General features: G+C 47.9%; 13 protein-coding genes across 13 annotated transcripts in view; 5 read left to right on the top strand and 8 right to left on the bottom strand.

Moving 5' to 3' along the window:
* Positions 1 to 2,828, bottom strand: part of dennd5a (DENN/MADD domain containing 5A) — a 10,781-nt gene extending 7,953 nt beyond the window's left edge. The window contains 1 exon segment of the mRNA XM_068740825.1: positions 2,725 to 2,828. Coding sequence (XP_068596926.1) covers positions 2,725 to 2,828 — 104 coding nt within the window.
* Positions 2,829 to 4,246: 1,418 nt separating this feature from the next.
* Positions 4,247 to 8,474, bottom strand: tmem41b (transmembrane protein 41B). Its single transcript, XM_068739433.1, has 7 exons — positions 8,339 to 8,474; positions 7,615 to 7,732; positions 6,972 to 7,100; positions 6,683 to 6,776; positions 6,384 to 6,488; positions 5,819 to 5,957; positions 4,247 to 5,711 (listed from the first exon to the last, which is right to left on the bottom strand). Exons 1-7 carry the CDS (start codon positions 8,436 to 8,438, stop codon positions 5,542 to 5,544), a joined length of 855 nt encoding a protein of 284 aa, XP_068595534.1. The 5' UTR covers positions 8,439 to 8,474; the 3' UTR covers positions 4,247 to 5,541.
* Positions 8,475 to 9,583: 1,109 nt separating this feature from the next.
* Positions 9,584 to 20,219, top strand: ipo7 (importin 7). The gene is made up of 25 exons (XM_068741895.1): positions 9,584 to 9,867; positions 11,311 to 11,392; positions 13,722 to 13,875; positions 13,958 to 14,116; positions 14,201 to 14,357; positions 14,487 to 14,576; positions 14,659 to 14,753; positions 14,839 to 14,923; positions 15,010 to 15,144; positions 15,221 to 15,320; positions 15,398 to 15,474; positions 15,564 to 15,680; positions 15,868 to 15,957; positions 16,081 to 16,246; positions 16,324 to 16,484; positions 16,567 to 16,695; positions 16,901 to 16,967; positions 17,077 to 17,202; positions 17,288 to 17,385; positions 17,465 to 17,560; positions 17,637 to 17,857; positions 17,954 to 18,162; positions 18,257 to 18,463; positions 18,575 to 18,691; positions 19,147 to 20,219. The coding sequence occupies exons 1-25, from the start codon at positions 9,622 to 9,624 to the stop codon at positions 19,242 to 19,244; spliced, it is 3,282 nt and encodes a 1,093-aa protein (XP_068597996.1). The 5' UTR covers positions 9,584 to 9,621; the 3' UTR covers positions 19,245 to 20,219.
* A 1,395-nt stretch (positions 20,220 to 21,614) lies between these two features.
* Positions 21,615 to 23,933, top strand: sirt3 (sirtuin 3). The gene is made up of 7 exons (XM_068755044.1): positions 21,615 to 21,651; positions 21,938 to 22,111; positions 22,181 to 22,413; positions 22,648 to 22,748; positions 22,835 to 22,996; positions 23,154 to 23,363; positions 23,463 to 23,933. Exons 2-7 carry the CDS (start codon positions 22,065 to 22,067, stop codon positions 23,484 to 23,486), a joined length of 777 nt encoding a protein of 258 aa, XP_068611145.1. The 5' UTR covers positions 21,615 to 21,651; positions 21,938 to 22,064; the 3' UTR covers positions 23,487 to 23,933.
* Positions 23,934 to 25,460: 1,527 nt separating this feature from the next.
* On the bottom strand, positions 25,461 to 28,355 carry drd4b (dopamine receptor D4b). The gene is made up of 4 exons (XM_068738394.1): positions 28,110 to 28,355; positions 27,071 to 27,183; positions 26,399 to 26,994; positions 25,461 to 25,663 (listed from the first exon to the last, which is right to left on the bottom strand). The coding sequence occupies exons 1-4, from the start codon at positions 28,353 to 28,355 to the stop codon at positions 25,461 to 25,463; spliced, it is 1,158 nt and encodes a 385-aa protein (XP_068594495.1).
* A 2,271-nt stretch (positions 28,356 to 30,626) lies between these two features.
* Positions 30,627 to 35,310, top strand: cdhr5a (cadherin-related family member 5a). Its single transcript, XM_068740805.1, has 14 exons — positions 30,627 to 30,717; positions 31,160 to 31,332; positions 31,542 to 31,601; positions 31,694 to 31,783; positions 32,087 to 32,178; positions 32,487 to 32,601; positions 32,676 to 32,861; positions 32,945 to 33,035; positions 33,292 to 33,389; positions 33,479 to 33,685; positions 33,831 to 33,944; positions 34,039 to 34,105; positions 34,275 to 34,435; positions 34,759 to 35,310. The coding sequence occupies exons 1-14, from the start codon at positions 30,627 to 30,629 to the stop codon at positions 35,308 to 35,310; spliced, it is 2,097 nt and encodes a 698-aa protein (XP_068596906.1).
* An 874-nt stretch (positions 35,311 to 36,184) lies between these two features.
* On the bottom strand, positions 36,185 to 40,697 carry ctsd (cathepsin D). The gene is made up of 9 exons (XM_068739422.1): positions 40,550 to 40,697; positions 39,794 to 39,950; positions 39,387 to 39,510; positions 39,184 to 39,302; positions 38,903 to 39,102; positions 37,813 to 37,935; positions 37,584 to 37,728; positions 36,815 to 36,913; positions 36,185 to 36,716 (listed from the first exon to the last, which is right to left on the bottom strand). The coding sequence occupies exons 1-9, from the start codon at positions 40,609 to 40,611 to the stop codon at positions 36,555 to 36,557; spliced, it is 1,191 nt and encodes a 396-aa protein (XP_068595523.1). The 5' UTR covers positions 40,612 to 40,697; the 3' UTR covers positions 36,185 to 36,554.
* A 609-nt stretch (positions 40,698 to 41,306) lies between these two features.
* LOC137895310 (zinc finger protein 420-like) lies at positions 41,307 to 45,832 on the top strand. Its single transcript, XM_068740794.1, has 2 exons — positions 41,307 to 41,581; positions 43,412 to 45,832. Exons 1-2 carry the CDS (start codon positions 41,410 to 41,412, stop codon positions 45,595 to 45,597), a joined length of 2,358 nt encoding a protein of 785 aa, XP_068596895.1. The 5' UTR covers positions 41,307 to 41,409; the 3' UTR covers positions 45,598 to 45,832.
* Positions 45,833 to 64,290: 18,458 nt separating this feature from the next.
* On the bottom strand, positions 64,291 to 67,434 carry LOC137895299 (alpha-2Db adrenergic receptor-like). The gene is made up of 2 exons (XM_068740784.1): positions 67,117 to 67,434; positions 64,291 to 65,430 (listed from the first exon to the last, which is right to left on the bottom strand). The coding sequence occupies exons 1-2, from the start codon at positions 67,432 to 67,434 to the stop codon at positions 64,291 to 64,293; spliced, it is 1,458 nt and encodes a 485-aa protein (XP_068596885.1).
* Positions 67,435 to 71,813: 4,379 nt separating this feature from the next.
* On the bottom strand, positions 71,814 to 80,442 carry znf408 (zinc finger protein 408). Its single transcript, XM_068740761.1, has 8 exons — positions 80,206 to 80,442; positions 79,506 to 79,564; positions 78,506 to 78,675; positions 76,806 to 77,386; positions 75,931 to 76,140; positions 75,547 to 75,670; positions 73,411 to 73,644; positions 71,814 to 72,466 (listed from the first exon to the last, which is right to left on the bottom strand). Exons 1-8 carry the CDS (start codon positions 80,440 to 80,442, stop codon positions 71,814 to 71,816), a joined length of 2,268 nt encoding a protein of 755 aa, XP_068596862.1.
* A 4,330-nt stretch (positions 80,443 to 84,772) lies between these two features.
* LOC137895266 (aggrecan core protein-like) lies at positions 84,773 to 88,971 on the bottom strand. The gene is made up of 9 exons (XM_068740751.1): positions 88,704 to 88,971; positions 88,083 to 88,257; positions 87,630 to 87,754; positions 87,243 to 87,536; positions 86,911 to 87,027; positions 86,562 to 86,736; positions 86,204 to 86,331; positions 85,781 to 86,040; positions 84,773 to 85,501 (listed from the first exon to the last, which is right to left on the bottom strand). The coding sequence occupies exons 1-9, from the start codon at positions 88,969 to 88,971 to the stop codon at positions 84,773 to 84,775; spliced, it is 2,271 nt and encodes a 756-aa protein (XP_068596852.1).
* Positions 88,972 to 96,218: 7,247 nt separating this feature from the next.
* On the top strand, positions 96,219 to 113,903 carry ppip5k1a (diphosphoinositol pentakisphosphate kinase 1a). Its single transcript, XM_068742092.1, has 31 exons — positions 96,219 to 96,362; positions 96,602 to 96,797; positions 97,240 to 97,330; positions 97,442 to 97,527; positions 98,067 to 98,221; positions 98,788 to 98,889; positions 99,119 to 99,280; positions 99,364 to 99,485; positions 99,609 to 99,710; positions 99,844 to 99,930; positions 100,020 to 100,095; positions 100,180 to 100,289; positions 100,552 to 100,637; positions 100,739 to 100,864; positions 101,001 to 101,122; positions 101,233 to 101,415; positions 101,497 to 101,638; positions 101,733 to 101,956; positions 102,229 to 102,356; positions 102,444 to 102,558; positions 102,633 to 102,740; positions 102,858 to 102,986; positions 103,083 to 103,223; positions 103,561 to 103,654; positions 105,795 to 105,920; positions 107,780 to 107,842; positions 109,725 to 109,784; positions 111,097 to 111,276; positions 112,940 to 113,077; positions 113,166 to 113,279; positions 113,350 to 113,903. Exons 1-31 carry the CDS (start codon positions 96,219 to 96,221, stop codon positions 113,901 to 113,903), a joined length of 4,266 nt encoding a protein of 1,421 aa, XP_068598193.1.
* A 3,971-nt stretch (positions 113,904 to 117,874) lies between these two features.
* The window catches only part of map1aa (microtubule-associated protein 1Aa), a 15,458-nt gene continuing 2,313 nt past the window's right edge, over positions 117,875 to 131,019 (bottom strand). Inside the window, exons 3-7 of the mRNA XM_068738486.1 lie at positions 125,500 to 125,582; positions 125,133 to 125,273; positions 118,425 to 125,043; positions 118,112 to 118,338; positions 117,875 to 118,030 (exon numbers count right to left, since the gene is read on the bottom strand). Coding sequence (XP_068594587.1) covers positions 117,875 to 118,030; positions 118,112 to 118,338; positions 118,425 to 125,043; positions 125,133 to 125,273; positions 125,500 to 125,582 — 7,226 coding nt within the window. The remainder of the gene's footprint in view (positions 118,031 to 118,111; positions 118,339 to 118,424; positions 125,044 to 125,132; positions 125,274 to 125,499; positions 125,583 to 131,019) is intronic.

The following is a 131,019-nucleotide window of genomic DNA, read 5'->3' as shown; positions in this document are numbered from 1 at the left end:
ACACACACACACACACGCACGCACACACACACACAGTGTGGGACGGGTATCTAAACGGAAAGCGTTCTTTCGTTTACTGACAATCCCGTCTTCTCTCATCGAGATCAGTGTGAAACCACATTTACAGTCGGGCTGCCGAACAGATGAGCAGCATCCTGTTAGGAGGGTGTGTGTGTGTGTGTGTGTGTGTGTGTGCGCGCATACAAGTCCTCTTCAAAAACACTGTGGGGCTCATGGTATCACCCCCCCCCCCTAGAGGCGTGTGACCCGCTGTGAGATAAGACACAATCTTCAGCACGTGACCGTGAAAGCCTGGGATCGCAGCTCATCTGTGGTCAGATCCCGAGACTGTAAAAACGCCGACGCAGATAAAATGACATTTAAAAGGCGAGTGAACGATCAGCTGTTAAATCCCGGTCGCTAAACACCAGCCTGGCGGGAGATGCTTCACCGACAAGAGGATCAGAAGGAAAGGCGCCGCTGTGCGTTTAACGCCAGCCGTCACGTCGGCCCATTGTTTGCTGGGGGCGGGGCTCTGCCTCGGACACTTGAAAGGACATTCTGCATTTGAATAAGTGGAGCCAGTGTGTAAGTGTGCTTCTGTCCCTTGTTTCCAGCGTGGCCGGCGAGGAAGCGAAAGGTCAATCACGTCCTCGCCTCCAGAGAAAAAAAAAAGCATCACGAACTGCGTCGCGAAAGACGTTTTTCATCGCATCGCGAAGGCACGATAATCTCCGTCAGGTTCAGATTACAATCCAACGGCACAGAAACTGAAACTGGAATTTCCACGCCGTTTCCTCGCTTCAGCTGAAAGCTGACGAGGGGTAAACCCCGACCTTCTCTTACAGTAAACAGTCACAACATAAAAGTAAGTAGAACAGCTTCAGAGCTGCCCGACGGCTTTCATGCGGTTTCCTTCGACATTTAGGGGTTCCTCAGGGCCTTCAAGCAGCAGCGGCGTGGACGCTGAGGTCGTTACCCAGCAGGGAGCTGCCAGATAACTACATCCTCTACTGCAGTAACTGAAACTAAAGAGTACCATCAGGCAGAAAGCCATTAAAGAGGTTTTTACTTCAATAAATAAACTATAACCGGGCAGGAAAGGCGTCAAACGAGGGTCAAACTGTCGCTCGTAGGCGTGACGGCGTCGCTCCGGTTCGACTGGAAAGGAGTCTTTAGCTCTATTAATAGTCGCTCCTGCATAAACTTTACGAGACTGACATATGGGAGGTGGGGGGGGGGGGGTCACCAGATTATGGGCTGCTCTGTAGTCACTGGATGATCTCTGACGTTGTTGTCCGGGCCGTTCTTGAACGAGTTGACCCGCGTCAACGCTTCGGGGACTTGGTTCCACCCGCCTGTTACGCGTTCGCCTAAAGAAGACGCTCCTCGTGTCTCGCTCACACATCGTCTTCATTCGTTTTTGATCGTGTCCTCTTGTCCTCTTGTCCTTGAGTTCGTGTTTCGTGCTGGAAGGCATGGACGCGGTGTCGTGGCCGTCGTTCACGTATTTATACACAGTAATCGAATCACCTCGCGGTCTTCTACACGCCGACGTGGGAAATGTAAGCCTCGAGCCTTTCCTCGCGGGGCGAGTCCGACAGATTGGAATCTCCCTCTCTTAGTCGCTCGTCTTGGAACCGTTCCGATCTCCTCTGTCATCTCCCATGCGGGGCGCTGCTTTCATATTCCAAATGCGATGGTGACGTTGCGTTGTGCAGAGAAAGAAACATTACTTCATCGACACGTTCCACCTGCGCCCTCTTGTTTAAGGACGCCGTGGACCAGGTCGATCTGTGGCGGACGCCGAGGACGTCAGGGTTCAGAAAAACCACGCGATGCATTTCATCCACAGCTTCATTCAACGGAAGGTCCCTGAAAGCCTCACGGCATCGCTTGTTACAACATTACATGGCTAACGGCCCCCATTCACTAAAGCAGCTAGGAGACTAGCTAGGCTGAGAGGAGACTAGCTAGGCTGAAAGGAGACTAGCTAGGCTGAAAGGAGACTGTCTAGGCTGAAAGGAGACTAGCTAGGCTGAAAGGAGACTAGCTAGGCTGAAAGGAGACTAGCTAGGCTGAGAGGAGACTAGCTAGGCTGAGAGGAGACTAGCTAGGCTGAAAGGAGACTATCTAGGCTGAAAGGAGACTAGCTAGGCTGAAAGGAGACTAGCTAGGCTGAAAGGAGACTAGCTAGGCTGAAAGGAGACTAGCTAGGCTGAAAGGAGACTAGCTAGGCTGAAAGGAGACTAGCTAGGCTGAAAGGAGACTAGCTAGGCTGAGAGGAGACTAGCTAGGCTGAGAGGAGACTAGCTAGGCTGAAAGGAGACTAGCTAGGCTGAAAGGAGACTAGCTAGGCTGAGAGGAGACTAGCTAGGCTGAGAGGAGACTAGCTAGGCTGAAAGGAGACTAGCTAGGCTGAAAGGAGACTAGCTAGGCTGAGAGGAGACTAGCTAGGCTGAAAGGAGACTAGCTAGGCTGAAAGGAGACTAGCTAGGCTGAGAGGAGACTAGCTAGGCCTGGCGTTATGTTCGCTACGCATTAATAACAAACATCCGACATTGTGTGTGATATGAAAAATAATAAAGAACTCTGAGATAGAAACGAAGGCTATATAAGAGGCCGAGGTTCTAAAAATAAAATAATAATAAACATTTTGCCTCCTGCCTTATTTTGCTACGGTCGCAGCATCAGTCCGACATTTACCACCACTGCTAAATATGCTTACCGGACAGTTCGTCGGGTTCCAGCCCGCTTTCGGTGTCGAGTCCGCAGGTCACAAAATAATCTGCGAACCGGGAGGAACAGGAGCTGAAGCCGGTGGTCATTTTGAGACTGGTCCGGTGGTTTCCTTCTGCCCTCGACAGGGAGCATATTAAAGGAACCCGGAGAAGAGCTTCATCTGTGCCATCGGAGATGCTGTGTTGTTCTGCGAAGCTCGTAAATTAGTACCGATACGCAGCTAGCCTGACATGCTAAGAGCTACAAGCACATCCGGTCCGGCTCCTTCACAATAAAAGGTCACAACAAACAAACCGACAAGGAGCATTCGGATAAATATTTATTTATGAAAGATGAAGTGGGATAAAGAAGACAAGGGGAACTCGTGAATTTATTGTATTCAAGAATTAATAATATTCGAAGCTCTCTTTTAATGCACATATATTTCAAAGGAGCCTTCCAAAATAGTAGTTATTTAAAATATCTCAACATTATTTGTAAAACAATCTAGTTCAATAATAAAGCTTTACTATTATCATAGTCAATACAACAAAATTTATTTTACCCTACTAGGAGCCCCTCTAAACAAATCACAGGCATAGGCTGTCGACGCACCTGGACCAGTTGTGGGGGACTGTACCTTGCTCAGTGGCACCTCGGCAGTGCTCTGTCGTTCGACTGGCCCCACTCCAGTCACGATTTCAGACTGAATTATTTTTTCTTGCTTGCCACTTGAACAGGTGACCCTCCGGTTCCCAACTCAAGTTCACACCCTCTCAGCCACTACTCAAGTTCACACCCTCTCAGCCACTGCCCCCCCCCCCCCCCCCCCACCTCAAAAAAAAAAAAGTTAGATTTGAACCCACAACTCCAGGAGAGACCGGAACCAACCTAACATTCGTCTATTAATCCAATTTATTATTTTGTTTTATTTTTTAAAGAGAACTTTCATTACTTCCGGGGTTAGTCTCAATGTGTAGCTAACTTTGCACGAAGCAGAGCCTTTCAGCCGAAATGCATTGTGGTCCTACAGCCGTGACGTAGCGCTGATCGGCGCACGGACCTGAAAGGATTATTAACGGTGTATTTCGCATTAGAGACGGCCTCCTCGTCTATTCGCTGCTTCGAGGAAATCAACCATTGTTTGCATGAATTTATCAGCAGAGACGCGTCATTGTTTGCGCAACGATGGCCTTTGATCACATCAGAGATAGAGATGTGAACTTTGTCACCATTCTAGGAAAAATGTAGATTCGAATAAAGCAACAACAACAAAAAAAACCCGAAGCCTTCATACGTTACAATCCTGAAAAATATTAAGCCGCTAATAATATTAAAATGCTAACATTAAATTGACACGTAAATCATCACCCGCAGACACTCAGCGCGAAGTTACCCAACTGCCTTGAACGTGTAGTAACATCTAACTCCACATGGTGGCACTAAACGTCCAACAAAAAAATGACCTTTTCAGCAGGTGCTGATCGTGCACGCGCATCACAGACCATTCTCAAAACTCACAACATTCCGTAGAGATTCTTTTAATGAATAGAAATAAATAATATGATCAGATAAGCACAAGTATGGAAGCGAACATTTCATACTGCAGGACAAAATAAAAATGCATTCCAAAATCTTGACAGTTGACACAATCATGACGCAACGATTGTAAGACAAGAGCAGAATGATCAATACTCAATCCAATCTGAGGATGTTCCGACACCAAGAGGTTTAAACGCATCACCAGCTAGACCCATGAAAACAGAAGAATCGCTGATTCCTGTAACTCAAAGTATGAGCAGAAGACGCTCGGAGTCGCACCCTGATGCAGAAGGAACTTCAGAGCTTTGCACTTTCAACAGCAGCACAGCGAAGACGTGCTGAATGTTTGAGACGAGGGTGAAACAGAAACCATCGCCTCTATAAATGAACAATGTAAAAAAGACGAAAGACTGTTCTGTTAAATAAAGTTGCCCGCCTGTACATTCAGTACAACGCCATCTCCGGTAAGCGTCCAGAGCTTGTGAGCAGCAACGGCAGGTTAACCTTTGTACGCAGTAGTGAAGATGTAACATCATCTAAAGAAATATCAGCTGGCTTTTCTAAGAAAGAGCATGACCATTTAAAAACACCGACACAAATCAAGCCTCATTCAACGGTGGAAAATGGAAGCATTAAAAGACGTGGATTTCTCCGTTGGCAGTCACGCTCGGGGCGCCATCCCATCTCCAGTTCTAACATGGAACAGCAAAACTATAGACCAGGGCTACAGACGGTCTCATCGCCATGAGCAAATACAACATGAATGACGGCTGGGTCATAAGGGGGGGGGGCGTCTCCAGTTCGGTCTGTTTTTACCTCAACACAGAGCAAAGATCTGCTCCAGGCGACCAACGCAAACACGCAAGACAACATTTATTTTAAAAAAAAAAGCCGGCGGAAGTGGATCCAGGCACCTTTCGAGGAGAAACAAACACGAGAATGTACAAAATTAGCACTTATTAAGATCAATAGTTGCATTTGATTCTTCCCCTCACACAGAGCAAGCGCCAGGCATCATGACCAACTTCTTACATCTTTAACTACAATCGGACGGTTATTGCTGTTAGCGCTAAACAAACGTTAAAATAAATATGACTTAACTTAGAAGACCTGCTAACGGGATCGGGTAATTGATATGTTGCTACTGAAGAAAATGTAAAGAAAGCCAAACGTTGATCCAGCAAGTAAAATAAAATACTGCCGGCCCCGGCCGGTTCAGAACTCACAGTACCAGCCCATCGTTACGTCTGTAACCAGCGGATGAGGTGTAAAAATGTTCTACTCCAATTTCTTCTGCAGCTTTTTCTGGAAGCAGACGGGCAAGATGGAGAGAAGGGCGAGCACCCCGAGCACGGCCAGAGAGTTCCAGGAGACGGCCTCGCCGGCTGTGGTCAGTTTGTACAGCGTTGTGCCCGCATTGATGGCCACAAACGACGGCGGCGCCACTCCTGTGAATCAGCCAGGTTAAATAAAAATAAAAGGTGAGCCCCCCCCCCCCCCCCCCCCAAAAAAAAGAGATAGCCAAAACCAAGATATGACACTTTCACAGACTTACCAAGAAAGGTACCGACGAAGAAAACTCCCAAAGGCACGTCGATGACAGGCGAGGTGATGTTGATGAACCAGTTGGGAAGAAATGGCGTTATCCTCAGGAAGATTATGTAGTTGATGAGATGAGCTCTGTGTTTGTCAACCTGGAAGAAGTAGAGAGAAAACAACAGAATCTTTACTATAACACTGACCGTTTATTATTTCACCCATCAAACACAACATTACTGGAGGTTCTGTTTTTGTCTGTTAGCAGGATCACAGACAAACTGCTGGATGGAGAATAGAAAAAGAAATAATCTGAAGATGGGTCTCGGTCCAATTTAGATCTCATTACATTTTTAGAGATACCGGTTTGGATACAAAAAGAGAAAATCCAGATTTTCCCATTTACTTCACTTTGACTTTTCATGTTGGTGTTTAAAGATACCGAGAACAATCTAGAACCTTCTGGTGCTGATCCAGATCACCGTGTGGACGGTGTAGATCCAGTTAGGAGGGGGAACGAGCTGCTTGGGGGAGGTCTGTGCTTTTTTCTAGTTTAATAATCTGCATTCTGCCGCGGGCTTTACCTGCTGGGCCCACTTCTGCGCTCTCTCAGACAGGTATTTGTAGACCACAGGTCTGCCGACCAGGTAGGACAGCATGTAGCAAAAGGAAGCGCCGAGCCCAGAGCACTGAGGACGGAAGAAACACGACGACAGACTCGTTCACGTGATGTGAAGGAGAGACAACGACACGCTGGTGGCTGGCATTACATTTAAAGAGGAGAAGAGAAGAAGAAGAGCCAGCCAAAACATGGAAGGAGGATCTGCTCGTCTTCCTGTAGCATGGATTCTACCATTTCAACTGTATAACATTCAGTACTCACCAAGCAGACTAAGAACAGAGCCAGAGGGAAAGGGTAGAGGTACCCAGAGAGGATGCTGAGGAAGATGGATCCAGGGATCGCAAACGTCTGGAGGCTGATGAAAGTGCTCAGGAAGACAACCTTCCAAAAAACATCGTTTACCAGCGATGTTCCATCAGATATATGAAAACAGAAATACATTCATGGAACGCGGGATTGTTGAGAAGTTCCAATTTATTTTATTCATCTCAAGTGATTTTTATTAAAGCACAGAAGAAATATTTTCAAAATGTCTTTTTTCCAAGGATACAAAACATACGTAGCGAAGTAGGCCACCAACACTTGGGAGTAGTACGTGTCTTTATATTTGGACAGGACAGTCCCCAAAGCTTTGGCATCATCCATGTCTTTAGGAATCTTGATTTTCTCCATTTCATCACTAGAAAATAAAATACAAATCACATGAGTGGTACAGAAATACCTTGACATGCGGGTATAATTAATTCCTGGACTGATCACTCACATGTCAAATACATTTAATCTGCTCCGACGGTCTAAAAAGCCTCAAATCAAAGCTAATAACAATGGAAAACAATGAACGTAGACATTAATAGTTATGTCTTTGGAAGGCCTTGTGCTCTTGAACGCGGACACCACGGTCATCTTGATCGATAATTTAATGCTTCCTCTCCAACGTCATCATGCATCTTTGTCTTTTCAGAAATATATCCAGGCTACAGTAAATCAGCACAATATTTTACCAAACCAAAACGTCTAACCCAACCCCACCGCATGTTTCCAACACAATAAAGAAGTTTTAACTAAAAGGAGCAAACCAAACCAGATCAAAGTCAGAGTTTTGTATGTGAATTAAAATTAAAAAAAAGTCTTTCTTTCCTTGGATGGACATTGTAAATTTAACCATGCGTGTAATGATCCATAAAGCAACTTACTCAGGAAGCTCTGGGAAGTTCATGTACACCAGGTACATGACTGAGGCAGCGCAGGTGAAGATGGACACCAGAATGAGCAGGGACATGCGTGCTGAGCCGCCCGTAGCGTGCTGAGCCTCTACGGGACAAAAGAACAAGAGGTTACGGTAAAAAAACAACGAGGTTTATGTGAGTTTAGCATGTAAGGATTAATAATTACACAATGAAGACTCTGTGGAATGTCAAGCTTATGATTAATGAAATCTGTCTGATGATTTGTTAAAGTTCAGTTTACCGTATAACGACAAACCGTACATTTGAGGACAAACAATTAGCCTTTTATTTTAACTTTAGCTGTCTTTATCTCTTGAATGAATGAACATTGTCCGTAGTGAGTGAGTGAATGGTTGTCTGTCTCTGTCGCCCCGCCTCTCGCCCATAGCAAGCTGGGATAGGCTCCAGCAGACCCGTGGAAAGTGGAAGAAAATGAATGAATGAATGAGATTTATTTCCTCCAAGTGGGGGTGGGGGTGGGGAATTGTTTACTGACGTTGGCGCTGACGTAATTAACCTGGCCTTGTGACAGTCGGCTAATTTTGGCTAGCTAGCTAACATTAGCTCACGTTCTGTCATTCATGTTTCCTAAGAACAATAACGGCGCCGCCATGTTGTTTATGTACCGTGTCTTTAAAAAAAAAAAAAGCACTCATCGTCCCCGTTCATATTTAAAACAGAAAGAACCCACCTTTTTGTGTTTGTGAATCTTTAGCATTCGGCTTCGTCTCAACTTCCTGCGTCGACGACAAAGCGTCGGTCTCTCGCCGGTCTCTCCGCTTTTTAGCCATAGTCCGGGAAAACGTCTGGAACAGCCGGAGTTCGGCTTCTACCTGTCGCGGAAGCAGCCGGCGAAACACCAGCGAGGTGGCGACAGTCCGTCACGGTACGCAAAATGACCTCTAACCTTCACATCCGTCGCGGAACCATGTCTCATCCGCAACAGCGCCCCTCGAGGCCCGGTGACGTAATAACACCCAAAGCTTGATTTGTTTTTAACACTTCTTGTCAGTCATAGATTATACAATTTTATAGATTATCATAAAATGAGAAGAGCGATACGGAATGGGATAAGGAGGAGGTAAAGTTTGGAGTAGATATGGAATCTATGAATTTTTAAATACTTCTTCCCCATTCTAATAATGTAAGGTAAAAAACAAATTATGATGACAAGCCTAAACACAAATTGGTAGATGCACCAAACATTTATAATCTGTATAAGTGCAAGTAGGCGGTACATTTCCATCATCATATAGGTTATAAATTCTGGATTTTGTGAGTGTACCCAAATTTCTAAAACTTGGTCACTTTTTTGAAGAATACCAGCATATGGACCATCAGGGGTGTCACTACGTCTATTTTACTGGCGCATGTATCGATCGGCTCTTCCCCAGTGTAAGCTAAATTTTTAATGAGCTACTACTGTATATTTGACTATAGATTCATTTAGATTGATTTAAACAGGGAATTAACTATTTATTAGTTTTAAAATGTCATGGCAATGTGGATTTGCCCGGAATACAAGCTCTGAGTCAAAGGTCTTTGAGGTCTGATTGGTTATGGGGTTCCTCAATGAGGCTGCCCAGAGCCATTTATTTGATATTGATTTCTGCAAAGAAATTGCCCTTTTAGGGATCAATAAAGTTGTTGAATCTTATAAATTCCAATCAATTACAATAAATGTAATCAAGTACAATCGAGTACAATCAATTTCAACACAATATAGCGAATACACATTAGTCAACACGGGCTACACTGCCCCAGGGAAGCAGTAATTTCCTTGAATGTATAGTATAGAGCAATAAAAACATGACATCTTTTTCTTAGAAATGTTATGTATTAAATTAACAAAGAAATCAATGTTGAAAAGGCAACAATAGAAACACAATGAAAAAAGAGCGAACCAATTATTTATTTGTAGTTTTCACTCAGGTAATTAAACTTCAACTCCCATGGCTGTGCGGTCGCCGCCGGATGTTCGTGCAGCACAAATTTGGCGCTGTTCTATCCGGGTACTTCATTCACTGCTTCCTTTCGCGCCGGGTAACCGGAGAGCCGTGCGTCCATGTGCGCAGTGACTGGGAAGTGATAGACCGATTAGATCACGAAACCCGAGCCGTGAGCAGAGTTCTCATAATGGATCCCGAGACTTTGGTCGAGGCCCTTCGGGGGACGATGGACCCCAATTTGCGAGAGGCCGCAGAGAGGCAGCTGAACGAGGTAAAAGTTGGTCTTAGCCGATCGCGATGACGGAGGCTGTGGCGCGGGTCTGGGATCGGGCCTCGGCCGTCCCACAACATCAAAGATGGTGCGATCGTTTTTTTTGCGAGCGTTCCGCAGAAATAGCGGGGTGAGGTGTCCCACCCTCACCCGCACGCCCCGGGTGAAGCCCCGGGCACGCTTATCGATGCCCGTCGTTCCCGATCGATGACACACTGGCGTGCCAGGAACCAGCGTCAACGCTAGCTTCATCTCGAGCCAGCTGTGTGGCTAATGCTAAACGAGCTAACCCTTGGATTGTAAACCCCCGTCCATGCCGCCACGACAGTGCGCGAAATATAGCTGCGTTAAACGGATGCGTAACGAGAGACGCGTCGTGACACCGGGGCTCGTTGAGTAGCTCCGGTTAACGGCGGTACATTGATGTCCAGCCGCGGGGAGAGTTTCCGCTAGCTCCTCGGTTGAGCTGCCATTGCTCTGCTCACGTGTCACCGTGACGAACCCTGGAGTGATGACATTCTGATCTGAACAAGCTTTAAAAAAACAAAAACATTTTTTATTTTTTTGCCAGTCTTGGCGCACCCAGAGCGAGAATGTGGCAATAATTCACAGCGTCTTGGCCCAGAATCGTAACTTGTTTTGTTAGCAAAGTCCCCGCAGTAGCTCGATGTTAGCATGCCAGGTGTTTAAAGGGCAGCTCTCTGTCGGACCTTCAGGTATCTGTTAGCTTCTCTTCAGGGCTACGTCTGTGGATGCTACAGGAATTAAAGTTTAAACCGTTTCTATTTCCGATGGGAAATTACTTGCCTCCAAATGATGACTAAAAACCTGATTTTTGTATTGAAATGCTATCATTTAGCACCGCTATTCTTGTATGCATCATTCTCCACGTTGACATGAGTCCCACCTGGAGGAGAATTTGGGCATGGGTGATAGTTAGCAGAGATTTAAGGCCGCTTTTGTATTTTGTATTTAACCAGTTATTGAACATGTGTTGAGTAGTGTGTAGTCCAATCCTTTTTTCCCTTTTTATTACACCCACATAATGATCAATAGTGATGATAATCACTTGAGTTAATCAGGTCATGTTTGAAGAAAACATCTGGGAATGTGTGGATTGAGTTAATCTCTGAGCTCTTTGTGTTTAAATTGTGTTTTTGTTTATTTAACCAGATAAGATAATGAAGGCTAATTCTCATTTACAATAACGACCTGGACTTGGGATTCATGTTTTTGGTGGTGGGGGGATCCCGGAGAGACACGGGGAGAACACGCAAACAGGAAGGCCCCGAGTAGGATTTGAACCTGCGACCTTCTCGCTGTGAGGCGACAGCGCTATCCACCGTGTTCATTCAAATCGCTCTGACGTCATCAAAGAGATGCTAAAGCAGAGATTTTAAATGTTTCAATCACGCATTTCTGTTTTCGCTTGTGCTTCTCCAGGGTCACGCCCAGGTCAACTTTGTGTCCACTCTGCTGCGCATCACCATGTCCAATCAGCTGGATCTACCGGTCAGACAAGCAGGTGAGTTTAAACTGTTGGATGTGAAGCTTGACGGCCTCGGCGCCGTCTGAAACCCGTTCCGTATTTAAAGAGTGATCCCGGTCCAGTCTGCCGCTTTCATGGGCACGTCTTAAGACGGGGCTCCGAACACGAACTTCCTTCGACACGAAGCCGACTTGTATGCGAGCCGTTCTTGAGCCACGCTGCCGCTATAAATAAGATGATAGATCTTCAATGCTTTTAGTGTGTTTTACGATGACTGGCATCGCACAGATCTAATTCCACCGCCGGCGTTTGTCTGTCCGTCTGTCAGCGAGAGGAAACTAAAAGTTCTGGACGGATCGTGATAACGTTTTCAGGGAATGTTACCGGGAACAGATGACTACGTTTTGGTGATGACCCGGAAGAGATCCCGGATTCTGGATCAGTTTGAAATCTTTGTTCACACTGCAGTCAATGGAGCTTCACAATTTGTTCCTGGATATCTGTTGATTATTGACGGGTGTTTATGGAATTTGACAGTTATGTGTGTGTGGGGGGGGGGGGGGGGGGGATCTCTCTCACCACACAATTTCATCCGGCTCCGAGTCAGGAACAAATGTTACATTTTAACATTGAAAACTAATTTATGGATAAAAGAATCAGTTAAAAATCAACTCTGATTCACTTTGACTTTTCATGTTGGTGTATAAAGATACCAAGAACAATCTAGAACCTTCTGGTGCTGATCCGGATCACCATGTGGCCGGTGTAAATCCAGTTAGGAGGGGAACGAGCTGCTTGGGGGAGGTCTGAGCTCTCAGTGCTGTTCTAGTTTCCACTCCGATTGCATTGGTTTCCATTTCAGACTCTCTACCGGCTTGTAGTTCTGATTTAAGTGCATTAAAACCCTCCGTTAGAACCCGGTCGAGTTCCTTAAATCTTCCGGCTACTGTCGTGCCTTCCTGCCGTTCAGTTCGGCACTGTCAACAATATCAACTCTAGAATCACGTTTATGCTGTTTTCTTTATTAACATAATGAAATGTCACGAGAAATGACTGTTTACTCTGCAGGAGCGCAGAAGTAAACGGACGCCTTTATTTGCTGATGCGGAACAGAAGCGGCGACGCGATTCCACACCGGCGTGCGATTCTTCTATTGCGAGCCAGCGTTCCATGAACGAGGCGTCGGCGTGCGGCGCAGCCGCGTTATCGCCTAGCGTGACATTTTACATCTGCTTAAGCAGCACTTTATAAATAACGGAATGATCGATCTGAATTTAATCTATTTTTGCGTTGTTTTCTTCTATTGATTGCTGTTAGCTGATTGGTCGGCACAGATCCATCCCACCTGTCCTCCTCGCCGCTCTTTTCTACATTGCAACCCGTCTGACACCTTCAAGGGGGTTACACGGGCCAATAGCTGAAATAGAATTGTCACTTTATTACTTGGATAATGAGAAATGAACTACAAAACGTCCTAAAGCTGGCGCGTCTGGAATGATTTCAGGTGTTTCAAATTGGTAGTTTCGTGGTTTTAAGAGCCGCCGTGGACACGAGTTTAGCGTCTTTGACGTTGCGCTGCGAGGACGGCTGTAACAATCATTGCTCAAGAGACACGGACGGAACCTCTCTTTTGTAGCTCCAGGTCTTCATCACTGTTCCGAGGCTGCTGGTCGAACGGATTACTATTCCGGCCGTAGCAAAATGCCCGACTGTGTTCGGAGCAGAATGGAGGAGGAGCCGCTCCTCCGGGTTCAGGAGACGCTGTCAGAACAAAAGTGCATTTAAAGGCAGTGAGATTATTTCCCATCATGCTTCTGTCTGGCTTGACGTTGTCGGTCTTCCAGACGAAGCTCCTCGGTGCTTTTGAGTTCATTCTGGCTGTCGTCGTCGCTCCTTTCTCTGTGAACAGATTGATCGGTGTTGGTGGACACGGCGTGAGAACCGTCTATTTGGAGCGTTGCTGCAGGAAACAAAGACTAGCCGGGCTGGACGTGTGCATTAAAATGACACCGCCTTGTTCCCGTCCTGCCGGCGCTCTGCCCCGGCTCCAGGCGCGGCGCTGACTCTGACGCTTTCTTTATCGCTCTGATCTCTGCTGTCTGGTGATCGTCCGTCTCGTTACTGCTACAAATAGTAAAGGAACTGCTGAGAGAATCCTCGTTTGTGTTGTAAGAGTTTCTCGGAGGTGAGAATCATGTCGTGTAAACTCCTCCCTCTTCCTTTTTCATCACCTTCCCCATTGGCTAATCTTTCGCGTTTAAAAAAAAATAAACATGGGGCTGCGATTGGCCCAGGTGGTAGAGCTTCAGTCGACGTCTATTCGCTAGTAGCGGCGTGGTGACCCCCGTGTTTTCGCTCTGCCCAGGTGTGATCTACCTGAAGAACATGATAACTCAACACTGGAGCGACGGCGACGGTTCAGGCACAGAAATACCGATCAACAACATCCCCGACGAGGACCGGGAGTTCATTCGAGACAACATCGTGGAGGCGATCATCCACTCCCCCGAGCGCATCCGGTAAGCCAGCGGGCCGGGGCGGCGCCGGAGGGTCGCTCCGTCCTCGCCCCCGGTTTCTGACTGGATGTTTTGCCGTTCCCAGGGTCCAGCTGACGACGTGCATCCACCACATGATCAAGCACGACTACCCCGGCAAGTGGACGACCATCGTGGACAAGATCGGCTTCTACCTGCAGTCGGACAACAGCGCCGGCTGGCTGGGCATCCTGCTGTGCCTTTACCAGCTGGTTAAGAACTACGAGTAAGAGCGTCCGCGGTCTTCGTTCCGCGTCGCGTGCCGCCCGCTTCGGCCTGCACGACTCACCGAGGCCGATGTGTGAAACAGATACAAGAAGCCCGAGGAGCGCCAGCCTCTGGTGGCCGCCATGCACATCTTCATGCCCATGCTGAAGGAACGCTTCATCCAGCTGCTTCCCGACCACTCCAGCGACTCGGTCCTCATACAGAAGCAGATCTTCAAAATCCTCTACGCCCTGTTCCAGGTAACGGGGACGGGACCGCGGAGGGAGACTTCACCCAATCACACGCGTTCTTACGAGGGCTTCAGGACATTTGATCGCCTTCTACGCGCCATCTTGACTATGAATGTCTTGTTTTTCGTGTCCTCTCAGTACAACCTCCCCCTGGAACTGATCAACAGACAGAACCTGACCGAATGGATGGAGATCCTGAAGACGGTTGTGGACAGAGATGTGCCTCCGGTAAGACGGAGTCCGCTCACGGTCTCTTTTGGGTTTGGACGTGTGCGGTGACGTCCTGAGCGTTTCCCCTCGCCGTCTGCAGGAGACGATGCAGGTAGACGAAGACGAGCGACCCGAGCTGCCGTGGTGGAAGTGTAAGAAGTGGGCCCTTCACATCTTGGCCCGGCTGTTTGAGAGGCAAATATCCCATCGTTTTTGTTTTGTCAAGTTGCACAAACTGCCCAGCGATGACCCTCTCTTTGTGAAACGGTGCTTTTTGCAGATATGGAAGCCCAGGCAACACGACCAAAGAGTACACGGAGTTCGCAGAACTTTTCTTAAAGGAATACGCAGTCCCTGCCCAGCAGGTAAGGGATTCGGAAGGCTCCCGCGTGTCTCTGGGACTGCGGCTTGTCGCCGTAAGGACGCGTTCTTTTGTGCGTCTGCCTCCCAGGTGCTGCTGAAAGTCTTATACCAGTACAAGGAGAAGCAGTACGTGGCTCCCAGAGTCCTCCAGCAGACGCTCAACTACATCAACCAGGGCATCGCGCACGCCCTGACGTGGAGGAACCTCAAGCCACACATCCAGGTACGGAGCCCGACGCCTGTCCGCCCAGTGGAAGATGGGCGCCATCGACACACGCTCCCCTCCGTCTGGCTTTCAGGGCATCATCCAGGACGTGGTTTTCCCCCTCATGTGCTACACGGACAGCGACGAGGAGCTGTGGTCGGAGGATCCGTACGAGTACATCCGCATGAAGTTCGGTAAGCAGACGGGGTCGGCGCCCGCCGAGGGGAGCCCGCAGTAGGGTGCCGATGCCTGACCGCTTCCTCTCCTTCAGATGTGTTTGAGGACTTCATCTCTCCGACCACGGCGGCCCAGACGCTCCTCTTCACCGCCTGCAACAAGAGGAAAGAGGCACGTTGACGTTGTTGTTTGTCTTTGCCCCGCCCTCACAAGCCATCCATGTTTAATGGTTTTAATCCAGCGTGCTGCTCACCTTTTAGGTCCTCCAAAAGTCGATGGGCTTCTGCTACCAGATCCTCACTGAGCCGACCTCCGACCCCAGGAAAAAGGACGGCGCCCTCCATATGATAGGCTCATTGGCTGAGATCTTGCTGAAGGTAATAAGCCCCGCCCTCCACCGATTTAACGTCCGGCCTGCTGAGTGAGTCGTTAGCGTTAGCTCTGTGTTAGCACTCCGCAGAGGGCACTTTAACTACTTACCCCGGTTAAACTCTACAACGATCGTCCCGGTTTGTCCTTTTTGAAACTTGACGTTTCTTTTTTTTTTATGTTTCCTTTCCGAAGAAAAAGATTTACAAGGACCAGATGGAGTTCATGCTGCAGAATCACGTCTTCCCGCTGTTCCGCAGCGAACTGGGCTACATGAGAGCCAGGGTAAGCGGCCGTCGCGCTAGCTTGTTTCGCAGCGGCCCGTTTGAGTAACGGTGACCGCTGCGAGACGGAAGCGTGTCCCGAACCCGAAGCGGGGGCTCATCTGCGCCTCCCGTCGAACCGCAGGCCTGCTGGGTGCTGCATTACTTCTGCGAGGTGAAGTTCAAAAGCGACCAGAATCTGCAGACGGCCCTCGAGCTGACCCGCCTGTGTCTCATCAACGACAACGAGATGCCCGTGAAGGTGGAGGCGGCCATCGCCCTGCAGGTTCTCATCAGCAACCAGGAGAAAGGTGAGCTAGCCGCCGCCTCGCCGGCCGCCGGTGCGTTCCGCGTCTCCGTGCGCCTAAATCGACCCCCCGCCTCGTAGCCAAAGAATACATCACCCCCTTCATTCGGCCGGTGATGCAAGCGCTCCTGCACATCGTCCGGGAGACGGAGAACGACGACCTCACCAACGTCATTCAGAAGATGATCTGTGAATACAGCGAGGAGGTCACGCCCATTGCAGTGGAGATGACGCAGCACCTGGTGAGTGTTTTTTCACACCCCTCCCCCCCCCCCCGGTAAAGGGTAAGGACTCACGGCCGTCTCCCTGCGGGGTTTCGTTCAGGCCATGACGTTCAACCAGGTGATTCAGACGGGCCCCGACGAGGAGGGGGGCGATGACAAGGCCGTAACGGCCATGGGCATCCTGAACACCATCGACACGCTGCTGAGTGTGGTGGAGGACCACAAAGAGGTGAAGGCGTCGCGCGCGCACGCACACACACACCCCCACCCCCCCGGCCGATCGCTCGTCTCGTTGTGTGTGATTTAATCCGGAATAAGCGTTTGAACTTTAAACGGTGGATTTGTTTGGGTCATTTAAGATGTTCCTCCGCGGCAGAATGAGCCGTTTGTTTTACCGAGTCCTCGTGGCCCTTTATCCTATCGTCCCGCTGCAGATCACGCAGCAGCTGGAGGGTATTTGTCTCCAGGTGATCGGCACGGTGCTGCAGCAGCACGTTCTGGGTAAGCCCGGCCCGTCCGGCCGGTCCTCCTCCATTCCGCCTGCTTGTGCCGCGACTCGTAAACGGATGACGCGCCTCCCCCGACGCTCCGCCTTTCCTTCCTTTCCCAGAGTTCTACGAGGAGATCCTGTCCCTGGCTCACAGTCTGACCTGCCAGGAGGTGTCGCCACAGATGTGGCAGCTCCTCCCGCTTGTGTACGAAGTCTTCCAGCAGGACGGGTTCGACTACTTCACAGGTGTGTGCTTGGCTCGGACCTCTAGGCGGCGCCGCGGAGCGGCTAAAATCCGTTCAGCTGCGTGAGACGCGACTTTGTGTTTCAGACATGATGCCTCTGCTTCACAACTACGTCACGGTCGACACGGACACGCTGCTGTCCGACACCAAATACCTGGAGATCATCTACAGCATGTGCAAGAAGGTGAGGGGTCGTCGTGGCGCCATCAGATCTAGACGGCGTCGAGGCCGGGAGCTTCGGCTGACGATCTCGCCGTCCGCAGGTCCTGACGGGCGACCCGGGCGAGGACCCGGAGTGCCACGCGGTCAAGCTGCTCGAGGTGGTCGTCCTGCAGTGCAAAGGGCGCGGCATCGACCAGGTGAGAGCGTGAAGACGGCGCGCGGCGTTCGTGGCACCGCCGCTTCCCCGTTGAACACCAACCTGCCGGTTTCCAGGTCGTGCCGTTGTTCGTGACCGCCGCGCTGGAGCGTTTGACCCGTGAGGTGAAGACCAGCGAGCTGAGGACCATGTGCCTGCAGGTGGCCATCGCTGCCCTTTACTACAGCCCCCCCCTCCTCCTCAACACCCTGGAGAACCTACGCTTCCCCAACAACACCGAGCCAATCACGAACCACTTCATCAGCCAGTGGCTCAAAGACGTCGACTGTTTCCTCGGGTAAGAGTCTCTCGCACCGGCGTCTGAGCACGTTGAGCCTGGTCTCCAGCTTCACCCCGGCTTTGCCCCCCCCCCCCCCCCCCCCCCCCCGAACAGCCTCCACGACAGGAAGATGTGCATTCTGGGGCTCTGTGCCCTCATTGACCTCGAGCACAGACCCCAGGCTGTGAACCAGGTGGCGGGGCAACTCCTCCCAGCGGCGATCCTCCTCTTCAATGGGCTGAAGAGGGCGTACGCCTGCCGGGCGGAGCACGAGAACGACGAGGACGACGATGACGAAGGCGGGGAGGACGAGGACGATAACGGTAATGCGCGCGAGTGTGGGTGACGTGCTGTCGCCTTAGCAACTACTCATGGGGTATGCTGAAAGGTCTCGTTCCCCCCCTCCCCTCGACGTAGCCGAGCTCTGCAGCGACGAGGACGACATCGACGAGGAAGGCCAGGAGTATCTGGAGATGCTGGCGAAGCAAGCGGGAGAGGACGGCGACGACGACGACTGGGAGGAGGACGACGCCGAGGAGACGGCGCTCGAGGGTTACACTACAGCCGTAGACGACGAAGACAACTTGGTGGACGAATATCAGATCTTCAAAGCCATACTACAGAGTGAGACGGGCTACCGGTGGAGCGCCGGCGTCGATCCCGTGCTCCGTTGCAAATCAAAAAAGGGAAAAAGGTTCTTCTGTTGTCGCTCATCGGACTTTAAATCTGCTGCAGGTATCCAGAGCCGCGACCCAGCATGGTACCAGGCGCTAACGCAGGCCCTTGATGAAGACCAGGGCAAACACCTTCAGGACATCGGGACGCTTGCAGACCAGAGACGAGCAGCACACGGTGAGAACCGGCGGAGCCGCCACTCCGCTTTTCCATTTCAGCGCCGACGCGGCTCACCGGCTTGAAAATAAAGCGGCTTCTTTTTTTTTTTTTTTACGTGCTAATTTGTCTTTTGATGTTGCATTAAAAGATTCTTATGCGCTCCATCTGTACATTTACCATAGAATGAACTGGATTTTTCAGAGCCAATGGCGCGGCAGTCTGCTGCTCCCATTCTGCATCACCACAGCAAGAAATGTGTGGCGTTGGATCCAAATTCAGTTACATAAAAAAAAAAAACAGGAATTCTAAAGGGTGCTCGTGTTTCAGGACTTATGTCTGGAAAAAGTCTCAGACTTTTGTACGTTTTGTTCCTGATACTGGAAAGAAATGTTTAAAAGCCTTCTCCAAATGACAAGAAATAAAAAATATACCGTTGCTTTGCTTTCTTTTTTTTTTTTTTTTTTTTATTACAGAATCAAAGATGATTGAAAAACATGGTGGTTACAAATTCACAGCGCCGGTGGTGCCATCTACGTTCAACTTCGGCGGCACGGCTCCTGGAATGAATTGAGTCACCCATTCTTCTTTTTCTTACTGTGACTGATTGTAGTGAAGTGGAAAAAAAACAAAAAAAAAAGCTTGTGTTGTTCCCTTAAGTAGTGGTTCCAGAACTTGTTCTTCTCGCTCATTCTTCAAGCTATCAAATGGGAAATGGCAGAAGATGTGGGGGTCGGATTGGGGGGGGGGGGCGCAACCCAACAACTAGAGCACGATGCAGGAGGTGAAGCTCTGATCGACGTCGTCTTCTGGAGCCCGGCGTGGAGGGGACATCACAACGGCAACTCTTCTCCTTTTTCTTCCCTCTTAAATAAAAATGTTGGGGACTAGCGGTCGGGACGCTGTTAGAAATTGATGATGGGACTAAATATTTTCCTTATCACCGTTGTGGCCAACAGGTGGTGGTACGCTTGCACCTCCTGGTAGTGGTGAGATCCACGTGATTTCTGCATAAACCCTCATGTTTATGTACATACAAGCCAAGCCAAGGTTATTGGTTTTTGTTTTATTTTTATTTTTCCAACTAGCCTTGGGAAAAACAACCAGAGGCATTTGTATGGTGTTGACGGCTGTATTCATATGTAGCATATTGGATACTTCCTAGCACTGTATAATGCCTGATCTCTGTAAATTAATGACTAGCACTTTCATATTGTTCAGGTCTCCTAGCCTTCTGTATCAGACTGCAAATTTTTTTAAATTGAATACTATTTAAAAAAAATGATGAAACCGGCTGTTACTTTGCGAGCAACCTCTATGATGGCTGATCATCACGCCTCTGGGTGGAGCGGATCAGCGGAGAAAAAAAAAAGCGATCCTTGGTGTTCAATGTGGCTGCAGGACACGTGTTTCATGAGCACTGACGGTACAATTGAATACATCATTGATGCATGTACAATTGGACTTGTGAAGGTCTCGCAGCTTTTGGTTGGTGTATGGATGAACCATCTATATATACAACATATTAAAAAAAGAAAGAAAAAGCTAAGGGAAGTCATGAACTCTGTTTCCTTATACAGGCACATTTATTCCAGTTTAAGAATATTTGTATGTAATTTTTTTCAAGATGAATGTTCTCACAATGTAATATACTGTACTTGTACACACACCTGGTTGGAAGATGTGAACCTCCCTGCGGCAGCGCTAAAGAAATTCAAAGGACAAATCCTAACATTTTCCTTGTCGGATGAGCGGTACAGTACAGTGAATAAAATATAACTGCTACTGGGTTCTGTGCCCAAAACAACAGCATTGAAGTGTGTTAAAGTGCGTAAGCAAGACAGGATAGGGTCTAAATTTAAATTGTGACTTTTCTTATACCACTAATATATTTCAAAATGTTCATGTTTCGGGCTGCTTAAAAATCTACTGAAAGGAATTGTGTTGTCTCCACATTTCTACCAACAATTTGACACAAAAATAATCGGCTGATTTATTATACAGTATTGACGTTTATCAAATATATATGTTCCCCGTGCAGGCCTGGAAACATCGCTGCGCCAAATTTTTATTTTTATTTTTTTATTTTTAATGCCTTGCTTTAAACAGCTAACAAATTATTGTACCGGTGAAAGGATGAGAATTCTCACCGTGATATCACAACGTACAAACTGACCACACCAGAAGGGGGCAGTAGTGAAAACGAAGAATGTAAACAAATAAAAACCACAAAGAAGAAAAAGCTATCCGGCTACTATGGCTAGCTAGTATCATTCCTTTTGAATAAAGATGATTATATTTGTTGCCAGTATTTATAAACAACGGAAAACTAAATTACCGTATACCAAATCAAAGCTTTTGAGCAAACACTAGTTGTTTTTTTTATCACCAAATTAAACCGTATCGTAGATTCGGCCCTACTACGTATTTTATGGGCGGTACCCGTTTCCCTCATTGGCTGAGTTTGTTAAATATACCCGGTCCGTATTGTGATTGGTGAAACTGAGCGCAAACTTTCCAGGCTAAACCAATAAGAGGCAGAGTAGGGCGGGTCATGGCGTCACCGCAGTAGCACGAGGAAACGCTCTTCGAGCGCTTCGGTTAGCTTTGACAGGATGTTATAGAGCAAAACACATTTCTTCCCTTTCAATTTTAAGTTAAGTGAACGTGTCAACAGCAAATACGTCGCTACGTTCGTATGTAGGACTTTGCTTGCGTCGCCTGGAGTGAAAATTGTACTTTGAACAGCGTCATGGCTCGGATCGTGTGCTCTTATTCATCCATGTCGCCTGTCAGGCTCGGTTCGTGTGGTAGACCGTGTTGGAGATCGAGCACGTCGCTCTCCCCCAGCGGTGAGTCGAGTTGAAATGAGTCGGTGAGAAAATGTGTTTTCCAACCGGTAGTAAACAGCCCCCCCCCCCCCACCCCTCCATAGGTTCGGATCCCAGCAGGAGGTTGAGTCCAGCTCCAGACCTGTGCAGGTACTTCAGGAGAGGCAGATTAGTGTTCACCTGTTCCGTTTCGTCGGGGTTTGGAGTGAAATGATCTGTTTTGGGGACCCAGAATAATTAAATTAGCCTTTCTGCCCCAATAGCTTATTTTCGCAGCTTGAATTGTTTTTCCTGTAATTTTACATATTGTTATTATTAATTGACCAGAAGAAGCAGAAATGAAAACAGTTGGGAAAACGTGATAAAAAACAAAAAACTATTTAAATAAAATTGCTAATCATTAGTAATATTGATTTCAAATCGTTGTTAATCCCAGGCGGACGCCCTGCTGGAATGGGACTCGAGCGTTTTCCTGCCGTGGTAGCGGTGCTGCTAACGACCGGCAGACCCTGCAGGACGTCGCCCAGAACATCGCAGAGCGGCGCTATAAGAGGGTGGTGGTGATGGCTGGAGCTGGGATTAGCACTCCCAGCGGCATCCCGGATTTCAGGTAAAAAGGTCCGATGCACGCCCGTGACGCTTCGGCGGGTGCTTTCCTGACCTCGTTATTCCCTCGCAGGTCTCCGGGCAGCGGCCTGTATCACAACCTGCAGCGTTACGACCTGCCCTACGCCGAGGCCATCTTTGACATGGACTTTTTCCATCAAAACCCAAATCCCTTTTTCGCCCTGGCCAAGGAGCTGTACCCCGGAAAGTACCGACCCAATATGACTCACTACTTCGTCCGGCTGCTTCACAAGAAGAGTCAGCTCCTCAGGATGTACACGCAGAACATCGACGGCCTGGAAAGATGTGTGTGTGTGTGTGTGTGTGTGTGTGTGTGTGTTTGGATATCGACATTACCGTGCAAATAGTGTCAGGCAGGTGTGAAGAGATACTTTAAAAGAAGCATGCTTGTATTTATCAATTTGCAAAATGCAGTGAGTGAAGGGAGGAAACATTTGGGTGCGGCCGCCCTTTGCCTTCGGGAACGGGGTCGGTTCTGGGTCCACTCGGACCGTCATGCTTGTTCGTGTGTCTGTTAAGTGGCAGGGATTCCTCCCCAGATGTTGGTGGAGGCCCATGGGACATTTGCGACGGCCACCTGCACAGTCTGTTGGAGCAAATACGATGGCGAGAAGCTACGAGTGAGTTCGAACCCCCAACCTGATCCACGAGATTATTTATTCAGGTTATCGTCACTTAACGGCAACCCCATCTCTCGTCTCGTCAGCCAGATGTGATGAGTGGAAGAGTTCCAAAGTGTTCCACCTGTAAGGGCGTGGTCAAGCCTGACATTGTGTTTTTTGGGGAGGAGCTTCCACCTTACTTCTTGAAGTACCTGACAGACTTCCCACTGGCAGACCTTTTGATTGTCATGGGTACCTCGCTAGAGGTGAGTGTTCCGAGCTTCACGTTTTCACCACCTGAACCAGGTGGGAACGAGGGGGGGGTGTTAAAATGATTCAAAATGGTCAGCCACGACTCTTTGTCCGTGATTTAACATCAACATGGGTTTACAGAGCGGCTCCTTGTGACGCTTCGCCCTGCAGGTGGAGCCTTTCGCCAGCCTGGCAGATGCCGCGCGCGGCTCGGTGACCCGTCTGCTCATCAACCGGGACCTGGTCGGGCCGTTCGCCTGGCGGCGCCGGCCTCATGACGTCGTGCAGCTGGGAGACGTTGTCGACGGTGTGCGAGCTTTGGTCGATGCCCTCGGCTGGACGCGGGAGGTGGAGGCTCTGGTGGCGGCCGGCGCTGAGAAAGTAGGCGTGCGTTTATAACGGATTCATAACTAACTTATTAGACTAAACAGAAGCAGGTGTTCAGTTCACCTGCGTTGCTGTGGTTACATTCATCTGCAGGCCGCGGCAAAGACTGAAGAGTGACCGCTTCACCGCATCGAGATGGAGCGTTGTCCTTATTCACCGCCTTCGGGAACGGAAACGAAATCCGCCGGTAAAGAACCGGAAGCTCAAAGTGATTAAGAGGCGGGGCTTTCATTCAGGTGTTTTCCTTGGAATGGAAGCAAGGAAGGAAGGAAGGAAGGAAGGAATCTTGTGCTGCTGACTCACTAGAAAAATGAACTGTAACATTGATGTGTATTTTGTTCTTTGATCTCATTGCAAATCACTAGTGGAAGTGAAAGTTTTATAAATATATTTATAAGTATAAATATATATTTATTGGTCTGGTACTGAGCTGTATAATTATGTCAGCAATGTCCAATATTTTTTGCACCGTAATTTCGTGTTTTAGAAAGGCAGAATTAGAAAGCGCCCAAAGATGAAACCTCTATCAAGACGCTTCCCTGCAAATCTGTCTTCACAATAAAAAATGCGTGGTCACTCGCTGTTCTCCCTGTGGTACAACTTTTCTAAAACAAATCTGTAATGGAGCTCATCTTCGCAGGAGCCTGGTGTGCTGAGGTGCACTATGGGTAATGATCCGGATGACCAAAGGCTCATATCCTACATCTCAAAAAAAAAAAAATCTAAATCCATTCAGAGTTTATCGTCTCGCTGAAAGTTAAACAAAAGTCGAGATCTTTCCTGAAACAGTCGTGGCCAGCAGAGGGAGCCAGAGGGCAGCCTGTTGCATGACAGCTGTCTCTATTAGATGTTTTAGTGCAAGAAGGTATCTTAAACTAAAATGACACACTTTATTAGAACGGTTTCCAGGTAGATTTGGCACAGTAACCGAACATACATACTCCGTGTTGATTGGCTGAAGGGATGACATGACTCAAGTTCAAGCCGTCCTGGAGTCCAGAATCCTTTCAGAACATTTTCAATATAGATAATAAATGAGTAGATCCTAACATGCTTCACTTAAATTAAAATTACTGGAATTCAACAACAATCACGCATATTAGTTGGAAAATATCTCCAATTGTTTTGACTTAATTGGACTGAACATTTTGGAATGAGGTTACAAGTTAAGTTAGAGATTTATATTCTGTTAGAAAATGTGAAGATGCAAGATTTAATAGCATCTAATTCAGGGTGGTTCATAGCCGATCGCTTCATTTTGCTGTTGCTACACAAAATGCAGACTTTCAATGTGTGTAGCAAAAGTTACTCAATATAAAAAAACATGGAGGAGAAAATGTCACTGACATGAATTCTTTTTTAATGTATAAAAAATAGATAAATGTTTTTTCCATTCAAGAAAAGAAGAATCAGAGGAAATACCCAATAAAATAATAAGAATAATCCTTCATTTAATCCTGCTAAGGCATTATTCCTCTGAGAATGCATTACTACACAAAGACACTCATTTTATCAAGTGACTTATTACTTTCAAATGATTTATTTTCTGCCAAAAGCAGTTTTAAAGAACATTTCATTAAACTAAAAACTTGATTCTAAACTTTGGTTTCAGATTTTGCTTCCCTCAGAGCTAGGCTAATTGTTTACCGCTGCTAAAGCTATGCTAACCAGCTCTTTACAGTAGCCCTGTATTTAGAGTCGTATCAGTCGTCTTATCTTACGCACAGCAAGAAAGCTAAAGAGTATATTTCCAAGAATATCAAACTTTAAACAAATGAAACTGCAGCTTTCCTCTTCCTGCATCCCTGGGAGAGGTTTGCCCCGAGTTCACGCTTTCAGGCAAAGCAGGCGCTGGAAAAATCCCATCTTGATGTGAAGGTTTGAGAGACTGTCTGCTGTTTGCTGCAGGTTCTTGCCCTGATAGTGATCCCAGAGCATCCTGTTGGCGACACATCCAAGCATGGCGCTTCCCGGTGACACCGAGCCGATGAGGTGAAGCTTCAGACCTCCGGATCGAGAGCCGTGTGGTTCTGGTTCTGATCCACCCAGCCTGCTGGAGCTTCACAATTTTTTTCCGTGAAGAATCCGGCGTCAGCAGCATCTGCGGAAACACTTCTTGAAGAATTTCTTGAACTCTGCGTTGAAGATGGTGTAGATGATGGGGTTCAGGGCGCTGTTGACGTAGCCCAGCCAGGTGACGGTGCTGATCAGACTGGGGGGGATGTCGCACCTCAAGCACAAGGCCCGGGTCGTGTGGACCACGAAGAACGGAGTCCAGCAGAGCAGGAAGCAACCTGCACGGGAGAAGAGGGCGCTTTTATTTAATCTCCCTTTAACCTCGCAAAGAAATGTACGCGTTCCAGTGTCAAGAGATCCCAGGAAAGATAAAACAGCTGGAAATTGTTCCTTTACCGTTTATTATAATTCTGATTCCGAGGCCTCAGTGTGAAAACGAGATCCTCAATCTAAAAGCAGAGGCCCCTCCCTGCCTGAACGGCTTGATCGATGGGGACGAGGAATAAATCTGTGGCATCAGGTGTTGCATAATAATTGGATAGAGGGCTTTAAGCCTTCGTGGCGCCGCTCGTTGGCGGCGAGCTTTTATCCCGGCAGCCGGGCTGACCCGCGTGAACGTCATCAGCCTCGCGCTCACCTGAGCCGCGACACAAACACGAGACAAACGGATCAGCCAGCGTTTTGACCAGAAGCCCAATAAACTACGTCTTCCATTCAGGAGCTCCTCCCCTTTAAAGGTCTCATATTACACCCACAAGGTAACGCAGTTCCCAAACACTGATATGAAATATCTGTTTTAATCCGTCCCCTTTGAAGCAGCGGAGGGACCCTCGTCTGAACAAAGTCCTTCCTGCTCTGACTCAACCCGGAACCGGTACCGGAACCGGAACCGGAACCGGCCTCTGGTCTGGAGTCAGCCGGAAACGTTTAAAAACACTTCGCAGCTGCTGCTACGGTGACGTATGAGCCCCGGCGCCCTCTGATTGGAGGACAGGAAGCACATGACCACTCACCGACCACCACGGGCAGCACCCTCATGGCCTTCCTCTCCCTGTGGTTGATCTTGGCCCTCTTGTGCCTGCGGATCTGCTTGCTCAGCGTCAACGTGGGCACCGAGTTCTCTCTGTACTGCCGCGGGTACGGGATTTCCTGCTGCATCTCGTCGTCCGTGTCGTCCAGCCGGGATTGGGCCAAGTCCCTCTCGATGATCCGGGGCAAAGGCATGGGCAGAGGCCCGGGAATGGTGCCCGCCAGCGGGGGCAGGGCGACGGCGATGGCGGCGTGCTGCAGCTTCCTGCAGGCCTCGATGCTGCAGCGCAGCTTGACCTTACGAGCCTCCTCCCAGTGCCGCAGCCCGCGGAAAACGCCAAAGTAGAGCAGCACCATGATGGGGCACGGGATGAAGAAAGAGCACACGGAGGAGTAGACCACGTAGTTGTTGTCCTCCAGTTTGCACTCGCCGGGGTCGCGGTCGGGCACGTTGTTGATGCCGAAGATGACGGGCGAGGCAACGGCCAGGGCCAGCAGCCAGGTAGCCGACAGGACCACGAGCTGCCGGTGGTCCACATGGCTGCGGTTGTAACTGAGGGGAACGGTCACGGCAACGAACCTACACGAATGAATTCAGACACAGAAGTCACAAATAAACCCCGCCTCCCTCCCAACCGGGCGAAGGCACACGTTACCGGTCCACGCTGATGGCGCAGAGGTTGAAAATGGAGGCGGTGCACAGCATCACATCCATCGCCATCAGGCCGTCACACATCCCCGTGTTCAAGGACCAAACTCCACCCTGAAACTGCAGAGAGAAACTCCTTCGGTGCCCCTAATCTGAGCATTAATCCTGTAATCCTGTCGGGTTTTCACCGGCGCCGCTCGGAGGTGCATGGGGGGGGAAACGCTCCTCCATTTAAATTCTGACTTCTCCTCATGGCGTGACTTTTCTGATCCAGTAAGTGGTCACGAGAAGCGACGGGTTACCTGTCAGGACAAGGTAACGAGATCCCCGACTAATCCAAGATGACTTGAGAGGCAGCTTCAGCCACCGGGCGGCTTTTAAGGCTTCCATAAAGGATAAATGACCCTGAAACAGTGTTACGCCTCTTCCACGCATTGGTCATGAGGTCAAAGCCCCTCCCAGTGGAGGGTCCGAGCCTTATAGATGAATACAACTCACGGTTGTGTTAATCCAAGCACACCGTTTGTCATTCTAAACATAAACCGGGGGGGTGGAGCCCAATAAATACCAAAAACAACTTTAGAAACAAAGACAAAGCGAGTCTGAGGCTGCATCGATAAAGTTTATTCATCGGAGCTCATTCAAGTTTCGGTGCGCTGTACCTCCTGCGTAAATGGCACAGACGGCAGAGACGATTTGATCCTTTCTGCTGCTGGCCGGTTATTGCGGGTGACGTCATTGATACCGCATATCATTAATAATGGATTCTTTCAGCCAATCTAACCAGTCAGAAGCATTATGGAGTAAATTAAACCACATTTGGGCACGCCTTGCTTTTGTTGTCGTTTTGATTTCCTTTTTAGTTCTTTGTTGTAGTTTTTTTGTTTAACTCTAAACTCTCAGGCCTGAAAACCTATTCCGAGAAGGGAAAAGCCCCCCCCCCCCCTGCAGCTGAGCGTCACAGCAGACATTACCTGCAGCGCAGAGGAAGCCGGGGCCCCTGGGGGCCCCCGGGGGGCCCGGGTTGGTGCCGGACGGACTCTTACCTCTGCGTAAACGAAGAGCGGCAGGACCAGCACCGCCAGCAGCAGGTCCGCGAACGCCAGGCTGACTATGAAGTAGTTCGTGGTCGTTTTTAAAGCTTTCTCCAAATACACGCTGAGACACACGAGCACGTTTCCACCCGCGATGATCACGATCAGCAGAATCCCGAAGACGAGCGCGGGGAAGTTGTATCTCGTGCGCGCGGCCGCCGGCAGCGTGTCGTTGAAGTCAGTGGCGCCGCCCGACATGGTCGTGCGCCGTGCCCGATGGAGACCGACCCTCTCCGGCACAGTTTTCATCTATGAGCCGCAGTCCGGGACGAGGCGGAGCCGCGCAGGTGAACCGGAGGAGCGCGCTCACCTGGAGCGTTTTTTAATCTCCGCACCGTGCGCTCCGCTCCCCGAACGCGCCACGTTCCGCGCCCGTTTACGCACGTATAGCACGACGCGGATCACTTTCGCCGTCCTCTCAGGTCGACCCGAAAAGGCGTGCGTGAGGAGAATTGACGAATCAGAAGGCGCAGCTTTAATCCGTCTGCGCGCAAATCTACTTAGCGCTGCTGGCCACTTCACCGGCAGGACAGCGGGAAGCAGCCGGTTCAGTGTTTGCGTCTGTTTAATGATGCGGGAGCAGAGGCCCCCATCCATCTGGGGGGGTCACTCAGGTGAGAGGGAGGAGGAGGAAGAGGAGGAAGAGGAGCGTCTACAGACTTCAGCAACATTGAAATGAAATGTCTATTTTATTTTCAGACATTAGTGGGAGATGAGTTCATGCACGTGCACGTGACCCCGGCGTCTCATCTGAACGTGCAACAGCAAGAAGGTCACAGGTTCAAATCCGACTTGCGGCCTTTCTGTGAGGAGTTTCGCACTCCCCGTGTTTTCTGGGGGGAGAGGAGGAAGGCGGAGAACCCGGAGAGAACCCACTGCAGCCTCCGGGGAGAACATGATGCAAGGATTCGAACCTGTGACCTTCAGCGTTCTGCAGAGCTTCTCCTCTCACCTTGAGCTGCGATGGAGCTCCTGTTCGCATGTTTCCTCCACCCATAAATCAGCTGTAATGGCGTCGTTAGCATGCAAACACCGACCTCTGGGCGCCATTGATTTAGTCTGAGAGCTCCTTATAGGAGAAAGAAAGATTCGTGTGAGATGGAGCTGATTGGTGGGTGAAGGTTAATCGCTGAAGCACGGTTCTTCCAATAGAAACGAATGGCCTGCCACGTCTGCAAAGAGAGAAGAGGTGAAGCTCAATAAAAGCAGAGACAAAGCAGCACATGGGCTTCTACTAATATGGCTTTAAAATGGAAACCATCACGTATTAATGTCTCCGGAACGTCTACTCATCCTCACGCACGATGGGAAGCTGCAGAGGTTTCCCGAGTTCACCGATGATTTGTTTAGCAGCATTCTCTCACCCCCCCCCCCAGCCAGCCGCGGGACACCACGATTGATCCGAGCGTAAATGATTCACAAGCTTTTATAAACTGAAGTCTTCACCGCAGCCTTGGAGCGAGAAGCAGATTCCCTTCTAAGGAGACTGGACAAGCATGAAAGCACGGAAACGAGCCGATCTTAAGAACTTGTCTCAGTTCGCATTCAGAGTTAGAAGTTCAAACTTTAAATTTTTAAACAAGAATTAAACTTTAATAGCAGATTTCTAATGTAGAAGTTCCGTCTCTGGAACACTGAAAACCGCATTAGGATAAAAAAAAAGATGACGTTGCAAATAAAGGCCGTAATGGCTCCCCCTGGTGGTCGGATGGTGGAACAACACCGCGTCTGTGTGACACAAGCGTCATGATGACACCAGCTTGTTGTTCCAGCCCACTCGGGACGGGGTCGTGGGACAGACTGGTGTGTTTGTGTGTCCATTAACTGTCCCAGTTTGTGTCTGCAGAACTTTTCATTCATTATTGCTGCCAGGCGACTCAGACGGGATGGAGGGAAATGTTTCTGCCTGCTTGCGTTGTTGTTGTTGTTGATTGTTGTTACCGGACAAAAGTCACAAACAAACATATGCAGAAAGAGCTGGTCAAAGCAGTAGAGAATTAAAACACATTGACGACTTAAAAAAAACCCAAAAGAAATCTGCAGGAGAATCATGCAACGCTGTTTTGTAAATAATGTGCTGCATCTTTATTTAAAACGTCACGCAGGACATTCCGAATGCATAAACATGTGTTTATCTTGTGTACAGCGTGTGTGTTTGTGTGACATTCTGACACGTCTCCAACATTTCTCTGCTGGACCCCTCCCAGAATGCATCTGCAGCACCAGCACAGAATGACCCATCCACCGAAAACAGATGCAAGTATTCTAGTAGGAGGCTGCAAGACCTCCGCTGGCAGGCCCTCCGTGCAATGTGTGCCCGTAAGATGAAGTCACAAACACTGCAACTGTAGTCGACTCCCACTCCCCGGGCAGCACAGACAGGCCATTATGTGGACCGGTACCAGCTGGTACCACAGGCTCCTCATCCTCAGCCGGGACTTCATCTGCTGGTGCCTCTGAAATAAGGGAATGGAAGCGAAATCGAAGAGCAAACTTGCGGACGTTCTCCTCGGATGCTTCGTCGCCACCTGCTTTGGATCGTTCTGTCGGGCCGAGAGACGTGAGTAGAGCTCGGGTTCCCACAGAGGGCTTCGTCTGTCTGATGGCGCCGCGGCTGCAGGCAGACCGCTGTGACTACGAGTCACGCTCAAAAAATAGTGACATTTATTTTGTCTAATTGAAAGAAAGAGAAATAATATTAATCAGTGTTAATTATTGAGATTTGCAGGTGGTAAAATGATTCCCTTTAGCTTTATGTTCTAGTTTAAGCTAAGCTAACAAGCTGCTTGTTGTGTTGGCATAGAAACCTTAAACCGTGTCTAGTTTTATAATTCCCGCTTTTATTTTTGTACACATAAATCCATTATATGAAGCCAAAGCTCACGACTTTAATGTCAGGAATTTATACCTTGGCGCTTTTGATTGGACAAAATGGAAAAATGAAGTCTGAGCGGCAGCCTGTTCTCGAATCTGATTGGTCCACTGCCTCTCACCGCTCCAAGTTTGTACGGTTCCTCCGGGCCCCCTGCTGGTCCCAGAAAACAACACGGCCGACGTCCAGCTGGTGAAGATCATCTACGGCAGCGATGTCTCCCTGAGGATCACGGTGAACCCAGAAGGTCTGTTCTACCTGAAGGGAAACGCCCTGATGGTGAAGAAGGGGCTGGACTACGAGGTGAATGAAGAGACAGACTCCATTTCAGATTTTCAGCTTTTTAAATTTGTTTTTCTTTTGTTGTTAGATGGATTTTTGGCCCAAATCAGGGTCTGGATCCAGGACTTCTTAATTAGGATAGGAGCAATTAGGCAACATTTGCACGTATTGTTATGGGTGGTATCAGCCATGCTTGAGATAATGACGTAAGATCTGTGTGTTTTCCTAAGTCCCTGTCCAGTGCAGCTCTGGTGGTCTGGGTTCAGTGCAGCAGAACCGGCTTCAGATCCGTGAGTCACACAGCAGAACACAACATCCGACATCGGTCGCCAGGTTCGGCGTTTCCTCCTACATCGCGATCCACTCTCATCTTTCACTGCAGGTCAACGAGTCCGTTGAGGTTCTGGTTGAGAACGTGAACGATAACCCACCAAACTTTGCTCAGAACCACTTTGTGCTGGAAGTGAACGAGGTGAGTGGACTCCCAGTGGTGGGGAGGACAATTTAGTGCTTTTCAGAAGGAGCTCTAAATTTATTTTATAATTCTACTCATGTTATTATAAATTATTAAGACAAAATGTTACAATTCTTTTTTTAAAACATTACATATTGGTATAGATTAAAGGAACAGTTCCCCAAAAAAGTTATGTATAAATTATACCTAATCCTAATAAGCAAAAGAACAAACAAAAAATAACTATTGAAAGGTAATTTAGAGTTACTGTAATTACTGCATTTTGCTTTTAGATCAATAACAGTTCTTCTTCTCCTGCAGCTCACTCCGGTCAACTTGACCGTCGGACTGATAGAAGCCACCGACATCGACTCGGAGCCGCTGTACTACCGCTTAGAGGCCGCAACAGTAAGAGCATCTCCAATGGAATCAGGAATCTCTCTAATCTGGATTGTGATCTGGATCCAACCGTATACAGTAGTGTAACATCATAAGTTTTACGTTCCTGGGTAATTTTATTTTTACTGGCCTACCAAAGAAAAGCGATCCACAATCTGCTTCCGTTCTACGATCAAAATAAAATGTAATTATTTATTGATTTATTCATCTATTTTTTAAAACTGCAGCTTTGAAATACTTTTTATAACGATGGTGTCCACATCTAGTTCTCATTATAAATACTATATTATTGAATATATTTAATATCTATTCTCCCCCTGTCGGTTAAACAGGATAAATATTTCCGCCTAGAGAACATCAACAGTCCAAAGATCCTCGTGAAAAGCATCCTCGACTACGACGTCGTTCAGAAGATCCCTCTGGTTTTACACGTGAAGGTAACGACGTCTTTCAGGGCAGCTGCTTTTGCTACCTTTGACCTTTGACCTCTGACATACATCGCATGTCCCAGGACACCTTTAACGGCTCGGCCTCCAACGAGCCCTTCTTCACCTCTGTGGCCTCCATCACGGTTCTCGTGAAGGACGTCGACAACCGGCCCCCGTGGTTTCAGCCGTGTTTGAGGACCGGTTCAGGAATTGCCAAACTGTGTGTGAGCACCGGCTACCGAGGCAAAGTCAACCTCACTGAGAAGGAGGTGAGCCCGAATTCTACCCGAGACTTTGAATGTTAGCGTAGCCTGCTAGCTGCAGAATCAGTTCTTGATGGTTTGATCGGCAGGAGGGCCCGTTACCGCTGGAGCCCGGTCCCGTCTTTGCCAGGGACGGAGACAAGAACAGGAGCGAGCAGATCAGCTACCGGATACTCCGAGGTCTGCTTTAAAAATGTCATTTTCAAGTCCAGAAAAACTCATAAACCTTAATCCAAGCAGCTGATGAGCTGCTAGAATTCCATTAAAAAATCCGGGGTGAAAATAGAATCTAAATGATTTCAGTTTCTTACCTAAACTGGAGACTTAATGCAGCTAAAGCCATTTGAGATGCATTCACCTATTTATCCTCGATGGGTCCAGGTTCAATATAAAAGGGCTTAAATTAAAGTCTCATGGTGTTTTTGTTCATCATCAGGAAATGAGGGAAACATTTTCCAGATTGACGAGGACACAGGGAACATCACCATGACGAAAGCTGCCGACATCATCGGCCCGGTAACGCTGACTGTCCTGGTAAACGCGCCGCGCCGAACTGTGGTTCCTACAGAGTAGGAGAACACGAATGTGCACGTGACTTTGGTCTGACCCATCTTGGCCATCAGGCGTCACAGGTGACCAACAGGGACCAGTTCGCCGTCACGCAGGTGGTCTTTGAGGTGATGAAGAAGAGCAGGAACCCTCCTCGTTTTGAGAAGGAGCGGTACGACGGCTTTATCTACAGCAACTCCGTCCCTGAGAGCATGATCCTCCGCGACCGAAGCACCAACCGGCCCTTCAGGGTCCGAGCTCGGGACGAGGACTTTGCCTCCGTGAGTTTTAGCGTTAACATTATTGTTCACTTTTATTCCGATGTGTGAGATCTGTTGCTTCAAATGCGAACAAATCCTGACCGCCCCCCTAGTGGTCACATATCAGACCTGGTTTTAAAGTAGACAGATAATTTGACTGCATCAGGGCGTGAATCCAGACGTGAAATACGAGGTCCAGTACAGCAGCTACGTCAACGTGACCTCTGATGGGTTTGTGATTCTGAAGCGGATCGTGAAGACCGAGTCCTTCGCCCTTCAGGTGACCGATGTGCCAGCTTTTAAAATAAAAAATATAAATGAAGCGTTAAAAATACATTTCCTGACACATTTGCCCTTTTTTTTTTTTTTTAAAGCTCAGAGCAGTGGATTCGACAACAGGGGAGTTTGGAACAGCCGCTCTGTCCGTTCAGGTTGTACCAGGTGAGACCGTAAATTCTCTGTGACATCGATTGATTAGCATCAGGGGTTAAAGTGGGTGGAGCTTTAGCACCTGAATTGGAAAGGTAATAAAACTCATTTACACCTTGAATGTGAGCTGCTAATGATTTAGCGACTACAGGTGTAATCTTGAGTGTCTTCTCGCCTGCAGCCGTGGCCATCCCGTCTCCGTCCAACGTCGGCTACCGGCCCGGCGACATGGCGCTCCTCGGGCTGGTGATGGCCGCTCTGCTGGTCCTCTGCCTCATTGTGATTGGCGTTTTGATTTCTCGCTTGTGGAAAGGAAATGCCAGCGCAGACAAAATATGCGAGGTCAGTTTCAGGTCATCCACCTCGTGTTGCGTAACGGAGTGTTTATGTGGTCATGATGCATGCATCTCCGACTGCTTCTAGAGGCTATAACAAGTTGCCGTTAATCTGCATTCCACCAGTACAGAAGTTAATAACCAATTTCAGGGCAACTCGTTCTTATTTAACTGGAGTAAACTACTTATAAATAAAAATAAAGAGTACACTTGAACGGAAAAGTAAAAATTAAGTATCCACTTGGAGTTCTAGCTTTGAATTCCTGATTAATTAAAGTGACAGTAGCTCAGAATGCAAAGTGTTTTAATGAGGGCCTCTCCTGCCTCTAGTGCCTGGGCCCCTGCTTCGGGTCCCTCCGGCCCCGGACCGGCCACAGAGACTCCCTGCAGTACACCAACGATGGCTTCCAGAACGAAGCCGACCCGAGCCGCGGGAGTGCCAGGCGGTGGAACAACATCCTCCCCAGACGGAGCACCTACCCCCAGACACGAGGCCGGGTCCTCCCCCTGGACAGACGGAGCCGCCAGTGCGCTTCGTGCGGCGTTTACACCAACCACGTCCCCAAGGGGAGCCCCTCGGTGACGACGTCCAGAGAAGACGATGAAGAGTACCGAAAGAAGAGGGAGCAGAGGAGGAAGGAGGGCCAGAAGACCGTGTGGTTCAAGGAGAGCAAGGACTCCTCCGACATCGAGGTGGAGATTATCCCGGACACTGTGGGCCGGGTGGAGGAGGAGACTCGGGAGGAGCTGGAGATGGAAGGGGTCGTCAGAGACCCGGCAGCTCCCCTGAGACAGGCCGACGGGGGGCAGGAGAACCAGAGCACGGAGCCCAGTGAGGAGCAGGACCATGAAAACACCAGCTCAGAGAAAAAGGAGGGCTGACGGCAGGGGCTCAGGAGACCGAATCCTTTGGTTTTTTTGGAGACATTCTCAGCAGCATCTCTGGAAACCTGGCGAACCTCAAGGCCAGGTTCAAGGACCCAAAAACATTTCTTCTCCTTGGCGAGCATCTTGGGACGACGAGTCTGAGACTCTGAGGGCGGAACTCCCTGCAACGTTTTCAGACTTCAAGTGAACTTGAGATTTTTCACTAACTGTTTCGCGAAGTGACGACTGCTTGCTCTTCTGTTGGTTCACGTTTTCCAGACAAACGTAATCGCTACGAAATTAACCGCAGCAGAATTGTTGCGACTAAGTGTGACGATACTAAACGGTTAAACAGCCAAACATTTTAAATCAGCCTTTAGTATTCTGCTACAGATGGTGTGATCCATGTCTCCAGAGGCCTCAACATCCCAAATCCTCTGAGGCGATCTAGTTACCTCACATTAGCCTCAAAGCTAAAGCTAATGGTGCATCAGCTGGGGTATGCGCTAACGCCTTTAGCTAATACAAGCGTGTGAATTACATTGAACTCGGGATCTCTGCTGCCGAGGCAGAGTGAGTCGTCTTCCTCAGTCATTCCGGGATGGAAACTGCAACATCCACTGGGTCGTCACAGGCTCGAGGCGATAACGGCTGAATTATTCCTTTAACGAGTTTTGTTTCAAGCCGAAAAAAGAAATCTGGACACACCAATATTTACAGCTCTGCTTTATCAGTTTTGATCCTTGTCATTTTAACCGTTCACAGTTCAAATGTTGCGTTAACTCAGTGAGGTCCGACCAAGACACAAGATAACCTTCAGATTAGCTTCAAACCGGGTCAGAACCACTGCTTTTCAGCCCTACAAAGCTACACAACAGGAAACACAAGATTCCTTTTAAAACCATTTATTTAAGCCAATCACAGTCAGATACATCTCCAAGTCAGAAGAAAGACTTTCTCCTCTTTAAAATGTATCCCTGATGATTAAACATTGAATTACAATTTTTTTTTAAACGGGTCCATGTGCAACGGCCCGATCGCTAATCACGGAAATCCGGCACGCGACCGCTCAATCCGTTTCACACATCAGACAAAATTATTATTATTCAGAGCAGTTAAGTCAGGCTTGTTAAGAAATATTGCTAAAATGGGTTTGATTGTAAAGCAGAACAGAAACGGTGTGCAGCCCAAACTGATCGCTCAAACCTCGGAGTTTTAGTTTCCCCCACTTGAACACGAGGCTCTGCTGCAGGATGCGTTCACTTAGCCTTGGCAAAGCCCACCCTGTTGTTCTCTCGATCGAAGACGGTGTAGTACTGGCCGATGAAAACGTCTCCCAGAATCCACAGGGGCCCGGCGGGGGCGGGGATGTCCAGACCCATGAAGCCGCTCAGGCATATGTTCCGTCCGGCCTGAGTCACCTGTCGGATAAAAAAAAAACGATCAGAAGACGTTTGGTCCCCGATGACGCAAACGGTCAGGAGCTCTCTGCCGCCCCCTGCTGGATGGCACGTCTCACCTTGAGGGTGTACTGCTCCCCGGTCAGGCTGTAGACCTTCTCCCCCACTTTGAAGCTGATAACAGGCAACGATGGGACGGAGCCACAATCCACCCAGTACTGAAACACATCATTCAGCTTTTTAATCCAGATTTGTTTTTCCAGCACGTCTCAAAAGGTTATTGAGAGAATTCCAGGAATAATTTTATGGAGAGATTTGATTTGGAACATTTTCCATCTTCTGACACCCGGTCCAGACAGATGGCCGCCCACTACGAGTCTGAGGTTCTGCTCAAGGTTTCTGCCTGTTAAAGGGAAGCCCCCTCCACCCGCGTGCTTCCCCTTATTATGGGACACGTTGGCTTCCATCTTTCCCTGCTCCACCTGTAAAGTGCCTTGAGATAACTTTCTGTTCCGATCTGGCACTACAGAAATAAAAATGAATTGAATTATACAACTTTAAATAACAAGCTTTAGGTGTCAATGAAAAAGGGCTCGTTTACTTGGACGTGTGATCTACTGTCCAGTCGGGAATCAGACCGACCAAGATAAAAACATTTAATGCTTGTACTTTTAGAATTTTAAATTGAATTGCTGTTCTTTCAAACCGTACTACTACTTTTTGAATGCATGTGTGTGTTTTCTATGTAAACAATTGAATTTATTTGAATAAACAGTTAACAGAGTTGTTGTTTTATGGGGGGGGGGGGGGGGGTCATAGAGTGGCCAGATGTCTCAGATGCTTATAAATCAGTCTGGGTTCCGGAGGGGTGTCGGTTCAGTTCCTCACCTCTCCGCCCACGAGGGGCTTGGCTCCGATCGCCTTCTGCAGGGACCTGACCTCCGCAACGGGGCCGGTGATCAGAGACGTGCCGGTGTCCACGATGGCCTCGCAGCCGTCCCGACACAGAGTCAGCTGGCCCCCCACCGTCAGCCTGTCACGCCCGCAGAGACGCACACGGTTCAGAACTCAAAGTAGGAGCACGTCGTCTCTGAACGCGATCTCGTCCTGCGCTCACCCGGCCATGTGGATCTGCCAGTAGGCCTGGCGGGTAACGTTGGCGTAGGTGAAGTCGCCGCTGTAGTATTTGGGGTCGGTTCCACCCAGTAGAAGCTCACCGCCGGGCTCGGTGTCTGGGTTCCTGTGAGTTTTAAAAGCAGCCGCTCAGACAGTCGTCCTTGGAACCATCCAAGCAGAATCACGTCGACCAATCGAGTCTGATCTGTGGTTCGATTCCATCCAGCCAAATATTCGTCAAACATTTTGCTTTCTGTGTTTCTCAATTTTAATCCGTGGATGAAGTACAAACAGGCCAGCATGCAGAAGTTGAGGGTGGCATACAATGACTGCATGCGGATACTTCTCAGGAAGCCAAGGTGGTCCAGCGCCAGTGAGATGTTCTGTGTTGTCGGGGTTAACGCCCTTAATGCTCAGCTGAGGCACCTGTCATACAGGTTTATATGTCGGCTGCATGACTCAGGGAATGACATCATCAGAACAATGACTCAGCCAAGCCTAAGTGCTGTAAAGTCTAACTCAGGTATTTGGTGTCATTGGTACCTGATGTTATTATAGGATTACTGTGTTTACTATGCAAACGTTGTAAATGTTATGTGTGCTTTTTAATTGGACCATTGTGTCTGCAATAAAGATTTGATTGAAAGCAAATAAACAAAACAAAGGGTGTTGGGGGGGGGGGGGGGGTAGGCTTCTGGATCGACTGCATTTCTCAGGTGGAGCGTTGGTTCTGTTCCAGCGTCACATGAGGTCGGAGTGGGCGGATACGGCCGTAAAATAATATCACGATACTTCAGAGAAGTTTGGCGACGATTTATTTTTGATACGACAAAAACCTTTTAACTTTATCGACATAAAACTAGGTGGATCAGTTCCAGTTTGTTTCTCTTCCCGAGTCCACCTTAAGGAAACAATTAAGCTGTAAAATGTACCCGGGGGGGGGGGGGGGGGGTTCCTGAAGCATTCCAGCCAGATATTTGTGTTTTCTGCTTCTGCCACAGCTTAAAGATGCGTAAAAGAAGCTCGCCCACTACTTCACATTCACCACCTTTTCTCGCTGAAAATGGCCGCGTCCTTTTTCGATTCCTCACCTGTTCAGGTAGAAGGAGAAGACGTTCTCCCCCACCTTCTTCTGGCTCATGATGTTGTCAAAGACCGGAAGCACCCCATCCACAGAGATGCGTGGGAAGGCCATGCCGAGGATCCCGTCAAACTTGGCCATGACGAAGGTGATGCCGGGCTGATGAGTGGCCTCGCCGAAAAGCTGGTTTTCCACCGCGAGGTCTCCGATCTAGAAAAACCAGGAATCGACAGATGAGAAGTTCCCAGAAGCAACAGCGTGCTGCGATGCTCGAGCTTGAGATGAGCCTACCGCGCACGTGTCCTGACTGAGGAAGCCCGACAAGCTGCCGCTTCCGTACTGGATGGCGAAGGCGGTGCCGTTCTTCACGAATGTACTGGACTTGGCAGAATTATATTTGTGGTGAACCCCTGTGGAGGAGGAGGGACGGAATCAAAGCGCCACCATTTTAACCGAACAGTGCGTCGCGCAGCAGCGGCCGCGCAGAGACTCACAGCAGGCGATGTCGGTCAATTCGCATGAGACAGAGGGCACCCAGAGGTTGGAGGAGCCCGTGTCAAACACCACAGTGAAGGGCTGAGGAGGTGTACCCAGGCTGATCTCTCCGTAATACTGGGCCTAAATGTAAACAAACAAATAAACACGTCACAAACAAAAGCAGCAGCCTTAAAGCAGATTTACTGGTTCTTCCAGAAATCTCAGGCCGGATTCTCAGAACGTGGATTTTGCAGGAGCGGCTCCCAAAAGACTTGAGATGAAAAAACCCACACAGGATAGTTTAAAAGGATCTATTCAAGCGGGCAGACGTGGTCAGAACACAACAGAACCTTTGTTGTGGCTTTCAGCTTTCCAATCACGCATCAACGCGCCACAGCTCAGTGGGCCGAGGAGCGATGCTTACATCAAAGTAGTTCTTCAGGGGTTCTGGAGTGGGTTCCCCGCTGGAGGGGAAGCCGTAGTTGTACTTATCGGAGCGCCCGTCAAGCAGAAGCTGGTTTATAGTCCGTCCCGAGTCCGTCACCTCACGCCTGATGGAACGAAACTTCTTCAGAGGGATTCTGAATGGGGAAGCAATTTGAGAAAAGGTGATTTTAGTCAATCCCAGATCGGTGAATCATCAACCGCACGTCACAAGCTTATTGCAGTGGCACCAACACAAGATCAACGGCGGCCCAACACATTAGATCTGACCCTATCGTTTCATCCTCTCTACATAATTAACCACGCAGAGTAAATAATTGCGTTAGTCACTGTGTCCATCTCAATTAATTATAATTATAAGCAAGATGGCAAGAGTAGGAAAAAGCCCAACTGAAACTATTCAGTCCACTATGGTGACGCAGCTCTGATAGTTCCTGCTGACAAAAATCTTATTTTAATTATCACACATTTGACACTAGAACTCGTGATTGTCCGGAACCAGCAGGTTCTGCTTAAAAGGTGAACGCTAAGACGATGAGTCACACTACAGATAGAGCTAGCTAAAGTTAGCTCCATGAAGGCTATTACGCTGCTGATAAATAATAGCAATTGTTAGGCTTTAGACGTTCAAACCTCACATTTTTATGTAGTCGTTACGTATTTGGTAACAGATTTTACACAATATTAAGCTTCACGCTAGCCTTTAGCACGACCCTCTCATTGAAATGCTCCTTACCGAATAAGTGCGTCGTTCGTTACGGCTAGAGCCGCCAAAAGAAACGCGAACAAAAGCTTCATTTTAAGCCAGATAACAATAAAATCACAAAAACAATGACGGCGCAAATCCTTAAAACTGTGACTTGAATCAGGTGACCGGACGAGCAATCACGTGAGACTGAATCCGCTCAGTGCCTACGTCACTTCCTTCTCTTATTAAACGGCCGCGGTGTTAAATTAGCAACCCCACTATGGCGAAGGTGTAAACAGTTCTCCTCGGTCTCTGATTAGCTAGTACGCGTTATCTTGAGTGATTGGATTGGCTACATTTAGATGGGCGGGCCATGTCGTTGCCATAGTAGGATTCAATACATGCGCTCAGACAGGCTCTGTGAGGCCCTGAATGGATGAAGTCCAGGATGTTTCCACATGTGCAGGCCTTTCCTTTCATGTAAATATTAATCGACATTTTGCATTCTAAAATTGAATGTTAAATGTCTAAATTGTAAAAGCAAATACTGATACAGAATAAATAGATTTTTTATTTATGGAACAGGTGTCTCCTTTAAATTTGACTTAAATTTCAGGAAATTGAGTTTCTCGAGTTTTTCAGCCCCTGCTGGAATAAATGGAAGTTGATTATTCCTTTCTATTGATTTGAAGCACTCGAATTTTGATTCCCTCCATCAGGAGTCGTAGTTTTACCTTCAGCGACAGCGGAACAAAAAAGCTTAGATGATTTCCGAGTCGGGGGTTATTGTGGGGGACAACAACCGGAAGTCAACAAATGCTGTTTGTGGCGTTAGCTCTCTGCGCACGTAAAATCGGTGAAAATCGGTATTTTATTTGTTTCTCAAGTATTTCGTTCAGTTAACAAAAATGTCTTCATTTGAGTTCTTGGGAAATGTAGTTAAAACGCGAGTAACAGCTCCGGAGGAGGATATCTTTGGAAAGGTTGAAAAAACTGCCATCAAGGACGAAGAAGAGTTCTATCCTCAACAAGGACTGCTGGATCGCAGCCTGAGACCCGAATTGAAGTTACACAGGATAGGTAAACAAAAAGTCATTAAATATTAATAAAACGGAAGATTTGACGGTCAATTTATACATATTTTATCAAATGGTAACTATATATATATATATTTAAGGACTTTCAACTGAAACAAGACAGCTCCTTTTAGACAGGATGTTTGACTGTACTTAATACATGCTACTGTCTGACTGAATCAGTCACTCTAACATTCTATCTAATACAAAGGTAAAGAGTGTTATGTACATTAGCTAGTAAATTGATAAGGAAAGATAACGTTTAAGTTTAGAAGGGGTAGGGTTAAATAAGTACAAACTTCTTCCTACTCCTTTTCGCTCACGTAAATTGTATAGTTAGTGCACTAAGGTTATTATTTATTGTTTGAGTTATTGTTAATTAATATTACATGTGCTGTGTGTGCGTGTGAATATGTGTGAAGTTGCTTAACAGACTGTTCGATATATTTGTGTATTTCTCAGAACATCCTGTTTATAATCCTAATAATGCTCAACCCCCTAGTGGTTTTTCTTCTGCCATGTGACTAACTGCTGAGTTAGTGACAATCGGAAATCTGTTATATGCTGACTAGACTGAAGAAGGGAACGCTTCGTATTGTTTCGAAGAGCTATCTGCCCAAGGTTGGAGTCTTCATGTCTGGGTGATTTGCGCACGTACACATTCTTATCTGCAGCCTGAGCAGAGATGAAGCCTTTGAATCTGCATTCCTCAAAGAGACAAAGGACTCCATCATGACCATAGATTATTTTTGATTGTGTATGCAACCTGTAGTTATCAAAACATTCTTCACTGGTGCTTATCATTAACTCACCAATCAGTAGCAGAAGTTAGGTCAGGGTTCCTTTGATGCCATTTATCCTTCTTAATCTTACTCAAGATATTCATGAAGTATGACACCGCCCCCAGGGTGCGGTGCAGACATGTTCACCATTTATAAACTGTGTGCAGGCTGCGAGAGGGAGAGAGTTTTGTTGGGTCTAAAATGAATAAACCCAGAGAGGCCTTGGACCGAAGAGACGAAACGAGGCAGAACTGTAATTATTAGATTTATTAAAGACAGCTGTCGGCCGGGAGGGATGGAGAGACGGAGTAGTTAGCTGCGTTCGGCTCACCAACGCACACACATGGATATCAAGAAGAACAGAGTGGCTCTGTTCTCTGCTACTGATTGGTGTATTATTGATAAGCACCTGGCGAAGAATGATTTGACAAACATAGGCTATTGAAGATCAGGAATACACAATGGAGTGCTTTGTCTCCACTCAGGCTGCAGATAAGGACTTCAGCCTTGGGCAGATAGCTTGGAACAGCACGAGGTGTTCCCTTCTCCCACCTCAGCAGTTAGTCGCCCGGGAGAAGAGAAATTGACACAGGGGGGGGTTTGAGCATTAAAAGAGGATTATACACAGATGTTCTGAGAAATACACAATATATTGAACGATCTGTTTAAGCTACTTCACATTTTTCTAGAGCCGTGCGTGAGCTAACTACTCGCGCCTCTCGGCCTCTCCCAGCTGCAGCTGTCTAAAATAAACTACAAACTACAGCTTCTGCCTCGTTCGTCTCTTGTGTGCAAGGCCTCTTGGGTTTATCCATTTTAGACCCAACAATATGTCTTTATATGTGTGTACAGTATATATATATGTATTTGTGTATAATTTTATGTATATGTGTGCACATGTATTTGGCGTTGTTTTATCATTTTATTCTTTGTTGTTTACGTGGTCAAAATAAATAAATAAATAAATAAAATAAAAATAAATTATCACCATTACCATCTGCGTCTGTGTCATCACAATAGCGTCACACTCCTCTTCTTCCCTGTCCCTCCAGATTGCCCACAGCTTCATGTCTGTAAGGAGGAGGAGGAGGAGGAGGAGGAGGAGGAGGAGGAGGAGGAGGAGGAGGAGGAGATCCCTGCTGACCAGCAGCTCTGGAACCAGGAGGTGAACTCCAGTATGAAGCAAGAGGACCCAGAGCTTCCTCACCTGAAAGAGGAGCCGGAGGAACTCCTCACCAGTCAGGAGGGAGAGCAGCTTGTACTGAAGGAGGAGATTAATGTCATCATGTTTGATCCTACTCATGAGGAAAATGACCAGAGTGAAGATCAGACTCTGGACGTGAAAGATGAAGATAATGCAGCAGAGACAGAGTCTGTCGTCAACATGCCGATTATAATCTCTGTGGTTGGAGCAGCAAACATTGATCTGCTGATCTCTAACAGCTCTCATGTATCTGTCAGCCATGATGAGGGAGGTGGAACGAGCAGAAGAGATGTTGAGATTGAGCCCCAGTTTCAATCCCAGGGAAGAAATAACACAAGTAAGAAGCCATATGTTTGTACATTATGTAACAAAGGTTACACAACACGCAAGATCTGGAAACTCCACATGAGAATCCACCCAGAAGAAAAGCATTATGATTGTCAAACATGTGGAAAACATTTCAGACAAAATTATCATTTGAAAAGGCACATGAGAATCCACACTGGTGAGAAGCCCTATGAATGTAAAACATGTGGGAAACAATTCAGAGAGAAAAAGACCTTTATTAATCACATGAGAATCCACACTGGTGAGAAGCCCTTTGACTGTAAAACATGTGGGAAAAAATTCAGACAGAAAAGTCACTTTATTAATCACATGAGAATCCACACTGGTGAGAAGCCCTTTGACTGTAAAACATGTGGGAAACAATTCAGAGTGAAAAGTCACTTTATTGATCACATGAGAATCCACACTGGTGAGAAGCCCTTTGACTGTAAAACATGTGGGAAACAATTCAGAGTGAAAAGTCACTTTATTGATCACATGAGAATCCACACTGGTGAGAAGCCCTTTGGCTGTAAAACATGTGGGAAACAATTCATACGAAAATCTACTTTGAAAAGACACATGAGAATCCACACTGGTGAGAAGCCCTATGAATGTAAAACATGTGGGAAACAATTCAGAGAGAAAAAGACCTTTATTAATCACATGAGAATCCACACTGGTGAGAAGCCCTTTGACTGTAAAACATGTGGGAAAAAATTCAGACAGAAAAGTCACTTTATTAATCACATGAGAATCCACACTGGTGAGAAGCCCTTTGACTGTAAAACATGTGGGGAACAATTCATACAAAAATCTAATTTGAAAAGACACATGACAATCCACACTGGTGAGAAACCCTATGAATGTAAAACATGTGGGAAACAATTCAGAGTGAACAGTTACTTTATTAGTCACATGAGAATCCACACTGGTGAGAAGCCCTTTGACTGTAAAACATGTGGGAAACAATTCAGAGAGAAAAAGACCTTTATTAATCACGTGAGAATCCACACTGGTGAGAAGCCCTTTGACTGTAAAGCATGTGGGAAACAATTCAGAGTGAAAAGTCAATTTATCGTTCACATGAGAATTCACACTGGTGAGAAGCCCTTTGACTGTAAAACATGTGGGAAACAATTCAGAGTGAAAAGTCACTTTATTAATCACATGAGAATCCACACTGGTGAGAAGCCCTATGAATGTAAAACATGTGGGAAACAATTCAGAGTGAAAAGTCCATTTATCGATCACATGAGAATTCACACTGGTGAGAAGCCCTTTGACTGTAAAACATGTGGGAAAAAATTCAGACAGAAAAATCACTTTATTAATCACATGAGAATCCACACTGGTGAGAAGCCCTTTGACTGTAAAACATGTGGGGAAAAATTCAGACAGAAAAGTCACTTTATTAATCACATGAGAATCCACACTGGTGAGAAGCCCTTTCACTGTAAAACATGTGGGAAACAATTCAGAGTGAAAAGTCAATTTATTAATCACATGAGAATACACACTGGTGAGAAGCCCTTTGACTGTAAAACATGTGGGAAAAAATTCAGACAGAAATCTGATTTGAAAAGACACATGAGAATCCACACCGGTGAGAAGCCCTTTGACTGTATAACATGTGGGAAACAACTCAGAGTGAAAAGTCACTTTATTGATCACATGAGAATCCACAATGATGGTTCAGCCTTATGATTGTCAAACATTTGGTGAACAATTCACACAAAATTCTAATTTGAAAAGACACATGACAATAAAAACGGGAAAAGCCTGACAGTAAGGTGGAGCACATTGAGTTGTTTTCTTTCAGAAGGATTGCTGAGAATTGAACTTTGTCTTCAGGAACCAGTTATGTAGAAATATTTGTTCTTGAATGTTGATTGTGTTGAATATTTTATTCATGACTATCATTCTGTATGAATATATTAAAAATCACTTTGTTTTCTGACTGCAGAGAAATTATTGAAAGTCATCAGCAACCAGAAATGGAAGTTGTTGCAAAGGACGTTCTTTTAAAGGTCCCATATATGAAAAACTCACTTTTCCCATGTTTCTACACTATTATGGTGATTTTGGGTCCTTATCAACCTGAAAACAGCTGAAAGAAAAGAAAAAGAAAGTTAAAGTTAGACAATAGAAATGATAAAACCAGGGTTTGCAGGGTTGGGGCTCCTGGAGACCAGAAGCCATCCCGTGACGCGGGTTCAGTCTCTCCGTGGATCTGATAGTAGTATTGTTACTGCAGTGACGAGAACAGATGCACTTTGTTCAATTTAATCCAGTGCTTCTCAATTATTTTCTGTCACGCCCCCCCCAGGAAAAAAAAACACTCGTGTATCCTTATTAACATACAAAGAAATATGAAAAAGAAAGAAATATAGATAAACTTACAACAAAGAATAACTTTATTACCATTTTTTTTAGTCTGCAACAGAAAATATTTGAAGTGCATCCATTTCAATTTGCCTGACATTTTAATCCTTAAACTCCAATTTATACAATTAAATAATACATTAAATTAAATAACATCAATAAATAACATTAACTAGGGAGCACAAAATATAAAACACTTTAACCTACAAAACCAAAATGAAAAAAGAATTGTGCTTTTAGCAAAATCAGGAAGCCAAGTCTTTCTTCTTCTCCCACCGTAGATTGTTTACAACTCCTCTTTAGTTCTGTTGTCTTTCTATCTGTATGTTCTGCATCTAATTTAAATATTCCCTGCACAGCAGCAGTACTTTCTTCCATCTTGCATATTACTTTAGGTACACCAGTAAATGAAATTGGCTTTGGGAGCATTTGCTGCCTTGTAATGACAAGGATTGAACAGCTAGTGGCTGCCTAATCCGACAAATCTCATGAGCAGCATCCAGGATTCTCCGTCTGCCTGCATCAACAATCAAACCTCTCATAAATCCTGAAGAGGAGCTGTAATAAAATCATAATGATGGACTCACACCTTCTATTTGCAGTAGAGTAGACACTGAAAATAAACTATGTGTTGTTTAAAGTCTGACAGAAGTGACTGAAAAACCAACAACCACAAGTAGATTTGATAAAATGAGAAAAATAGGAAGGCAACAAATCCCAGGTGTGATGCAATATGCACGAAGGATGAATCTGAAATAATAAAATGATTCCTAGCCTGAAAAACAAAACAAACCAGACTGGAGCAGCTGCAGCAGAACCAAGGATGATTAAAATCTGTTATTGTATTGATTCAAACGTATGAAACAAGCTCTAATCCCCTCCAGTGTTTCCGAATGGTCTCATGCAGGGACAGACAGACAGACAGACAGGTTGCTATTTCTCAACAGCAACCACCGACGACAGGACAAACGTGTGAGTTTAATTATTTATCAGGTCTATGATAGCGAGATGAAAGCGGAAGGAACTGGCGCCAGGCTGCGAGTCGAGCTGGATCACCAGTCAGTTTTCATTCTCCCCAGAGGTTCCATGCCCCGTGGCAGGAAAAGGAGGCATATGGGGAAGCAATCTGAATGCAGATGGCGTCATTCTATTATTCTATAACCATTACATTTACTTCCTAATGATGTGTCAAAATATGTATTTAATTGAAGTCGAGCTGAAATTAAAATGGTCTGTTGAACTCTTCCATGGTCCTACTTTTTATTTACAGCTAAACGGTTCCTTTAAAATGTCTTTTTTTTTTTCTTCTCGTCAGGTCATGAAACAGACACAGCATCATCATCATCACAATCATTTGGTTAAGGTCGGGAAAATATTGTGATTCACGTTATAATTCAAAAATCAGTCCATGCCGATGGGATTTAATATTCAGGGTGCGTGCGCAGGAGGAGAAATCCTCGGTACTAACGGACAGTTTGTGGCCCTGCATGCAAACCCTGCTGCTCTCTTCACGGTTTCTATTACACCTCATTACATGGAAGAATAACCGTATAAGAAAATCTATAGATGTAGAGCACAGCTCATAGCAAAGTTGCTTTCAATACTCGGCGTTATCTGCGAGAAGCAGACACGCTCGTCTTTCGACCTCAAGCAAAAGGACGACGTGACAGAGCTGAAACAAAGCGGCGTCTGCCAGCGACAAAGGAGGACGTTCAATGCAGCAGGAGCAGCAGCTATATATATATAAAGAGAGGGGTTTACATACCGATGACAAGGAAAACATTCCCTAATGACAAAGTAAAACAACACAAGGGAACATGGGTCACAAGCAGGAGGAAGGGACTCGCTTAGAGGCAGGAGAACCCGACAGACACTCGTCACAGCAGATCATCAAGGAGTCAATACTGTGGATCGATGCTTGTGTTTGTGTCTGCGGCCTCTCGAGTTGTCCCAGTGCGGCGACCCGACCTGACCCGACCTGACCTGAGGTGACACGCAGGTAGGGTGGACTCATTTCACGGTGAATGAATGGCGGCTGCTCCACGTGGGACGATCCTCGTATACAAAATGTCCCCTTTTTCATTAGATCCACTGAATATCTCTCCTACCTCCATTTGGCTCAACTTCTCTTCTCTCCTCTTTAATAACGCATGCGGCCATAATTTCATCAACGCGTCTGATGCTGAATAACTTACACTTCAGATCAAGACTCATGAATTATTCATGCTGCGCTGAAAGGCACATTTATATCTAAGAAAAAGAAAGAAAAAACTCCTGCGAAGCTCCGGAGCTTGAGCTCACGCAACGCAATCAGCATTGCAGGGAGCCCTGCAGCGCTGTTGTGGCGTCTGGGAGCAGGTGGTGCGGCGCGCCGTGCGTAACGGGGGGGAGACACCGACGGACGATTCGATGCGGGAAGCCATCGATCCGGCTTCAAGAACAAGCAGCAGTTCAAACAGATTCAAACATTCAGTGTGCAGAAATGGGACCTTCCTGGTATTGATCTTTCTTTAGAAGATTAAAGCGGCCGTGTTTAATTGGCTATAATAGATAATCAGTCTTGAATATTTGGTAGTAAAATTTCAGTTTGTCACAATCTCAGGAATTATTTGAGCCAAAAAAATCAGTGGTTTGACTTGTGAAGGTAGAAAAAAAAAGCCATTTAATTCCACCATCCTGGATTGTTGCCACAAAACAATTTGTTTTTGCCAATTACAGCAACTTGCAAAATATTAATTTCATTAAATTTCCGGTAAAAATGTTTCACACACGCTACAACGTGGGCTTCAAAATCAAACCGTGCTCTGGAGTCCTTCCTCTTTCTTTCCTCTAATGTGCTGATGATAATTGTGCTTTGCTTTTTCTCTTCTTCTCACCGACTCCATCAGCCATTAGCAGCGCTAGTCCTACCAACAGCCAGCTAATGCGCCGAGCTCCATTAAAGGAAGCAGGTCCCAGGCTCGGGGATAATTAGCCTGCCACACAGCGTTTCATTAAAGATCCATCCTGATGCCTGTACTTGCTTCGGCCCGGATCCTTTTGACGGGCGCCGATCTCTTTCAATGCACGAGGTAAATATAGACGAGGTGTTGCAGCAGAGCGAGTGACACTCTGCCTTAGCCATGCCTACACTCATTTTAAACTCATTGGATGCGTCATCGTGTGAAAGCAGTCCACCTTTCTTGCTCTTAAATTTCTCTCCATGTCTCCAGGAGTGCTTGAATTGTGGCTTTCGGATATCCTCCCCCAAGAGCCACAACAGAAATCCACAGAAAGCTTCTCGCTGCTGGGATCTGAAGCCGAGGCTCCGTCTATTCAGGCGAACGCTTCCTCTTACTTCCTGTCTGAACAGCCCAGCAGCATCTCAAACATCAGACGCCACCGTATGGCTCGTTTCCTTTCACTAAATATTCCTTAACTACGCATGGAAGAGGGCTCCTTCAAAAATCTGCCTCTTTTCGGGTGTTTTTATGCAGGGCTGAAAAAGTTCATTTGCTCGCTTGTTACTCGCCGCGAATCCAGCCAATGGGAGCCTGCCGGGGTTCAAACCGACAAGCAACCCGACGGACTACATCTTTGTCTGTAACAAACCAATTAAGATAAGATAAGATCCACTTTAGTGAGCTCTCAGTGGGGAAAGTTCACCATCACAGCAGCTCAAAAGACAATATAAAGGGAAATTTAGGGAAACATGGCAGCACGGTGGCGCAGTGGTCAGCGCTGTTACACAGCAAGAAGGTCACAGGCTTGAATCCGACGTGCAGCCTTGCTGTGTGGCGTTTGCATAGTTATCCATTGTCCATTATAGAACCTCCACAATCAATTCCGATCTGTGCTCGGAAGGGGTGGGGCTTAAATCTGAAAGTAGGAGGTGCTTGAGCGGAAGTTCTGTGATTCGTTAGAAAATTATGCAAAGAACAAAAGCTAGGATAAAAGTTTATTTAATTTTTTTTGTGCAGCCGAAATTAAACTTTCTGTTTGTGACTGAAAGAATACATTTTACAAGAAAATGTTAATTTTTTGTTTTTAGTGGTTTAATTTCTACATTTTCCAACACATTGTTAACTATCTGTTGCATTTAACAGTGCATAAAACAGCTCCCTATATCCATAATAGGTTTATGTACTATTTGTATGTCAGCTAAAATATTCACTTACTTTGTGCATCCATCCGACAACATAAGAGAGAGGAATAGCGAGCGTGTGAGGTGTTACTCTGAATAAATCCAAAAGAACCGCCTGCTTAGCTGGATGGTTTATGCAAACAGACACAGCGGATGTTGCTGAGCAAACAGCAAACGTGTTCAGCCTTGAGTTTGTGTTCTTGTCAAAAACACTCGACTGGGGTTTTTCACCGATCCAGTGGAAGAACGGGGAAGGTTCACGAGTCTCTGCTGAAGATGCTCCACCAACCGAGGCGGAAGCGATCCGACGTGAGACGGTAAACCAGAGGAGAGCCGCGAGCCGCCTGGTTGGTTGCCGGTGATCATCACACATTAATGTTGGCATTTCCTGCATACACAAATACCAATCGGTTATTTTTTTTTCCTCAATTGAAGTAAAAGAGAAACTGCTCATCTGACAACGTGTAAGAAATGATTAGTCTTAGTTTATCTGGATCACCCTACAGGCAAACAAGCAAACAAATCACCAACCTTTAAGTTGCTACTTCCTTCCTGTACCGACATACTGATGGTGGATCTGGATCCAGTTGCATGAAACGTCATAAGTCATCCATATCGTGGTGTTTTTAGACTGCTAGGCCTTTTATTAGCTTTCAAGATATTGGAATAATCTTTAAAAAATTGACTCAGTTTCTGCATCGCTTCTCAAATCCACCTAAAAAAAAAAAGTATACATTCTTCCTTAGATCAAGAGCTGCATCTTCTTTGAACAACAACGCTAGCGCTCTCTTTGACAAACAATTAAAGAGGCAATCATGTGTAATTGGTAATTGGAGGTAATAAAGCAGCATTTCATCCTCCGGCAGCCTCCTGGGGTTGGTTGCATCACGGATCTGGTTTTGTGATGTAGATGTTTCCCTTCATTACTGCTAACTGAACACGACAGCCTGGAACCAGAAGCACGATGTGACTTCCATAAATTCATCGGCACCTTCCTGCGACTGCAACTATATGACAGCTGAGTGTCGATAATTAGAGCTAATTGGTCTCCATGCCAACGCCCCAAGAGTCTTGGGTCATGATAATTGACTTCACACGCGCACGCAGCGCACACACCAGGTTACACACACACTCACTCTGCATCAGGAGATTATTATGTAAGCATCACGTAAGTCTTTTTTCAGGCCTGCAGGACCGAATGGGTTTCAGCCGGGAGGTGGGGAATGCATAAATCAAATGTGTTCTGTGGCTTTTATTTTCTACCTGCATCTCCTCAGATAGGAAGGAGGCCTCGTCGCCATGAGAGACGTTTGATGAAGTAAAAAAAAAATAAACTCCTTATGACGATAACACGATGGAAAATGGGTCCGCGTATGAACCGATCTATGGATTCACCAAAACATAGCGTGACAACAAACTGAAAAGTGACTGACAGGCAGAGACAAAGACACACCACGCATACGTTCACAGCTGCAGACAGATAGGTACACGCTTTTACATCCACATCTTGTTTCCATGGCGACCGAATGTACAGGAATCCTTTTTCAGAACAAATTCTTTTCCGCTCCAAACCAGTTGGCTCTTCTGAAAAGAAACCAAACTGGCGTGTCTGGAATCTTTTCAGGTCGAGGAAGAACCAGATGAAGGACGAGACAACGTGACGGCGGCGTTCCGCCAGTCGGATGTGAAATTCCGGATAAATATTCACGGAGGAAAGAGAGGAACCCGCCGCTGGTGAATAATGACAGAACTCAGCTGCATCCTACCCCGACCTCAGATACACCGAAGTCCAAAGCATCCGACTGGGAAAGCAGGATATTGCACTTCCTCTCAAAGCTTCCATTATAAGAAAATGGGAAAAAAATGTTTTTAAATCCAGACGGGTATCCGGATCGCTCTCAAAATTTAACGGGAACTAAGTTAGACCAAGACTTCAGATTTGTTTTTAAATCAAGATGCATCCAGCAATTTTTCCATAATCCTGCTAACAAACAGACAAACGGCATCAAAACTATCACCTCCTTGGTGGAGGCGATAAGGCTGACCATCCGCAGACATAGCTTACCTGGTCCGTGCTATACCTCTGAGAATCATTAGCCAGCAGCAGCTTCAGCTAAGTCATGTGATCTTTAGTTTCTTAATGTATTTTAAAATTACCATATTACTAGAAATAAAAAGACAGTTCTACCAGCAAATCGTGTATATTTATAATATGCACTGTGCAACTGCATGAATCTACGGTATGCATCCTGAATTAATGCAGCAACCTGCTTCTCTGACTGCATTTGAAGTCCAATGACACAGACCGACTCCCCCCCCCCCCCCCCCTCAACACTCCATCACCGGGGAATAATATCAGAACGGTTTAAGTTCAAATGTGCATGAAAAAGGGACTAAAAAACAAGGCAAAATTAATTCACCGATTATTGACGCGCACCTTTAGGCCCCCGACAGGCATGTGTGAATGTTGCATCATTTATTCTCTCACCGCTGCAATCACATATCTGCATTTATACAGCAGAATACAGAAATCTACACAAACCTTTCTCAGGGGGGGGGGGGGGATTCATCCTGTGTATGCGCAGCACAGCCGGAACAGCGTAAACGGAGCATTAAGAGCAGAGGCTCAAATCGTCGGGCTTCAGGTGGGTGTGAAAGTCATCTTAGGCCCCGAGCTGGCCGGTAATGCAGAGCTGAGCATCCTGTCAGCCTCCTGGGTTCACCTTGGCCGCCGCCGCTCTCTGCTTTCTCGTGGACCTTACTGATGATAAGGTCGTGATTTCTCTGACGCCATCCATTACCAGCCTGAAAAATAGCCTTACATTGGAAATTCCATTAAATCCGGTGGCGTCCGGTGTGATGCATGGCGGAAATAGAAGGCGCTGACATTCTCACATTACGAGGCTCGGCGTCGTGGAAGCAGATGAACGTTGCAGATGCTTATTGCCGGCAGCCTTCTGTTGTTTTGGTTTCCATTTGTAATGCTTTCGCAGCTGAAATATTTTGCTCAACGGCAGACGGGATCTCCATCCTACACCTGCCCAGGTGGGATGCTGCCGTTTACCAGTCCAGGTGACGCTGATTCAGGAGCAAAAATATTTGATTGATTTGACAGATTTTCAGTGGCTGAAACAGATAAAATGCTTTTAAAATGGATTTTGCGGTTCCCAGCAGGCTGTAATGTTTTGGGCGTGTTAATTTAACTGTCTTGCTGACAGCAGCTGGTGGAAATAATTAAATTACATTTGGGAGAGTGGCCAGGAATGATGGAAGAGCCCATTTGGTTTGAAGCAAATCTGCATAAAGGATTGAGGATTATTTCTCGACTGTTTTGGACATTGCAAAACGGAGCTTTATGAACATTTCCTGTCAATGAAACATAAACTTCCCGGCAGACTTTGACAAATCTTGGTGGATTCATTGTTCTAAGCCGAGTCTTTTCGTAAGACACTAAATCACAACAAAAGCAGCAGCAACAATACGAGTTATAACGATGGAGGGTTGAATTTACTGTTTGTAATATCCACCGTAACCTGCAGGACAAGGAAGCACAAAGCCTCTGGGGAACGGTCTCGTTAGGAAATATGAATTAATGAGACAGGAATGTGTCGAGGAGGAGAGGAGCTCAGTGCATCCTGGGAAATCCCCGAGCAGTCTAGCGGTAGCCAGGCTAAGCCAGCCTCAGTCGTTAGCTTTACGCCTCACCCTTGAGCAAAGAGACGGAGTTTGCCTCCTGGGATGAGATGGAAGATAAATCCGCAGGAGAGGAGTTTAATAACTGACCGCGCTGACTCCCCTTCTACAAGCTAGACTCCAGGGAAGATGACAAGTAACCCGAGCATGCTGGAGTTCTCGATGGGTTAATAGGGTACTACGAGCTCATTAAGGTATGCTGGAGCCTAACGATGAAGGGCTTTGTGCACAAGAAGAGGGATTTTAAATTCTGAAGTAGGACTCAGCGCAGTAAAGCTAATATGGGACGGATATGGGCTCTGCCACTCGTTCTGGTCAGTACACATGCTGCAGCATCGTAGATCCGCTGGAGAGTCTTTAGGGATTTACTGGCACAGCCTGATAATAGGGAATTACCGTAATCCCGCCTGGAAGTAACAACAAATACATGGATTCATTGTCCTGATTCTGTTTGAGACCAAATGTACCAGATTTTAAGTGAAAGAAGGCAGCCACAGAAACAGCGCCCCGATTCATCACAGTGGAGGAGGTCAAGCTAACGACATCAGTAAAGGTGACACCATCAAGCGACGTGCTCTCGAGAGATTTACGAAAATAGACTAAACATGAACGTGAAACAAAAATCGATTAGCTGAAGTTTAGCTGGTTTCACTGGTAAGTATAATTGTGTATCATCTGCATAAAGAGTCAAACGAATAGTGTTTCCTTATAATATTACACAGAATGAGTAAAAATGGTCCATGCACAGAACCCTGAGGAACTCCAGGGACTTTAAATCGGTCTGTTGCAAGAATAAACGTGCATTTTGTTTGCGTCTCAATGAGCATGTGTGTATTGCGTTACCAGCGTTTTTGTTCGCAGTAGGACGTGACGTTCTGCTTTTTAGGAAAGAAACGAAACCGATATAGAAAAGAAAAGCGTCCTCAGACTGAACATTACCTTTACATTACCTGCAAGTCAGACATCCTGGGCCCGTCTGGGTCAAAATTAGCCTCGCAGCCGAGTAGCTCGTTAGCGTTGCCGCTCGTAAACCTTGCAGAGCAGACTTAGCGATTTGATCTGCCTTCTTTGCTGTAAAGTGCAGCTTCATTAGATCTGAGAGGGAGACGCGTAATTATTCTGGCCGTTACTTTATTCGCATTAATATGTGTATGGAGGCAGATGAAAGGTGTTCTGGTGCCAATGCTGGGTTAGTTGAGCAGCTGCCGATCGGCTTTGCCCTCCGACTGATTATACTTTCAGATGTGCTGAGAATATAAACCTTCTGCTCACCGAAGAGGCCACTAAAGCTGCTCAAAGGTAAAACAAGTTCACCTCCACCTTTAGGAGTTCATGTGGTGATGGAGGGTTGTTATTTCTAAGTCGTTTCGTTATGCCGTAGCGAGCGATCGACTTCACATCCTGGATTGTTTTTCACCTTCAAACTGACGGCTGAACACGAGTCAGGTGAAGCAGGAGTTCTCCTTCATAAAATTACTTTGATATGCAGGATAAGAATAAAATAAAATAAAAAAATAGTCCCAAGGTTATGAATTAAACAGAGAAAAGTTCTGGGCCCTGAGAGCTGGAAGTTGTCTGAGAGTTTGTTTCCGACAAGTGGAGCACAGAATCTGGATGCTGCCTCTCAAGGCTCCGTTTAGACTCTGGTGACAGTCGGCGGACTCGGACCTGTCAAGGACAGCCTGAGTAATCAGACGCTTATTTTACCCCGGAACATTCCGTGCTTATGAACCGGGGCGGCGCAGACTCCTGCAGCAGTTTTCCGAGTCGGGATGTAAATCCCCTATCGATTTATTCTGTTAACGGCATGGCTGGCATCGGTAGCAAACTTAAGGGAACAGCCATTTTAGCATCTTTTGGGAGCTCTGAAAATTCAGATTCTGACTTTTGAACGGTATGAATTCAATTTATAATAATTTCTGCCCTAGTCCAAATCTCTTCCGGCTGTTTAGGAAGATGCTGCGATGCTCAAGGACGATGGAACTTATCTATCCAGGGGGGTTGAGGAATTTTTGAGTTTTGTTTTTGTATTTTGGATGTTAAAATAAGTCAGAATCTACAACCATAATTTTTTTTTTAGCATGGTTTGAATTGCTTTTCTTTGACCTTTAAGATAAATATTTGTGTTATTTTTTGCATCGAGGCAATTCTGACAAATCTTTGACCTGTGGCAGCTGCTCTCGGCTCATCCTAAGAACTAATGAATGAGTCGAGAAGAAGAGCAATGGCGGCGTTCCAACAACGCAGCTGGAAAAAAAGAAAGAAAAATCAAAGACAGGAAGAGGACAAAGCAACTCGCGGAGAGAAAAGCCTTCATGTCCAGAAGACAAGCTATTGATGTCACTAAAACCTGCAACCGAATCAACAGGCGAATTCTCTCTGAAAAAACGGAAATGTAATTTGAAATATAAACGGTTTCCATCCAGGACCAAAGAGACGATAGACTTGATGGACATCGAGTAGATGCCAAAGCCAAACTTTATCTTCAGACACTTTGGGCAAAGGTAGATTCTTAGCCTTTCTTTATTTTAAATCAAATAAAACTGTGAAATAAGAAGAGAACGAACAGAACTCTGTCTTCACACGAACCTGTCCCATGGCACAGAGACACACCGTAATTGTTATCATCTTTATGCATCATAACCCTTCACAGATTCACCAACTTCACCGGTACCAGCAGGGTCATCCACCACCGCCGCCATCACCGCAGAATGCTCGTCTTTCACAATGTCCTCCGAAAAGCTTTTTATCTCACATCATCTGTTGAAGCAAACCGTTTTGTTCGCTTCAATCACGTGTCTGTCCAAAGAAGACAAAGGAAGACGCGTCGCTGGCGGACGAGCGCCGGGAGCGCCGGGAGCGCCGGGAACGCCGGCGAGTCTCATCAGTGGTTAAATACAGTCACAAAAGACTCCTGAGTTTTCCTGTGTCTTGTGTAAACAGATTGATAAATGATAGACGGACCACTAGACATTAATTAATGTAAATTTAAAACCGTACTGTACACGATGTGTGAAGATGTTCCGAGGATGTGTTTCCATGGTAACAGTGTGCCTACAGCGACTCTCCACTGCCTGTAATTAGCATAGCATCTAAGCTATGTACGTACGCCAGAGCAATGGGGCTCCCTCCTCCTTGTTGTCTGCTCTTTAATCCCATTGAGCCGGGTCTCCATCTTGCTCCCGGCCATCCTCCCTTCATTTTCCCCCGGCAGGCTGAGATGTCTGACAGATGAGGAGGTGGAGCTTTGGGATGGCCAGGAGCCAAAGTTCCTTCTGGATCCATCAGCAGCAGCGAGCTGCCACATAGTGAGAAATCCAACAGCAGACAGGAAACACAAGAATCTGACTCAAGGATCTGAACGATCTCCGTTGTCACGGCGCGACCTTCGGTACAATGATATCTTTTTATCTTTCAAATGAACAGCTACACATACAACGAGCAGCAGTGAAATAAAAAGCGTTGATTAAAGTGCAACAGAAACTGAATAGGATTTACATTCTCTCAAATCCAGGGAAATCCCAGACGTGTCCTGCGTGGGAAGCTTTTCCTGCCGGGTTCACTGAGCCGCTGGGTCACCAGTAGGATTAACTGGGAGCTATCCTTCACCGATGCGTTGTCCCATTACTCCCAGAACATTCAAAAGTGGTGGAGCAGCCGTCGCTCAGCTCCCTCATCCACTTGTTTTAGTCTTTCCCTGTTCCTCGATGATGTCATTCTCCTGCCTCCTGTGAAGGCCGGTACCCGCCCAGTTCCTCCTGGATGGGCACCTCCCTCCCATCCACTAGAACCTTGCTCTCCACCATGGGAGGGGCATCCCTGAGATTCCTCTGGAGCTCCAGGTCCATTCAGGATGGATCGCTCTCTCTTGTCGGCGTTCTCTGCTTCAGTCCAGCTTCAGGAACCGTCTCACGGTAACGAAGCTACCGTGGAGATTCACGAGCGTTGCCTGGGAAACACGAACTTATCCTACAGCCTGGGGGGGGGGGGTCACGGCGGGGTCGGTTTCATCGGCAAACTCAACTCAAAAGCGGAGACAATTATCTCCAAAATTAAACACCCACATGGATTTGGTTTGAGATCCGTGTTGTGACGTCTGCCTGGACTTGAATATAATAAGGTCCCACAAAAAAGCCGACAATCTCAACAGCAATGTCCCTTTCCAAAAACTACACGGTCCTTGTCGCGGGCCATTTAATGTAAAGGACTGTTTTCTCTCTGTGCCAGCGTGCACTTTACCCGTGGATGAGAGTCTAGTGCACATTACAGCCGAGCCATGGAGGACGCCATTAGTCGTTAAGCGCCACTCTGTCCAGATTCAACCTGAGAGGTGATACGGTACGGATCAAATGAAGGGAAACTCATGGATCCAACATGGCGACGCACAAACAGGATCTAAAGACGTTGGTTTGTCATTCACAGTCATAAATGCTCACTATCTCCGTGAGGGATGGAACGCCGTCTGTGTGTCTTTGGCCGTTTTGTGGATCCCAAGAATGTAAAAGTATTTGTCACTTGTTGCCCTTTTTGACTTTAGTCATTTCAGGCTCTTAATTTATTCGTTTTCAAGTTATTTTTGCACATTTTCCCCGTCAGAATTTATCCTCATGTCACTTTCACTTTATTCTACTTTGTGCTGCGTTCCCTCCTGACCTACTTTCACGTTGACAGAACTCGTTTCCTTTCCATTTGGATGCTTTTGAAGCCGCTGTAAAAGGAACGGTCCAGCGACAGATGGGCCTCCACTGCCTTCATCTTCCTGCAATAACTACATTCTATCGGGCTAATACAGAATCCAAGACAGAGTGCTGTAGGTGCAGAAGTAGATGAAATAAAAAGAAGAAGAATGAAAGAGTGTGTTTGTGGCAATCATTCCTGAAAACCGCCTGAGATCGGGCTGCAGGAAGCTGATGGTCCAGATTCTGTCATCAATATGGTGATATGAGAGAAAATTGATTCTAGAAACTGCAATGCTTCAGCGCATAAAATGTGATGACAGATAAGAATATGCCCAAATATAATATAATTCTTGTTTCCCCAACAAACGGATTATAACTGTCCCATAAAATGTCGGAATGCCGATGAAAGAGGAAACGGATTCCTTTAACGTCTAATGGAATCAGGTCTCGGAACATTTCCCGTCCTTCCAGCTGATGGAAATGCATTCAGTGTTTCAGATTATGTTTGCATAATCCTGTCGGAATAACAACCGTAGCGGAGGAGGTGGCAGCTCTTCATTGGCACACCTGAATACCTGAACGCACGCTCCCACCCCGCTCAACGCCAACGGCCGGCCTGCATCCGAGCCGAGGACGGAGACTCCGGAGAGCAGCTTTGGCAGAGAAACAGAAGCCTCAGGTACAGGAGAGAAAATGTTCTTCAGGGTTGGCGTCCTGGGGGGGTTGTTAGATAATGTGAACGCTGGAAAAGGAAGGGCAGCACAAAAAGATCAAAGTGAGCAGGAGGATGAGGATCATCAAACCGCTCCTCCTCAGGGTCCCTCTTTCTCTGATGCTGCGGTTCTGAGATGCTCGTTGAACGTTCCACTTCGGTCGGCCATCACCGGACCCCCCCCCCCCCTCCGGGATCTTTCCACCTGCAGGACCCTGGGATTTGGGTTTATTTATTCACTGTCTTGATGCTGCGGCGGTGTTCTGTCTCCTGGGTGCCTCCCCTTGGAGGCATTCTGGGCACGTTTGACTGGGAGGATGCTCCCGGGACCCGGGTCTTGTTGGAGGGATTATATCTCATTTGACCTTTGGATGTCTCGGGGGGGGGGGGGGGGGGGACCGCGAGAGAAGCAGGAAAAATGAATCGGTGGAGCTCGATCCTTCACAGATTAGAAAAAAAAAAGAATTTGGTGGAATGGATCCGGATAAGAAGGAGCGATCCAGGAATTGTCTTTCGTTTCCCACGACACTTTGAGGAGGCGTGCGGCTCGGCCCGTTCTCTCTCTGCGTCCTGAGCGTCCCAGGCTCTTAATAACAAACATCGGGTTTGCTGTAAATCCACATTGTGTGTTTCATCTAAACACAAATCCGTGCAGAGAGGATCAGTTGCTGCTTTGTTTTCATGTTTGATTTATTGTGTTGTCGAGAAGCTGCATGTTCCGACCTCCTGCAGCGGAACCATTAACTCCATCATTATCATCATCATCATCATCATCATCAAGTCCTTACAATCCGGTTACATCAACACATTCAGAACCGCGAGGTCACGGTGAGGTGAGAAGCCTGAGATCCCCCCCCCCCCCCTCATCTGTAAACTATTTACCAACATGCCCCCCCCTTTGGCTGTCGGCGCCGCCAGGAGAACTGGAACGAGGACTTGTTTGATCATCTGGGTAATATGAATTTCAAAGCGGTCGCCGTCATACTTGTCTCCTCGATTCAGGGAGGAGCCTCCACCTGTCACCCGTTAACAATGTGAGAAAATGCTCGGCTAAAAGTCAGATGATTGGCTGCAAACGCGCACCGGGGGGGGGGGGGGCTGGGAGATGGATGAATGGCCTCCTGCGGTTCCTCTTTGGCTTTTACTTCCTTGATTTCTCTGCACTCAGGTTTTACTTTGGGAAATGAAAATTAAATATAGACGACAGAAGGAAATAACAAACGAAGAGAGAGACCAAAGGCGGAAAGTGAGAGAGGTAAAAATTAAAAACAAGGCAGAAATGGGTGACAGCGTTCCCGTCATCTCCGATTGGAATCAGGTATCTGTGTGTGTGTGTGTGTGTGTGTTCTTTCTTTTCATCTTGTGTTTCATACCGGCTGTGAAAGTCAAGACTCTCCACACGCAAACACGGAACGCTGAGCTTCTAACCTCTGTCGACTTTGTCGAGACGAGTCTTTGAGCTTCCGGCGAGGACGCCTGCTGTCCTCCGACCTCGCCTCATTCCAGCCACGTCTAACTGGAGGGATTATTACCTAATCTGGCCTGGGAACACCTCCAATCCCAAGAAGAAATGGGGGGGGGGCACACAAATTGTAATTATTGCCTCATTTACTTTACAACATGTTAGCAGGGCTCCCTAAAACCGAACGTCATTTCATCAGCGGGCCCAAGGCCCCGCCCCTACAGAGCCGTTGCCATGGTAGATAGGCCCGCCCATTCTAGGAGAAATCCTCATTAATTGCGATCTGTTGATTCATAAACTGTCGACGTCGACGTTTCAGTCGAAGGACATTCTGAAGACGTTTTACGAAACAAAACAAACAGAGTCTTTGATCTAAATGCGCGTCTTTCACTTCTAGTACATGCTTCTTTCTCTTTTCTTCTGTTGTGCGGGAACAGGAATATTCCCCGGGGGGGGGGGGGGCGCTTGCTCCCTGCCGGTCAACTCATTTATCTCACTTTCGAAAACATTTGGACCGTTTGGACCAGAGACGCTGCGGGACGGAAAGTGGCGACCTTTGTGAAGCAGGAAGGTCGCTGGGAGTCAATGTTTTCCTTCGTGTTGTCGTCCATTTCCTCTGTTTGTTTGTACGAAACACCCGAATCACCAAAACTGTGGTGTTTCTTTTTAACCGCCGGACAGCTAAACGATGCTATTTGCTAATGCGGTCAAACAAAATTGCACTTTTATTTAAACTTTTGGCTTCAAAAATTCTTTTTTTTTCTCTCCAACAACTTTCAACACCAGAAGAAACAAATAATTCACTAAAAACGAGACTTATTTGCACGACAAAGAACAGAACGAGCTAACGATATGCAGACCGCCTGTTTGACACTGTTCAGAGCGAGGCCGTTATTTCCACCAGCGTTTTGTGGACTCTCGTATTGTCGGGAGGATCGCGTTATGTCTGTGTCAATTTTCCGGGGGGGGGATGTGACGCCTCCTCGGCGTCTCCTGCCGCTCTGATTTGTGTCTCTGCGGTTGCAGGCTTGTCAGAGGCAATCATCGGGATGGGACGCACCTGGGCTCAGTTCTCGGCTCCCCCCCCCCCCCCCCCCTACTCTCGCCTCTGCACCGTGGGTTTGATTTTCTTTGTGTTTACAACACGACACGTCCGTTCCCTGCTAGGCAGACCCTCTTTCATCAGACAGATCTATATCCCCCCCAAGGGATTTTACTGGGTGAGTATTCGGAAAAGAATGAATCATCCTGAAACTTTTAAATGTGCGCTTCTCGAATTCCATCCGGCTGATTTGTTTTGTGAAACGAGTTTTATGCAGAATGAATCTTATGCGGCGCTTTGCACGACCGCCCGACCTTTCTAAGCCCAAACTGACCAACTAGGGACCCCCCACCGGTAAGCGTGAGATATCTCGTTACAGATTGTGGCTTGAATCATCATACATTTACCGCTTATACTAAACATGCTCCAAACATGTGGATCCCCCCAACGGGGTGTCCCCAGAAGAGCCTCCCGGGGGGGGGGGGGGGGGGGGGTTTGGGGGGCCTGCAGCCCTTTGTGGACTTCACTGGCGCCGACTTCCCTTCCGTTTGAGTGATGTCATCAATACGCCGATGACCTACTTGGCGCCCCCCCTCCAGCAGAGGGGCCGATTAGCCAGCGCCACCGTGGACCCGGAAGACAAGCAGGTTGTCCTCGCTTGGCTTCGTGGCCCAACAGCGTCACCCTCTTTGTTGTTACGGTGACGACAACTTTAAAGTAGCTGTCAAACTCTGTTGCATAGCAACCAGGATGATGTAACGTCGCTGGTGGCCTTGGATTCGTCACTCCTTCTCCCGCCGCCAACACTCGCGTCTGGTTTGTGTTTTTAAAGATAAAAGCATGTCACCTGATTATCGTCTCAGTGTCTCCTCAAATTTAAAGCGCCGGAGGACTTTTCTTTTCTCTTCTTTTTTTAAACTCTGCCTTCAATCAGCGGTGATCTATGAAGCTTTCGCTTTGGGTCCTGCTCCGTCCTACGTCGTGTTCGGCTTCAGAACCGGGTCTAATCGCGTCGGACTGATTTCTGGCGAAGATGGAGAATCGGCCTGTCGGAGGTTGAGTATTCAAATTCTGGCTGTGGTTGCCCCCCCCCCCCCTCCCTCCATCTTTTCTTTAGTGCTGTCTCTCTGTATGAAGCGACTCGGCCCATCTGTTAGCGGCACATTAATTTTGGATGTCCCCTGGGGGGAGGCAGGGGGGGGGGCAGCTTCGGCAGCTCATCGCCGTAGCCTGAAAAACTAATTCAGCATTGCGCTAGAAGTCAATGTTTAAACGGCGAGTGCTTAATTACTTTCCCCCAAAAGGCCGTCTCTTGTCTTCTCGTCCATCAGACGAGACGACTGCGGAGTCGGTCGGCCCCTTGGCGCCGATCCGTCGGAAGGTCGATCGTCGCCTCGCAGCCATTTTTCCTCCTCATTGAAATTCAAACGTGACAATGTTAAGCTTCTGTGGCGTCACGGACGCAGAATTTACGGCACCTGCTGTCGCCGCGGCGGCGAGCCGTCCCCCCCCTTCCCCCCCCCTCTGGCTTGTTAGGGATAGAAACGCATGAATTAGTCAGTAGTTGAATAATAAATCAATGCTCAGGCTGTAAGACAAGCCCTTTAATGTCAGCATGACAGCACAGTGGAGAACAGGATTAAAACTGTGTGCACACTCATTCGGGTTTGCCCGCGTGTCGGCTTCCACCGGCGCTGATCCGGTCCGTCGGGGTCCTGAGTCACATCCGTTAAGCGCCGTTACTCGCTTTTGTGCTCTACAGGTTGAAGGTTTAGTCGCTGTGACCTGTTTATTAGATTATTAACATTTCTGTCAATGCGGTCCAGAGAAATCTCCGCCGCATCGTTTTCAGACGAAAACGAGCCGAACGACAGAAACAAGGCCCGATGTCAGTTTGAGAAACACATCCGGACGACAAACATGGTCCGACTGGCAATTCCCAGCTCCCAAGACGGCAATCCGGAATTCTGACCGACGTGAAGTTGGACGATATTTGAAGAATGCAATATAATATATATATTGGTTTCTGTGAGCTCCAGCTATCCGGAGGAGCCGCCAGAGGAGCCGGGCAGGTGTTGTTTTGCACCTGTAAACAGGTGGGGCATCGATTTGGACCTGAGTTTTTGCCCTGAAAACAATTTGGAATGTAGTTTCTCCTATTTGGGGATTCGAATAAAGAGATTCTGTTCAGGTTTTCGCTGTCAAAGCTAAACGTATCCCTCGTCTTCATTAGATTCGGTCACGGTTTTGTCGTCTCCGTCGTCGACACGTCAAAGGTCTCGTTAAAACGAACGCCGGTCGCGTTCACGCCCGCTTATGAGACTCAAACAAAATCTTCTTGAAGGCCCTCCGGAAGTCCCGGTTGAAGATGGTGTAGATGATGGGATTCAGGCAGCTGTTGCAGTACCCGATCCAAAAGAACAGGTTGAAGAGCGTGTCGGGAATCGTACAGTTCTCCCTGCAGACGGCGTGCAGACTGTAGGTGAAGAAGAAGGGGAACCAGCAGAGGACAAAAACCCCCATCACCACGGCCAGGACGAAGGTGAAGCGCTTCTCCCTCATCTGCGCCACCTTGTTTTTGGAAAGAGACGCCCGCCGACTGCGGAGAGGCAGCGGGGACGGGAGCAGGAAGTGGTGGGAGCACTGGTCGGATGAGGCCCAGGATATGGAGGCGCAGGAAGGGGGAGGCGGCTTCAGCCTGTTGGACGTTCCCTCCGGGTCCTTCCCTTCCGCCGTCATGGCGCTCCCGCCGGCTCTCCTGTGGAAACGGAGCGCTGAGGAGAAGGAGGTTCTGGTTTTGGCTTCGCAGCGCCTCTCCTCCAAGTCGATTTCATCCAGCTCTCCTCTCCGGTGGCTGCTGCTGGTGCTCTCCACGTTGGAAGAGCTGTGCCGGTTTCCCGGCCGCAGGCTGTCCGGCTCGTACTGGGGTTTATCGCAGCCGCCTCCCCTTTTGGCGTTGCCGACAAAGCAGGTCTCCGACTGCGACGGCTGCCGCTCCAGAACGTTCTTTGCCACGAACACGGTGGAGGCTCGCTGCTTGGCGACCCGGTAGATCTTGCAATAAACCAGGATCATGATGACTCCTGGGGCGAAGAAGGACACGAGGCAGGAGGAGAGGATGTACCACGTCTGGTTGATGAGGAGACACTCCTGCCGGTTGCTCACGCGCTGCTCCTCGTCCTCAAAGTCCTCCTCTTCCATGTCACGAGGAGTCATGAGGAGCGGCGGGGAGGAGATGACGACAGAGATGAGCCAAACGATGCTGATCATCGCTTTGATCCGCTTGGGCGTCCGTTTCCGGTTGTAGCTGACGGCTTTGGTGACGGACCAGTACCGGTCGAGGCTGATGGCGCACAGGTGGACGATGGAAGACGTGCAAAAGAGGACATCCAGAGCCAGGTAGAAGGAGCACCAAGTGGAGCCAAAGTACCAGTAGCCCATGACCTGAGGAGAAGAGAAAGCAATTAAGAGATGTTGATGGCTCGTTACGCGGCGCTAATGACCTGCAGAGGGCAGCGTCCGGCCTGGACAGAGACACCCGATTCGGTCAATATCTCATTACAGCCAGTTCGGTTCGGAGGGAATTCGGCCCAGTGGTGTCAGACGAGCGTCTTTTCACAGCCGTGAGGAACAGGAGTCGCCGTCGCGTCGCGTTCTCTGCACAGGAGATGACGAAAGCGCGTCTTCGCCGCTTGTATTTACGACCAGTTTACAGTTATGGCTCCAGACGGGGAGGTCACGCCTCCACCGGCGAAGGTTAATGGCTCTGTCGGATTACAGACCCATTCGATTCGGGAGTGGAACATGAGACGAGGCCGTTTCAACTTTCTGAAAGGAATCCTCTTTAGCGAATCTCATGAAAGTGGAACTTTTCCTACTGTTTTTTATTTGTTTTTAATACCAATTTGCTCGATTCAGGGTCAACCAGAAGCCAGATCCATGAACGAAATGCTACCACCGATGATCATTTCATCTTCAGCCTCTCTATCGCCGTAGAAACGGCCTGACCGCGAGGATGCCACTGGTGTCCACTGCAGCCGATGTGCAGCGGAATCCAGAGAGCGGGCGAGCAGATGCTTTTGAGGAGGAGAGCGAGAGGCTGTGCAGCGTTTTAATTGCAGCTTTTTGTGGGGCAATGGCGGCTCCTTCTGCACCGAGGTGCGTGTGTGTGTGTGTGCGTGTGTGTGTGTGGGATGAAGCGGCAGGGCGTGCGATGTGAAGAAGACTTCATACAAAACGAGGATGCTAACGACACAAGCGGCATCTGCACGAGCGATAAAGAGCGACGCCAAAGTCAAAGGAATCTCGCTTAGCATCGATTTTAAACTCCCCGAAATTGTTCTTTGAAAGCTTTGAATGACTTTGCTCCTCCTTACATGAAAGATTTCCTCCTCCTTCTATGCTCCAGTCAGATCACTCATCTCTAAGGCTTTTCTTTTACATGTTCCACACGTGTTCCACAAAACACCTCCAGTTTCCTGTCCCTGAATCACCTTTTTTAGTTTAGACTTATGTAGACAAATCCGATCTGGCTCTGATTCCGGGCCGCATATGAAAAGCTGCGATCGCTTTAGAAGCGTCGCTCTTCAAGTCTGGAATCCTGCAGAGAGCATCAAAGCTGCAAGCAGAGGAAAGATGTGAAGCAGGACCGAGCACGTCAGAAAACACCAGACTGCCTTCGCTGCGAGGCAAAAACGTGGATCAACAAAAGGTTGTCGGACAGAGCAACCGGGGATGAACCAAAGGAAACGCAGGTGTGAAGAAGGAGGTGGAGGAAAACGTCAGGGAGGATCTGAGCGACTTCGCTCGAGCAGACGGCCTCGCCGTGTTTCACTGGTCTCTCTGCATTCAGCAGAACAACGGCCTGACAACATCTGGATGAACCTTGTTTGAAATGTTAAATCTGATGCCTGGAACGACCTAAAGTTCTGCCCGGGGTTTCCCCCAATCTGGATTCTTCTCATATTCCACGTCAAGAGTTAGAAGCTTGAAACAATCATTCCTGCTTATTCACAAACGCGCTGTTGTTGTTGTTGTTGTTGTGGGAGGGGTTAGGGCGGGGCCAAGGACGCATCCTTGCATGGAGCTGCAGCTATGTGCGATTGCAATTTGCCCTTTAAATGTCCTCACCTCATTGGCTAGGGAGAAGGGGATGACCAGCGTCGCCACCAGTATGTCCGCAGAAGCCAACGATACCAGGAAGAGGTTCTGGGGCGCCCTCAGGGCCCGGCTGGTGAACACCGCCACCACCACCAGCACGTTGCCCACCACGGTGCCCAGAATGATGACCGTCACCACCAGCACGATGAACACCGACGCCACCTGCGAGTGTGGAGGTAGAGGAGACCTCGGCGAGGAAGAAGACGTCTGATTTCCCAGGGAGCAGTTTTGCGGTAAAGAGGCCGGCGCCGTGGCCAAAACAGACGTGAATACATCCGAATAGTCCATCCTGGTTAAACGACTGGCATGATGATGATCCCGCTAGTCTGCGTCACCGGAACGTCTTCATGTCCTCCACGAAATAACACCGGAGCAACAAAAGGAAAGAAACCAAAGCTGTCTCTTTGGGTTTTTGAAGAATGCGATAAAAACGGAAAATATTTCCGGCACCACAGTCAACGTCTCGGCGTCGAAGGAATTATTAAGGTGGTTGAAGTTGGGATAAAAGTCATACCTGTTCAAATATCCATGGATTGTCACGCATCCTGAATTCAAGCTACAAACTGGCCGAGTTCTTTCCCAAAAAATGGAAAAACACATGGCTGCATGCTCCAGTTGGAGCAAGAAGAGATTCCCTATTTGGAATGCACGGTGCCCTCATGCTGCTGCGCTCCGAAGCCGAACAGTGAGGCAGGAAAAAGGACTGAAAGTAGGGAAGAAATGAGGCAAAATAAACGAATGGAAGAAAGGAGAGGGGAGAGGAGGAAGAGGCGAGGAAAAAGGGAAACAGCTCCTCACTTTCACGCCAGTCGTTGACGTGCTGAGCGACACTGCTGCCGCCGCTGATGTTTGGAGATTCTCTACTGCTGGAATACAGAGGAGGAGGAGGAGGAGGAGGAGGAGGAGGAGGAGAGAGACTAATAGAGAGGATGGCGAGGTGGATGAAGTGAGAGGAGGTACGGTGAGAAAGAGTGGGAGGAAGAGAAAGAAGACAGACAGATGAGAGGAGGGGACGTGAAGAAGACGAAAGGAAAGGGGACAAGATGAGTAGAGGGGGTAAGGAAAAAAGAAGGGAGGAAAGGAGACTGAAGTAAAAAGAGATATGAAAGAGGAGAGTAAAGAGGATAAAAAGGAGATATATAAGGGGTGAGGAGAGAACAGAGGGAAGAGGGGAAGACAAATAGTAGAAGGGAAATATAAGGTGGAAAACAGGAGAGGGTAAAAGACGGGTGGATGGAAGAGAGAGAGAATGGAAGGACAGAAGAAGGGATGATTGAAGGAAGGTTGCATCCAGTGCAGCAGTGAGAGGAGGAGAGAGAGAACAAGAGAAAAAGGGAGAAAAGAGTGAAGAGAAGGAACGCAGAAGAAAATGAGGGGGAGGATAAGAGATGAGGTAAAGAGAAGAAAAAGAAGAAAAAGAGGAGCAAGAAGATGATGAAAGGAGGACGAGGAGGAGACAGGAGGGGAGACGGAGGTGAAAAGAGAGGGGGATTGAGACTGATTGAAAGAAAGCTGCTGGAGTTATAATCGTCGTGAATTCGGGGGGGGGGGGGGGGGGGCACCGGCCAGGGAGCGTTCACACCGGACGCGTTCAGAGTCGTTTGTTAGGTCGCCTTAAAGCGCGTTGAGGGCGGCAGGCCAGAGGGAGCGATGCTGAGAGGAAGGATGAGAATCAGACCCTGGGAGTCATGACAACGAGGAAATATCAAAATATCATGACAAGAATAAATTAGTATCGTAGAACAATGACTTTAGTAACTCAATGATGAGTCGGCGTTCAAATATCTATATCTAAAAAATACCAAGATGATTAAATATTATCTAAAACAAATATACTCAGGCTAATCAATAATAATGATCTCCCATTTCATCCAAAATGACTTTAAATCAGGCTTTTGTTTTTGGACGCTGTTCTGGAAAATTCCTCAAACTTTTCGGTTGTGGATTTTTAATTGTTTGGGGAACTGTTCCCTTAAAGCGCCGTGGAGACAGCCATTCCTTTTCTTATTAAAACCAAACCGTATTGATTATTCAGAATTGACCAGTAAACGCCTTGCTGACTAACTCCCCCCCCCCGCCCCCAGCCATTTAATTTGGGGATTTTGGGAGTTGAACCAGGAGATCCACCTCAGATAATCTTAGCTGGTGTGTGGGATGTGCCGGAGGCGGGGCAACTCCCCAGGTGGCGCCAACGCACCTGTGTTGGGATGCGAACAGAGTCAGTCGCTGCTCGCGCCGTAGAAATCGGTCGAGGAGGCGAGCATCCGGTACCGGAGCAGATAGATGGGGACGGGTTTGGGATGGGATGCATGGGGGGGCGGGGGTTGAACCAAGAGGACTGAAAACCCGATGAAAGGAAGTTACACATGTGCACGTAGAATAATTGCGTTCATATAAGCAAATAAATCAGATCAAAACGAGGCCTATTTACTCCTCGACTCGATTTATGGTTTTGTTTTTGTCCTCTAAATGTTCTGAAATCGTTTCCAGACACTTCCGTGGTTGCTCAGATGACATCATTATGTCATTAGCCGCTCATCTCGAAGCCGTTTTTCACTCCACGGAACGCCGCGGCCTTTGTTTTCAACTCAACGTTACTCAAAAGGCAAAGCAGTGACCGGGACGGTGTTCCGTCCTGCATGGTCCCCCGTCTCCAGACGGACTGTCGCTCACAGAGGGAGTGAATAGAATCTGCTTCTAGTCGGTTTGGGGGCCTCCCGAGTCCGGACACTTGGATCGCACCGGAAGAGTCAAACACGGAATTCCTAAAGGTGGGGGCAGGCTTAACCGAATGGAGTGGCTTCACTCGGTTGGCTCGGAGGCGATCGCATCTCACGGAAATGCCCCCCCGTCTGTAAACAAACACAAAGGCGAAGGCCTTTAGGGTCGATGGCGCCCGAGCTGCTGCAGCAGCCGTTTAGGAAAACAACCTGATTCCAGTTTGACAGCTCTGCAGCAAACGACTTAAAAATGGGAGCTCAGACGCCGCCTGGGTAAAAAAAGAAACAGCCTGGGGAGTGAGGGGAGGGCTGACGTCTGTGGACCCTCTGGGTGAGTCATATCTACGCCTCTAGTGGGGGGGGGGGGGGGAGATAAACACAAAGAGGACAGAGTTAAACTGAAAGTGAAGAAGAATGGAGAATGTCTGAGTAGCAGCCAATTTCTCTCAGGCTTTCAAAACTGTTCGATATCTCACCAGAGCTTCTGCCGTTTGTCTGTTCTTAAACTCCCAGAAGCCCATTTGGGGGGAATTAAGCCGTGCGAAGAGAACAGTGGTAATGAAAACACAAGAGGAACACAGTCGACTACCGCCGAGGCCCAGCGGCTCGCCGAAGGTACGCCGGGAAGTCTGAGGGATTTCCTGCATTTCAAAAGTCGCTGCGGAAATTCAACAGGATTCTGATTGGGAAATGCAAAATCAGTCCGTCATGGAATCCGGAAAAGGCTCGTGTCGGCGCAGCCTGTCCAGCGGTACGGACGTTCGAGGCCACCCTCGTTTGAATTTAAAGGAACTTTTGCTGCTTGGCAGACATTTTTCTGCGCCTGCTACTTTTTAATTATTTTTTATTTTGTGAGTTCTGGAAAAATCTGATCGTCTTTGGTGTACGAGCAGGATGAGCTGCTCAAGCTTGTCTTTCCTCTCGCTAAGTAAAGAGCCGCTGCATCACTTCCTCCCTGCGTGACTCAGACGTCTAGCAGCTCCTCAACGCCGCTTGGACGAGCTTTTACGGTCCAATTTTAACCAAATGGCTAAGCCGAGCCGTTACCGCTGCGCGAACAGCATCGGTCTGATAATGAACCCGTTTGGTTCCATCGTACCGCCCGGATCCAGGTAGAGGAAGGAGGGCCGCTGGGGTGGCGAAGGAGACTCTGCAGCTTCGCCGCAGACGCCGCTTGTTCTGCAGCTTGTTTCTGGCCTTCAGTTTCACTCCGGACAAACATTTCTGCAACATCACAGCAAAACAAAGTCGGAGCATTTGTTCCGAAACGACTGAAAAAGACGCCGAGTCTTTCTCAAGCAGCAGAAATGAGCACAGCAGTCTCCACGGAGCTGGAGCGGTGCAAATCCACGGCTCAGGATCTCCGCCGGCGGACACCATGGCGGAGATCGACCGTCCGACGCACGTGGAGTCAGTTCGCCTCCATCTTCTTCCGTCGTTTAGGAAACTGTGAAGCTCCAGAAATTATTTATAGAACTAAAACGCTTTCCATCAGCCTGGGGAGGGCGGGGGAAGGGGGGGGCTGAGCGGTAGAAGAAAGACTAGATATTTATTTATGTGTAAAATATTATTTTAATACGTGCTTTTATTGTTGTTGTTGTATAAAAGTCCTTGTTTGTGGCGGAAGCGTCGACGGAGAGCACGCGGTTAGGTGTCGGAATGGGAACCAGCGCTTTGACCTCCGACCGGAGGCCGGCGCCGGGTCCGATGGAGCTCGCTGGCGTCTCGTTAGCGAGCAGGACTTCTGCTCGTCTCGTGTCGCGTGCGGCTGGGAAGCGTCGCGGCTGCTCTTCCCTCCAGGATTTAATTAAGTCTAATGAGTTCACGTCTCTTCAGAGGCAATCTGGGAATACAAATAACAACAAAGTGAAGAAGATGCCGATGAGGTGAGTCGAAGGAGGAACGTTAGAGGGGATTAATCGTTTGCCCCCCCCCCCCCCTCCGCTACTAGGCCGTGTCGATTTCCACCGTCTGCGCCACCGGGCAAATTCCACCCCCTTCCTCCTGTAATATCAGCAGCTCTCCCACCGTCTGCGCCCCGTGGACCACAATGCACTGCTCCGCGCCCTCTGACATCACCACCTCCACCAGCTCCTGCGCCGACCCCGCGGGCAGCGGGTTCTCCGAGGAGAGGAGCAGAGGGGCGCAGCTCGCCGCGGAAAGGTCGTCCGTGTGGACGTAGAAGACGTGCTGGATCTCACCCGAAGCCTCCTCTTCTCCTCCCCGACCCGCTTTCCTCCCGACCCGCCTCGACTCCTTCTCCTCTACCTTTCCCTGTCCCCTTTTCCTCTTTGCTCGACCCGCCTCCTCCTCCTCTCCATCCCCTCGAGGGACCGAGTTCTTCTTGGGTCTGCCTCTGGTTGGCTTCAGGTGATTGGAGCCTGAAGCCGCGGCCTCCTTCTTGCTGCTGTTGGCCTCCTCGCCGCGACCTCCCTCCTCCTCCTCCTCCTCCGGAGCTCCTCCCTCAGTCCGGTGTTGAGCTTGGTGCCTCAGGAGACTTTGTCTCGCGGTGTAGGAGGCGCCGCAGCGGCAACTGTAGGGTTTCTCCATCAGGTGAGAAGACTTGATGTGTCGCCTTAGCTTGGTGGCTAAGGTGTAGCCTGAGGAGAGAGAGAGGACGTTCAAACCTGAACCCCAAACTCCAACCATCTTCAGAACGCCACGACTGATGAGTCTGCCGTTAATCAGCAGTTTAAGAAGCACCTGAACGCACCACCGTAAGAAATTCATTCATTTCAGTCTCCTCGTATGTTTGTCTGGGAGTCAAATTCAGGTCAGCAGCTGCAGGCGTGCTAACGTTAGCTCCAGCAGATCTTCATCTTTTCATTAGCTTCATCGTCTTCTCAACAATAACGGCCTCAGCATATCCGATTCGATTACACGGCACCGAACGTCATCAGGATGTCGCTCTAACGGTAATTGTGCCATTTAGAATTGTGAAGTAGAGAAAACGAGCCATTTTAAATCCTGCCAGCCTTTTAATCCACTAAATTATAAGAAGAAAACATGCCAGCGACGGGACGCGAGGGTCTCGTTGCTCACGGGACAATAACGCAAGACGTTTCTGAGACTTGTGGGTAACCTCAGGAGAGACGGAACATCTGGAGCTGGCTGAGCCGGACCAGCAAGGCCGGTTGGAGGGGGGGGGGGCTGATCCACATGTGCTTCCTGTCCCGAATGGCTTTTCATGAGCTTGTTTTGACACTGATAATTTTTTACATAACACTTACAGGAAAGCATTACAGACATGGGAACACGACAGCCTAACACGAATGAACGAACTGTTTTAAACAACAACAACTCAGAATGTCTGTGACCTCAGAGCTTCCTGTGTACTGGTGTCCTCTCCTGGGGGGGGGGGGGGGTGCTTCCAGTAACTGGTCAGACCCCGCCTTTCCGTTTTATGGCAACCACTCATTGACGCTCTTCCGTGCATTGCTCTTTATTTGCCCGACTGTTTTTTCAAACTATCGTTTTGTCTTTTTTTACAGATTTCCAGACATGCTCTCTGCCTCCAGAATACATTTCGATATCCCGTCCTGACCTTTTGCACAGACAGGACAGCGATGGGGTCGGTCTCCGGTGTGCAGCCTCTCGTGGGACTTCAGGCTGTGTGGATCCCGCAGTGATTTCCCACAGTAGCTGCAGAGGAAACCTCCACCCGCGTGGGCAAACATGTGCCGGCGGAGTTCGGGCTTCTGGGCGAAACTCTGGTCGCAGTCGGGGCAGGAGTACGGCTTCTCTCCGTTGTGAATCCTCAGATGGCACTCGAGGTTTCCTGAGACAGACAGGAAGACAGAGGAGGACTGTCAGAGATTAGAATGCAGCGATGGCGGCTGCGGTTGCAGCTTGAAGGTGTCCGAGTGAGCGAGACGCTTCTGAGCGAACTCCATGGATGTTAGCTGCAACCCGGACGCAGGCAGATCCTGCAGACAGCCAGCGGCACGTCTTCTCTTCGCGGGACGCAAACCTTTAGCTTTACGTCCGCGTGTTCCGTTTAAACGGCCGCATAGTCCAAGTACCGATCTGTTTGATATCTTGAATAGAGAACATTCAAACGCTGGAATAAACCGACAACAGTAAATTCTGGGTTTTGTGGAGGAAAAAAAAGGTAGAATAAATTGAAATAAAATAAAATGGTATTCTACGATTGCTGCAATCAGAAGTTTCACAATGAAATAAATGAATCATTGAAACATGAGGAAGTAGAAATGATTCTTAGCAGGAAACAAACACATTTTTTTGGCATTTAAAAAAAATGAATTGGCAAAAACTTTATTGGTGGAGACAGAGAACAGGATGGTGTTTCAAACTAACATCAATGTGTGGGAAAATGCCGTTTCTGAACTACAAATGCATCAACCTACCTGGACATACTATTTATAAAAGGCATGGTGTCACATGAGGGAGAGCAGCTGAGCCTGTCCACAGTTTTACTGATCAGAAAATATTGATCCCAATGCTAGGTTTGGCACAGAAGCTGCTGTAAATGTGCGTTCATACGGCCTTAGGATAATGAGCCCGAGTCCAGAGCAGGAACAGAAGGAATAACGGCCAATGAGGTGTGGGCTGAAGCAGCGAAGCTCGGGGCAGACGTCTCGGTGAGTGACTGCAGTTAGCTAACGATAGCGATGCACTTCCTACGGGTCCCCAAGGTCATGAACGCATCTCCTTCACGGCTCCCCGTAGCTCACACAGCGGAGGCAACGCTCCACATCTGCAATAAAGAACGCCTCCACTAATGCCAGAAGAAATTATTTTACTTGCGCTTCAGGGAAAACGGGCATGATAATAAAGTTTTATTTGTATAGCACTTATTAAAACCAATGATACCAAGTGGGTCGCAAACAAACAAGGACGTAAAGATGAAATATGCGGAGGCACATGGAATAAAAGATTCTTAAAATGTAAAACCATGCGTGATTAAACCGGCAAGACTCATTTGAATAAAAGCAGCGTCGGACCGAAGTGCGGCGTCGTAAAAATAAAAGAGTGTTATTCAGAACGCTGAAGCCTTTCGTTACGAGAAACGAGTTTCTACAGTGGCTTGAAAGACATTGATTTACAAGCCAGAGTTCCTCCTGCAGCCGAGGAGCGCTTAAAGCTAACATGTTCCCCTTCGGGCTCAAGTGTGCTCCTCCTGTGTACGAAAATATATACGTCCATTTCAAGCGGTGTCGACGCTCGCCTCACAGACCACCAATCACAGCCGTCGCAGACTCAAATAAGCGCCACTCACTCGGAAATGCTAGTTTCGTTCGGAAGAATTAAACTGATATGAAAGTGTATAACAGCCCTGTTTTTTTCCCCGGGGCTTATCGTTACTATGGTAATGTGGGAAAGGAACCGTTTTTCAACACGCATCCCGAAGGAACTTTATTTTAGGACGTTTTGCTGCCGTCCACTTTTAAAATGAACTGGTCCCGATTGGTGACCCCTGGGGTACGCCGCAATTTACTAACTAAATTATAGTATAGTAGCTTATTATAAGTTCGGAAACTGATCCCAGACAAGAGGCTGAATTACAATTCATCCCAGCGGATAAATGGGTGATTCATCACACCCTTCAATTATTTTACTCGCTTGTTGTAAATGCTGGGTTGTAAAATGACTTTATCTGCTCATCAGGAAGTCGGCGAGCACACCTGAGACCTCAAACCCGAAGAACCTCTGGCAGTACCTTTCTGACTGAAGCGCTTCCCACAGTGCTGGCAAATGTGCGGCTTGTCACCCGTGTGGACCTTCATGTGGTTCCTCAGAGAGCCGGAGTTCGCCAGTAGCTTGGGGCAGAGTGTACACTGCACCTGAAAGAACGCAGGAGAATTCAATGCTGCACAACCCCCCCCCCCCCCCCCCCTTTAATGCTCAAGCTGCCGTTCAAGGAGAAAAAACAAGTAAAAAGTCTACGTGGAAGATTTAGAAAATTTGAGCTCAGGGTTACAGCGATGGACACAGTAAACGGAACAGGACAGGAAATAAAAAGGTACAACTGCAGGCCCACGTACCCTGGGGGAGTTAGAGTTCAGAATGCACCGGTCCTAGCGTTAGCAGAGCTCGCCCCTACCTTTGGGGGCTGAGTGTAAACCACTCTGCTGCAGTGAAGGAGGCGGTGGATGCGAAGGGAAGGGCGGCGTGCAAATGCTTTCCCACAGTGCTCACAGACGTAGGGTTTCTCTCCCGAGTGGAGGACCATGTGCTCCTTCAGGTCCCGCTTCAGGCCGTATGTCTTCTCACAGTGGGGGCAAGGGAACGGGCGCTCCCCGCGGTGACTCATCTATAAATACAAGCAGCATTATTTGAGACGTGTTATTACCGTCCATTGTTTCTATTCTGCCGGGATGAGCAAATTACCACTCCGAGCGATAAGTGAACGAGCAGCCAGAAACGGGAGACACTGCCAGTTGTTTGTTTGTCAAAAGCTTTTCTGACGACTTGCTATTTAGCAACCGACGGCCAAAAACCCGAGGGAATGGAGAGATAAGCAGAGAAGGACTGATGATGGGAATAATCATCAGGCTTCATGTTGGATGGAAAATAAAAAAGAAATGGAAATAGAACAGGCACACTCACTGCAACGCAAAAGGAAAGTTTGTTCAAGATTCTTAATCCGCAAAATTGTTGCAGCATCTTTCCAAACCGCTCAATATGGAGACAATACAGCACACAAACAAACAACGCAACAAGTATGGACTGATCCTAATCTACAAACGCCCCCCCCCCCCCCCAAGGCCTCAAATGATGCTACAGTTCAGTGTAATCTCAAAGCTAAAGGTGTTAGCATTTCCCTTCCAGACGTGAAATTAGACGCAACAGAAGACGATCAGCTGACGTTGCAGCTACAAACCCCCCTCCCTCTCAGTGATCCGGTCTTCCGTGCATGCACATGTGTTGTTTTGTGCGGTGCACGTGGGCATAGAGTCTACTGTGTGACCTCCTTACCTGGTGGGCCCTGAAGCTCTCTGCAGAGGTGTAGTTTTTCCCACACTCCCGGCAGGTGAACGGTTTCTCCTCCGTGTGACTGAATCGGTGTTTCTTCAGGTGACCAATCTGGAAGAACTTTTTACCACAGACGGAACACCTGTACCGCCTCTCTCTGACCCCGGGACCCCGTGCCAGAGGGCCCCCGTCTGCAGCAGCAGTCTGAGAACCCGTGGAGGTCTGGATCTGTCTGGGGGCGGGGCGCGGCTTCACCCGGCCGGTCGGGCAGTGAACGCGCCGCGGCTTGGCGGCCAGGCGGGAGCTGCAGCGGACAGATGCAGCATCTGGGGGCGGAGCCCCGTCTGGGCTGCCTGCTGCCGTCTCATCGGCGAATGCGTTCGCCGTTCCGTCCGTGACTTCAGCTCGCCTCTTCCTCGTGCGTTTGGTCGGGCGACCTCCCTCGACGCGCCTGCGTGGTTTCCCGAGTTCTTCTTCATCCCGTTGGCTCTGCTGACTGTTCTTCTCCTCCTCTTCCTTTTCTCCAAAAATCAATATCTCAGTAACAACCGTCTCTGCGTGCTTTTTGTGTTCCAGCTTCTTATCTGTGCAAGAACAAAAAAAGATCACAGAGTGAAATGGTTTGATAGCTCTCAGATGTCAGAATATGTGTCTCTAGAGAATGACTCGGCGGGCTCAAATGTGCAACTGGAGGACATCATCATCATCATCATCATCATCATCATCATCATCATCATCATCATCATCATCCTGTCCTGGAGATTGTGAAACGTTAACTTAGAGAGCTGAATTTACAGAGAAGACCAAACTGCATCCTATCGTAAGGATTTCAACTGAATATTAATCTTAAATTCTATTTAATTGCTTGGTTTTGGTTTGGTTTTGGTTCATTCTTTTATTCTATGTTCTTTTATTTTAACATCTCACCCACTGATAAATGTTCCTTCCTCCTCTTATCCCTTTAAATCTAATTCGTATTTGCTCGTAAAAACAATGTGATCCCCCCCCCCCCCCCCCCGCAGGGAACAATTGCTCCTTATCTTATTATCTCTCATTTCGCTTCCATAATTGTTTTGAAGATGCATTGATGATTTATACGCTCAATCTTTTTAACTCAGCTCTCTACAAGGGCAGAGTTTAATCAGATATCCACGGCGTAGCCACGGCCCGTTGCTGCTGGCTATTTCCTGCACGGAGATCCTGACTGTCGCATCAATCACAGCAGAGAAACGCTCCTCGATGCGGATTTGCAAAGACAGAAATCAAAAAATGTCATTCTCTTGTTTGCATCTTTTTTTATGAAGTGAGGAGTTTCGTTGCATTGGGGGGGGGGGGGGGGATTATTCATTCTCTCATCATTCGTCTGCAGCCTTCGTCTTCATTTCGGCTGACGAAGCTTTAAGGGAAGTCGGTTGCTATCATTTTCTTCACTGTAACGGGCCGTAATCATAACGCTGGATGGTAGAGATGGTTTATTTTTTTGGGGGGGGGGGGGCAGCGCTGCTGCTGAGACAAATGTCCCTCTGGCTCCTCCAGGTGGAGAAGGTGCATGAAGAATTCCTCCTGCCTGATACAGCAGCATTATTAACATTATTAATACTCGACAACAAGTTAGAATGCTTTCTCAAATCTGTGTGAACGTGAACCTGGTTCATGTGATCTATCTGAGTCCGTCCGTCCGTCCGTCCGTCCGCAGCCTTTACCTGATCCTCCAGCGGCCTGTTCATCGGCTTCCTCTGTTGTTTCTGTGTCTCCGTACAAAAGCAGCTCTGTTCCCGCCGGGACGTCCCGACACACGCGCAGACGCACATCTTCATGTGCACGCTGCACTGCCACATTATGCTGGGCTTGGTTTCGCACCTGGCAGGCAAACCTGGGGGGGGGGGGGGGGGATAAGCACAAATACAGAGAGAAAGATGCACTCAATCTAAATACATTTACATCCAGTTCTCAGTTTAGAGAACGTTACGTTGACATTTTTCCACGAGCCGCAGCTTTTAGAAAACACAATGCAAGCAGCAAAGAGGTAAAAGGCTCAGAGGAGAAGGAAGAGCTGTGAAACAGGACGCGATCCAATAATCAGGTACCAGGCACTGCATCGACTCCCCATATATGGGCGTCCAGAACTGGACAGATCACAAATAATTTTGTAGTCATGTCATTTCTATCCTTTTTAAGAAGTCTTGACTGTAGCCTCTGAGATTAAAGCGTGTGGGATTAGATCAAATAGAACCAGTGATCTCTGCACACCTGAGTGTTTACCTGCACCACACAGCAAAGAGGGAGCGCCGCATGTCCGTTTGTTAGAGGCATGAGGATTATGGAGATTTAGAGCTTCCCTTGATCTCGTCTAGCAGTGCACGCTCGCTCGTTTTTATAGCTTGGAATCTCTGGTGAAGTTTTCAGCATCTTTTCTAATCTGTCTGGGATCTCTGGATTTCTGAGGGCTGGGATGACATCCTGCAACTTCCATGGAGTGAGTGTTTAAATGTTGTTTTGCTGCGAAGCTCCAGGAACTTTCGATCTGCATAAAAACCTAACCCACCGACTGGAATCACGGCGGTATATTTATAGGTCTGGATAGTTGTGCAAGATCCAGGATCAAGATCAGTAAGAGGAGAAATAGTTCCACCGAAGACACACAGGCCAGTCCTGGAAAAGCACATCCCGCTTATGGAGGTAGAAATATCAGAACAAACTTACTGGATCCAGACGGTAGTTTGCCGTAAAGCTTCTTCACCTGCGGCGACCTCCTTCAGTACCTACAGCACACGACAGAAAAATGTTCATTATAGCTGTAACTCATGCCGTCTAAATAATCACAAAGGTTCCTTACTTAGGAGTTTCCTCTTTTCACAAAGAGAATAACCGACACGAATCCTAAGTGTTTCGTTTCGTAATTTAAACGGCTTTTAAGCAGAATATGATCAGCTCTGTCCGACCACGCAGGGAGGAGGAGGGCAGATTTTTCCTTTCCTTTCTCATGCAGGTCTTACTCTGAAAGGCGGAGCTCTGGTCTCAGTGTGGACAATTTAATGATCAATTTAATGCAATTTGATCCTCAGGACATTTTGTGAATTCGACGCCAGATGTTTAACAACAGCGTGCCTGAAAACAGGTCTCTAGAGGTCTCTAGGTACAAAAACGGAGATGAAGATGAAGATGAGAGGATGCTGTGCTTCGAATGCTCATCGACTGCTTTATAATAATCACCGGGGCGTGCTTTGATCAATGAAGCTGCGCTGACTCGTTCTCCACTTCTCCTCTTGGTGGAAATGATAAGAAGCGATTGATTATCTTCCCACAGAGTCGGCGCTTAATTAAGCGTTTACCCACGCCCCCCTGTCTGCAACCGAGACAAACGACGAATGTTTCTCATCTTAAAATGTGCATCCAAGTTCACCTTTGCAGCCTCTGGAATCACGGCGGTGCGAGCTATCGGGTCAGTGGGATTCTTAGCGGCCCACCCTGGGTCTCCATCTCTGCCCAGCAGAGATCCAGCCTCCATCGAGCGACCCACCCACCAGAGCCCCAGCCTGCCCTCGCAGGCCCGTGAAGGGCCCACAGCGAAGCCACGGGGAAGCAACGTGCACAGAACTGAGGCGAGAGCGGATGGGCTGGAAGGAGCGGGATGGGCCATCAGCCTGCGCAGAGAAGGAAAAGCAGGTTAAAAGCAGAATGATAGTTTAAACGTAGCTCCCTTCCACCACTGCTCTGCATGCACTGTCAAATCCACATTGCTTTATTGTACTCAACAAGTAATAATTCTACCCCAAAGACACAATACTAATGCCAAACTTTACTCCATGATGCTAACCTCGACAAATCAAGACAGAATCCTTTGTTATTGTGTGCTATTATGGACTCCAACCTACATTTCACATCACTGCACAGGTTTTGTGTACTAGTTCTGCTCAGGCTGTCAGCTCATTTAAATCGGGTCTTACTGCAGCTTAATGCATCTTATCCACTTTCATTGCTCTCTTAAGTAAATGTTAATTTTCTCATCTTCCCATTTAGTTTTTGTACTTAAATGTTCTATTTTGCTCTAATGTTTCTCTTTTAATGACCCCCTAATGTTCCTAAAGCATTCTTTGTAATTTTCTTAATGTCTAATTTTTTGCTTGTTGTGTGTTCCACTGTTCTATTTTTCTTATATTACTTCGTTTTGTAATTAATATTAAAATATATACATATTCAAGAAGCTGTCTCGCTAACGCAGGGAAAATGCATTTCTGGCCAACAAAACAATGCTAACGTGTCATGCTAGCTAGAAGCCGTTTGCACACAGCTTCTTAACCTCAGTGTAATAAAAAGGTAAGCTAAGCGTTAGCTAAATACTGAGTCTGTTATTAATGACTGTAGTCGAAGCTAGCAGTGTCGGTGTTTATGCGCTCCTATTATCAGCTTTTACGAGGCGCTAGCGCTGGTAAAATAAATGATTATAGTTGTAAAATATATCATCCAAAGCCTCGTATGAATCACTTTAATAATCATAGTAACTGTGTACATACTTTGGATGTGGTCGATGTTTTTATTGATAGTTTTCAGTTTAATAAATTATCTGGAAACTCTGCGATAGCTTTCGTTATCCAGCATGTAAACAAGACACCAACGGAAGTCCTTGTACTATATGATCCGATTGGAAACAGATAGCTGTGGTACAATGGTTCCGCCGAAAGGAAAAACTGTTACTGTTACTGCTGATTTTCTGCTTGCGTGGATCAAGTTTAACAGGATCAACAAACCATTCAAATTAATATAAAAGAAAGACGTGCTCGAACAATATAGATGTTCATGAGGAGTATGATCACCAAAACAACAGCCAAACAATGAGTACAATCCGTTTGCCACTGGCACATAAAAGTTGTGGGAGTGAATATACAGCCAATGAGACAGTAGACACGGATTTAATTAGTAATTCTGGTTTATTATGCAGCAGGTGGCGGAACGTATGAAGGAGGCAGCGCTCCCAAATACAGCGGCAGTGACACACAAAAAAAAAATCAACTCAATTTGACAAATGAACAGTAAGATGTAAAGCTATATTCGCTGAGATTAAATATATATATATAGACAAAGGTTAATTCTACAGACACTTGCTCCCCACACACACTGCACTGGACAGCTTGGTGGAAGATGGTGATGGACATCAGAGACTCAGGCCGAGTCTCGCTTCATATTCATTACATCTGAAACACTGGGCTATTTATTTCATCATAAAGGTTTGGCTTGAAGACCCTGCTTTAACCGGACTTTACAATGAGCTGGGTTTGATTGGTTCTCTGGTCTGGTCACTAAGGACTTCATGTCTTTTAATAATTTAACTGCTTTATCTGATTCATGATTCAATGCAAGACACAAAATGTCAACAAAACTTAACATCACATTTGATTTAGACAATAGACTTACATATGATTCTGGACATATTTTCAGCGACAAATAAATAATAATAATAATAATGTTAATTAAATAAGTGTGAAATAGTATTTGTGGCGACAAAAAAAAACTTTCTTTGTATTTCATTAACCGATCTGAGTTTTGTGAGCATCCATTTCAATGCAAGTCACACAATAGTGCCCTATATAATCTTTTATTTTGACAATAAAGTGTGCTAAAATATTGTTCTAAAATAAAATAAATATGTAAGTAATTAGGAAAATATTCATATATTTGTGACTGCTTGATTTTACAGTCTGATCTGCATTTTGAAGCAAAACACACAATAGCAGCCAACTAATCATGAGCTATAAATTTAGAGTGAATTTAAAGTGAAGTAACGCCTAAATCTGCAGCTTGATTTTGCTGAGTTTCTAAGTAGGACAAAAAGCGGAGGCCAGCTTGTCCTAAACTCATGAAACTCCGAAAGCCTACGGCGGAGAGTCACTTATGCAAAGTGTTAACATCTGTCTTGGAGGGGGGGACAAAACACGCTGCTTAAGTTGTTCTGAACAGAAAATGGTTTCTGATACCATCAGCCAGGTTTAGAGCAGCGTACCGACACATTTAGCATTTTGGACAGATGCTGCCCTCTGTTGAAGCATCCCAGAAATTATTTTCACTAGCTATAATAGAAACAACTCAGAGCAATAAAATAAATGGCTATAATAAATATATATTTTGATGCGGTTCAGGGGATGATCAATGATCATTTTCCCATCGAGCTGTCCTTACAATGGGCATCTTTTAATGGGACGGTTAAGTCAAAAATGTAAATCTGCTGAAGACCTCTGTCAACCTGGCTTGAGAAAACACTGACCGTTCATTTAAACCATTGTGGTCTTTTAAAAAAACATCCGATATATTGCTTTTTCTTCTCCTCCGTAAGCCTCACTGCTGAAAACGGCACTCCGTCACTTTCTTGCGTTTCTTACACTGGAAGGGGAAAGAAGAACAAGAGGGCATTAGAAAACCGGGCAAGCATTGCTAAAGGTCAGTCTGGATGGGATTGACAGGTATCCTTTAAAGGCTTGCTTACCAGTACATTGAATCAGAGGGACGTCCCAGTCTCCATCTGATTTACAGTGAATAATGGGATCGTACTGCTGTGTGAACGATGGATTGCAATAGTACTGGACGATGCTGCCGACGGCGTAGTCACTCGCCACGGGACCAAAGATGTTGGCATTGGATACAGCTGGTGGGCTGCCGCATAACACTGAGGACAGAACCAGAGGCCAAAGGGCACAATAGCAAACCATTAGTCTCCTGAATTGACAACGTTTTTTCTATCCCCACTGCCAAACAATCACACATTCATAACGCTGGAGAGGATTCTCGGTCTGATCAAACGCACCTGCGCCTTTCTTGCAGGTAAAGAATAGGGTCAGATCGCAGAACCTGTCATCCCACTCGGCCGTAGGGTTGTGCATTGCAACACAGTCCTCCTGAATGGCGGGGTCATTACTTGGATCGCCGGCCTGCCAGTTCACATATTGCTGAGGAAGAGGAGGAGGAAGAAACAAACTGGAGGTAAGAAAGAGACCACAGCTTTTCAAATAGCTCACTTTTCATCTGTCTATATTAAGGTCAAAGGATTCGCCACCACTTCTGTCACAGCGCTCATGTAAAGTCGGTAATCGGTGAGTTCCTGCTTTCTCTTTTCCTTAAAACTTCCTGATCTTTCCCCCCTTTGAGATTTCCCTAGGAATAATCATGCTCTATTAGACTATTCTATCCCACCCATGCAGGAGCAAGACACCAGTATGACGTCATCACTTACCACTTGGGAGCCATCGACCCAGCTGAAGATAGTCGGGATTACCTTGTCGTTGAGTCCAGTCCACTGCATTAGTGTTGTAAAGTCTGCGTGGAAAAAGCACCTAGAATGTCGTTTCCACTCTCTCTGGGTTTGTGTGCTCTCTGTGCACACGAACACACAACACCGTGAACTTACCAGTGACAAAGATTCCCTCCTCCTTGTTATGTATACTGGCCAGATGGGCGTTGATATTCATGCAATGCAACTCTGCCTCAGTCCAGGTCTTAAATTGATTGACGAACAGGTAACAGTTCCCTTGAAAGTTCATCCAACCAACTTCACAGGGATTCTCAACTAAAGCCACAAAACCAAAGAGTCAGAATTAGTTCACTATCAGTGGTTAAGAAGCTGCTATTAATCGTTATTATGGCTTACCTATCTCACAGTCAACCCCTCCATAGCCGGGCAGGCATAAGCATTTGTAGGTGCAGTTTTTCTCCATACAGGTGCCTCCGTTGACACAAGGGTTATTCTCGCACACATCTATACCCCCCCCCAAGAAAAACACAAAAACAAAACAATGAGCATCACCACATCGGTTTGGGTTCACCTCGAGGAACAGGTGCCACATGCCTCTGTGGCACCTGTTGAGCTATTGGGATTGCAGAAAGGATGAGCCCATGCTAATGAGGCAGCTAGCAGGCAGCTAGCGCAGCGGCTGCCTTGGGAGAAGCCAGTCTGATAATGGGAAAGCATACCTGAATCATGGTCATCTGGGATGCCAGGGGAAGTTGGAGTTCCCGTTGGAGGGGAAGTTGGAGGGGAAGTTGGAGTGGGTGTTGGAGGGGAACTGGGAGTGGGTGTTGGAGGGGAACTGGGAGTGGGTGTAGGAGGGGAACTGGGAGTGGGTGTAGGAGGGGAACTGGGAGTGGGTGTAGGAGGGGAACTGGGAGTGGGTGTTGGAGGGGAACTGGGAGTGGGTGTTGGAGGGGAACTGGGAGTGGGTGTAGGAGGGGAACTGGGAGTGGGTGTTGGAGGGGAACTGGGAGTGGGTGTAGGAGGGGAACTGGGAGTGGGTGTTGGAGGGGAACTTGGAGTTGGTGTTGGAGGGGAACTGGGAGTGGGTGTTGGAGGGGAACTGGGAGTGGGTGTAGGAGGGGAACTTGGAGTTGGTGTTGGAGGGGAACTTGGAGTTGGTGTTGGAGGGGAACTGGGAGTGGGTGTTGGAGGGGAACTGGGAGTGGGTGTAGGAGGGGAACTTGGAGTTGGTGTTGGAGGGGAACTTGGAGTTGGTGTTGGAGGGGAACTGGGAGTGGGTGTTGGAGGGGAACTTGGAGTTGGTGTTGGAGGGGAACTTGGAGTTGGTGTTGGAGGGGAACTGGGAGTGGGTGTTGGAGGGGAACTTGGAGTTGGTGTTGGAGGGGAACTGGGAGTGGGTGTTGGACCGGAATGTGGAGTGGGTGTTGGACCGGAATGTGGAGTGGGTGTTGGAGGGGAACTGGGAGACGGTGTTGGGTCAACTATACCAACATCTAAAAAAAAAAAAAGAAATGTAAAGGCTTAGGGTTAACATTTGCAGACGCAATTTGTTCATGATCAGTAAAGAGTGATGTTCTTGGTATCTATGATGCTGAATCCAGCTTCATTTGCGGTGAGTAGAAGGTCCGCTGTTAGAATTAAACAAAGCGCGAAAGTTTAAGAAGAACCTCTCCCCCCTGTGACAGTCAAACATTTCACACTTACCTTTGTGACAGTATGCGTCAAACGTGCTGTTCACCGAAGGGGAGTAGATCTGATTGCTGTCGGTGTACATGGTGTGGACTCCTGCTACTCCACGTCCACAGTTAGGAGTAGGATTGTTAATCGGATACCGGACGGTACGATCCGCTATCCAGCCAGGACGGCAACTGTCAAAACCAGCTTTCCAAGCTGCGTAGAGATGCGCCGTGTTGGCCAGCGTGGCGCCAACTGCGGCACAGGCAGCCGTGGCTTGATCAAAGGTGTAACCGGTCGTGGAGCCCACGTGGAGGACCTCACCTGTTGACCAGGTGTGGATTAAATGACAAGGCGGTGATATAACAACCTCAAACAACACATTTGCATGGTGGTAGCCTAATTCTACTTATGCTTAGCCCTGTTGATTCCCCCCTGTTGGAATTTTAAGGTGGAAGAGTGCGTTGTTGTTGTTGTTGGTTTTTACCTATAATCCCATCAGTGTAGCAGTACACATCATATTGTCTTCCTCCTGGCATCAAACCATAAGACCGAACTCCAGGTACGGGTCCTAAATTCCCAGCACAATTAGGTCGAGGGTAAACGATGGGATATCTAAAAAAAGAAAAAAGAGTACACATAATTATGCATTCTTTAGGGCGAGGATGACGGCAGGTTGGTGTAGTGCTTAGCGCTGTTGCCTCACAGCAAGAAGGTACTAGGTTCGAATCCTATCCGTGCGTAGTTTGTATGTTCTCCCCGAGCCCGCGTGAGATTTCTCCGGGTTATCCGGTTTCATCCCACCTCCAAAAAGATGCAATTTATAGGTTACATTCCAGGCTTACCTTGTAGTCTGGTCCAAAATCCAACCGGCATCGCACCGTTCGTATCCATCTTCATATGCTGCCTGCAGCAGATTTGCACGGGCGATGGTAGCGCCCATGTCGAGGCAGGCAGATATGGCCTCATCAAAGGTGAAACCGTAGCGCTCATTATACTTGCGATAATGGAAGACTACACCTGCACAGAAGAAGAAGGGAAGATTGTCAGATTGTCTCTTCCTTATGAGGAAGACGACTGACTTATACCACAGCTATCATCGTGAGCATCGGCCTTTCTGTCCTGGCACAGGTGACGCCGTCACAGAGACACGGTCTGCACCCGGTCAGGCTGTGACCCTTGGCAACAACTTACCAGCGCTTATTGCATAGTTCGGTTCCACAATGGTAAACTCATCATCTCCAGACGCCCCGCTGCCTGTTTCCACAACCGTACCATGGTGATCATCGTCTATTCCACTGTCAGGGTACACTGGAGGAAGGAACGTGGGGCGAGAGATTCGTAAAGCGATGCTCAAACGTCCTCATTCAAACACCTGTTTCCAGCAACCCTTGCAATCCAATCCGATCATATAAAAATATCCAGCTTCACAATGGACGCTGAGCAATTTGTCTTTGTCTTTCCCTGCCAGTGTCTTTTCATACGGACATATCAGTGTAGTCAGTGCTTTGTGTGGCTGCCTCTACCTTTGTAGCAGTAGGTATCATAGAGCGAATCTGCACTTGGGTATCCGGTCTGGTTTGAATATTCATAAACCGTTTTCACACCGGCAAGACCACCTCCACACTGTGGCTGCGGGTCATTGATGGGGTAGCGGACACTGTTATCTGCCAGCCAGCCGGCATTACAGGAATCCATCCCATCCTGCCAGGCCAGCTGGAGCTGGCCGGTCGTGGCCAACGCTGCTCCGTGGTGAAAACATGCTGCCGCTGCTGAACTCAGGTTGTACTTTAGAGGAGCGGCTAGGTAAAAGACTATGCCTGTATCAGAGAAGCGAGGGTCGATTCATTCAAAGTGTCATTCAAAGAAAAACCATTTCACCCAACATGAAGACATGGCAGTGTTCAGCGTACCTGGCATGTTCCTAATGTAGCAGTAGACGTCATAGGTTTCATTCACGTTCTTCACTCCATACGACTTGATTTCAGGCTCGGTAAGACCGCTACCACAAGATGAACTAATATCGTAGACTGGGTACCTTGAGTTTGATAGAAATGTCATCAGTATGAAATACTCTCCTTCAGAGTCAGTATTTGAATGCTGAAATGCTCTCAAGCACACACTGCCTTCAAAGATGTGCCGCTAACTGCCTAAACTGACTTTGTCTGTTTCATCACAGTCTTGTTTGTTTGTTTGTTTGTCCTCTGGCTTTGAGCATACTTCTGCTATATAGCTATGCGTTGCCTAGAAACAGCACAAAAGAATTTTGGTGGTACAGTGTGTGCTCTAAGCCGACTTTGAGCTCTGTATTGAACTCTTTTTGCTCATGGCGACAGAGACAGTAGGAGGGCATGTGACAGACTGACCCGACAGAGTGATCAGAGAGCCAGCCGGCATCACACTGATGTAGTCCTCCCATCAAAGCTGCTTCAATCTGTTCGGGTGAAGCCACAACGGCGCTGTTATGCCCGCATGCTAACTGCGCCTTCTCATAGTTCAAAGCATAGCGTCCCAAGATGGACCGGTAGTGGAACACGACACCTATGGAGGTAAACAGGTTTTAAAACACAGTGACAGCTGATTGACCCTTTTTTCTTTTTTTTTTTTTACAATTTTCACTATTTCACAAGGCTTTGTCCCAAAGATTGCAGGAGTGATTTCCCCAAAATGTAATATTAAAATACAAATGAAATGCACTGAAATGATGGATACTCTATAAGAGTAATAACAAAAGGATTTAAACGAGAAGCACATATTTTTGTTGTCTGCTGTGTTTCTCTTTCTTTGATGTCAAATTCATCGAGTTTTTCCGTCAGGAACTAATTTATTAAAAAAAATGTTTTAACAATTATTCCAGCCCTGCATGAATGAACTGTGATGATAAGTTTGTGTTAAATAGGCCACCCCCAGCAGGAATATGGCAGCTAATAAAATTTCTTTATTCATTGGGTAGTCAGGTGAGAGTTTCTCTCCTGACAGATTCCTACCTTCCACTTCCAGGTGTACAATGTCATGGCTGTCCTCAAGGTCACGCTGGACCTCACAACGGTAGTGGCCGGTGTCGTCGTGCCGGAGCCCAAATATTGTGAGGGAGGTGCTTGTAGAGTTCTCGGTAGGCCCATGGAAAATAACTCTGCCGTCGTAATCCACATTGAGTCGCAAATAATCACCGATTGCCACTAGGATATCGTGGGCGTTTTCTCGACTGATGTAGCTCCATTTGATGCGGTAATTAGAAACATTTATAGGAGGCATTGCGTTGCAGTCCTACATGTGAAAGACGTCAAACTCAGTACAACAACAACAACTTCTGGATCTACACCACCATTGAATCGGGTCTAACAACACCATCACACACTTCTAGGCAGAGGTAATAAATAAATATATAAAAGTCCTAGGAATATTAGATGAAATCCAGTGGGAAATATTCTAGTATTCAAAACAATGTCATAAATACACACCTGAAATATGCATGGCAGGGTCACGTTTTGTCCCAGTTCAAAATATTGGGTCCCCTCCAGAGGAATTGTCAAGTTCAGCGACTCATCCTCTGTAACAGATCAATGAGAAATCAGGTGCCACGAATGCAAACTGCTCTATTCAATGCAGGACATTGTTAGATTCTCTTTGACATGTTCTTACGTGCTTCTGAGAGGACAGGGAGACCCAGAAACAGCAACAAAGTCCAGCTCAGCATTTTGTACCTGAAACAAATTCAATTATAATTTGGAATCAAAGTGTAAAAATCAATATGTATTAAATGATACTGCATGTTTTAGATCAGCACTGACTTTCCAGAACCCAGTCAGGGGTTTTTGTCATCATCACTAAGGTCTCAATACTTTAGATCCCATATATATATATATATGATTATTAACTAAGAGGAAATATTTGTACATCACTTTATAGAGAGAATATATATATAATTTATATATATAAGAACTTTATATATATATATATATATAATTTATATATATATAAAGTAATATTCCTATAAAGTCTTTTCAAATAAATGAAAACGTCAGAGATCACTCGTGGTCAGGTTTTAGAGATTACCTTTTAACTTTAACTTTAGCTTTAAGATCTATATGTTGTGAAACTTGAGAAAATATAATAATATCATGCTGCAATGTTTTTTTCTGACAATTCTCATCGGACTTCTACGTAAAGATGAAACTATAACCGGTTAATGTGAAAAACACAAATTCAGTCCTTTCATGTCTTACAAAAATACGGCTCCTCTTCTTAAAAGGTTTTTAATACCAAAGACTAAGAAAAAGGTTTTTCATCATTTTTAACATCATAAAATAAATGAAACCCAACAATAAAGCTTCAAGCATAGTCTATATCGTACCTCTTGTAAAGGTGAAGTCAAATTCTTCTTCGGCGGTGTATTTGTGGTCGGCTGAGACTCGGGCTCGGAGTTTTAAAAGCCCCGCTGAGCAGCGGCAGGGCGGTCAGGTGGTCTGCAGAGGAACTCGGAGGCGCTACTGCTTCTTTCAAAATAAAGGCTGATGGCTGCTTCCGAAATATCTCAAAGGCAGCGCTGCGATTGAGAGAAGTGATCTGTTCGCTGAGAGCTCAGGCAATATGTAGACCTACCTGACGAGTCATCAAACGTCATCCCCCACGCCCCTTCCCCATTGACCCCTGTCAGCATGTGAAGCATGATCGGTGCATGAAGAACTAACACTTCCTGCTTCGGCTTTAATTAATGACAGTGGGTTACATTCCCTTGTGGAACAGTACAGGTTCAACGTGTTTCACTTTTGTGCAATGAACAGGCAAGCCTAGATTGTGGCCTTATCTCACAGCAGCAGAAAGATTCTAGACCAGCGATTAACCCAGTACTTTCCTACTTTTTATCCTGTCTGATTGGATCAGTGGCCCTTGGCGTTCGTGTGCACCGGAAAGATCAAAGGACCGCGCCGCTGCCGGCGCAGAGAGGGCACAGCGAGGAGACGATCCATCCATGCATCCAGGTTCTCTAACCGTCTTTCTGTGCGCTAATGCAGTCCACCCTGGCCAGGTTTTTGGACTGTGGGACGCCGCCGAAGAACCCAGAGGGAACCCTGGGAACGAGGCCCTGTTTGAAGCCAACCTTCATGTCATGCTTCTGAGCGTGGCGTCCCAAACGCTTCCTCATTAGAAGGACAATGATCAGCATCTTTGTATATACCGTGTTTCCTGAGTGCTTGGCATGAAGTATTTTTATATTGACCCACAGTACACAGCACCAAAAGATGCAGTGTTCAGAAGTGTCGCCTCAAAGTGGTTCTGGGTTCCAGTCCAGACTGCTTGGGTGTCCTCCCTGGGATCTTTTCAAATCATTTTGGAATCTCGGGGCTTCATGGGGAAGGCACAGGTGGCGCAGTGTATAGCGCTGTTGCCTCACGGCAGGAAGACAATTCAGGTTGTCTCATCTATGGATGGATGGATGGATGGACGGACATCAGCCAACAGAACTGGATGGAGTTGAAGGGACGAGGATCGGGGTTACGCTGAAGCCGCGAGGTATATGGTGTACTTGTGTTCTCGGTATCTCGCTGACCTAATTTAAATCGGAATACCGTGCAGTAACTGTCCCTCCTGGCCCAGGTGTCAAATGCGATAGGTTCTGGCTCTGATCCCTTTTGGAGAAGTCAGGGAGGAATTACGTCAACAAAGTTTGTGTATTTTTTTACTGCAATGCTGCAAATGTTCTCCTTTTGGAATATGTATCCAGCTATTTTGGGTCAGGGTGCATCTGCTGGGCTTTTAACATCTGGTGCATGGCCGGGCAGATCTGTACTCTCCAGGAGGGGCAGTTATTCTTACTGTACACTACTGCATGTATCCCCTAATGGAGGTTATTTATCCTGTGATGCTCAGATTGCTCCACTGTTCATTGCAGACAGAAATACAGAGAAGGGGTGGGGCTTAGCTCAGGTGCTGCCCGACCTGCTGAGTCCTGGTCTCATGGTGGTTCTCCTTTGTCTGTTCCATCAATAAAGGCCCACGTGCAGGCACAAATACAATCCACTCAAGCGGCCTCTGAGAGACAACTAAAGGCTCCGGTTATCTGATGACATTGGAAAACAGTTTTTGAGGTATTGCTGAGGTGGGCCTGAACAAATTAGTCTAATGAAATCATCAATTAAATGAAGTGAGAGAGATACCGAGAACACAAGAACGCGATATACCTCACATCTCTACCTTACTCCCCATTCCTCGCTCCTTACCTGTAAATGTGCATGAAATCGTCGAGTACGTACTGTCTGACCTCCTGCGCCCATTACGCATCCTTTAATCCAAATCAATGCCATCATTGGTTTTCAGAAAAGTATGGACCACATGCAAACTTTAAATTAAAGCCAATGCAGTGATTTGCAAATCGTTTAAACCCCATATATAATTGGGGGAAAAAAACATTCAGTTGCTGGAACAGAAAAAAGTTATTCTATTTTCATTTTGAGTTTAAAGACAGCGACTCATGTCAGATTCCCTGCGGCTCGGGTGTCTGCTTGCCACGGCTGAAAGGATTTTTAATATAGATTTATATGCCAATTAGCTTTCACTTGAATAATTTTGACGTATCACAAATAACTGTCTAATTGCTGAAACTAATCTACAAAATTACAGTTCATTCTGACACAAATGTCAGAATGAACTTTAATTGTTTGGATTATGCATTTGGCAACCACTAACCACTAAACCAACAATGGTAGGAGTACTTTGAATACTGAGCCAGTACCAAAGAGTTCCTCATTTTTTGGTGCTTTAATCTCTTTGTAATTCCCCCCAAAAAAGTAACTCCCACTCTGTCACAGTCATTGCTTCAAATGGAGGATGACCAAAGAGCTGCGAGCTGGAGGGACACACGATTATCGGCTCTTTATTGCAAAGAGCTGCTAAAGCTTTTCAGTAAAGTACTACGGGGACGGAATATTGTGGTTCCAGGGGAGTACAAATAGACAACCGTGTTTCCTGGGTGCTTGGCATGAAGTATTTTTATATTGACCCACAGCACCAAAAGATGCAGCCATCCATCTATCCATCCATCCATCCAGCCAGCCATCCATCCATTTTCTTACAGGAGCTACTGGGTTTCTGGGGTCCATACTACCTGACAAAATGCGATCATATACGACTGATTGATTTCGTACAAACGAGCTGCTTCTTAAACTTCCCAATGTGAGCGAGGTGATCCTCAGCCTTTAGGTCAAAGGGTGACGTGTTTATATCAAATAATAAGTTTACGAAGTGCAATTTCAGAATTATCAGGATTTGAAATTAATTGATTTATGTTTGGGGGGAAAAGGCTGTAAATAAGGTTTCTTCAAATCAGTTTGAGCCCTACAAACTGCCAGTTGTTTTATATTAACGCTAAGCTAATGTTTTTTTATACTTCAACTTGTTCTGTCCGAATGGAAAAGTTGAAGTTTGGCCAAATCAAACACTTAATTCTTGTTCTGCCTTCTTAAACATGGATTTTAGACATGACATCATATTTTAGAGACGAAAATAACTTTATCAGCTGTTTTCACAGCTGTACTCCATCTTGGACAAAAAATTCAACAGATACCATTTGAAAACGCACAATTAGTTTTTGGCTCAAAGTGAGTCAACGTTTGAAGGGCACATCATTCCGAAGGTATGACGGCTCATTAGGCTCGACTGATATTTAGTTTAGTTTTATCAAACACCATTTTCTGATAAATAGTCACGATGCCTTGATCAAATTAATCAGACAACTCCTTTTGACCATTTCCTCCTTAAGCAATCTCCTATAAATTAGAAAAGCGGAGGCAGCATGACCGGAGTCAATGACATGTTGGCGATGATAAGCGAGATAAGCAGCGAGGGAGGGTGATGCTCGCCGTTCCACAATACTTTATCTTCAGGGAAAACCACAGGCAACAGCTTAACAGAAATAAAATAATTAGGAAGAAAAAAGAGAAAAGAACAACGGTCCCTCAAAAAAACCCAAAATAAAAATTCTAATATATATATATAACAATTTATTTGAAGTGGTGTCTTCATTTTATATCATCTTAAAGATCTTCTCCAAAATATGGGTAATAACTTTGACTTTTCTGTGTCTATTTACTTAATCTAACATCTTAAATATGTTAGGTCCTTGCAAGGGAATATAAGGTTGTTGTTTTTTACAGGTATATTGGTTTTAAGAAAATAAAATTTACCCAACAGTCGTATTGCCTAATGTTACCATTACCCTTGCTTGTAGAAATAAGACCATTTATTTTTTCTTGTCAAATACAACAATACTTTGAAAAATTTGAAGAATAGCAGAAATAGCTCAGCCTTCAGAAATGGCACTGAAAAACCGGATAAGGATTCATTTTCAGCGCGACAAAAAAAATCATTCAGGTAAACCATAATTTATGTATTTTGAGAGGAAGGATATTCAATATGAATCTCCATATTCGCTCTGCGCGCTCGTGTGAAACAAACATATGTATTGTGACAAGAAAATGAGATACATTAAATTAGGGCAAATAGATAAAACCCTGTTATTTTAGCTTCGGTCATAGAAATCACATGAATTAAGAAATGCAGTGACTTATGTCGGTGAGATAAACTTTTAAATCTACCACCGGGCAGAAATTGAGTAATTTTAAGTAATTTTAGTAATAAATAAATAAGAATAATGTAATTGTATTTTTTTATGTAATAATACTGCAGAACTATGTGCCAGACGCTGCAGCTACATCCTTCTGGACTCAGGAGCTTCTGCTGAGTTTTGGTCGTTGCTTATTCGTCCACGCGGTCGTTGCGTCACGTCTCCTTGAAAATGTTCTTCTTCACCATTGGTCGTTTTGACGATGTCGTCATCCGTGCGTCACCACGAATAAATTATGTTCTGGTTAGCAAACTGTCAAGAGGAAGGGAAGCGAGCTGATGGCAGCGATGCGAATCGTCCAGCGGACGCTGTGAGTCCAAAATGCAGTTGTTCGCAGGTTGTTCAAACGTCATCGACGCACTTTTTGGATAAAGCTTTAATTTTCGTACCCGACGTTTAGTATTGGCTTCGAATGCACACAAAATGGCACTGGAGGACTTGTTTACATTGCCGGCCGAGCCACTAGCTCGATAATAACATTAGCTAATATTAGCCAAATGTTCGGCACTGCTAAAAGCTAATGGCATACATTTCGTCAAATAGCATTATTATTCAACCATCCACGTACAATAAGAAAAACGTTTAACGTTCTAATATCTTAGTCAAATTGTCCAAAACACTTTCTCGGCTAACGTGCGGTTTGTTGCACATTAGCTTAAACTTGTTGCCGTAAAGTACATTATATCTGTGGCGTGTTTCTTGCAGCACATACAAAAAGGTTCGTGCAGGTATTTTGTTTCTGATTTATCTATAAAATGTCAATACGATGACAGTTTAGTCTGAACCCCACGTTACAATAATGTAGAACAAATAAAACTGGGGAATTATAACTTGAATACGCGATGTACTGTGTAAGAGTCACAGTTTCGTTGTTCAGCTCGACGGCTAACTGTGTGTACCTCGTAGTTTTTGGTGGCAGTGGACATGCAAAGTGTTATGTTCTTCTGGATGTGTAAGTTACAACCGGCCTCGCTAACATTTTCCAAAATTGAACATTTGAAGGAAGATTACTGTGTAAGTGTTCTCACACAAAAATCTGCCCTTAAAGTCGTAACACTAAAAGAACAATTCACACACAACAACAAAAATCTTTTTTCCTCCCCGTCATACCATGGGGGGAAGTTTCTGAGTCCACAAAACGTGCGTGCTTCTGTACAATGTAAGCGTAAGCAGTAATGTGGTATTCTCCTAAATAACTAACAATCAAGGCGACTTGTTTTTAACCATAAAAGACAATCAAAAAACAAATGTAAGATCGGTCCCTGCAGCTTCTACATTGTAAAGAAGAACCACCAAGATCCCAGAATGGCAAGTAGAAAAGTGTTGTCCCTGTGCTATTGCATGGAACTTCTACAAATATAAATATGTGGTGGCCTGGTGTTCTTTGGATCTGCGTGTATAAATGATGAATGAGAGTGCAGTGTATTTTATAATACATGTATATATAGTACGTAGAGCGCAGTGAGACTGTCTGTAATTCGAGGTAATGTAAGTGAAAGTTGCTCGTGTGCTTTGTTTCTCTTACAGCGCCTCCTTATAAACAGAGGAGACGACTGCCATTAGATCATCGGAGCTGCTCCCTGGTAACCAAACCTGTTATCAGATGGAAATCTGAAAAAAGAATGAGAACCTGGAGTAACAAAGTCATTGCCGAGGACTGAGGAGTACGACAACGACAACATTTTATGTCTGAGCGTCGCTCTTTCAGTCTGGACCTCTGCCTCAGACCACTTTATCTCCCGGTTCTGCTGTCCAGCCCAGGCAGGGTGGACCCATTCTCCTCACCGGGCCGGGTGCCTTTCCATCAGCGGCGGACTCCAGCGGTGTGTTGGTGTACAATGGCGCCGTGGGACGCTGAGAGTTGCTGTGGGGTATTGTGATGTCAGAGGCCAGCAGCCTGGGTGAGAGCGGGCGTGGCGCTCCCAGATTCTTCGTGGGTTGCGAGGACGATGAGAGCGAAGTCCTGGAAGACCGCATGAAGACAGACATGGATCTTTATGCGGACGATGAAGACACAGACTCGGTGAGAGGGTATTTTCCATCATCTGTTTCTTTACTGACTCTCGACTGCTAGCTGGAAATGTGATCAAATGTAATTTCTTTACCAAGAATGAGTCTTGGTAGCATCACAGTTTTTGCTCTAGGCAGTGTTGAATTATCTATTGGAGATTTATGCTTTATGGATCTTTGATTCGGTTCTACGTTCATGGCGCCTCCTTCCTCACAGATGGCTGTAATGTTGCTCTCTTCTCTCTTGTTCAGCCGCCAGAGCGGCAGATCACAGTGGGGATCTGCTGCATGATGAAGAAGTCCAAGTCTAAGCCGATGACCCAGATCCTGGAGAGGCTGTGCAGGTTTGAGTACATCACTGTGGTCATCTTTCCAGAAGACGTCATCCTCAACGAACCGGTAGACAAATGGCCTCTGTGCGACTGCCTCATCTCCTTCCATTCTAAGGGTAAAAAAAAACAGAGCTATCCGCAGACACACGCATTCACACAGACAGGGTTTAAAGGTATATGCAAATTGTGTTAAATGTGCTTCCCACAAATCTGATATTAGTACGTCATGTTTATCAAACAAAGTCGCACAAATCACCTCACATGCTGCTGTTGTTGTGTAATCTGTCTTCCAGATCCATTTACACACCAAACAGAGTGCTTTTATCTAAAAGAAAAAAAAGATGGGGAGGACAGGACAGTCTTATTAAAATAAATAGCAGCGTATCAACACATGACACAAATAAAAAGATGGATGAACTTTTCTGTTTTGTGATCTTGCAGAAAAAATATTTGATATTTCGTAGATATAGTAACGTTCCCACTTTAAACATGAAGTCATCTTTTCTTTTCTTTTATCTGAAAGTGTGTTTAATTAACTTTTTGTCTGCCTTGATCCAGGATTCCCATTGGACAAGGCAGTGAGCTACGCCAAACTGAGGAACCCTCTGCTCATTAATGACCTGAACATGCAGTACTACATCCAGGACAGGTACTTCAGATTACTACTACTGCATTTCTACTATTGGTTCAAATTATTCATTCCATTGTGGGATTTTATTACTCAAGCACCATCATTTTGGTTTGTCATTTTGTCTAACAGGAGAGAAGTGTATCGTATCCTGCAGGAGGAGGGCATTGATCTTCCACGCTACGCTGTGCTGAACCGCGACCCAGACAAACCAGAAGGTCGGTCTGCCGGATCCACGCAACTGTCCGGCCCCTTGTTTATTCTAGAGCTTTTTAAAATGTGTTTTTTTTAACAGACCAAGCTTCTACTGAGGTTTTAAAATATTTGTAATACTTGTTTATCTCCATCCATCCAGCCTTTTAAAGTAGTAAAACTATGTGTTTTTAGTTATAGTTTTTTAACTTTGCAACATTCACTAAACGCTGAAAAGCTGAGGGAAGGTCAGGCGAGCTTAAATGACGTTTAGGATTCATCTACATTGAGCCGCTGTAATTTAAGACTTGATTGATCTTTAGTTCAGATCATGTAAGATTACAGTATTGCATGTGAAGCAGTTGAAAGTACACACAGTATACTGAAATACGTGTTTTGTCGACCGGTCATACAAGGAGAGGTTGAGACTGAGTGGTTCCGTGTCTCATGTCTCTGTCCTTTAAGGACTGTCTCGGTCATATAGCTGTGTGTGTGTGTGTGTGTGTGTGTGTGTGTGTGTGTGTGTGTGTGGGGACATATGGGGCTTATTTGCCGTCTCTCTCAGAGTGCAGCCTGGTGGAAGGAGAGGATCATGTGGAGGTGAACGGAGAGATCTTCCAGAAGCCTTTTGTTGAGAAGCCCGTCTGCGCCGAGGACCACAACGTCTACATCTACTACCCGACCTCCGCTGGCGGTGGCAGCCAGCGGCTCTTCAGAAAGGTTCATTCTGCTGTTCTTCTTTGGCTTTTTACAGTCTGTAAATTAAAACATATATCATTTAAAAGATGGGCGGTACGATGGGATAAAAGTGGGAACTAACTACAAAAACAAGCCTTAAATTGTCCCGTCTCTACCAGTTTGCGGTTGCCGTAGAGATCCCATTGAGTCATCAAGCCCAACCGCTGGTTGTTTATGTTGTAGTGCTAGCAGATTAGCGCTGGCTGGGTTTCAGTGACACACCAGAGCAGCTTTTAACTGTAATGTACGTTTGGACTCGGGATCTGGGACGTAATGGCGCTGGTGTTATCGCTGGAAACAGGCCCAGGGCAGGTCTTCACAGTTTCATTCAGTACGCCTTCCTTTTCATCCATTTATAACTGATCATTAACTGAGCAGTCCAAGCATTAACCTGCACCGCTCGAGGGAAGGTTCAGCATAAATCAAGCACATGTAGATCCAGCCTTGAGCTCGGCGTCTGACGTGATGTCACGGATGACTATTCAGCCGAGCAGCGACGCGTTTGGAATCGCAGCCTTTATTTGTTTTATTTTCTGTGATGTGCGCAGATCGGAAGTCGCAGCAGCGTGTACTCACCAGAGAGCAGTGTGAGGAAGACGGGCTCTTACATCTATGAAGAGTTCATGGCGACGGATGGCACCGATGTTAAGGTAGCGTATCGAGGGCCACATGAGCTGATCAATCATCAAAGAAAATGATTAACATCTGTTCAGTTCTCACGAATGGTTTTTTTTTATTTAAAAAAAAATGGCCGTGCTCTGGTGTAACGTAGCTAAAAACCTGTGAAGTCCATCAGAGCTTCATCAGCGGCAGCTGGAGATTAAAGTGTTGAATTAAACCAGTAATGCTCAGCCGAATGTGGGCGTGTCCTGTGACCAGGTGTACACCGTGGGGCCAGACTACGCTCACGCCGAGGCTCGCAAGTCTCCTGCTCTGGACGGGAAGGTCGAGAGGGACAGTGAGGGGAAGGAGGTCCGCTACCCCGTCATGCTGTCGGCCATGGAGAAGCTGGTCGCCCGCAAGGTGTGCCTGGCGTTCAAGGTGAGCGAAGACTTTGTCTCGTCGAAGTCTGGATTGTTCCCGGTTCACTTGGGGAGCAGAAATATGTCCTCTTTTCGGTGCAGCAAACTGTGTGTGGCTTCGATCTGCTCCGCGCAAACGGCCACTCGTATGTGTGCGACGTCAACGGCTTCAGCTTCGTGAAGAACTCCATGAAGTACTATGACGACTGCGCAAAGATCCTCGGGTACCACGTTTGGTTTCCTCATCCTTCCTCCACTGGCTACTCCTCTCTTCCCTCTGTTTACTTCCTGTTTCACATTTGTTTATTTGATTTGTGTGTGTGTGTGTGTGTGGCGGGGGTTTGTAGCAACATTGTGATGCGTGAGCTGGCCCCTCAGTTTCAAATCCCTTGGTCCATCCCTACTGAAGCAGAGGACATCCCCATTGTTCCCACTACATCAGGAACCATGTGAGTGAAAAGAACGATACATTTTGTGTGCAGCAGGGGTGGCCGATGGTCTTGTCATAAATGATCTCAGACTAAACGGTCTGAACTGGTTTGCTCCCGACGTTTTTTGTCGGTGTGTGTTCTCACACTCCAGGATGGAGCTACGCTGCGTCATCGCCGTCATTCGACACGGAGACCGAACGCCCAAACAGAAGATGAAGATGGAAGTTCGCAACCCTCTGTAGGTCACTTCAGTGGCTGCCCTCTGTTTGTTTCGATAAGACGGACTCGCGAACAACTTTGAGTCATGTTTGTCTCCGCCTCATTCAGGTTCTTTGAGCTATTTGAGAAATACGGAGGATATAAAAGGGGGAAATTAAAGCTGAAGAAGCCGAAACAACTGCAGGTAAAAACGAATCGAAGTTTAGTTTACAATACCGGCCCGTAAACATCTCGGACCTGACTCCTCGTTTCGCTGAACCTGGGACAGGAGGTGCTGGACATCACGCGGCAGTTGTTGGCAGATCTCGGACAGCACAATGACTGCGAGATAGAAGAGAAGAAGTCCAAGCTGGAGCAGCTGAAAACTGTTCTGGAAATGTGAGTTCAGAGCCACGGGGCTCGTGTTGAGCTCATTGTATGAACTACGATGAAAAGGCTTCAAGGCCGGGTCGTTTTCCAGTTTAGTCTTTGTGCTTAAAGCACTTTAAGTGTGTGACAGTCGACAGGATGTGGAGCGTGTGAGGTTAGCCGACTAGCTCGGTGCCTGGCTAGCAGACACGGATCCAGCCGGCACTTATTTGATGCTTTCGTGCTAGCCAACGCAAAATGTTTAATGATGCCGTATTTTTTGTTGCTGAAGGTACGGACACTTCTCTGGGATCAACAGAAAGGTGCAGTTAACTTACCTGCCCCATGGGCAGCCCAAAACCTCAAGTGAGGAAGAAGGTAGGACGACGCACAGACTTCGTTTCCGCCTCTTTCCAAACTCAACCTTGCAAAAATCCCGAAGTGATGGTTACGAGCGCTGCTCCGGTTCTGGTCCTCAGACACTCGTAAGGAAGGTCCGTCTCTGCTCCTGGTGCTGAAGTGGGGAGGAGAGCTGACTCCCGCTGGCAGAGTGCAGGCTGAGGAGCTGGGCAGGGCCTTCCGCTGCATGTACCCCGGAGGACAAGGTCAGACACGCACCCTCCTGGAAAGTCATTGTTGTCGTCATGGAAATGAATATATACGAATATATACTTTATTATTACGACATCTTCACATGTTTAAAGTGCCAGCCAGCTTGATGCTCTGGCTGTGTTTCTGTAGGAGACTATGCCGGCTTCCCCGGCTGCGGCTTGCTGCGGCTCCACAGCACCTACAGACATGACCTGAAGATATACGCTTCTGACGAAGGCAGGGTGCAGATGACCGCTGCAGCCTTCGCCAAGGTTTGCGGCGTTCTAAGAGCTCTGAAGGATCATGGAAGATGCTGCTTGAACATATCCAGGATTATTTCGTCTTCTACATTGCGTTTAATTGCGTGCGTCTGTGGGAGCAGGGGCTGCTGGCCCTGGAGGGGGAGCTAACGCCGATCCTGGTGCAGATGGTTAAGAGCGCCAACATGAACGGGCTGCTGGACAACGACAGCGACTCGCTGAGCAGCGGCCAGCATCGCGTCAAAGCCCGGCTCCATGAGATTCTGCAGAAGGACCGGGACTTCATCGAGGAAGACTACGACAGGGTGATTGGCCAGGCTGTTGAAATCCTTCAGCAGGGCGGGGACACGTTCATCGTCATCGTTCCGTTTGCGTTTGTGTGACAGCTGGCTCCGACCTGCGGCGCCTCGCTGGTGAATTCGATGAAGATAGTCCAGAACCCGGTGGCCACATGTGACCAGGTCTACGGCCTCATCCAGAGCCTGACCTCCCAGATCCGCAAAAGGATGGAGGACCCCAAGTCAGCTGGTGCGACTCGCTTATCACATGTTAGCGTCCGTCCGGGGGCGTGCTTTTGTTTGATGTGTTTTGTTCGCTGCTTCATTGAACCCCCCCCCACCAGACCTTCAGCTGTACCACAGTGAGACCCTGGAGCTGATGCTGCAGCGCTGGTCCAAACTCGAGAAAGACTTCCGCATGAAGAACGGCCGCTACGACATCAGTAAAATACCGGACATCTACGACTGCGTGAAGTACGACGTCATCCACAACGCTTCCCTGGGGCTGGAGGACACGCTGGAGCTGTTTAGACTGTCTCGCGCTTTGGCTGACATCGTCATCCCACAGGTGAGGGGGGCGGGGGGGGGGGGGGGGGGGCTCAGGTGGGTCACATATGGACGACTGCAAGCAAACATGTCCTTGTGCTTTTCGTGCGTGAGGATAGTTGTGCTCGATGGCTGTTTTTGATAGATTTATAACTTTGATTTGACTTTGATTTGAAATATATGTGGGAAGACCAGTTTTTATTTGCTCATTTTACAAAATGTAGACTTTTAGATGATCAGAAGTAACGCCACCGGTTTCTGGTATCTTCATCACATTTATCGATATTGTTACAGGAATATGGCATAAGCAAAGCAGAGAAATTGGACATCGCATACGCCTACTGCCTTCCGCTGGTCAGGAAGATCCAACTGGACCTGCAGAGGACCCATGAGGACGAGTCCGTCAACAAGCTGCACCCTCTGTGAGTCCCGGGATCGGTTCCTAACGCAAGTCTGTTCAGGTGGGAATCCGTGATGAAGCATCTAAGACCGGGGTGTCTGGTTTCCAGGTACTCTCGTGGAGTTTTGTCTCCCGGCCGCCACGTCAGGACGCGTTTGTATTTCACCAGCGAGAGTCACGTCCACTCGCTGCTCAGCCTTTTCCGCTACGGATGTTTGCTGGATGTAAGCGTCCAGATCCGTCCTGCAGAAATCTGAACGGGGCACGGATGGATGTGAAAATGTGTTTGTGTCGACAGGAGGAGAAGGACCAGCAGTGGAAGCGCGCCATGGATTACCTCAGTGCTGTTTCTGAACTCAACTACATGACTCAGATCGTCATCATGCTGTATGAAGACAACAATAAGGTAGCGTTCTGTAGCTCCATTTTGCTCTATTAAGTTGGATCCCAGTGGCATAGCTCAGAATGTTAACGTGAGAGTCTTTCAGCTTGCCATATTCGAGACGGTGTGATCCTCCTACAGGACATGTCCTCAGAGGAACGTTTCCACGTCGAGCTTCACTTCAGCCCCGGCGTCAAAGGCGTAGAGGAGGAGGAGAACGCGCCGACCGGCTTCGGCTTCAGGCCCGCGTCCGCCGAGGTCGCTCGCCAGGTAAAACCGACACCAGAGCATCTTTCCCCCCCCCGCCGCGCTTTCATTCTGCAGATAGCGGTGAGCGTGTTCTCGCCTTCTTCACTGCTCACTCAGAATCGAGGGAAGCGAACGGAGCCCGGCAGCCTGGAGGACCTTTTAAGAGACGAGACGGACCGCGCCGTGCCGCTGTCTGAGCCAATCGCCATTCAGAGGAAGTCCCCGCTCATTCGCAATCATAAGACTGGATCCATGGAGGTGACTCGAACTAAATCAGCTTCCATCTCTGTCTCTGAAAGCAGACGTGAAGCCGCTGCCCTGTTTATCCGTTTGTCTCATTAGAGGAAAAAGTTCATGTAATAAGTTTTGTCTCGACTCTCTGCTGCTCTGCTTATCTCTGCTAATTAGCCAGTCAGCTATGGAGCCTGCTCAGACAGTCAGCTCACTGAAGTCGCACTGTTATCACCGTCTGTGTGTGTGTGTGTGTGTGTGTGTGTGTGTGTGTGTGTGTGTGTGTGTGTGTGTGTGTGTGTGTGTGTGTGTGTGTGTGTGTGTGCGTGTGCGTGTGCGTGTGCGTGTGTGTGTCCTCTCACAGGTTCTGTCAGAAACATCGTCCTCCAAAGCAGGCAGCTATCGGCTCTTCTCACTCTGCTCGCGCCAGTCCCCGGACATGAAACAAAGTGGATTAGGTAGGTGTTTTAAATCCGGTCTCCACGACAACGACGTATATAGATGACCTTTTTTTTAACCCGAGAGGATGCATCGTGAGTAATGGAAGTAGAACCCTGAGGGCTGCCTGCGTGCTGTACATGCGAGCTTGTTGATGCGTTCACTTGCTTGTGAAGGAAACTATTCACCGCCTGATGATGAAACGGTTGCTGTGTTTGATGCCGCTTTTACAGCTGGGATTTAAATCATGATGAATTACGTAACTCAATTTTCATTTTCATGTTGTTTTGCATCAAGAAGTGTGTCATTTGAAGTGTTTTTCCCGCTCCGTTCGTGCAGCGTGAGCGTGAACCCGTGTGCCGGTGGCGTGTTCAGGTGCTCCGCGGAGGTGTTCAACATTTCCATCGTGTTGCTGGCCTGTTTAATCCCAGAGAAATGACGACTCTGCAACCGTTCAGTCCTGCTGGCTGGTCGCCGCGGTTAAAAGAAAAATCCACCCCGAGTTGCATTTCTGTGTTGGTTTTTTGTTTTTTTGGGGGTGATGTTATGTGTTCACACCCCCCCCCCCTCCCTCCCACAGACATAATGATGGGGGCTGAAGTCTTCAATTAAACCATCAGTCAAGTGCACATCTCACAAACTATACTTAGTATCTGCACCACTCTTTAATGCACATACTAAAATTTGAATTTTCAACTGTCTTGTTTCCATGGAAACGGCATATTTGAGGTGCGTTTGATGTGCAGTTATCTCCCAAACATCATAGCTTTGCCTACTTTATATTCACGATGTTAACTAGTTCTGACTTTATGATATTTAGATTTTAGAGCAGGTCACGTTCCTTTAAATGTTCCTCTGAAGGTTCTCCACAGCAAACCCTCCATAACGAACGCGCACGACTCTCGTCTCGCTACAGGAGGACAGCAAACCCTCCGTAACTAACGCGCACGACTCTCGTCTCGCTAAAGGAGGACAGCAAACCCTCCGTAACGAACGCGCACGACTCTCGTCTCGCTACAGGAGGACAGCAAACCCTCCGTAACGAACGCGCACGACTCTCGTCTCGCTACAGGAGGACAGCAAACCCTCCGTAACGAACGCGCACGACTCTCGTCTCGCTAAAGGAGGACAGCAAACCCTCCGTAACTAACGCGCACGACTCTCGTCTCGCTAAAGGAGGACAGCAAACCCTCCGTAACTAACGCGCACGACTCTCGTCTCGCTACAGGAGGACAGCAAACCCTCCGTAACTAACGCGCACGACTCTCGTCTCGCTACAGGAGGACAGCAAACCCTCCGTAACTAACGCGCACGACTCTCGTCTCGCTACAGGAGGACAGCAAACCCTCCGTAACTAACGCGCACGACTCTCGTCTCGCTACAGGAGCAGAGACGATGTTGCGTATGAATGGAATGCCCGCGCGACGTTTCATCCCCTGATGCTTCTGGCCTCTGCCGAGGGGCGAGTCGGGTTCTTTTACTCGTTCTGTATAGAACGGCCTCTGCTCTGCTGTCTGGAACCGACCTCGCGTCGATGCCCATCTCCGACTTAACCCTTTCTGTTCCCAGCTGCTGGTTCAACCGTCTCACGGGAAGAAGTTTAACCGACAAAAGGACTGATTATCTGTCCAGCCCGCCTCTATTTTCTCTTTCCCTGCTGCTCTCTTGTGCTCTGTGCTGGGACATACTAACGCCGAAACACGTCTCAACGGACGTCTCGCATGATCTGAAAGGTTTTCTGGGTGGATTTTTCTTTTCAGCCACGCGGTCTCAGCGGCCTCTTAGGAGCACAGAGACGCTGGAATAAGATGCATGCTCTCCTCTCGGTCATTATGTCTGTTTCTGTCTCTCTCTCTCTCTCTCTCTCTTTCTCTAGATCAGGGGTCCCCAACCGGGGCGTGCGAGACCTTTAATTATGCCATTCATAATAAATTTAGAGGTTTAAACATTTATTTACTCATTATTTTTGCTAATACCTTTAAACATATAGCTTAAATAAATTTGCTGCTCATCTTTTGTAGGGAGTGCGAGAACAGATTAACAGTTTTTGAGAGGTGCGAGGCATAGAGAAGGATGGGAACCCCTGCTCTAGATAGTGATTTAAGTAACGGCATGATATTTAGCAGTAACTAACCCCCCCGCCCCCCCCCCCCCTCGCAGGCTCTCAGTGTGCCGGGCTCTTCAGCACCACTGTCCTAGGTGGGTCCTCTAGCGCCCCTAACCTGCAGGACTACGCTCGCGCTCAGCGCAAAAAATTCTCCGCTGGCAGTCTGTCCTACAAAGACGGTACGTGTTTGAGACGGCGCTCCTCCACTAACCCGCGCAGGTTACAGGCGCACACAGTTAGCGCCACGCCCTGAGGGACACCCGAGCACACCGGCATGTCAGGTAGAAGCTTTCACTGATACTAGAATCAGTTTAATCGCCATTCACAGACTAGGACTACAACAAATAATAAAACCATATTACTGATACACATACGTGTATATAAATATATGCTCGTCATGGTTTTAGGCATCTCTGTGTTTTTAGACCTCATACACGTTCTAGCGCATTCCATCATTCCTTTTTTTTTTTCTCCAAACCTCATTGAGTCAAATTTATTTTTGGATCTTTGTGTATATTCTGCCTCAGGCCCAGTTAATGTCCCAAACCGGAGCAATCCTGAATGCATAGAACGTCCTGTACGCCGCCTGCTTCAGAGACGACTGTGCTGTTGGCGTTAGACGCTTCACGCTGGAACATACTGAAGCGACGCGCCTGCTCGCCATTCATCGCCGTTCCAAATCCACCTTTAATACGTCTGCAATACTTCTTTATAATAATTTTAATTTCTAATTGATGACCTTTCAAAGTGGTCTGGTTTAGATAGCTCGTCCTCCAGGTCATTGTGGAAGCATTTTATTGATTGGAAAACAGGAAGATGATCAGTTTTACTTCCTAATTGATAAAAGCTTGTTGTTATGGACGCAGTATAAAGATCACCACCGAGGATCCAGCTGCATTGAACTCGGTGTGGGCTAGCTTATTTGCAGCTAAACTTTATTGATAACGTTCTTTTTGTCAACTTTAATGTTCAGTCGGTTAGTTTAATGGTACCCCCCCCCCAAGACATTCTGCATACTGCTTTTATGAAGCGACTTTTCATCAGTGTGTCCATGAACTGCCCTTCATTCTCAAACTTCATCTCCTTTCCAAGTGTGTTTTGATGCAATGTATTTCTTTCTTTTTGCGCCACCCGTGGCTGCACTGACCTCCTGCTGAGCGGCAGACCTTTGACCTGTTCAGAGGGACATTTACATCCGGAGGAGATACTTTTATTTTTTTGCTTTTTAAATGGGACGTCCAAGAAACGCTGGTGATGCTTGACTCATAAATCTTGTCTTGACTCGGTAGCAGAAAACATGCATCCCATCATCCACTGTTTATTTGTGCGTGACCATGTTAGGAATCCATGCAGGAATCCGCTGTGAGCAGTGAAAGGAGATTTATGGCGTCTGTGCTTGCCGCCGAGTGTCGGTGTCTGTTGTCCTGTCGTCCAGTAGGTGTCCCTGTTGTCACGCTGTCTCCTCTCTGCTGCCATCCTCCTGCTTGTTGTCCTCTCGCTGTTGGTCGTCCATCTTGTGTTTCGGTTCTATTCCTAGAATCAAAGGAGGCATTTATAGCCTCAACGCCGGCAAATACTCGTGAATGGTGGCGCATTCAGTTCCTTCCTCGCTGCGTGACGTTGGGGTCATCCTGAAAGGAAAGAGCGGTTGTCTTTCTTTCTTTCTTTTTCTTTTTTGCGACAGTGCAGAGCGTCGAGGCAAAGTGACGTTGGTGTTGTTCTTAAGACCTCAAACGGGAAATGGATCTGAAGCTTTTCAGACTTTTGAGATTTGCTTGGCGTTTCATCTCACCTTGTCACCAGAACATGTCCCACCCATGTCCCATGTCCCGTGTCCCATGTCCCATCGTCAGATACGTCTGTTTTTACAGCCGTCAGTCAGGACTTTCCTCATAAACTAAATAAACCTCACTAAACCAGGCTTTTCCTGCACAATACGAGTAGGTTGCTTCTCCATTTCTGCACCCATGTTAGGAATGGAAAGATGTTTTTGGGGCTCCAAGTAACACTAGTGATTCATTTTTATTTTTTTCCTCAGAGTTGTTGTCTATGCCGGCAGTAAAACGATTTTCTGTGTCGTTTGCAAAGCATCCGACTAATGGTACGTCTGCTTCTTTCAAGTATTTTTCCACTTCACCTCCCTTCGTCTTGCATGTCTTCAAGCTTTTATTTATTGATCTTGGGTTGTTTTATTTCCCCCACATGGCCCTCCAGGATTCCGGCTTTCAGTTATTGTTTTTTATTGATTTAACTTTATTGATTTTTTTTTTTTGGTTACCCATATGCTTCGGACTCTTACCTTTCCAACACGACCTGACATTTTCTCCCTAACCAGGGATCCCACTGGTCATTGAACTTACGATACATCGAGAAATAAGGTGCGAAAGGCGAAGCCGAAAATAACGTCTTATTGACGATCGCGCCTGTGATCAGCTGGGATTAGTGGGAATCATTTCCACCGTATAATCCGTTAGCACCTTTTTAAAGGTTCGGTGCTCTAACCAGCTGTCAAAAGAGCAGTTCACCGATAATCAAAATTCTGATTGGTAATGTTAAAAACTGAATTGAAAGAAGCTCAAAATGACTCCATGTAGTTTCCACACACTGGGTGGGCAATCAGCAATATCAGGGTGTAACCAATCAGTTTAGTATCTCAGGCCTTCCAGAGACTTTGATTCCACTGTGCAAGCTGTATGGAGTCATGCTGTGCGGACTGGGGAAGTTCCTTGGGATCAGCGATGATTGGATAATTCGCTTTCTTTTTTTAGTGTGAACTGTTCCTTTAACATTCCGCACCATTTTAACAGTAGCTAATAGCGTTCCTTTACCTACTTAGTGTTTCAGTAACCGCAGTAAAACATTCACTAAAAACATGAGGTCACTAGTGTAACGCTTTCAGATGTCTGGAATTGGCCACGCCCCCAATCACCTCGTCTGCGAGTACACTCGAGGGGCGTGTCGTATAGCGACAGGATGCTAACAGAGTTAACCTCCATTCTAGTTGTATAAATCATACACGGTTATTAGCATTTTGCAGATTAACAAACAATTCAATCCGTCGTATGCTGCGATGCCGATCGATCCGAAACGCGGAGGAACATTGATTTGTATGGTGGCTGCAGGGATTAACTGGGAAACTCATCCGTTTGCTCAGAAGTCAGACACATAATCATCATTTTTGCATCGTCACTTCCATCGGTGAGGTTTGTCTCATTTTCCTCACCTTTTTTAAATGGCTGATTGTTTGAATCCCGCGACCGCCGCTGCTTCCTTCCTTTGTGGGATTTGTGATTTGACTCGAAGCGCATTTAAGTTTCACGATGTCGTGAATTAAGAGTCCGGGGTGCGACACGGCGTGACATTTGGGTCCTAGACGCAGCAGCCGACAAAAGCAAACGTTTCAATGATACAGCGAATAGCAACGTGATCATTGATGAGGAGCGCTGATGAAAACTGTCGTCGTGACCCTTTTACGTCGGTGTTTTGGGATTGATCACGGATGAAACGGGAGAGTTTGGCTTTGTTTCTGTTTCGCCGTTTCTCCATCGGAATAGAATTGTTTTAATGAGTGAACGCTCTGACTGGCATTCAGGAGGTTAGCAAACGAGAGCGAGCGTCGGCTATAGCGTAGCGGTGATGTGTGAGTAATTGATCCCAGTTATTTGAGCTAGCTGCAGTTATTATCCACATTAGAATGGCTTTGATTAATCTGTATAAAACGATGACGCAGGAAGGTCGTATTTCCATTTAGTTGTTTTTACGCCATTTGACGCTCGGCCTCGCCGTCGACGTCAGGCGGCCGCCCTTGCTCTGATTGGAGCGTTACGCCACCCTCCGGCGGCGCAGCGACGTGCTCAACATGGCAATGAGCATCGATTGAGAAGATTAAAACATCAAACATATCTACAAATCCATCCCCCGCCCAGCTCACTGGTCCCCCCCCCCCCCTTGACGCCCTTGATCGGTATGTTTGTTCACCACAGGAACACAAGATGACGCGTCCGCCATAGCAGCGGCGCCGCCTCTGTGGTGCACTGTGGAAGGTATGACGGACCCCCCCGAAGCCGTTTGTTGTGGCTCCCAAAGGTCCAGCTCCTGCTTCCTGTGTCGTGGGGGGGTGGGGGGGTACCGGTGTCTGCTCGCGTGCCTATTTGGGCTCCCCTGCACATTTAACAACTGTGCTGCTTCACGGGGCTGGCTGCCGCGGGGCTTCTCGCCACGCTTGCTCCCTCGTGGAATCTCGTGCATTTGATTGATGCTCTTTTAATAATGAAAACTAAATGTGAGACCGCAGGGGAGCAACATGGCATTCGTGTTTCCAGCGTCTTGCTCTGAGCCTTGCTGAAGTGGCGGCTGTTGGCTGCCGCTGCATTTGCAACAGGAGCTCCATGCCTCTCCTCCTTCCATCTCTCCTTCTCCTCCCTTTCTCTCTGTTCACTCTTGTTTCTCCCAGAAGCTCATTTCCACCAGTAAGAAACATTCCCAGTACTAGAAAAAGCACTCGCAAAAGCAAACCTCCGCCAAGCGGCTCATTCCTCTCGTTATGGGATTTGCACCAAAAATGATAGCCTTGTTTTTATTTTATTTACATTTTTAGCTTCAGTTACCTTAAAACGTACCTTTTAGCAATTGAATTAGCATTGACATCATTAGTTCAATAGTTATGCATAACCTCCTTGCCGGAGGTAATATCAAATGCAAAAGTGGATCAGACTTGGCGTGTATAAAAAAAATTATCCATAAATTGGTTTCAATGTTTAAAAAATATCTTTCCCCTGATCTCATTCTGGATCAGAACCAGAATACATTTTACATGATGGTTCATATCGGACCCCTTTATAACTGATTTTTTGTGAGTGAACTGAATTCATATTTTACAAGATATTATTTTTTCACCTATCGTCAAGTAAAAAAAGCAATCATCTTATCTTTTTAATTTATTAAATGTCTCAAATTAATGGTTGGGTGCCAGAAAACTAATTTTTAACAAATATTATTTCATGTGATAAGGAATTTTCTCTAAACTAATTCAGTTTCTCATTATTACGAGATGCTTTAACAAAATATTTGCTGAGCATTTAAAAATTTTGATGAACTATTTTGATGAATTATTCATTATGTCAAACAAATATTTTGAGAAACAAAGGATCTGAAAATAATTACTTTCTACTGTAAAATAAAATAATTTAAGCACAAATGGGCTTCCATCATTTCCTCTCATCTCATCGTACTTGAATCATTCTCACCCCCCCCCCCCCCCCCCTTGCTCATATCCTATTGTTTCATTTCTGTTTATACTGCTGCTCCTCCTCCTCCACTGCTCTGTCCTTCCTCGCTCTCCCTCTTCTTCCTCAGAGCCCTTGGAGGAGCACCATGTGGCCCAGTTGTTGAGGTGCTTCTCCACCGACCTCAGCCTGGGCCGCCACCTCTCTCTGGACGGGCCGCTTGCCCATCACCTCCACCTGTGCGCCTACCACCTCCGTCTCTTCCGAAACTGGCTCATCTCCGGCCAAGGCCCCCTAGAGTACCTCCACGGTCAGCCCCTGGCCCCGCCCCTCAGCCCCACCCCCTGTTTCTCACGGTTTAGTTGGGAGTGTGCTTGTTGACTCTCATGCTTTTGCCTCTTGATGTTTCTGCATGTTGCCTGTTTCTGTGGTTGCTACCTGGAGTGGACAGTTTCCTGTTTGGGATTTGTGGGCCATTTTTGCGACCTTTAGACCCCCTGCTGTGGAGTCACCAGGTTTCACGGCCATCTTTCCTCCAGTCTGTAAACTCTTAAAATTCGTAACTAAAAAAAAATTCCTAAGAATCCGAAATTCTTGAAAAATAAATATTCACCATTGAAGCCAAATTTATTCAAAATAAAAATAACAATTTTAAAGCATGCCAACTATTCTCAAGTAACCCTCCAGGAAATCAGAATGTCCCAAGTGAATGTGAACGGAAGTCCAAACATTCAAGAATACATTAGAAAACTTCATTCAATTTGATATTTTTGATTAGGAACACTTTAAATAATTTTTTGTTTGGCCCACGTGTCAAATATTAAAAGTACAATTTAAATACAAACCTTGTTAAATTTATATAAATTAAAAGAGTGCAACCCGGTCATTCAGGAAAATAACGCAACCCTAAAAGACGAGTCTGAGGACGCGTTGGACATCTTATTGACACTTTGCGTTCCGGTCCGTTTTCTCCCGTCTCTCGCAATAAAAATGAAACGACTTCATTCCGTCAGACTCAAACAGGAAGTCTCATCGATGAACACGTTTCCACGCCCCGTTCCTATCAGACACGAATAGCCATAAACATTGTATTAAAGCAGCACCATCAAGGTTCCAACGCCGTAGAGAGTCTGTCCTCGCCGCTCTGAGCCTCCGCCCTCGCCGCTCTGAGCCTCCGCCCTCGCCGCGCTGAGCCTCCGCCCTCGCCGCTCTCAGCCTCCGCCCTCGCCGCGCTGAGCCTCCGCCCTCGCCGCTCTGAGCCTCCGCCCTCGCCGCTCTCAGCCTCCGCCCTCGCCGCGCTGAGCCTCCGTCCTCGCCGCTCTGAGCCTCCGCCCTCGCCGCTCTGAGCCTCCGCCCTCGCCGTTCTGAGCCTCCGCCCTCGCCGCTCTGAGCCTCCGCCCTCGCCGCTCTGAGCCTCCGCCCTCGCCGTTCTGAGCCTCCGCCCTCGCCGCTCTGAACTTTGGAACCGGCTGCTCTTTCGGTGAAGTTTGAACGCCAGCTTCCCTCCGGTCGTTTAACCAGCATGCGACTCCTGCTTGTTTGGTGTCCGTTTGGCGCCCCCGTGAGGGTTGCCTTCGGGTTGAGCTGTGGTTTGACGCTTTGTGATTGTGACCGGCTCTGGTGGAATGGTTGTGCACTAACGTGTCGGGCCGGGCGGCGTCGTGCGCCGCCGTTCGAGCCGCAGCTTCTGAGGCTGAGCGGAAAGATTGACGCTTTTTTATTTTATTTTTTTTTAGATCTGCTTGCATTTGCAAAATAACACCAGATGTGCGAGGCGTCGGCTCGCTGCGGGTCGGTCTGGCGTCCCGTTGTCTTGGCGTCCAGCATGGTTTTTTTTTTGCAGAGTAGACCGTAGCGGCTGGCGGGAGGCGCTGGATGGATCAGGGCCCGTTGAGACGAGGGAACGGGACGCGAGGGCGCCGCGAGGCGTTTCGTGTCGGCTCACCGCCTGCTCCTCTCCTCCTCTGCCGCAGGCTTCGAGGGCTGCTCCATGGTGCCGTCGATCTACCCCCTGGAGACGCTGCACAACTCGCTGTCGCTGAGGCAGGTCAACGCCTTTCTGAGCAGCGTGTGTGAGAGCGCAGCGGACCCCCGGAGCAGGACCACCAGAGGTCGGAACCGAACTCGGATCCGTCGTCGGTAAAAAAAAAAGGCGCTCATCGTCCGGGTCCCCTAACTTCAGCCGCTCTTCTTCTGCAGCTCTGTCGGCCATGCTCGGCGCCCACAACCAGCCGTTGGTGGACTCGTGCGTCCCCCAGCGGGCCGTGTCGTCCTCCGTCTCGCTCAGGTCTCGTTCCGACAGACCCCCTTGGTGTGAGTATCTGACCCCACAGCCCCAATGTGAAGTTCTTTCCGCCCTCTTACTGGTCCTCTGCTCCTACAGACAGCAGCGGTCCGTCCAGCACGGTGTCCAGCGCCGGGCCTTCCTCTCCCAACACCGCCGACACCTCGCCACACTTCAGCTTCAGCGATAAGATCTCCCTCACCCCTCAGAGCAGCGAGGAGACGCACTCTTCCCAGCCAGGCCCGGCCGCCGAGCCACAAGTCCTCAAAGCCAGCCAAGTCCCTCTGACTCCAAATAACTCGCCGGAGGAGGAGCCTGAACTTCCCGAATCCCCTCAGGAAGGGCTGAGCGTGCCCCCTGAAGCCGGTGCAGCTTCGGATCCGGGCCCGAGGGCGCCCTGTTCTGGGTTACCCGAGCTCACCCTGGGCTGGATGGAGGCGTACTGCCTCCCGGGTTCCCTGCCTGTGCTGCTGGAGCTCAGGGAGAGCAGCAGTGAAGCGGGTTCCAGCTCCCAGACGCCCCAGTCTCCAGAGGGACCCGACGAGTTCTTTGACACTCAGGAGTCCATAGAGCTGTGGATGGAAAGTCAGGAGGGCCTCCCCCGTCCTGAGACGCCCCTAGAGGTGGGAGCCACAACCACAGCAGAGCCTTAGCGCGGCAAGACCTCCAAGACCCCCCCTTGCCCGAGATCTCTCCGATACTACTGCGCTCACATCTGGACCTGAAGCCTCCTCCAGGGAGGGGCTGTACCGAGCCGCTGCCCACCGGACCCCCCCCCCCCGACTCCGTTGTGGCGAGTTGATTAGTACTGAAAATGGGCACGTCCACTACTTCACCCGGAAATAAAAAAATGAGCCTCACAGGAAAGGTGTTAGACAAACGCAGACACTGATCTGAAGTCTGATCCGGATGCTGCAGCGGCGCTGGCGGGCCCCGACTTTCTGTTTTTCTGTGAACCTGCGTCAGGGAGGCCGTGAGCCGCCTCCTTCAGTCCCATTGAGCTCTAAACCCAGTAGGAGTCCGCTTCTTGTGAGGTATATTAGAATTTAAGGGTTCTGTTATCGTTACTTTTTTTATTTTTTGCTTTCGCACAAGCCTTTGTCTTAACGCTGCGTTCATTGATATTTTTGGCCACTAGGGGGCTCGTCTGATGAAACTAAAAGTCGTTTTAGCTCCTCCTCCTTTCTGCAGACCTGCCATGTTGTGCAGGAAAAGGTGAACAGCGGCTTGATGGGGAGCTTTGGGTCTCGAACAGGATGAGGAAAAGGTCACTTCACCTGTGGGGCATTCAGCCATTGTTACCTGGAAGCTATTGATAGATATCAATTGTACTTTTTGTCTTTCTTACGTTACACTTAGACGGCAAGAGTGAAATACAAAAATGAAAAATACAGCAGAACGATGCAGCGGCAGGACAATCTGCAGCTCTTCGTGCTAAGCTAGCGTCTGTCCTGTCCTGAGCTTCTATCGTCAATACTTTTGTGTGTGTGGTTTTAAAAATGAACGCCGGACAATGAGGCGAAAATGGATTCAAGCCCCGGTTAGAGAACTGCTGACGCGCCCAAATCCTTACGAGCCATTAAAGATTTAATATAAGCAGAAGGAAGTGGATAGATAGAGGAAATTATATTTATTTTGAAATTGTATCTCGGAAAATAAATTAGTATTTTGATACCCACATTGCATATTTAATTGTACCATAGTTGCTGTTTATTTTTTTGTAATTTCACCTCCCGATGCGGGAAAATCTAAAAGCAGAGCTCGTATTTGATCCGTCAGCAAAACAGGATGGGGCTTTTAACATTAAATGTGCTTTTATTGTGACGAGCATTCATGTAGCAGGCGCGTGTGGGGCGAGGTCGGCCCGTGCTTAAGAAACAGAATTCAGGCTAAATCTGTGTTGTTATTGGGATCCGTGTGAAACGTCGTCGTACTGTAAAGGTGAAAGGTCAAACTGTGTACTCGCAGATTATTATTATTTAAATGGCCCGTTCACTCAAACGGGTCATTTTCACACTTTCTGCTACTGGTTTTATTTTTTAAATACGCTGACTGACATTTCTGCACCTTATTTTACATCTGGATTCCAGAATAGGTGAGAAAATCAGTGTTTATTCTGTGCTGAGCCTTTATTAACCCTTCATAGCCCTTCCTAGAGCCACCTTATAATCACTGAGGGTCGCTTTGGTGTCATGGATTCTGTCCTGTAAAGTAAAACCAACTGAATAAAATGATCGCCTTTTAAAACAACCTCCTGTATTTGATGTTTGAAACTCTGGAATCTTTCTTCCGGGGGGGGGGGATTAAAGCATCTTGTAGTGTCTGTGGACGCCTGAACGCCACACCTGTTTGTGTCCAACCACATTCGTGCTGCTTTATTTTTGACGGGAGATGGAAGTGATGCCACGAGAAAAGAGGAGGCCGTGTTTTACCTTCCAATGTTTTTATTTGGCTCAACCACTCCCCCCCCCCCCCCCCCCCCCTTTCAACACATCTGTTTTTTTTACTTTACCTTTTTAAGCATTTTGTAGAGAGAGAGAAATAATATTGCACTTAAAGGAAAACTAAATAACCCCCGTCTGTCTTGGCAGCACGTTCCTCCTCGGTACCGGATAGCGTAGCGCCTTTCATGTATCATCTTCTACGATAGCATTTCTTTAGCTGTTACAATACAGGGGAACTCCGAAGGTACACATGCACGTACAAGCAGGGCGAGCTGATCAGTCCCAATGAGGATTTGTCTCATTAGATGCCACGGATGTGGGGATGTGGGGATGGGGGGGGGCTGTGTTTTGGGCTCTCAGGCCTTCTGCCGGATCAAGTAAAAGGGGATGGTTCTAATGTTGTAAAACGAGTCCCCGTCTTCCTCCGTGTTTTAACGCTGCGCTGCGTTTGTGCTGCGTAGCGACGCTTTATCCGACTGATCTCACTGCCTGCTTTTTTAACTCTGCAGAAAGACGCCAGTCGGGTTGAAATGCGGGCTTCCTTTAGTGTGATTGCCGAGTCGTCGTGTGATGCACAGTAACCAAGGCAACCAGGAAGTTGGAAGTCCTCCACGGAGGGACGTAAAGGTAATCTGCATCTTCACATTCAACTGGGAGCCGCTGAGGTTCGAGCTCTGGCCCCAGCAGCACTCCGCTTTTTACAAAGGCATCCTTTTTTAAAGACGTGTGTCTGTTGCTCATGCACGAGTTGGGAATAAAATATCACACGCTGGAATATCGGGATCATGAAGCAGCCGGGGGGGGGGCGTGTCGTTTGAGGCGATTGTAGCTGGAAAAAAATCCACAATAATTAAAAGTAAATGGAGAAAATAAAGTTAAAATACTGTGGGTTGTAAATTTCTTGTTTCTAACTTGGGGGGGGGGGGGGGGGTTAAAAACTGCTGTAAGTTTTGCACATCGGTTTGAATTTGTGCTTCTTCGATCGGCGCCTCCAGCAAATGTAAAATGCAACGACTGAAATGCTGAGTTTGTGTTTTTAAAAAGTGCAGTTTTTCTCGCTCAATATTTACAACCGTGACGTCGCAGCAAGAAAACTCACAACGGAGGAGACCAGCTCGCCTCTCTGTTTCTATGACGACGCCTCCCTTCCAGCGCAGCAGGACAGAAAGGCACACATGGGGGGGAACAACCTCACCGCTCCCGTCACTCCAACCAGCCAATCACATTCTCTCCACGCTACCACGCGTCCCTAAAGCTGTAGCAGAATACATTCTTCCATCAGAGTGTTCATAAAGGTGCTCTCTGTGTGAATACGTAGAGACGACCTTTTTCTGGGGCTTTTATCACTTCGCCTTCAGGATCCGCTTTGATATGTCGACTGTTAATACATCACAGACTACAGAAACTATTATATACCGTCGGAAATAACAATTTATACTTTTGAGATAGAATATATGTCACTACAATACATATTTTTCCCTACACTACCGCATATAGAGTATACCGAAAAGACATCTTGAAAGGACCGCTGGGGGAGGGGGGGGGGGGGGGTTGGACGTTTTGTACCTCGCTATGTCGGTAGGAGGAACAAAGTTTCATATCGGGAATATTTTAGGCGAAAGACGGGAAGGTAAAAACTGTAAAAGCTATCAGGATTAGCCACCTGGAATTTTTACCCAGCGTCCGACAAAGTTGGAGTATTCCGTAAAACTCGATTAAAACAGAATGTGATAACATCTGAAACGTTTAGTACAAAGACGATCGATGTGTCAATAACTTATTAATATCTGTGTTCAATTGGCTTTAAAATGATTTTGCATGTCATTACATTCCTCTTTTAATGACATTTCAAATGAAATAAAAAGTCCCAGCATTTTGGGATTAGGTTGGTGTTAAATCGATCACCGGTAATTTCGAAGCCTGTTGCAAATTTGTGCTTTTGACTGGAGCCAATTAGAGAACAAGAACTCGATCGCCGAGGGCGGAGCCGACAGGAATCTACCTGCCTGTAACACAAATGGTGAAAGTCACCATTAAATAATAATAGACGGTCATCCGGATGCGCTTGTGCTTTCGGTGAAGGACTTACAACACGATCAGACACGCATCGGATCGGCCGATGAAGAATGCCACTTAAAAACCGATCTACCCTGGGGAGGGACGAAGAGGAGAAGCGGATCTTAAAACTCGATCTTGCAGGCGGGGAAAGACTCGTCCTGCATGACCACGGTGCTGCTGGACGCCAGGACCATGACGTTGAGCTCCTGCTGCCTCTCGTGGGTTTGCTGGTACCAGTCCCGGGTCACCTCCGTGTCATGGGTGGGGATCAGCGTCACCTGAGACGGACGCGAGAGAAGACGGCTTGTTGTTATTCGCTGGACGCCATGGCGGGAACGGCGCCGAGTTGGACGAGGTACCTGTAGGTTTGACCCCCACTGGGCTTTGCCCTCCAACAGGGCGTCGAGCACGGCCCGGCTCGGTTCGCCGCCCGCGCCGTCGTTACCGCTCGCCACGTAGTACGCGGCGCGGATGCGCTTGAAAAACTCCTGGTCCACGTTCTTGGCGCTGCAGTGGTTGGGAACGTAGGCCAAGTCCACGTAAATGGGAAGACCGGGAGCAGCCGAGGAGCCGGACTTCTGAGGACCTGAGTGGGGGGAAGGAAACCACCGAGTCACCGAGCGAACGGAACCTTTGACCTGAGATCATCCCTCCCCCGTTCGCGCTCCTCACCCGAGCTGCTCTTGACCCCGTTAACCAGGCTCTTGCCGGGGTTGTAGCTCGACCTGGAGAGGTCGTCGTCCTTGGAGCCCTGTCCGTCTGACAGGCGAGACGTGCGCGAGCTCTTGTCGGCCTCCTTCTTCTTCAGCGAGGCGCTGCGAGGAGACGCCGCCCGCTTCGCCGGCATGGGCGACCTCTTGCGCCTGGCTGGAGACGACGACTTGGTCTTCCCCAGGCCTTTTTTAAAGCCTTTAGCCTTTAGCTCTTTCTTCACGGAGACCTGATCCAAAGACTCTGGATCCACCATGCACACGTCTGGGCGTGGGGGTGGAGGAGGAGGGTCCACGGCGGGAGCGGGGGGAGGGTCGCGATGGCTGCCCGCTCGTGTGGCAGTTAATTTGTCACAAGGCAAGTAGTCTACCTCCTCGTCAGAGTCCACGCCCCCTCCCCCAGCGGCGGGGGGGTACTCCTCAGTGCCGGGAAGCAGATCAGAGTCTGACTGGGAAGCTAAAGACTCACTGACAGAAGTGGGGGGCGTGTCCTCTGTGGCCAGCCCCAGCGCTGCTGACACGCCCCCAGCCGGGGGCGCGGAGCCGCTCTGTGGCTCATGGTGACGGGTCGACTGGCTTGCCCCTCGTTTTATTGATGAATTGCGCTCGTCGCCCTGCGATTGGTCACTTCTGCACCCTTCCTCCTCATCCTCATCCTCGTCGCTGGAGAAATGGCGCGTTATTGGGTTGATAAAAGATGGCGACAGGTCGTGTTGGCGCTGCCTGCCCTCCGAGGAGGAGGAGTACCCGGGGGAGGTGCGACTTATGTAAGAAGCTCCCGCGGGGTCATCGCCAGCGAGATCCTGATCACTGTCGTCTTCGTCTTCGTCGTCTTCGTCGTACTGCCCGCCTTGGCTGCACTCCTCGGTGTAGAAAGGCGTGCACAGCGGCTGGCCGGGGGACGTGAGTGAAAGTGGGCGGGGCGGGTGCTCGGGCTCCATTTCACGCTCCTCCTCAAACTCGTCATCGTGACGGTAGTGGGGAGGGGAGTCTCCTGGCACCATGCCTATTTGGGGCTTTGACACCTCCCACCCATAGGCGCCCTTGTGACCTGTTGTCCCCTCCCTGGACTCCACCTTAGCTGGACCTGAGGATTCACCACTGGCTGCTGCTCCAGAAAGGAGGGGGGACCTTGGACTAACCTCTGTGGGACCATTGGCGGTGTCCGGCTGGCCGGCGAGAGGAGGCGAAGGCACGTATGGCCCGAGGACATCAGGGAGGACGCCACTGGCTGTGGAGACGCCTCCAGGCAGGACGCCGGAAGGGGACTTGCGAGTCGTCTCACACATGTACGCGTCTTCGTCCTCCTCTTCGCTGCTGTCGGTCTCTTCAAAGTAATGCTTGCCTTCTATGTCTGGGCGCGGCGAGGAGGTGACGCCGAACAGAGCAGCGCTGGCAGCCTCTTTGTCTGCAGATTCAGAGAACGGTCCTGCCAAGGCCCCAAAGCCAACAGCTGGGTCCACCTTTGACCCCTCGGGCCATTTGGGCTTATAGAAGCACTCCATCTTGGGGCTTTTGTCTCCACCCAATGAAGTCCCTTGCTCCTTCGTGTCCTTGGCAAAGGCGGTAGAGGAAAGTGAGGTGAAGGACTTCATCTCCTCAAACGGACTCATGGGCGAGAAGGGGGCCAGGCTGGAGCCGGACTCGACTGCGGTTCCGGCCGTGGTCCGTTTTTCAGACACTTCCAGATAGTCATCCATGGGAGCAGCGCCGCTGGAGAATGGACACTCCGTGACCGACGGGTGTTCGTCTTTAAAGGAGGAGTACTCGAAGAGAGGCTCAGCAGGCGTTTCCAGCTCCTCCCCAAATTGGCGGCTGGTGGATCGGGAGCCCGAGGTGGAAGAGGAGTAGCTGTAGGCCGAAGACGAGGAGTATCCGGGCGCGGCAGCGGCGGTTGTGAGTTGAAAGCTTGTGTCCGCTGCTTCCTTACTTGGATGGTCGGGTGTCTGATCGGCGCTGTCGTTTCGGTAATAGCTTTCCTCCGATTTCAAGGTGACGTCGTCTCGACTCTTGTCCGTCACTTGACTGGAGAAAGAGGACTCTTTCCCGCCTCTTCCGTGTGAGCATTCCAACGCCGAGGGGAGGGCGGCGGAACCTGCAGCCCCTACGTCCACCGTCTTCCCGCTGTCCGTCTTAGAACTGTCCTCGGTCTTTGTGATTGGTTTAGACTCGTTTTCTTTCAGACTCGGCGTCCCCTCCCTCTCAAAGCCGTGACCCCCCCGAGCAACCATCCATTCAGGCTCATCTGAAAGGAGCCTTTCGCTCATTGGACTTTTTACGCCTTTCTCAGACATCTCTATGGCACCTTTCTCTATATCCGAATCAACAGCGCCATCATCTTCCTCCTCCTCCTCCTCCTCATCGTCCTCCATCTCGTCCTCTTCGTCAACGTCGTCGTAGTCCTCCTCATCCCTTGCTGTGAGCTTTGTCATATCGACCTCCAGGCGCGCTCCTTTCTCAGTGTAGACGGAGGAGGGGCTTATCCGAGTCTTCGTGTCCGATTGACCGTCTAAACGGGACGAGGCCTGAAGCCTGTCGTCCGACGGGCTACCCGTCCCGTCCTCAGACGTCCTTCCTTCGACCTCTTTTTCAATGGCGGGTGGATGAGCAGTGCTCTTGGAGTCGAGCCACGATGAGGCGGAGGATTCTTCTCCATAAGCAAAGCCTTCCTTTTCTGACACCGTGTCTCTGATCGGCGACTGACGCTCGCGTCCTTCACCGTCCTTCGCCGTCTGTCCTCCGGACTCCTGCTGATACGAGTCGGAGTCCACTGAGCTCGTTTTGCTGTCGTAAATGTCGCTGTAGGAGAACGTCTTTCCGTGCACGTACGGCGTGTCTTGTCTTATATATGCCGCTTTTTCTTTGCCCTCCTTCTCTGGGAAGTCAAACAAACTGAAATGAACACTTTTCTCCGACTCTTTAGCGTCGACGTCTTCCTTCTCTGGGCTTTCACATTCCAAGCCTGCGTTGCTTTGCTCCGTTGACGAAGGCTTAGACTCTACCCCGCTGAGGACCTCGTCTTCTCTCTCGTCCTCATCTTCCTCTTCATCATCAGAGTACATTATTTGCGGTTTTGGTTTGTCCCCTTGGTTGAAAGACACCCGGGTCATGTCCGAGCCCTTCGGCGCCGTTTCTATTTCGGCCGGTTTTGACTCGAAGGCGTAGTCCTCATCCAAAAAGCAACCTTCCTTTGCCTCCATCAGCTTGGCCTTGATAGTAGGCTGAAGATCTTCTTTAGCGTAGCGCTCCTCTTCCTCTTCGCTGTCTTCGGGCGATCCTTCCGATGCTTCCGATGGCGTCTTGTCACCTGGAAGGCCGATTAAGGAGGCGTTGTCTGAGACGGCGATGGGTTTATCTGTTTTCTGGGAGGAAGCTTTGTCATCGGCCACAGCTTCCGTCCTGAAGGGCTTCTCGTCCGTTGGGGAGTAGCCCCCGCTCGTACGTACGGAATGTGGAGGCGAGGCCAGCTTCACGGTGCTGTCGTCGGGGCTTAGACATCGCTCCTCGCTGTCCTGCCTCGAGTGGGACTCGAACCCAGTGGAGAACGATGGCGGCGGTGAACCAGCTTTTGTCATGAAGAGATCGTGGCCTTCCCTGACGACCTTTGTGGGAGAATGCCGGTCGGTAGAGTAGGGAGGGGGAGAGAACATGGCAGAAGCGTGTTCATAGCCCTCCTGGAGTTTACCCAGGGGAATGTCGACATTTGGGGTCTGGTCCTCGTCGTCGTCCTCTTCGTCGTCTTCTTCTTCGTGGACTGGTCTGATCTTTGACTCCGCCTCCATCTCAGGAATGCTGGGTTGGTATTCGTCGGACGAGGGAGACTTGAAGCATTTGTCGTCCTCCAGCGACGAGGTGGGTGAGATGGTTCCTGCCGAGTGGAGGTAGTCCTTCCCCTGGATGGTCTCACCACGTAACGGGATGCTGTGGGTGGGGTCAATCAGCAGGGCGCTCCGCCCACAGCCCTCCGTCTGAGGCGCCATCGTAGAAGCCGCCGACTGGTCCTCGGCTACAGATGTGGCGAAGGACGAGAGCTTGTCGTATTCGGTGATGGACGTCGCCGAGGAGATGTGCTCCTCCTCTGCAAGAGGAGCATGAACGATAGCAGGGTACGGTGCGGGCTCAGGCTCATGACCTCCCGGGAAGACTCTGGGTTTGACCCCCGGAGCAGACATGGCAGAGCTCTTCATCTCTTTCATGCCGTGCATGGAGTCAAAGGTTCCGGGGACATCGGGGACAGAGACGTCATTGGAGGCCACGTTGTAGCGCAGCTGTGGGATCCTCTCTTCCGTTTCCTCGTGGCTCTCCTCGTCAGAGATGGTCTGCTCGGTCTCGGAGTAGACGGGAATGGTCTCGTCTTGGATGAAGGAAAACGGGTCCGAGGCGGCGGCGGCGGCGGAGCCAGACAGAGACGAGGGTTTCTGTCCACTGGGCTTGGTGTCCCACTCCCTTCCAGCTCTTTCCATTTTATATTTCAGGACCTTGTCGTCTTCGGTTCCTTCAAATTCAGCTTTTTCAATGACGTCCCCGTCCTCCTCCGAGCTGTCACTCTTCTTCGAGCTGTCTTTTCTGTCGTACTTCTCCATTGTCTCCTCTTCGTACTTCCTTTCGAAGCCATCGCCCGCTCCCTTCGTTGCAGCGGCTGCAACCTGTCCCGATGCGCCCTTGTCTTTGCTGTCCCATTGGAGCGGGGATTTGGGTGGGGAGGGTTTTGTCTCAGCGGCTGTAGGTTGGACTTTCTCTTCAGGGAAAACTAAGGAAGACATTTTAGTGTCTGTGAACAACGAATGCCCAGACATCACATCATTCTGGATCGGTACGCTCTTGACCTTCGACATCTCCTCTTGCTTCAGAACCTCAAAGTCCTCGGTGAGGTCCTCTGGAGAGGACACAATGGACCTGTCGGCCAAAGCTGCGGCCGCGACCTCTTCAGGAATGTTCTTTGGGACCGGCGTCTTCTTATTGGCTTCCTCTTTAATGGCTTTATTCTTGTCCGTCTTGGGTTTAACGTGAGTCTTGGCCTTGTGCAGAGTTTTCCTCACTTCGGGGGTGAGCGGCTTCAGGTCAGGCTTCGCTATTTTTCTCAGTTCCGGTTTACTTGTGTCCTTCTTTTTGTCCTCCTTCACTTTGCCTCCTTTTTTCTCTTCTTTTCTTATGTTCTCGTCCTTTTTTACCTCACGCTTCTCTTTCTTGATTTCCTTCTTCTCTTTGTCTTTCTTTTCGTCCATTTTGGACACTCTGTCCTGCTTGGAAGTTTTTTCCTTGGACATTTTCTTTTTCTCTGACGGGGGGGCCGCCTCGCTGTTCCTCTGCTGCTTGGTTGCTTTCAGACTTTCGCCTTTGAGTTTCTTCTCTTCTTTCTTTTCTACTTTATTCTCTTTAGCGCCGTCGCCTTTGGTCTCGTCCTCCCGTCCGCTGGTGTCTTTCTTCGCCGATTTAGAATGTGGCTTGGGCGAAGACTTGAGGCTCTCTTTGCTGTCAGCTCTTGGCCTCGTTTTCGTCTGTTTGACGACGGGTGGAGGCGCGCCGGAGGACATGTCTTTTTGGGTTGCCACTGGGTAACGCAGGAAGTCGAGGTGCTTCATCTTCTCAAGGCCTTCAAAGATTTTAGTCTGAGGTGCATTTCCAGGGAAGAGCACCCTCACTATCTTTTCTGTTGGACGGTGAGGCATCCAAACGATGAGAGCGGCAACGGATGTCAAATAGGGAACGGATATCTCCCCTTCTTTTCCGTTGGACATCGTGATCCCCGTCTTGGCTTTGCTGTTTCCAGCCCACTTCTGCATGAGGAACTGCATCTCTTTGCTCTCTTTTACAGGATTCAAGACGTACATGTCCAACTTCCCCACGCCGAGTTTGTGGAACAGTGTGATGGGCTCGATGGTGTTGCTGACCACCCTGTGAAGGGGCTCCGGTGTGATGCCAAGCTTGCTCAGGTACTGCAATGCGAGAGACGCTTCCTCAATGCTTCTCTTCACCTTCAGTGTGGACTCGGGCATCCGGAGCTTTTCAGGGACGTTAAAAAATACAATTCCAAGCTCGGGGGAGATTAAGTTCCTCATCCACTCGCCGTTACTGCTGGAGCCGGATCCCTGGTTATGCTCCTCCTCCTGCTCGGCAATCTTTCTTTGGAACAAGCCGTTGATGCCGGGGAGGTTGTCGGCACCGATGTGGGTGAGCAGGACGGAGTCGATCCTGTCCAGATGGCGGACCAGCTTCCAGAAGCAAGACTTCCGTTCAGACCCTCCGTCCACCAGGATGTTGAACCCATTGACGGCAAACAGAGCAGAGTCCCCCCTGCCTCCGGGGAAGATGTAGCAGCATGGTTTGGACAGCTTTAGAAATCCTCCAGAGGTCGGGGGCTCCAGAAGGTCAAAGGACGACGGCACGTCCACTGTCTCTGAGATGTAGTCGGTGAATTCTGTTACTCCGTCCATCTTGGGGAGGTGGGGTTCAGGGTTTAGGCGGTATTCCAGATTTTGGAGGAACTGCTGGCCAAGGGCGCTCCAGCCCCCGTCTCCCTGACAGCAAACTGTGAGCCTGGAAAGCTGCTCTGATGAGGCCTTGGACAGGCGTTCAATCACCTGGACAAACAAAGACAAGACAAAGTAAAATAAAATAACGGCGCCGAAGCGTGTTGGGTCGTTTGTGAGGAGATCACAACGCGGTTTACCTCAGGGCTGGAGATGATGTCAGAGAAGTGCTGCCAGGTGAAGGCTCCACCTCGTAGCAGGATGTCGCCTCCGCGTTCAGAGCTCTGGCCGCTCAGGATCAGCAACTTCTGCCCGGAAGCATCGGTGATCAGAGAGCGGATCTGGATCGAGGACAGAGCAACGATTACGAGAACAGATGGCATCGAGTTTTTGCAGGTAAAGTTCTTGCAAATGTTTCCTCTTCTTCAGATCAACAAAGTGAAAGTGTGTCGGACTGAACAGTCTCGGTGTGACACCGACTCCACGCCATCACAAGACGACGTGGCGTCCCCGACGACCCCCGACCGCGAGGGGCCCCGCCGGGAACTTCGTCCTCTCGGGTCTCACCTCCGCAACGCCACTCTCCTCCGATGGGTTCACCAACACCGCCGTCTGGAGGGCGTCGCTCTGATACCGGAGAATCCTCTGGCCTACGGGAAAGCACAAGACGCCGATGACAAGGAAATGCGTGACCGCTTCCGGGACAGATCGCAAAGACTAGCTGTGAAAACTGTCGTCCTTAGTGGTGAGGCAAAAAAAAAAAAAAACTACTGCCATGCATGACGGCGTCCATATATGGTCTTCCTGTTCACAGACGGCTGCATCGACATCCTCCGCCGACCTCGGGCTAGAGCCCGCCGCTCGGTTTAAACACCTCAACCTCCGTTGCTATGGCGAGGCCTCTCTGGCTGTTGCTGCTAGCTGAGTTACACTGACCCAGTCTCGGATGAGGGAGACGCATTGCAGCATTTCAGCGAGAGGGAGGGAGGGGGGAGTGTGCATACAGCCGCTCAAGACGCTGGAGGTGAAGGCAAGCAGCGGCGTTTTGAGGATGAAGACGCTTCATCCGAGGATCTATTTTCAGCACCAAAGACGCTGCCGGTTCTTCCTCCGCCCTTAAAACACCGTCGCAGGCGAGGAAACGAGCGCTAGGTCAAATCTGCGCTCTAATGGTCGCCATGCAGGGAAATAAAGAAGAGCCGCCGACCCACATGTTGGTGTGGATCTGTGAGAGCTACGCGCCTGATTTGGGCCACGCAGCCGTCGTCAAAGGGCGTCGACTCAGTAGAGCGCTCGCCTCGGCTAATCCTGCAGGTTTATTTAACGCCTTTTTCCTGCGCTGTGGAGGTTTCTCCGTTCAGAAACGGGAGCCGGACCATGATCCCTTGCTGCTCCCCCCCCCCCCCCCCCGCCGGCGAACGCTCTTGCACTCTTGAGGAGCCTTTTAAAGGCATCGCTCTTCTCATTCCTCCTCCAGGTCTTTCACGACATCAGTCAGATGGTTGTCATGGAAACGCTCGGTACCACAGACCAATCGGGGGGGGGGGGGGGGGGCATTACTGTGACTTGTGACCCTCCGTCGGATCACATGAGGACCCAGGAGGTTGCTGTAAATGATGGTCATAAGACTCCTCCCACCACCAAAAGCACGCACGGTTTTTATGATACTCTAGAATAAGCCACACCCCTCAACCAAAGTCTGCTGGGATTGGCCGCCGTCTCCTCCACGGGACAAGCGGTCACGAAAGAATGCTGGATCTGATTCGGTGCTTCGAAACGTACCAACGAGTCGGACGCTAAGATTAAACACACAGAGCTGAAAATAGTCCCTGGGTTGCCGTGCCAACGTCTATTGTTGCATTTAGAGCGCCTAATGTTCACGATGCCAGCGACACGCTTTCTGCCCACGCTTTGGGCCAGGAGGAATGTCAGCTGTGTTTTCCCTGTGAAAAGGAAACCGTGTCAGTCCAGACGACACGATTCTCCTCCCGCAGCGGGGGGCGGGGGGGGGGGGGGGGGGGGGGGGGGGCGAGGCCTGCGATGCCGCCGCCCAGCGGGAAGCGGCGCTGAGCGGATACGTGGACGACAGCTCGACAGTTGGGACATCGGCTCGCCATCTAAGCATAACACATAAATGGGGATGAAAAGTGGGACCGCGTCTCCGGAACGCAGGAACAGGGACGTCAGCGTGGCGTGCAGCACATGACCTCACCCTGAGGCATGATGGGAGTTCCCCCCCCCCCCCCCCCCCCACAGGCCTTCGTGTCCACGCGCTGCAGAATCAGCGTTTTAAACTCCGCTTATAGTTGGGAGAGAAATCGATTAATTTAAGACTTTGCTTTTGTCTTCTGGGATCGGAAACTAAATTTCTATTCAATTATCGGAGAAAATGATCGGCAAGTTAACAGAGATGGAACCGTCAATCAATGAGGACAGGTTCTGTTGATCAGATAGTCGATTCATGTCGTAGTCGATTTCTGGGAAGTTGTGAATTCTTCACTTTAAATTTTACGGGTCTAAATCTGGAAAATTAATGAATTGATAATAAAAAGTCAAAATAGTAGAAAATGTCAATCATGATCAATTTTGTGCTTGATTACTTTTATCGATTAACTGATTGATGAATCTTCTATAGATGCATGCGCGGCCTGAGAAGAGTTAATGTCCTCCATGTTTGAGCGCTCACAGCTGTCATGCCTATTTTTGGTCTGGCTGGTTTCATCATCCTGAAGTTATCCGGAGACGGAAGTCTGATCCACATCCAAAGGACGGAGCGAGCCGGACCAGAACAGGCGGTCAGCTGCTGCCTTCAGGTCGGGAACGTGAGTCAGCGTGGATCTGACGCTCCCACAGAGGATGGGAACAAAGGTCGCGACCCCATCCTGAGGAGCTTCTAAAAAGAAACGATAAAGGAAATCTTTACGCTGCGATCGATGAATCGGTTGATCGTCGACGCTCCAGAACAAACGGCTATCAACGGTAAAATAAAAGGGTTTACTTTTTTGGTTTAACCTTTATTTAACCAGGTAAGTCAGTTGAGAATTACTTTCTCTTTCTCAATAACGACCTGGACCTGAAGTTGTTTTTTGGTGGTGGGAGGAAGCCGGAGAACCAGGAGAACCCACACAGACACGGGGAGAACATGCAAACTCCTCCCAGAAAAGCCGCAAGTTGGATTTGAACCTGCGACCTTCTTGCTGTCTCCAATGGACTTTCATCTCAGTTATTGTGAAAATGCTTTTGTTTGTTTACATCATAAAAGCGTTAAAATAGATTTGCCAGGAAACGACTTCCAGAATTCATTTTAAATAACAGCCAGAAACAAATTACAGAAACGACATTCCAACATTTAAAGTGAAAAACGATTTCCTATTTGGGCGGCCTGAGGCTTGATTCTTTCTATCCAGGTTGTAGTTACATCCGACACATGCTACTATGCTGAAGGATGGCTGTTTCTATCCAGGTTGTAGTTGTATCTGACGCATGCTACTATGCTGATGGGTGGCTGTTTCCATCCAGGTTGTAGTTACATCCGACACATGCTACTATGCTGAAGGATGGCTGTTTCCATCCAGGTTGTAGTTACATCCGACACATGCTACTATGCTGAAAGATGGCTGTTTCTATCCAGGTTGTACATAGTGTAAGTTGCGTCCGACACATGCTACTATGCTGAAGGATGGCTGTTTCTATCCAGTTTGTAGTTACATCCGACACATGCTACTGTGCTGAAGGATGGCTGTTTCCATCCAGGTTGTAGTTACATCCGACACATGCTACTATGCTGAAGGATGGCTGTTTCTATCCAGTTTGTAGTTACATCCGACACATGCTACTATGCTGAAGGATGGCTGTTTCTATCCAGGTTGTAGTTACATCCGACACATGCTACTATGCTGAAGGATGGCTGTTTCTATCCAGGTTGTAGTTACGTCCGACACATGCTACTATGCTGAAGGATGGCTGTTTCTATCCAGTTTGTAGTTACATCCGACACATGCTACTATGCTGAAGGATGGCTGTTTCTATCCAGGTTGTAGTTACATCCGACACATGCTACTATGCTGAAGGATGGCTGTTTCTATCCAGGTTGTACATAGTGTAAGTTGCGTCCGACACATGCTACTATGCTGAAGGATGGCTGTTTCTATCCAGGTTGTAGTTACATCCGACACATGCTACTATGCTGAAGGATGGCTGTTTCTATCCAGGTTGTAGTTACATCCGACACATGCTACTATGCTGAAGGATGGCTGTTTCTATCCAGTTTGTAGTTACATCTGACACATGATACTATGCTGAAGGATGGCTGTTTCTATCCAGGTTGTAGTTACATCCGACACATGCTACTATGCTGAAGGCCGGCCTGCAGCAGCGCTTCCTTTACTCACGGTCGTTGCTGCTGATGCGGCTCTCCGGCTCTCCGGCTCTCCGGCTGTCAGATTCCTTCACGCATCATTTGCATGCGGGCTGCTGCTCCAGATTAACGTTACACAACAAGCAGCTGATCCAACCTCCGGTGCGGTCCGGTCCGATCCCGTCCGGTCGGTCCGCGGATCTCTCTCCCTCTCTCTTTCTGCACCTTTTCTGCGCAAAGCAAGCCGACAAGACGCGCACACCCGCGGCCTGCGTGCAGCCCGTGGTCGGGTCTAACGGGAGAATACGGCTCCGTCCTTCACCGGATGATGGCGCGGAGGGTTGGGGCGGGGATGCTGCTCGGGATGAGGATGAGGAAGAGGATGAGGATGAGGCTGAAGGCTGGCTCGGCCTGGAACGGCTCGACACCTACACGCTCGCGCTGCTTTCACGAACCCGTCGTAAATTCCACCTCCGGAAGAACCAGATTGACTGTTCAGGATTTTTTTTTTTTTAAATGTCCAGCCAAGAAACGAAGTGGTGATTTTTAATTTTTTTTAATTTTGCTATTTAAGAACTTTTTCCTGTTTTTATTTCAGCATTTATTGTGATTTAAAGTAAAACTTTGGCTCATTTTGTGAATGAACTTTCTCTGACATGAGTGTAGAAGTTAAATACGGCTTTGCCTCCTCCTCAGAAGTTAATGTTAATATTGGGGGGGGGGGGGGGGTCGGTGGTCTTCAAACAGCAGCTGCTGCGTGGGACGGAGACGGACTAGAATAGACTTCTATAAACTCTGAACGATTCGACAAAGGGAGGCCGGCGCGTCGCTGCAGACGTGTGCGACTCTGTTCTTTAAATAACTTCTGATTTTTGGGTGTCTTTGATACAGAAATAGCTCCCAAGTTATTTTGTCCCACTGAGGCTCCTGTAGCTCGCCGGTCTCACCTGTCTGCTGATCAGGACTCAGGTATTTACACCTTCCTGTAGATCTGGAGTTGATAGAATCTCCAACATCTTTAAAGCATGTATCTTTATTTTCATTTCTAAAATGCCTTTTTATGGATGAGCTGTGTTTTTTATATTCAGGTCTACATATTGGAGTATCGTTTGCTTCCTGTCTGCCACGCCCTTCATGCCAGACATGCCTTTTGTCTTTCCCCTCCTCCTCCCCTCCTCTCCTCCCTCCTCCTCTCACATGAGTCAGACTCTCCGCTCGGACTCGTGTGCGGCAGGTCAGACGATGAGCTGCTAATCGCAGGCTACATTTCTAAGATGATGTGTTTTTTAACACCCAGAAACACAGCAAATACTGTGTATTTACAGCATATTATACATATATAATACAGCAAAAACGTCAATACTGTATGTCCCATCATGCATTATTGTAAAGGGCCAAATACTCCATCACTTTGGTCCTAAATGTCAAGCATCATGGATTCAGTCACGCATCCATTGTCCCCAGAGGATGAACCTTGGAGGATCAATCAGCTCCACACCGTCAGCTGTTTGGGTAATAATGGTGCAAATTAGCAGCTGTTAGCATCCTGGAAACGTTTGAGCCGAGAGGAGAGCATTCTGAATGACAGGTAACAGATGTAGGGGGCGCTCACGAGTCAGTCCAAAATGAATGGGGCTCTATGGAGATGAAAATATGAAAGATTGTTTTTGGTGTTTAAATGTTATTCAGCAGGGAGAACACTCTGGTGAGCTGATGTCCAGATAAGCTGA

This window comes from Brachionichthys hirsutus, chromosome 1, assembly GCF_040956055.1.
Source record: "Brachionichthys hirsutus isolate HB-005 chromosome 1, CSIRO-AGI_Bhir_v1, whole genome shotgun sequence".
Lineage (NCBI taxonomy): Eukaryota > Metazoa > Chordata > Actinopteri > Lophiiformes > Brachionichthyidae > Brachionichthys > Brachionichthys hirsutus.
This window is presented reverse-complemented; position numbering and strand designations above follow the sequence as displayed.

Excerpts from the sequence above, each read along its gene's own strand:
- drd4b (XM_068738394.1), bottom strand. The coding sequence starts at position 28,355 with ATGTCGGGCGGCGCCACTGACTTCAACGACACGCTGCCGGCGGCCGCG. Across the intron at positions 27,184-28,109 it reads CGCTCTTCGTTTACGCAGAG|TTTCAGGGTGGAGTTTGGTC; the intron begins GTAAGAGTCCGT and ends TTCTCTCTGCAG. Across the intron at positions 26,995-27,070 it reads TGCGCCATCAGCGTGGACCG|GTTCGTTGCCGTGACCGTTC; the intron begins GTAACGTGTGCC and ends TCATTCGTGTAG.
- tmem41b (XM_068739433.1), bottom strand. The coding sequence starts at position 8,438 with ATGGCTAAAAAGCGGAGAGACCGGCGAGAGACCGACGCTTTGTCGTCG. Across the intron at positions 5,958-6,383 it reads CGCAGAAGTGGGCCCAGCAG|GTTGACAAACACAGAGCTCA; the intron begins GTAAAGCCCGCG and ends TACTTCTTCCAG. Across the intron at positions 5,712-5,818 it reads CTTCGTCGGTACCTTTCTTG|GAGTGGCGCCGCCGTCGTTT; the intron begins GTAAGTCTGTGA and ends GCTGATTCACAG.
- znf408 (XM_068740761.1), bottom strand. The coding sequence starts at position 80,442 with ATGGCCCATCCCGCTCCTTCCAGCCCATCCGCTCTCGCCTCAGTTCTG. Across the intron at positions 79,565-80,205 it reads TGATTCCAGAGGCTGCAAAG|GTACTGAAGGAGGTCGCCGC; the intron begins GTGAACTTGGAT and ends CGTGTGCTGTAG. Across the intron at positions 72,467-73,410 it reads CTGTCCTGTCTGTGCAAAAG|GCTACACCTTAGCCACCAAG; the intron begins GTCAGGACGGGA and ends CTCTCTCCTCAG.
- LOC137895299 (XM_068740784.1), bottom strand. The coding sequence starts at position 67,434 with ATGGACTATTCGGATGTATTCACGTCTGTTTTGGCCACGGCGCCGGCC. Across the intron at positions 65,431-67,116 it reads CCTTCTCCCTAGCCAATGAG|GTCATGGGCTACTGGTACTT; the intron begins GTGAGGACATTT and ends TCTTCTCCTCAG.
- ctsd (XM_068739422.1), bottom strand. The coding sequence starts at position 40,611 with ATGAAGCTTTTGTTCGCGTTTCTTTTGGCGGCTCTAGCCGTAACGAAC. Across the intron at positions 39,951-40,549 it reads ACGAACGACGCACTTATTCG|AATCCCTCTGAAGAAGTTTC; the intron begins GTAAGGAGCATT and ends TTCCCCATTCAG. Across the intron at positions 36,717-36,814 it reads GGGAGCAGTACACCCTCAAG|GTGACTCAGGCCGGACGGAA; the intron begins GTGAGACGTGCC and ends TTTATCCGACAG.
- ppip5k1a (XM_068742092.1), top strand. The coding sequence starts at position 96,219 with ATGTCAGAGGCCAGCAGCCTGGGTGAGAGCGGGCGTGGCGCTCCCAGA. Across the intron at positions 101,416-101,496 it reads TCGAGGAAGACTACGACAGG|CTGGCTCCGACCTGCGGCGC; the intron begins GTGATTGGCCAG and ends TTTGTGTGACAG. Across the intron at positions 113,280-113,349 it reads TTCCGACAGACCCCCTTGGT|ACAGCAGCGGTCCGTCCAGC; the intron begins GTGAGTATCTGA and ends CTGCTCCTACAG.
- cdhr5a (XM_068740805.1), top strand. The coding sequence starts at position 30,627 with ATGGAAGCGAAATCGAAGAGCAAACTTGCGGACGTTCTCCTCGGATGC. Across the intron at positions 31,602-31,693 it reads GCAGAACCGGCTTCAGATCC|GTCAACGAGTCCGTTGAGGT; the intron begins GTGAGTCACACA and ends CTTTCACTGCAG. Across the intron at positions 33,945-34,038 it reads CCGAGTCCTTCGCCCTTCAG|CTCAGAGCAGTGGATTCGAC; the intron begins GTGACCGATGTG and ends TTTTTTTTAAAG.
- ipo7 (XM_068741895.1), top strand. The coding sequence starts at position 9,622 with ATGTTCGTGCAGCACAAATTTGGCGCTGTTCTATCCGGGTACTTCATT. Across the intron at positions 14,577-14,658 it reads TGGACAGAGATGTGCCTCCG|GAGACGATGCAGGTAGACGA; the intron begins GTAAGACGGAGT and ends CGCCGTCTGCAG. Across the intron at positions 15,681-15,867 it reads TGGCTGAGATCTTGCTGAAG|AAAAAGATTTACAAGGACCA; the intron begins GTAATAAGCCCC and ends TCCTTTCCGAAG.
- LOC137895310 (XM_068740794.1), top strand. The coding sequence starts at position 41,410 with ATGTCTTCATTTGAGTTCTTGGGAAATGTAGTTAAAACGCGAGTAACA. Across the intron at positions 41,582-43,411 it reads ATTGAAGTTACACAGGATAG|ATTGCCCACAGCTTCATGTC; the intron begins GTAAACAAAAAG and ends CTGTCCCTCCAG.
- sirt3 (XM_068755044.1), top strand. The coding sequence starts at position 22,065 with ATGGCTGGAGCTGGGATTAGCACTCCCAGCGGCATCCCGGATTTCAG. Across the intron at positions 22,112-22,180 it reads AGCGGCATCCCGGATTTCAG|GTCTCCGGGCAGCGGCCTGT; the intron begins GTAAAAAGGTCC and ends ATTCCCTCGCAG. Across the intron at positions 23,364-23,462 it reads TGGCGGCCGGCGCTGAGAAA|GCCGCGGCAAAGACTGAAGA; the intron begins GTAGGCGTGCGT and ends ATTCATCTGCAG.
- LOC137895266 (XM_068740751.1), bottom strand. The coding sequence starts at position 88,971 with ATGCCTCCTATAAATGTTTCTAATTACCGCATCAAATGGAGCTACATC. Across the intron at positions 86,737-86,910 it reads GAACTATGCAATAAGCGCTG|GTGTAGTCTTCCATTATCGC; the intron begins GTAAGTTGTTGC and ends TCTTCTGTGCAG. Across the intron at positions 86,041-86,203 it reads CTACACTGATGGGATTATAG|GTGAGGTCCTCCACGTGGGC; the intron begins GTAAAAACCAAC and ends CCTGGTCAACAG.